General features: G+C 47.2%; 5 protein-coding genes and 2 long non-coding RNA genes across 10 annotated transcripts; 3 read left to right on the top strand and 4 right to left on the bottom strand.

Moving 5' to 3' along the window:
- Window positions 1–25,976: 25,976 nt before the first annotated feature.
- Window positions 25,977–29,555, top strand: LOC120688143 (metacaspase-1-like). The gene is made up of 5 exons (XM_039970316.1): window positions 25,977–26,479; window positions 27,732–28,062; window positions 28,663–28,783; window positions 28,990–29,205; window positions 29,297–29,555. The coding sequence occupies exons 1-5, from the start codon at window positions 26,152–26,154 to the stop codon at window positions 29,354–29,356; spliced, it is 1,056 nt and encodes a 351-aa protein (XP_039826250.1). The 5' UTR covers window positions 25,977–26,151; the 3' UTR covers window positions 29,357–29,555.
- Window positions 29,556–29,938: 383 nt separating this feature from the next.
- On the bottom strand, window positions 29,939–30,922 carry LOC120689100 (probable CCR4-associated factor 1 homolog 11). Its single transcript, XM_039971435.1, has one exon. It carries the CDS (start codon window positions 30,920–30,922, stop codon window positions 29,939–29,941), a length of 984 nt encoding a protein of 327 aa, XP_039827369.1.
- Window positions 30,923–37,340: 6,418 nt separating this feature from the next.
- On the top strand, window positions 37,341–38,857 carry LOC120688142. Its single transcript, XR_005680988.1, has 2 exons — window positions 37,341–38,095; window positions 38,649–38,857. It is a non-coding gene; the product is annotated as an uncharacterized LOC120688142 (long non-coding RNA).
- On the bottom strand, window positions 38,768–41,927 carry LOC120688141 (beta-amylase 3, chloroplastic-like). Its single transcript, XM_039970315.1, has 4 exons — window positions 41,259–41,927; window positions 40,364–40,574; window positions 40,100–40,210; window positions 38,768–40,009 (listed from the first exon to the last, which is right to left on the bottom strand). The coding sequence occupies exons 1-4, from the start codon at window positions 41,807–41,809 to the stop codon at window positions 39,203–39,205; spliced, it is 1,680 nt and encodes a 559-aa protein (XP_039826249.1). The 5' UTR covers window positions 41,810–41,927; the 3' UTR covers window positions 38,768–39,202.
- Window positions 41,928–64,475: 22,548 nt separating this feature from the next.
- Window positions 64,476–125,591, bottom strand: LOC120688140. Of its 2 annotated transcripts, XR_005680987.1 has the most exons (64): window positions 125,243–125,591; window positions 122,024–122,127; window positions 121,770–121,904; window positions 121,635–121,685; window positions 121,377–121,471; window positions 121,171–121,288; window positions 120,298–120,399; window positions 119,865–120,047; window positions 119,629–119,789; window positions 118,619–118,789; window positions 117,916–118,005; window positions 117,523–117,838; window positions 117,329–117,433; window positions 117,157–117,252; window positions 116,994–117,061; window positions 116,372–116,492; window positions 116,113–116,289; window positions 115,794–116,003; window positions 115,597–115,706; window positions 112,661–112,757; window positions 112,461–112,559; window positions 112,229–112,381; window positions 112,083–112,157; window positions 111,493–111,987; window positions 110,184–110,516; window positions 109,962–110,093; window positions 109,719–109,832; window positions 109,416–109,600; window positions 109,200–109,308; window positions 108,674–108,817; window positions 108,278–108,565; window positions 105,561–106,214; window positions 105,276–105,464; window positions 103,628–103,731; window positions 94,747–95,036; window positions 94,596–94,680; window positions 94,190–94,507; window positions 93,749–94,093; window positions 93,182–93,668; window positions 92,548–92,711; window positions 84,911–85,070; window positions 84,511–84,771; window positions 83,781–83,969; window positions 83,645–83,687; window positions 83,441–83,565; window positions 82,385–83,311; window positions 82,237–82,310; window positions 81,802–82,138; window positions 81,624–81,722; window positions 81,405–81,557; window positions 70,563–70,744; window positions 69,967–70,482; window positions 69,459–69,636; window positions 69,236–69,372; window positions 68,699–68,825; window positions 67,553–67,774; window positions 67,119–67,478; window positions 66,681–66,839; window positions 66,324–66,599; window positions 66,029–66,229; window positions 65,891–65,943; window positions 65,705–65,813; window positions 65,082–65,622; window positions 64,476–64,608 (listed from the first exon to the last, which is right to left on the bottom strand). XR_005680987.1 is itself a non-coding variant. In XM_039970314.1 (63 exons), exons 1-63 carry the CDS (start codon window positions 125,337–125,339, stop codon window positions 65,254–65,256), a joined length of 12,627 nt encoding a protein of 4,208 aa, XP_039826248.1. In that variant the 5' UTR covers window positions 125,340–125,591; the 3' UTR covers window positions 64,491–65,253. The 2 variants fall into 2 exon arrangements, 1 of the variants encoding a protein (XP_039826248.1); XM_039970314.1 differs by having other exon boundaries at window positions 64,491–65,622.
- A 3,012-nt stretch (window positions 125,592–128,603) lies between these two features.
- LOC120688139 lies at window positions 128,604–131,422 on the top strand. Of its 2 annotated transcripts, none has more exons than XR_005680985.1 (4): window positions 128,604–129,154; window positions 129,262–129,426; window positions 129,752–131,044; window positions 131,118–131,422. It is a non-coding gene; the product is annotated as an uncharacterized LOC120688139 (long non-coding RNA). The 2 variants fall into 2 exon arrangements; XR_005680986.1 differs by having other exon boundaries at window positions 128,629–129,154; window positions 130,970–131,044.
- An 8,090-nt stretch (window positions 131,423–139,512) lies between these two features.
- Window positions 139,513–141,498, bottom strand: LOC120688138 (probable BOI-related E3 ubiquitin-protein ligase 3). Of its 2 annotated transcripts, none has more exons than XM_039970312.1 (4): window positions 141,123–141,498; window positions 140,908–141,029; window positions 140,488–140,771; window positions 139,513–140,388 (listed from the first exon to the last, which is right to left on the bottom strand). In XM_039970312.1, exons 1-4 carry the CDS (start codon window positions 141,179–141,181, stop codon window positions 139,816–139,818), a joined length of 1,038 nt encoding a protein of 345 aa, XP_039826246.1. In that variant the 5' UTR covers window positions 141,182–141,498; the 3' UTR covers window positions 139,513–139,815. The 2 variants fall into 2 exon arrangements, with proteins under 2 accessions (XP_039826246.1, XP_039826247.1); XM_039970313.1 differs by having other exon boundaries at window positions 140,908–141,026; window positions 141,123–141,497.
- Between the last annotated feature and the right edge of the window lie 1,649 nt (window positions 141,499–143,147).

Raw genomic sequence — 143,147 nt, 5'->3', positions numbered from 1 at the left:
CTAGATGTGCAACTAGGTTGTTCTAGTGTGAAACCCCTATCCCAAAAGAGTTTAGCAACCTATAGCCTTTCCTATCAAGAAACTATTCTATGAAAGTAAAGGCACACAAATTGCTTGTATGAACTGCGGAAGCTTAAAGAGCGGGATAGGAGATAGCAAACTCTTGACGCGTGTGTTTATCCCGTGGTTCGGTTAGCCACAAAGGCACACCTACATCCACATTGTTGTAGCACTCACTAAGAGTATTGCTACTCGGCCACCAAGTCTCTTCCGTGAACACAATCACAGTCACCTTGGCCCTGGGTTCCACTAAGAAGCTTCTCCACAAAGGATGGGGGTCTCCACGTCCCCCGCACAAAGTGTCGTCGCCGCTCCACACCAAGTCGGAGGGTCGATGACGTTGCCGGTGAGCTTCACGCTCCAAGGTGCCGGCGCAACAAGCTTTTGTTTTGGTTCACTAGAGAACCACAGCACAAAGGCTCAAGGCCTTGCAATCACACTCACTAAGAGCTAATCTAGCACTCACACTTTACAAAACTAGTGCTATAAGCTAAGGATATGATCTATGAGCTCTTGTATGGCTTGGAGATGTTCTTGGATGTGTATGAGGTGTCTTGGGACTCCAGCAAGCTTCAAATGGCCGGGGTGAGGCGTATATATAAGCCACCAAGTCTTGTAGCCGTTGCTCCAACGGTCAGCTGAAAATCTACGTATCACCGGAAGAACCGATGCCTCTGGCAGGGGAAGCGTCGGTTCATCCGGTCACTCATAACTCAAAGTAGCCGTTGAACTCCTGACAGCTGACGCAGTGATCACCGGTTGAACCGATGCTTTGTACCGATGCATCACCGGTTCATCCGGTGCTTAAGAATCTTCTCCTGGGTGCTGACGTCATTGCACCGACGCAATACTCCGATGCACCGTCGGTTGAACCGGTGCTGAAGAATCTTCTCCTGGGCTCTTGACATCGTCTCTGGAACATAGGACGCCCAATGCACCGATGCCCCTTTTTGACCCGTTGGTTCAACCGGTGCCTATAGGCTGACTTGGCTTCAATTCCCTTCTGCACTAGAATTGCATAGCGTCAGTTCTTCTGACTACCATCGGATGCACCGATGCCCTTGGCGTCGGTTCTTCCGGTGCTACTGACTGAAGAGCTTTCAGGGCGCGCGTAGGGGCGGCCCTTCGGGCCTTGCTATGCCTATCTTTTCTTTCTCTTTGTCATCACTTGAACCTAAAAGCCTGAGAATGGTCATCTTAACAATCATATTAGTCCAAGTGTTGTGTTGTCATTCAATCACCAAAATCACTTGAAATGGCATAAAAGGTGCCATGTTCCTTACAGATTGATCTTGCCGTTCTCAAAGTCTTCCGGGAAGTCCTGATCGAGATACTATCCTTCAGTTTCGGGGTCGCAGAACTGGTCTTCGTTCGCTTGCTCGCAGTACTACTCGTCGACGGGTTCTCCTTCGTTCACACCCTGATCTACGATGCACACAAGCAAGCGCACAATCAAGAAAAAGAAATAAAGACTTTATCGCTGAGCTCGAATCGGAAACAATTAAAATATGGGGATAGGGATAATATTTTTGGGTGGTTTTCTAATGGCACGGTCAAAATTATATTAGAAATGGCGTGGTAAAGTTTCAGGTCGATCGGAGGATTTTTGGCGCATGAAATGATAGGTTACAGAGAAGTCTAGGGGTTGAACGGGGGTTCGATGGCCTTTTTGTAAATATTTTTGAGGGGCAAGGCTTGGTTGTAATTTTAGAAAATAACTGGGCTATTCTAAAAAAGGTCAGGTGTTTATTTAGAGTTAAGTTTTATGGTGGAAGGGTTTATTTTGGAATATGATAAAAGAGAGGGTTTAATTTGCAAAAAGGTTAAAGAGTGGGAGGGCTCTTTAAGAAATAATGAGAAAGGGAGGGACTTTTGGGCAAAAAGCCCTTTCTTCTCTCTTCTCCCTTCCCGCAGAATAGAGGAGGCGTGCCTGGGTGCCGGCGGCCCAGTGCTCGGCGGCGGCCGGGGCCATGGGGGAAAGAGAGAGGGAGGCTCGTGGGGTCGACTCCCCCCCTCGATTTCAGGGAAGAAGGCCCACAGGGAGGGGAGCCATGGCGGTGGGCGGCAGCAGGCAGCGGCGGCCGTGGTGGCGCCGCTGCGGGGCTCGACGGCGGCCAAGGAGAGGAGGGGGAGTGAGAGGAAGCCACTAGAACCCTGTTCCGTACCTTGGCTCGGGCTAGGACGTAGCGAGGTGGGCTGTCCACGGGGGCCGGCGGCGGCGTGTAGAGGAGCTCGTGGCGGCAGCACTGCGGAGCTAGGGAGGAGGCGAGCGGTGGCTGGGATGGCTGTGGTGGTGGGGAAGCGGCGTAGGGGCCTACTTATAGGCGTGGGAAGGCAGTGGGGGCGGTGGCCGCGTTGGTGGCGGCTTGGTGAGCTCGGCGGTGCGCCTTTAATGGCATTCGGCCTTTTGTGAGTGTCGCGGAACGGCGCGCTGGTGGCGAGGATGACAAGATGGCTCGGGGCAGGTGCATGTGGGGGAGGGCCGGCCGTTGTGCGTGAGCAGTGTGGCTCGGCAGTGAGGCGAGGCGCTGTGCGGCCGGCGGCATCGGTGCGCGCGGCCTGTGCGGCTTGGGCGGTGAGGTGGCGGCGCTGTGCGGCCAAGCGAAGCACAGGAAGGCGGTGGAGGTACTAGACGACGGGCGGCGCGGTGAGTCTCGGGGGCGTGTGGAATGCGTACTGCGCGCGCGCGGCGCGTGGGCAGGCGGGCAGGGCGGGCCGTCAGCGGCGGGCGGCATGGCGAGCGGCGCGGCCACGCCGTGCGTGTGCGCAAGTGTGGGCAGGGCGCGCGTCGAGGGGCTCGGCATGCAAGGGCGCGCACATGCGCGTGTGGACAGGAGCGGGGGTGCGCTCGGCAGCGCGTGGGGCAAAGGCGGCGGCGAGCTGAGCGGCGCTCGGGGGCGCGCGGCAGAGGAGAGCGAGGAAGGAGAGAGGGAGGGAGGAAAAAAGAAAAAGAAAAAGAAAAAGAAAAGGAGAGAGAGAGAGGGAGGGAGGGAGGGAAAGCGAGCGAGCGCCGGTGATATTCGCGGTTGGAGGTCGCGCGTGGGCGACAGCCAGCCGAGCGGCGCGGGATGGGACGGCGGCGAGGAAAAAGAGGAAGGGGTTCAATCGGCGGAAAAAGGAGAAGAAAAGATGGAGCGATGCTTGAAATCGGGTGTTGGTACGGCGAAAAATTTCTGGGAAGGAAATAGGGTTTAGGGTTAAATAAGCTCAACGGTGAAAAAGTTTTGAAAAAATTATTTTTAGCGCGTGTTTTATTTTGGTAGATTTTTCGTGATGTCACAAACCTACCCCACTTAAAATAAATCTCGTCCTCGAGATTCGGCTGGCTCCTAAACAGATGGGGGAATTCTTTCTTTGGAGCATCTTCGCGCTCCCACGTAGCTTCTTCTACTCCGTATTTGCTCCACTGAACTCTGCAAATCCGTACTTCGGAGTTTCTTGTCCTCCTAGTGACAGTGTCCAAAATCTTGACAGGTACTTCCTGGTACCGAAGGTCTGTCTGTAGATCTATCTCTTCTTCTGGTACATGCTCTTTGTCCAGTACTCTCAAACATCTCCTTAGCTGGGACACATGGAACACCGGGTGTATATCTGACATTCCTTCTGGTAGCTCCAGTCGGGTATGCTACGGCTCCTACTTTCTTCAAAACTTGGTATGGTCCAATGTATCGAGGGGCCAGCTTTCGTTGTACTTGAAATCTTCGAGTTCCCCGAATAGGTGAAACTTTAAGGTAGACGAACTCTCCCTGGTTGAAGTTTATTTCTCGTCTCTTCTTGTTTGCGTAGCCCTTCTGTCGAGACTGGGCGGTCTTCAGTTTTTCTCTAATCCCGGCCACTCTTTCTTCGGCTTCCTTTATGAGTGCGGGTCCAACTAGGGCACGTTCTCCAACTTCTGACCACATCAGAGGAGTTCTGCATTTTCTCCCATAAAGAGCTTCAAATGGTGACATGCCTAAACTTGCTTGATAACCATTGTTGTATGATAATTCCGCATAGGGTAAACTCTGCTCCCAATCCTTGCCATAGGTAAGGACAGATGCTCTCAGCATATCCTCCATAATCTGATTCACCCTTTCTGTCTGGCCATCCGTTTGTGGGTGATAAGTGGAGCTGAAATCCAATTTGGTGCCCATGGCTTTATGCAAGCTTTTCCAAAACCTAGAGGTGAATTGGATCCCTCTATCTGAAATGATTCTGCTAGGCACACCATGCAACTTTACTATATTTTCCACATAAAGCTTAGCTAGCTTTTCTCTACCATAATTGGTCCGTACGGGTATGAAATGAGCCGCTTTAGTGAGTCGGTCCACTATTACCCGGAACTTCCGTATCCTGTAACCCGGAACCTCCGGGTTTTCAAACCAACTAGCCATTAGTGCTTTAGGTGCCAAATCCGAAACTTCCGGATTCCAAATCAGGAACTTTCGGATTTGCCCTGGCAGAACAGTCAAATGTGCACTGGAGGCTTTTGTGTCTCTCACAACTCTCTTAGGTTACTTAAGCACCGAGACTAAACCAAAGACTATTGTGATGCATCCCTCTTGATAGTATGGCATACCTAAACTCAAGATCAATCATAAATTACATTTCAACTACTTAAGCTTCTCTTCTTCATATTATGTCGTGCTTTTAAATCGACCACAAACTGAGGATTGCATCCAACTTAGCTTCTTTTCTTTGAGCACATCTTCCTTGAGCTAGTGACCTTGAACCTTTATCCTTGAATGAAATCCACTTCTAGTTCAAGTCACTTTCTTTACAATAAGATTCTAGAAAGATTGATACTTGCCAACATGAACACCACACATGACCAAGATTCTTCAAGTTGAACCCAAAGAATGTTTCGTCACCCTAGCATTGGTTCCTCGGCACAACCACAATTACCCTTCTCCAAGCTTAGTTCCTAGAAACCCATTCCTGAATTTCAACTCTTTATCCTTGCATCATATATAGCTTAACATAGACTTGTATGACATTTAACTCACAATGAAATCCCTTTTGATTCACAATCTATTCCTTCTTCTCTAATGAATGATGCTTCTCAATGTGAAATTCTCCTTGTCTCTTAGAATTCTTGGACTTGATCATTATCGGTTTTCTTGCTCATGCCAAGCCCTTGCATACGTAGTCTCTAGAAACTCGCCTTTCGATCCCATCCATTTATTCTCAAGAGCCCTCTTGAACTCACATTGATTTTGCTATTATAATGAAAACCATTTCTTTCACATTTGCTTGATCATCAAATATCTCATGCCTTTCTTATGACAAGTTTCTCCAAATGCGAGACTATGGCTAAGCATACACCTTTGTCTCATTCACAATACCTTGACTTGTCATTTTGAGTACCACATACTTCAACAAGCTTCATTTAGATATTGGAGTAAATTTATCATCATTAACACATATCCCAATTTACATGATATCCATTGCTTGTTATCATTCTCATACTTGATTATGCCGTATCATTTGTCTTGTCACATGAGCCTTTGTCTTGAACATTGATACATTACATCGCATACATAATCAATATGATAATCAATTCCTGCTCATGCACTTAACAAGATGGTTAGTCCTTTAATCGTGGTGTCAATCAATCCACCAAAACACACTAGGGGCCTAGATGCACTTTCAGTCCCAAAGCAAAGCCAAACTTTTAGTTGTTGATCAAGAGTTGCTGCAACATCTCATTTCTTCAATATGCAAACTCTACAATAAAGCATTCTATCGCAAATTGAATAAGTTGGTAATAAATTGCTTACCCATTTTACCTTAGTCTCCATGGGGCCTCGGCAATCTCCTTTTCTTTGGCGGTTGAGAAATAGAACGATTCATAAAGCACCACCACTCACCTATTCCTTGCTCAACTTTACATCCAGAGTTTTTATAATTTTTTAGAAGAAAAGCATGTTCCTCAAATGACACTCTCAAGTCACTCATTATATAGGTGGCTCTTTTACCAAAAGTTTTCATGACTCTCCTTTCCTACTTCTAAAGAAAGTTTTATGTGGAGCTCATGGTAGGGAAAAATGAGAAGGCATACTTGCATCAAATATTTTGCAAAGTCAAAGATTGGATCAAAAAGAGCAAACACTTCATACAACCATGATCGAAAGTGCAAGTGTATGGAACGGAATAAATGATATTAACTACAAATATGACTTCTCTCTCTTTTTGAACTTTTTGGATATGGCTAGCTTTCCTCTCTGTTTTTGACTTGTGAGCCTTCATGTGCTCACTTTTTTTGTGTTGTGCTTCTTAGGCACGCCATCTTTTCTCTCTACCTCACAGTGGATCATGCTTCTTTGGCATGCCATGTTTTCTCTCTACCTCACTGTGGGTCATGCTTCTTTGGCATGCCATCTTTCCTTTTTTTAGCATAGCCATATCCTTTTGAATAAATATTTGAGAAACATAGAGCATATTAAGGAGCATTTATGTGATAGAAATGAAAGATGAATGGATGGTATGGAAATGTTTAATGACTTTCCAAAATGGAAGTTCAATATGGACTATGAATGTGTGTACGTGGTCTCAATCATGAGAGCATGAAAAGCAACTCAAAATGGTCACAGAATTCGACAAAACTTAAAATGATAACAAGCAGCATGAGTAAATGGTTGATCATTCTTGTTTTCATGCATATATGGCTTTGGTAGGTGCTTCCTGTCAATGAGGAATTTTTTAATTTAGTGTTTTGTTAAACAAAAGTTCCGGACGTAAAGTTTTGCTGAGAACAAGTTTGCAGAATCAAATCATGCTAGTTCTACCCACAAAATTTTAGGTTCATGGAAAACTTTCTAAACCAACAAATCCGATTCTTGAAGAATACAAGTTGTAGACTAAGCATAAGAAAGAAATAAACATGGAGCAACAATTAATCATTTCAACAGGATGGCTAAATCATTCTTACCGCTCATGGAAATGTAAGGAAATAAACTAAGTTGGTTTAAAGCAAATATTTTTTTGTCTTTTTATGGTGATAGATGATGATGATGCAATCTGTCTTCCTTTTTTATGCAGAATTAAATGCAATGCAAGAAAAAGGAAACATGCAAAAATGCAAGAAATGCAAGAAATGAATGTGTGATACATGTTACCTTTCGGGGCACCTCCCCCAAGCTGGATCATTGGCCGGGTTTAGGAATGTATCCTAGCAACATCATGTACGCCAGCCTATCTTCTTGTTCCTTCTGCACCATGTTGATGAGAGTGGCAAGTTGTGCATCGCTCATGCTGCTGCGTGGTGTTGTCGATGTGCGTGTTGAGGGTGGTCTGGATCTCTTGCGTTGATTGTTCTATGTTGCTGCAGTGGAGGTTCAGATCCTCGATCCCTTGAGTGAGATCATGATAGTTTTGGGCAGAGTAAGAAGAGCCGAGCAGCAAAGAGTGGAGGAGTTCCTCCTGAACTCGAGCTACCATAGACCTAGTCCGTCCTCCCGTGCTGCTGCCATTCAGAGCTGCCTACACTCTGCCAAGATGATGCTCCCACATCCGGCTACATGATGTACTGATCCCAGCTGGGTTGATATCTAGAGGTGGACCCAGCAACATCTACAATTTGAGCCCAAGTATCTGCGTAGCCATGAAAAGTATGGGGAGGAGGCAGAGGCATGTTCATTGCGGCATTTTGCGACATGCTCCATGTCATCCTCTCTGACACACTACTCCTCTGCGCTTTCGTGGGTCGCAGCTCAAAGGTTAGACTCCGGCAATTATACAAATGATAATCGGGGTTAGGTAACCGAATTTCATTCGTATAGCCGGGATAGAAAAATATGAGAGATCCATCCCTAGCATGTTTCAGAGAATGCCCAAAAACCAAATAATTTTCATCGATGAAAGAACGGGGCGTCTCTATGTAGGAAAACTTTGCCCAATTCAACACATCCAAACTTTGAGCAATTCTGGTGATAAGAGAAGTGCATTCCATAGGTCCAATCAAACGAAAATTTTTGAGCCATTGGTGAACCATAAATTTCACGGGAGAAAATTTGATTCTGTTCACCATGGCATAAAGAACATGGAGTTCATCCACACAAACAATCCGAACATCCTCCCTAGAAAAGCACGTAATAACAACCCATTTATGCATCAGATGCAAGGTCGGGGTTTGGATGTCATTGCAGCGTGCTCCCCCAGGGGATTCAGTTCCCGTGATGGATTCAAGAAAACTCTCCTTGTGAAACCCACTCAAAGCACGATTAACATCAACTGAGCAGTGTTGGTGAAAGCCCAAAAGAGTGTTGAAATCTTTCCAAGTAAAAGAGTATTCTTGATGATAGAACCGGAACAAAACATCCTCTTTTGTCTCCACAAGAGTGCAGAGAAATTGGATGGTTAAATCCCGGGATCCCAACTCGGAAACATCAGCAAAAGAAGTCCAATCCACAGCTTTCCAAATTCTAGCAAAATCAACATATATACCTATCTTTTCGAGCAGTTCATCGTCGATGGCACGTGTATGGTTGAAGACTTTGTTTTTCAGCATGTTGTAGGCTTGGTTCTCGCAGTTCCCTTGGATGACGAGGTGGGAATCGTCAGGCGCCCCTCCTTGTGATGCCTGAGGAGCTTGCCATTCCGGCGCTTGGGATTCCACCTCCTCTTCATGGGTTTCCGTCGGTGCATCGTTGTGGCTCGAAGGAGGGGTATTCCACTCATGGATGTTTGTTCGTTCACGAGAACGACTTGAACCTCCCACCTTCTTGAGTTCACCGAGGGTCTTCTTTCCGAGCCTCTTCATACCTAAAAACAAGAAAACACAAGGACACACAACAACTCGAAATGATTACGTTGCGTTAGCAAAGGGTTAGTCGTCTTAGAAGTTAGTAGTCCTTGCGAGGCTTAGTTGCCTCTCACAAAAGTCATCCTTGTGGGTTATAACACACCACAAAATCATTCATGAGGGCGAGTCCGCACCACAAAATCGTTCTTGCGGGGTAGTAGTACCACCACAAACACGTTCTTGCTGTGAGATTGAAAGGAAACATGAACGCGAAAGAAAGGGGAAATGCAGGAATTTTTTTTTCTTTTTCTTATGAACTTGAAGCAAGAACAAGAGCTGAATGGACAAGGGGAGGAAGAACACGAGGGCACTCAAGTGCAGCTCGGTTTGGGGCAGCTTGAGGAGGCCCTGTTCCTTGGCTTTTATAGAGGGGAGGAACCCCATGGTCGGCCGAGGTCCCCCTTGCCCCAACTTTTCTAAAATTTGGCTGAGCACATGAATGCCTGCCCAAGGTCCCAAAGGTGATTGAATGCATGCAGGGGTAGGCTGGTGCAGGCTTAGGAGTGGCCCCAAATGAATTTGGACATGAAAATCATCCAAGTTCATGCATGCACTAGGTTCCAAACAAGGTTGGCTGCCATTTTCTCCCCCAAAATACCTTTAGGTTGCTTGTTCAAATTCACATTTTTTGAGGGATGCAAATGCAAAAGTTCTGGAACCAAATATGTCAAGGGTTTTAATGCAAAAGGCTGCAAAAGTCATGCAAAAAATTTGAATTGAAAACCCCTGAAATGCGAACATGCAATGGTTGGAAATAAATATTGGATAACTACCAGTTTACCTATCGGCAAGGGTTCAAAATTTTAAGTCCTTTGAACAAGAAATTTTTCCTCAATCAATTTTAGTTTTCGCAAAATTTTATTCAAGACATGATGAGGATTTGCCATGTAATTTTATAGAATCGTGTGTTTGACGAATTACATGTGATTCTCATATGGCATGTATTTAACATGAATCATGGATATTCATTGTGTATTATGTGTGTTTATCACATGCCATATGTTTCATTTTAGTGAATCATGGTTGTTTATTAAGTTATAAATGTGATCAAAACAAACCATGTATAACATGTATCTTTGCCAACTATGTTCATCATGTTCCATATATTTTTAGCATGTACCATGTGTATTTATCGTATAACTAGGGGAGCCGGCTGAATACTTACCTTGATACGATGTTCCGGGTCTTTGGGGATATCACTGCTTTTCTCCAAATAATATTCCAGATTGACCGTATATTTTTTATTATCCCAGGCTTTAAGACCCTGATAAATGGTGAGGGATGCTCAACTCACCGATGTATTGCATCATAATATGGCTGGCCCCTTCTTGCCGATATAATCTTCCCTTGCCATTGGTGATCAGGCAATAACAAAAAGAAAACCATATTCGAAGAAAATCCTAGGCCTTGTTTTCGATGATGCAATCAAGACTGATCCAATTGCCAAGAGTTGAACTCTTTTTGAAGTTAATGACCCTCGATCATGCTTTCTTGAGTCGACTAGCATTTTGTCATGGAGTTTCCGGCGAATCAAATTCAGTCAAACACTACCCTATTTTCACTTAGACAAGAGAAAACAACATGGTTGTCCTGACCGGACATTGGATATTAACCATAGAAAAGTTTCCCTAATATTAATAAATCTTTAACCTGAGCTTTCCCCGGCAACGGCGCCAAAAATGCTTATTGGTATTTCTTAACGTCAACTATAGCGAACAACCTCCTAGCTGAGTTGGTTAGGGGGCTCAGTAGCACCTCCTCAGGTCCTGGGTTCGACTCCCCGTGGGAGCGAATTTCAGGCTTGGGTTAAAAAAATCCCCTCGCCGGTCCTGTGTGCCAAAGCACTGGTAAAGAAGCGGCCCAGGTCGGCCTGAGGACCGTGTATGGCCCAGGTAGGTAGTCTCACGGGTAACGCCTCCCAGTGTCAGGATGGGACCGGGATTCGGGGGTTTTCTCGGCCTGTGTGAGAAGGCCTTCTTCTTAAATGTAATGCCGCGGGGGCAGCTTGCCCCCCGCAGGTCGAGTTTTTTTTAACGTCAACTATAGAATCATAATTAAAATACCTGTCCTAGTAACGGCACCAAGAAATGCTGAACATATTTTAGCACAATTACTAAGGAACAAGAATATTATGAATCATGAACTATTCCGCAAGCGCACAAAATATACCGGTGTAGCATTTTACACAGTGAGTATACCGGGGGTGTCATTTATATTTCCGTAGGGAAGGCGGCGGTGTAAAGATATTATTAAGCTAGAGAGAATTACTATAGAGTTAAAATCCAAGCCTGATCAGGGTAAGTAATGATAATGATAGCAAGGTAGTGGGAGAGAGAATGAGCATACAAGATAAACATTCATGGGTAGCAGGAAATGGGAAGCAAGACAAGGGAACTAGAGACATTTCATCATCCTTAGCATGCATGAAACATATAGGGCTATTTATCCAGATCATTGTCAATAGGGACTAAAGATTCCAAGCACAATGGGAAGAGCCAAGCATGTTAGACTGATAGGACTGTCTGGACATCAAGGTCATTTATGCACCTCCTACCCTCCTAACCTAACGTGGAGGATTACGATGGCACTAAGGGGGCTCTCACCACCCGCAGGCTAACTCTACAAACCGTTGGAAAGGATGACATTCAAACGTAAACTTTAACCAGACACTATGTCTGCATTAACGATTACTACCCTAGCCTTGCGCAAGGACATCTGTCTCTATCAGGAGCCTTAGTTCTAGAGCACCCAACTAAGGGAGATGAAACCAAATTGTGTTGTTATCTAACTAACTCAAGTTGACATGCAAGATAAATTACTCAGCATATTATCATGAAAGGATCACACACATAACCAAGCATATGAACCCAACATACCAAGATGAATGAAATAAACATCTAGAACAAAGTCAAGACATTACATAAAGAGAAGATATAAGACATACCAACTCTCCATAAAGACTCTGACTCCTTGAATTTATAGAGGCGTGAAACCAGTGCATCCATGATGAAAACTTGACATGTAGCACTTGGAACCGACTTAAGGAACTCTCCAGGAAGCTTCCCTCCAAAGGGGAAGGTCGGTGGCTGGCCATAGTGGTCGGCCGACCAGTGGGCCTGCCCACTGGCCACCGCCTTTGCTTTGTAGTCTCCCACGAAGCTTCCTATTGTTTTTCCATGTGCTTGATCTTTTGTTACATCAGTTTGATGCTCTGGTGGGCCCTCCACTCCATGTGACGCCTGCGTGGCGACTCGTGATTGGACGGCGTGTTTGCTCCTTGGATCAAAGGGTGTGATTGCCCTTTATTTTCAGCCAAAAACCTTCACTCACAAAATGCTACAAGGATAAGTGGAATTCAATGATTTATTAGCAACATGAGTGTAATAAATGCAAGCTCATCCATTTATTTGGACATTCTTGACGCTCATAATTGGTGGTAATGAGTGTCAACACTATCCACAAGTTTCAAGCTTAAGGTTTGAACGATTAGCCAAAGAACTCAAAACTAGGTAGAGCACAAAACTGTAACTAAGCATATGATGGAAATTAACAGAGCAACTATTCATCATCTCAACAAGAAAAACTCACACCATTCTTACTAGACATATTAAAGCAAGGAAATAATTTTTTTTGGTATTTTATTTTGCAAATTTTTATTTGGTTTTATGGTTTTGTATATTTTTGTTTTGTTTTTGGTTTTACAAATTTTTGTTTTGTTGCATGCATAAGATTGAAAGTGGTAAAGATACAAGATACAATTTACCTCTCGTGTGGGGGGTCCTCCCCCAAGCTACCTTCAGACTCATTGCTGCTGGTCGGGGTTAAAACTCGTCCAACGGCAGTAGGCCCTCTACTCCTCCTGTTGCTGCAGCTGCCTCTGCTCCATGGCATGGAGTCTTTCGCCCGTGTGACACTGTCATGCTTGGGATGTCTCAATGTGTTGGTGTAGCGTATCTTGAGTGTCACCAACTTGCACCCGCAACTCGCCTAGGTGCTGGGTGATGGAGCCAAACTCGCGGGATGAGGTCGTCCGCCTTGCGAGGCTCGGGGCTCTGCTGGAGCTAGAGCTGGGGGAACGGCGGCTTGGAGCCTGCCGTGCCCACTTGTTGGTGCTAGTGCTGTGCCAAGATGAACCACCTACGTCATGCTGATACGAGGACAGAGGCTGCTGAGGTGGTGGTGTCGGCTCTGCTTCCCCTCTAGCCTTGCTTCATGTCATCCTGCCAGGTAAACCAGAAACGCTATGCCTTCGGGCCCCCTCTTGTGGAACAAGAGGGATGCTTAGCGAATGCCAATTATACAAAACCCCACATTGGGTAGCGGAATCTCATTTGTATAGCCTAAGAAAAAAAATCAAAGAGTCATTCGGGTCTTTCTTGAGTGTGTGACCTTGGGTCAAATAAATCTTGTCGATAAACATGCACCGACACGAGAAGCAATACGAGTAATCAAAGAAGTACACTCAATAGGATCTGTCATCATGAAATTTATAAGCCATTGCTTAACCAAAGCCATTGCAGGGGAGATATTGATTTTGTTGACTGTGGCATATAGGATGATCAACTCATCGTTGCGCACAGGTCGAACATCATCTCTTGGAAAGAGAGTGATGGCTAACCATTTGTGCATCAAATGAAGAGTTGGATTTTGTATGTCGTTGCATCGAGGTGCAAACTTGCCATGGACAACTTGTCCTGAAATCTGACCCCAAAATTCATGACAATTAAAATTGTGGTAAGCTTGTTCAAGGGAAATTGGCCAACGCTTATTGAAATCGAGGTGGCCAACAAAAGTTTTCCAAAAAAGCAAATATTCCTTCCCAAAAACTCGAAAGTAAACCACATTTTCCACCTCCTGAAGAGTGCAAAGTAATTGGATGGTGAGGAGTCGAGAACCATACTCCTCAATGGGCACAAAGTTGTCCCATCCAATTGCATGCCAAACATTAGCGAAGTCTTCATCCATACCTATTTTGGCGAGGAGTTCCGGATTGAAGGCTCGAGTGTGGGAGAAGCTTCGATTCTTAAGGATGGCGTAGTCTTGTCTGTCACGATCATCTTGCAAGTAGAGGTAGGGTGCATCTTCTTCATCAATCTCCGTGGCCTCGGCTTGCTGTTCGGCTTGCACTCCATCATTTTGTTCTTGTTCTTCCTCGTAGTCCATCGTGTTTGGGCTTGGCGTAGGTTCAGGAGTGTGAAAAGAGTTTAAGCTACCCTGTGAGTGGGATGAGCTTCCACCCATCATCTTCTTGAGTGCACCAGAGACCTTCCGCCCTATGCCTTTCATGTTTTGACAAAAACGAACACATACAACTCGAAACGGGTTATGTTAGCGAAACTGAAATTAAAGTTCTTACCCGAGAGTTATTTTTTCATGTATGTGGACTTTCTTGCAGCAAAGAAATGAGAGAGAGAGAGGTTTCTTGAAACCAAATTTGAGCACCAAAGCGATGAAATCCCGAGAGCAAAGTTTGATAGAGTGTGAGAGGGACTGAGTGAAAGAGAGTTGAATGTGCGAGCTCAACACCCATCCCTCGGCCTTTATTTAAAGAGCAAATGGCCGGGCACAATGAGAGGAGACAAGCCACAATGGCTAGGAGCCGTTGGCAAAAGCTGACAGGGGGCAACAGTCAGGTGGGATCAGCCGACCACACGGGTTGCCCGACCCCCCTGTGGGCCCTCTAGCTGACAGCCGGGGCCTAGGTGGTCCCCAACGGTACTTTGTTTTGAATGCCCGGTGCCGGGTTCAAACTTGCTTCGAAAGATGTTCAAAAATATTTTTCAAAGGATTTTGATGCTTAGAAATATTTTTTGAATTTTTATGAAATAAAAAAAGTGCTAGAAAAATTCCAGCATGCAAGGGAGGTTTAAAAAATTCAAACATGCAGTGGGAGCAATTCAAATTCGAGAAAAGCAAATTTGTAGAAAATTATATATGAGATAAGTACCGATTTACCTTCGGCAAGTGCTCGTCGTTTCGAGTCTGGCGACCGGGACCTTTCTCCTGCGTGGCTTACCATTTCTTGTCTCATCCTGGAGAAGTGGACGAAGACACACTGATGAGGACATCACTCCTACAAATACATCCAACGCCCCTCAAGTTTCTATAGAAGATCCAATTACTCGCACACGCGCTCGACAATTGGATTTACAGGTGAGCTCATTTCTAAGTAATGTTTATTGTGAATTTAGGGATAGATTGCTACCTAATGATTTAATTGTATTTAGGAACAAAGGAGAGGACCATAAAGGATGTGGAGAAGGCCTTGGAGGCATGGAGGACCAGCGAGGACGTCCGGATCAAGATGGAGGCCCAAACCGATTCGACTTCGTTTCAGTTTTGGACTCCAAGAACAGCCCGCACTAAAACGGATGCCCAGATTGCATACGGACACAAATTTGGACGGACTTGGTATTGATGGAAAGATAATTTGAAGACGCTTCCAATGGAACTGGTTTCAGGCCCAAATTCATCCAGAGTTGACAAGAAGCTTCTGGGGAATTTGACGTCCAGTTTCTGTTAGGCACTGCGACGCCGTCTTTCGGTCTTTGGGTCTTGTATCGTGTTGGATCCCGTTAGGGGCGTGTCCAGGGGACTTTCATGACTCTAGGGAGTTTATTAGCAGCTGCCACACCCTTGTTAGGGTTTGGGTTTTGCTTAAGTTATTCTGTCAAGAACAGTTCACCGCTGGATCGGTTTGTAAGACCCCAAATCGAGTGCTTAATCTTTCATCTGCAATTTTCCAGATTGTGTTCTTCCTTTTTCTTGCTTGTGTCTTTGACTCGCAGGCAAGGATTAGCCTTCGTGGTGAGGTCAATTGTGCAGCGCATGGTTGATAACCAGAGGAAAAGTGGTGCTGCGATTGCGGGATTCGAATCTTGTTGATTGGAAGCTCGTTTGTGTGACATCTCCACCAAATCGATAGTTACCTCCACCTGACGGAAGATTTGGACCCCCTCTGTTCCCATCAAGTGGTAATCAAAGACTTAGATATACTGTCAGGCTTACCCTAATTTGTGTGTTTTCTGTCTTTCGTCCCATAGTCCACGAAAAAGCCAAAAAAATTAGGGTATAGCTTTTCCCGTCCTACAGCTATGTTTAGCCTTTTGCATAATTCATTTTTAGAGTCCGTAGTATTGAGTTTTGTGTCCTAGTTAGTTGTCTTGTTGTTGGTTAGTTCGTGTTTTGGTCTAGTAGTGTGTTTCCATCCCCCGCTGCCACCAGATCCACCATCGCATCCCACCCGATTTCGGTTTTGCCCTCTCTCGAAATCATAATCGAATTACCAAACTTGAATCGGCCATAACTTTCATATCCAAACACGAAATCAGGAATTTAACTTTTTGAAGAAGAGAATATATATATATATATATATATATATATATATATATATATATATATATATATATATATATATATATATATATATATAAAAGCTATTTCGTACCTGAGCCGGTCCCCCCACCCAACAAAGTGTCCGACCAGACCACCCCATGGCCCACGCACTCGATTTTCCCCATCCAGCACGCCCTGATTTGCATCGTGCGCTGCCCACCCGCAGCCAACCCCCACCACCGGACTTATGCCCAGTCCGTTCCCGGCACCTCAGCACCCAAAAACGCCCAGCTCGATTCCGATCCCGACGGCGCCGCACCACCCTATCGTCGCCGCTCCCTCACCCTGACACCCCCTGCACCACACCGCCCTGCCACATCGGACAATGCTGCACCCTCATCACGATGTCGTGCTCATCCTCCTGGCACCGCACCCTCCTCTCGACGGCTCTCTCCTCCCACTGGCGCGCGGGGCTTCGGTCAATCAAACTCACTCCCATCCCTTTTCCTCACTTTCCTTCCCTTCCTTCCCGGGTTCCCTCCTCTTGCACCGCGCGAGAGGACCGGGAGAGGGAGACCCCCTCCTCACTCGGGGCTCCCTCCTACCGGCTCCCCTCCCTCCTCTTGACGGGGCTTCGTCCTCTCGCGCAGCTCAACACCGCAACCTCCTCCATGCGCGCTTGTCTGCCACTTCCAGCAGGGGTTCCCCTACTGCTAACGGCGTCTCTCTAGATCGATCCATACTCCGGTCGCCGTCATCATCCCGAGATCCTCAATTGAACTGCCGAGTAGATCATCAATTAACTTCAGCTCTACACATGACCATGTATGAATTGTTGCTAATTTGTGTGGTATGTACCTCAAATTAATCTATAGGTTGTTGCAATAACTATTCCATACCTAGGGTATGAAATAGCGTTGCATAGTCTAGAAACAAAAATTGTGTACACCTAGAACAAATATACAAACTCAAGAAACAAATATTCGTACATTTAGAACAAATCTATACCTATTTCTAAAGGGAGTAAGGTTTCCACATAAATTTTTTTATTTGGTCTGTATCGTGTTATTGATTGGTGGGGCTTAGTCCACCCCGTATGTAAGTCGGACCAACCCCTCCGTCCATGACTCGATCACATAGATTAGCGGAGGTGATGTTGAAACTCGAGAGGATATGCTCGAGCTTCCTATTTCTGCCTCTGAACTCTCTGAATGGGATTGATTGCCCTCTGGGCCAGCAAGTTTGAGCTCAATTATCTCCAGAGTTTACTACTGAAATTCAAAATAATTCAAAATTAAAGTTGTAATCCCTAAAATTCCTCTACATCTTTCATGATAGGCACGTTTATTCGTTTGGCCTCAAAACCATTCAAAACCTTCTCGGAATATTGCTACATTCAACGGTTTCAGTCAAATCCAGAGATGGATATTGTTTTGCCCTGAACTTGAAACTTGCAGCGCCTAGATCTTCCAATTCCCAATGTCAACATCTAAATCGTATAATAACAAAGCTGTAGAGAACACTCCCCTCTACATTTTTTGTGTTGACGTCTTTTACAGATCAACACACGAACACACTAGATCGTGCGGCGCGAGGAAGAGCTTGATGCAGCTCCTCCTGCATGGAGAGGTCAGACCGGTCTATTGGACTGGTCAGATCGGATGCTAGTGAGAAATCGGCGATGGCCGACGAACGCTAGCTCGGGATGGACCCCGTCAGGGCAGGCGCACGTAGGGTTGTTCTAGGATCGGCAGGCCACCTAGAACGCCTTCAGACATTGCGGAGACGAAGGAAGAACAGCAGACGGAGGTTGGAAAAGCTATGGTTTGGGGAAAAGGTAAAGAGATAAAAAGTAGAGTTTATATTGATTTTGTTCGATTGGATCTCTTCAATCGGCCGTGACCCTTTATATTTATAGGGTGGGGTGGACTTATCCCGCAAGAAATTCCTATTACAGATCTAAATCTACAAAAAAAAAACCCTAATTGACTCGGACTCCTCCTAGACCGGTCAGACCGGTCGGTCCCTGCCGGACAGGCCACAGTGCCTCGACCGGTCAGACCGCTTGGTCAAACCGGTTTGTGCCAATTTTGACTGTCAACATATGCCCCACTATTTTTTGGTAAAGCTTGCTTGCCAAAAAACATTCTTCTGAGCCAAAATTGTCTAAGGGCGATGATTATCATTACATCAGCCATTATTTGTGCTAAGGGTGATAAGTAATTATCGACCGTAACTTGCTCTAATCAAGTTGATGTTGAAACAACTTGTTTGGGCCGCCACACCATCTTCATTGTTGCTGACGTCTTTGGCACGGCCTCCACTTGTTGCTCCAATGTCTCCTTCTTGTGCATACATTGCAGCCTTCGCTTCTTGGTATGAGACAAACCTGAGGGACACCACCTCGGCTGTAAATGCTTTGAGTCTTGCTCCTTGCTCTTCTCATTCTCCTTGCTACAATCAACATCTTATTGGACCAGATTATTGCTAGCAACAATCAGTCTTCTTGCATGGTTTGGATACATAGGAGCATATTGAATATAATATGACTGCATATGCATTCTACTATAATCTATCAGTGTATAAAAGTAAGGATACCAGCAATACCATGGAGCAATCAGTCCACTAGACGAAGCATAATTACCTTGACTCGATTGCTCTTGATGTCTTGACGATGATCCCATATCCTTGACTTTGTTTGATCGCCCCTTTTGTCTCTGAGCAATCCCCTCCTTCTCATACTTGGCTAAGAGTTCCTTAAAACTCGGTTTTGTCTTGATTCTGGTGGAATTCCCAGATTTACTGGGCGTACTGGTCAGACCGGTCCTATGACCGGTCAGACCGGTCGAACCGGTCAGACCGCCGCTGTAGCCAGTCAGACCGATCAACTTGCTGTTGGCCTTCTGCTTCTTGTCTTGCCCCCCGGGTGTTTTTGCGGCTTGAGGGGTCTTCAATGTCAGCTTCTTTTCAGGTCTTTCATCACCAATGACTATATTTTTCCCCTTGGTTGATTCGGCTTGACTCAGCCGAACTAGCACTTTAGGATTATTCAATTCCAACATAAGCACTGGGAAAGGATTGTGATCAACCTGCATATTAGGAATAACCAATCGTCCTTCATTAATGGCCGATTGAATCTGTCTACGTAATATATTGCAATCATTAGTAGCATGTGAAAAAGTATTATGGAGCTTGCAATATGCTCGCCGCTTCAACTCTTCAAGCGGTGGTACTGTATGTGACATCTTGATGTATCCAAGTCTATATAACTCATCAAATATTCTTTCTCACTTGGATACATTAAAATTAAATTTTTCGTCTTGCCGATTTTTGTGAATCGGCTTAAGAGCAGAACAAGTAAACGGTTTGGCTTGAGATGGCCAAGAAAACTCAGCAGCATATACATCATTAGACTCATCGTCCGAACAATCTGAATTACAATCTAAAGCATGCACACTAGAATGATGATGCCTATGAGATTCTTGAGATTCTTTGCTTCGGCTTTCTATAGCCAAAGCTCTTTGATGCACCTGAGTAATAGTAAAGAAATCATAGCCCTCTAATCTTTCTTTAATATGAGAGCGCAATCCATTAAAAGCCAAATCAGCTAAGTCTTTTTCTGCAATATTCACACTAAAGCATCGGTTTTTTGTACCGCGGAATCGTCTTATGTAATCATTGACAGATTCATCATGTGATTGTCTAACCGATGTTAAGTGAGGCAATTTAAGCTCATCATGCCCACAGAAAAAGTTCTCATGGAACTTCTGCTCTAATTGTTCCCATGAGCCAATAGAATTAGATGCCAAAGAAGAAAACCAAGAGAAAGCGGTTCTAGTTAGAGATAAAGAAAATAAACGCACTTTCAATTCGTTTATTGAACCAACTTCTCCTAATTGGGCAAGATACTGACTAATATGCTCAAAAGTACTCCTAGTATCTTCCCCACTGAATTTAACAAACTCAGGCAACCTAAAACCAGCAGGGTATGCAACCGATCAAACGAAGTAGGATACAGCTTTTGGTATGTGCGAGTTTTGCTTCTAACATCCACTCCAAAACTTTCTCTAAGCAAATTAGCCAAATCATTCTTATAATCAGCAAGCGCTTTGTCAAAATTACTCGAAGAATTTGGCTGCATGGATGTAGATACTTCACGCTGGTTTGAAACAAATTGACCAGTCGGACCGGTCGGTACGACCGGTCGGACCGGTGGGGGGGAACCGGTCTGACCGGACTGGTAAATCGGTCTGACCGGCCTCTGCCGGTTTTGCCAACGCTGCACGTATCGGTCAAACATCTCATCGGAGATAGGACCGATGTGTGGCACTGAGTTCCTGGGGAGTTCTGGTGGCATGTACGAAACAATCTCGTTTGTTCGGCAAATGTTGGCCGAACCAGGAATACTCATAATGGGATCAGTGTACGTGGGTGTCACAGTTTGACCACTGAAATAATTCATCGACATCCCATATTGAGGTTGACTCGTAGGAGATACTGCCGATGGTTGAGGAATATAAAATTCAGAAGTAGAAACAGATGGAGGTTCATCGGCCATCTCTGGTTTCTTACTACCCGATTTTCTTTCCTTAGAGCTAAGCCAATTAACCCAATAAACATCACGCTTAGCTAACAATTTCTGAATTTGTTCCATAGTAACACCAGAAGGTGGAGCAGTTGCAGCAGGTGTTACCTCAGTAGACGCATCTGTGGAGCTAGAAGCGAAGTCGATCTCCTTAATCTTGGTGACCTTGCCTCGTCGATCGACCTTGATGCTCGCAAGCGCCGCTAGTAGATCTTCTTCATCGCACTTCTTCTTGCGTTCCTCCCGCACCAGGCGGACGTCCTCAGGAAGATGCTCGTACGTCACAGGGATGATGTTGTCCTTGTCGATCTCAGCATTGGAGCTCATCTTCTTCGGAGTAAATTAGATCAGTTTTGATAACCAAGATCTTTCTTCCCCAGCGGAGTCGCCAAAAAGTATGTTGACGCCTTTTACGGATCAACACACGAACGCACTAGATCATGCGGCGCGAGGAAGAGCTCGATACAGCTCCTCCTGCGTGGAGCGGTCAGACCGGTCCATGGGACCAGTCAGACCGGTCGCCGGTGAGAATTCGGCGACGGCCGACGAACGCTAGCCCGGGAGGGACGCCGTCAGGGCAGGCGCACGTGGGGTTGTTCTAGGATCAACAGGCCACCTAGAATGCCTTCAGACGTTGCGGAGACGAAGGAAGAACAATAGATGGAGGTTAGAAAAACTAGGGTTTGGGGAAAAGGTAAAGAGATAAAAAGTAGAGTTTGTATTGATTTTGTTCGATTGGATCTCTTCAATCGGCCGTGACCCTTTATATTTATAGGATGGGGTGGACTTATCGCGCAAGGAATCCCTATTGCAGATGTAAATCTACAAAAAACCTTAATTGACTCGGACTCCTCCTAGACTGGTCAAACCGGTCTGACCTACCGGTCAGACCAGTCGGTCCCTACCGGACAGACCACAGTGCCTCGACCGGTCAGACCACTCGGTCAGACCGGTTGGTGATATTGGTTTGCCCTGAACTTGAAACTTACAGCGCCTAGATCTTCCAATTCCCAATGTCAACATCTAAATCGTATAATAACAAAGCTGTAGATAATACTCCCCTCTACATTTTTTTCGTTGAAAACTTTTTCTAATACTACCTCTAATCAACTAAAATCCGACTATGAAGTTTACTGTTTTTGCCGACTTCACTTGATATTCAGTGCTTTCAGTTTAGCTGCCTAAATCTGCTGGCATCAGGGGTGAAGGCACGTTATGTTTCCCTGGTGCCGGTGCACCACAGTAAAAAAAAATCCCTACAAACATGCTCATATTTACCATATAATATTCTAATTTTATCTATATTCTCCTGTGCCCAATGAAGCAGTGCACCATGGTAGTTTTGTCACCAGCTTTGCCACTGGCTGGCAAGGAATCTAATTATCTTCCAAATCTGCATGTAAACTTCAAAATTTCTTAAAATAACAATTGCATATGGCACATTCAGATATCTTTTTCATGTTGTGCGCTTTCTCTGATTCAATCTCTAACATAGCCAAAAACAGCTATGAATATAGCTGTTTGCGCCGAGTTAAACTAAATATTCCTGACACTGAAACTTGCAGTGCATGTTCTCCAAATTCTTCCACAAAACTTCAAAATCTCCAAGAAAACAAATTGTAGGTTTGACAATTATCTACAACTTTTGTTTCTTCACTCCTTTTTCTTTCTTTTTCTTTTTTTCTTTCCTTTTCATATTCTTAACCCTAGTTACTTAGGGTTAATCCATTCTCTTAATAAGGTGAGTTGTCACACCTTTTCCTTGAGTCCTTGCCTCAATATCATCTTCAAGTCCTCTTCACTACATCAACGTAAGCTCATTTTGAGAGGATCTTAAGATGCCTAGGGGGTGAATAGACGTATCTGAAACTTAAAAACACTTTAAACAAGGTTAGAACCAAATGTGCCCGGAAACTCCGAGTTTGGGTCCGGATACTCTGGACTTGATGTTCGGAGTTTCCAGGTCTAAACCCCGGAGAGTCCGGGTAAGCGAATAGACAGATAGAAACTTAAGTAAATGTATGACAAAATTAGATCAAGTGAATTTGCAGGTACCGAAGGTTCCTTCTAAGTGTTTTCCACTAGGTAGTTCATGCTAGAAGCTTGTATATAAGTAGATCGAGCTCAAACCCTAGAAAGTTGGTCTCACAAGCAAATAGCCAAGAACTCAAGTAAAATGGAGACAATGAGACAACAAATTGTTTCCCGAAGTTCACACCCAAAGGTGATACATCTCTATTGAGGAAGAGTTCAAGAGACGGTGCTCAAGAACCTCTATGCTCCTCACCCAAGGGTGAGACCAACGCTCAAGCCCATGGTCACTTACTATGGGTTCCTCCGAGAGGAATGACGAGTACAAACTTCCTGTGGAGCTCACAAATCTTGCTGAGCACTCACGAGCACGCCTAGCCGTCTAGGAGCTAAAAGCTCCAAGAATAACAAACTTGAATCCACCAGCTTGACGAAGAAATAGTACTTAAGAGTAGGAATGGCAGGTCATTAGCATGAATCTTCTCTCTTGCAACACTCTCACTTGAACCCCTCAAGGAAATCACTTGAGAATCAAAGGGGAGAGAGTGAGAGAGCTTTTCTAGGGTTCTTGGGCAGTTCTGTTCGAAATGAGCAAGAGAGAGAGGTAAAGGAAGGGGTGTGAGCGGTATTTATACTCCTCACTCAAAAACTAGCCATTGTCCAAAGATTACCAGGAGTCTCCGGGTATTGTTCCGGATACTCCGGGCTGTGAAGCCCAGACATTCCGGGCTGAAACCTGGAGTCTCCGGATTCAGCAGCATTCTCACTCCAATAGGACTCAAAAATGTCTTGAGTGGTATTTGTGGCTCCCAAGGGTTTGTATGAGTTTTTTTAAGCACTAGATCCAAGTCAAAACCTGCAGATCAAATTCTCTCTTGATAGTACGGCGATCCTATACTAAAATTCAAAATAAAATACTAATCTTTGCGTCAATTCCAAACACAGCTTTTCATTTCCTTTTTAGGGGGGCCTGCCTCATCATTTGTTTCACATGTTCAACCTTAGCATCTGCACGTATGCTAGAATACAATATAAATGTACATGTGTTTTGTTATCAAACACCAAAACCCACTTAAGGGCCTAGATATCTTTTACATTTTCTCTTGGACCGTCCTATACTTGTTTCTTCGCATGAAGTTGTTAGTATACAAATATTGTCATTAATTACCAAAACTCAAACTAGGGGTCTAGATGCTTTAGATGGTTCAATTACAATGAAGCTTTCTTGCACTTTTACGTGGCTAGGCTAACACTCACAAGTCACACCTCACTATTTCTTCTACCTAGCACTACCACCCTTACTATCATCTACCATGCTCATAGTTGAATGCTATGCCAAGGGAGAGAACTCTATTTAAAGGCAGGGGATCATGAAGTTGATCCTCATTTTAGAGGGTTCCTAGACACCATTCTCTAAGTTTTCTTTATTACCAATTCTAGGGTATATACGAAATATCTCTCATTTATTCATGTCTGATGTATAAATATTTATAAGATTGCCTTACTTTTTTCAACACTCCCCATCAAGAAAAACTTCTTTCTAAAATTGTCTTTTTTTTGCGAGAAAGGAATGTAACATATAAAAGAGAACAGTAGCACAGTACATCCCTTTTTACAGAAAGGACCCTGAGGAATTGGAAAATTACAACAAGACCCCAACTGTTCATCTTCTTCCTCAGTTCCAGCCGACATCATCGCTCACCCGCCGTCCTACCTGCACAGCGCTTGGTCCAGCCTCCAGTCTCCCCCTTCCAAATCAAAGAACGGACACCAAGCATTGGAAAGCTGCAAGAAATCTTCGGTGGAAGACCATCAGCCATCAGCTCCTTGATTTGGCCCCTCATCCTCCGCAAAACCACCGCCCAACCAGACGAAGCAGAGCACAGCGCAAGCAACACAGACAAGCAACTCAGAAGGCCAAGAACCAAAACCAGGAAGCCACCTTCGATTGCACAGAGAGAAGAAGGGGCAAGATCCGCCGTCGCAGACACCATTGGCGACCGGAAAGGAAGTCGCACGCCGCTGGCCATAGCAGCAACGTAGACAACAAGGGCATCCCCAGGAACGCGGGAACCCACCCCCCCCCCCCTCACAAGAAGGGTGGAAAACCGCACCTTATTCCACCGACGACGGAGCAGGGGAAGAAGAAACCAAAGAAGTCCGCCGCTCCGAAACACAGCCAGGACCGTCCACCGTCGCCTCCACCCCCAACTCCACCGCAACACAAAAGACGCCGCCATGGAGGCAAACACGCCGTCGCCACCGCCGCACCGGGCAGACCCGACGGCACCCGCTCCACCGGCAAACCCTAGCCTACTAGCACTAACCTAGCCTAATACTAGTAGCTACAACTACTCCTGATGTCGATCCGCCCGATTCCCTCCCCGGTGAGCCGCCGGAGCGGTCGCCGGAGGAGGGATTCGAGCAGATCGACGCCGGAGACGACGATCGCCTCTGCTCGCTCCGCTGGTTACTGTAGCAAGGGGAGTTGGTCCTTGACCGGGGTCGTGGGAACCAGGTACAGGCAATTGAAGTATCAAAACCTTCTTTCTAAAATTGTCTTGTGGACCATGCTGAGTGCATTTGGAAATTGCTCAAATTTTGCCTTGCGAAGATCTTTGGTGAAGATGTCTATAATCTGCTCTTCCATCTTGGTAAGTTGGTAAGCGCAAGTATTTTTATTTGAAAAGATCAGTATCCTTTGTTGTAAGGATGTAAATATCATAAATGCCGTGAATTCTCAAATCTCAAGCAATAAGTGGACCTCAAGCTGCTCTGGGTTCATTCTATCTAATGATACGGCTTATGCATACATATGTATCTCATCTCTTTGCGTATTCTTTAAAAAAGAAATGTGTTGTGCTTAAACTCAGGAACGAGAAACCAAATGAAAACACAAATGTGAATATAAAGTTCATACAAGGATGTCTGCAAACCAAAAGCACTTACTGCATAATAATTCGCGGGTGCAATTGCACAAAAGCACTTGTTCCGACTGCCGAGCGTTGATCGCGCAATCAACGGCAGCAGCAGCACCTGGGTTACTGAGCGACGCCGTCATCATCCTTTTTTTTTTTTTGGAAGAGCCGTCATCATCCTTAAGCAGGAAGGAAAAGGGAAACGAAAGCGCGCAGGCGCAGCGATCTTGGGCCGCTGGGCGCGGCGCTTTTCCCATCGAGACAACAAGAGCCACGCGCTGACGCGCAAACCGAACCCACCACCACCAAGGCGCCATACGACCGGACCAACAAACCCACCTCGCCCGGCGCCCCGGCGACCCGTCTCCTCCCGTCGACTCGCGTCCCCGCCGCCGGCAGACACGGGCAACGCCAACGCGGCTCCGAGATCGGCGGGCAGGATGATGATGCTGATCAACTGCTCGGGGTGCCGCACCCCGCTGCAGCTGCCGCACGGGGCGCCCTGCATCCGCTGCGCCATCTGCGGGGCAGTCACGCACGTCGCCCCCGCCCCTCACGCCGACCCCAGCCGAGGCGCCGTGCAGCCGGCGCCGGGGTGGGGCCCGCCCCCGCCGCCGGCGCACGGGCGGAAGCGCGCCGTGGTGTGCGGGATCTCGTACCGCTACTCGCGCCACGAGCTCAAGGGCTGCATCAACGACGCCAAGTGCATGCGGCACCTGCTCATGACGCGCTTCAACTTCCCCGACGATTCGATCATCATGCTCAACGGTCGGTAATCCCGAACCTCCATTCTCCATCGCTGATGTTGCCAACCCCCACCCTTGGCCTAGGGAATCGATCGAATTGGCTTGCCGCAATTTCGGGTCAACTTTATGTTAGCATCAGATCCTCGTATATATGGTTCGTCAGTAACGCGAATGATTTGCTAAGGGCAGATACGGTGGAATATGATTATTGGAGAATACGTGGGGTCGGTTACCTTTATTCATTCCAGTTATTTTTTATTCTTGGCTTGTTGCTGTTGGAGAACCTAAGGTAATTGATATCACTACAATGCGCATTTGGTTCATTGCTACATGACTGAATGAATGAATGAATGTTTTGTACGATTTTATGGGATATGTTTGTTAATGTCGTTTGTCCGATGATGTTGGTCAGGTTGAGATAATCAGGAGAATGCTGTGGTTTCCACTAGTATCTTTTTGCCAAGTCAAGATTTTGTTTTCATGCTTTGATTTTACCTTCTGAATCTCAAGTGTGATACTGCAAAGTCATGGAATGTTCACTGTTTAGGGTGGTTATATCAATCATTTGACCTGTTTCTGTAAAGAAATGTTATGGCTTTTGTACTGCTCGACATTCCTAATACTGTAATTAACCTTTTGTTAAAAAAAACAGAACAAATAAAGTTTCGCAATTGGGACTTCTGAATATGCAATTTAATTTTGAATGTTATCTATATTTGGTAGTTTATATGGTTGTCCGTTTCCAGTTTATGATGCTAACAGAACTCTAGCTTATCATCTTTTCTGCAATTGATTTACTGGTGGATGTGTGTGCCTATGGTTTTGCATGTTTATTAGCTTCTTGTGATTATTCTGCTGAAGTTGAGTTAGATTGTCCACATTTTATACAAATTGAAGTGCAAATACTCCCTCTGTTTCAAATTACAGGACGTTTTGGCAAACCTAGATATATAGTTTTTTTGCTATGTATCTAGACACAACGTTTATCTAGATGCATAGCAAAAGCTGTATATCTATGTATGTCAAAATGACCTACAATTTGGAACAGAGAGAGTAGTACCTTAGAGCTTGTTTCCTTCTTTTTTCTCTTTTTGTGTTAAATCTGTGATGCCACACATAAAGACACTTTTATACTAGGTAAAGTTTAGATGGCCTGACAGATTTGCATTTTGATTAGAAACTTTAGGTATTGAGTGTAAGTTTCTGATAATGTGGACAGTGCTTCTACTCTTGAAATCTAAAAAAATCCAACATATTTTGTTACATTCTTGCAGAAGAACAAACTGACCCTTACAAAATCCCAACGAAGCATAACATAAGGATGGCCATGTATTGGCTTGTGCAAGGTTGTCAGCCTGGAGACTCACTGGTTTTCCATTATTCTGGGCATGGAGCACAACAAAGAAACTACAGTGGAGATGAGGTTGATGGGTTTGATGAAACTCTCTGCCCATTGGATTTTGAGACACAAGGAATGATTGTGGATGATGAGATAAATACGGCAATTGTTAGACCACTTCCTCATGGAGTTAAACTTCACGCACTCATTGATGCTTGTCATAGTGGGACTGCACTTGATTTGCCATTCCTCTGCAGAATGAACAGGTTAAGTTTTAGCATGCAGGTCATTTGGTATTTTCGGTTTCTCTCTCTTACTATTGGCACATAAAGAGCTGTCCCTGAACTTAATGTGGATTTTATTATCTTCTAGTATCTGAAATTAACACTGCAAGAAACTGCTACCTATCCCGTAAAACCAACTGCTATGTATCCTTGAACCTAATGCAAATCTGAAGTCAGTGTTGTTATTATTTTTAAAATCATGATGTGATATGATTTTATTGAAATACAATGGACAGACACCAAACCCCAATGAGCTAAAATTCTTTGCCAACTATATCATTGGTGGTAGACCTCATATTACTTCCTTGAATCTCCAAAGAATTGATAATGATGTGCTATGTGACCGCTGTTTGTTTGCAACGTGATTGCAACCACTGCAACGTGAATATGTTCAGTTAATTTATCCCTGGTGCATCGGCTAAAAGTTTGTCTGGCGTAGAACTAGCGATGTAATTTTTGTTAGGTATATTCTAGTCATATGTTTCTTTCCTTCAGTATAGCTGACAAGCATATGTTTATTAACATTCTAGTTATGATAGAGATCTCTTCAGCTAAGGTGTCTTATTTATAATGAAATTACAGGAGTGGTCAATATGTCTGGGAAGATCACCGGCCACGATCAGGTGTCTGGAAAGGCACTAGTGGTGGGGAGGCTATTTCATTTAGTGGTTGTGATGATGATCAGACCTCTGCAGATACTTCTGTAAGTTCTGGATTCACATTCACTCCTCCAGAAGTTATTGCAGTAATATCTATGTGCTACACTTTAGAAGTTGGAATTTAAGGCGAGTCTGTTTAGAAGAGGGTCATTGCAAATAATGCTTTTATATGTTTGATCAAATCTGTTTTGCTCTGCTTCAACGCACTGCAGTTTTTATCATTTGACTCAATTGGAATTGCTCTGATCAGGCTTTGTCAAAGATCACTTCAACTGGTGCAATGACATTCTGCTTCATCCAAGCCATTGAACGTGGCCAGGGCACCACCTATGGTAGTATCCTGAACTCTATGCGTACGACAATCCGCAACACAGGCGACTCAGCAGGTGTTGGTGGCGGTGCCGCTACATCACTAATTACAATGCTTCTTACGGGAGGGAGCCTTTCTACTGGTGGTCTGAGACAGGTGGATTCTTGGGCTTGATACGGAAGTCTTTGGTTCATTCAAATTTGGATTAGCTTTTCATATTGGTAGCTGTTTGCTTTGTGCTATGCAGGAGCCACAGCTGACAGCGTGCGAGCCATTTGATGTCTACGCGAAGCCCTTCTCGCTATGACGGTTCCTGGTATTCCCGAAGAAGCTACTATACAGGTGCTCCTGTATCGCGTTATCATCATGTACATTTTCGTTATTGAAATTGATCCATCCATCCCGTAAAAGAGCTAAAATGTATGCTTTTGGATTTGACATGTATTTACGACGATTTCCATATTTGAATCATTCACAATGCGGCAATTGCACTTCAATTTATTACTTGTTCAGGCCCCATAATGTTTGCATGGTGGGAAAAGGACAACAGCCCAATTTGACGTATTATTTATGCAGTTTCATTTTCTTCTCATTCCCCCTTTTTTAGATTGATGAAAAAGTCCGGCCTCTGCTATATCAAGCTTTTATCTTTTAATTGTGCTTCTGGTTCATAAAGTACGAAGCTATAGGGAAATCAGTATATACCATTTATTTCTCAGATGAAATGTGTGTACACTAATAATTCTAGCCCAATGAGCCCAACACAAACGTTCCCTATATCATCATAATTGGGCTAGAAGGATGCCTAACACAGCCCACGTTACTGAAATTTTTTTTGTTGGAAAAATCTCTTCGAATCATTCATTTGAATTGGTGACCCCTCAATAGTTCAGACAGTCTGCAGCCCATGGACGACACCTCTGTATGTGGTCACGTCCCCTCGAAACTGGTGATATCGTAGAATAATAAACGCTTCTAGAGCGAGCACGCTGCCGGCGCCAGCAAGCGGGTGCAACGCCAGGGGCGGCGCAAGCTTGAGCCTGCCGGCGATGTGCTCGAGCCCCACTGGCATGTCTCGGCAGTCGGCGACCATCCTCGCGACATCGTAGACATCCTCGCCAAGAGACCGCCGCACCGAGCCGAGGAACCCGGCCATGTCGCCGGGAAGCGGGTCGCCGCCGTTGAGGACCTTCATCAGGTACGCGAGGTGGTAGGCGCCGGTGTGCGTGACCAACGACACCCCCGGCCGGCTGCTCAGCAACCCGCTGCGGCGGAGGGCCCTGGTGAGCTCCTCCATGGGGACGCCGCGCAGGCGGTGCTCGAGGTAGTTGAGGCCGCGCCGGCCGAGGTGCAGGAGCGACTGGACGGCGTGGGGGTCGGCAACCGGGTCGAAGTCGGACAGGTTGAACTCCCACGAGGCGAACCGCCCGTCGTCGGTGGCGACGGCGAGCCCGACCTGGAGCGGCTTGAGGGCGTCCACGTTCGCCTTCAGGACGGCGTACCGCTTCTCCGCGGTGAGCGCGCCGAGGTCCTGGCCGACGCCGTGGATGACGCCGGGGTAGTGGACCTTCACGGCGACGCAGCGCGCGTGCGCCGCGAAGTAGCCCATGTCCCGCCGCACGGCATCGAAGTTGTCCGCCCAGACCGCGTTGACAGGGACGCGGAACGGCGGCGGCGGAGGCGGCGGCGCTTGCATGGGAACGCCGGGGTAGAAGACTGCCGGCGCCTGCATGGGGACGGCGGCGGGGTAGAAGGCGGCCGGCGCCGGCATGGGGACGGCGGTGGGGTGCAAAGCTGCGGGTGCGTGCGGTAGTGCAGGCATGGCCATGGCGAAAGGCGGTGCTGGCGAGTAGAACGCGCCGGCGGGGTTCATGACGACGCTCCTCCGGCTCTTGCTTTGCTTGTGCTGAAGACCCTGTTTGGTTTCCATAAGTCTCTAGCCCCTCCAAAAGACTCTGGGTCCAAACAAAAGTCTCATCCTGTTTGTTTTCAATAACTAAAGGGACTAAACCTCATTAAATGGTATATTCAAAAGATATTTTTACCCTTTCTCCCTATATGCATACGGATAGGGTAGGGGGCCGTAGGTGGAATTGTAGCCTAAAAGTCCTTAAAAGCTCCTCATGAGGGTCTTCTTTAAAAGAATCTCTACCCTAAAAAAAATCCCTAAAAGTCTCACATGTTTGGTTTAAAAGTCTCATAAGTCTTAGGGACTTCAACAAAAGTCCCTCGAAACAATCAGGGCCTAAATCGTGATCGCAAAGCACGAAGTCTCCTGCCCACGTCGTGGACATATATATTGGATTTGAGGGCGTCGGGGGCAGTTTGATCGATGCGAGGTCGGTTCTGAATCCTATCGAAATCGGGCTCCAGCTACGAGTCGGAGAAACGAACGGCAACGTGAGGAAGAGTAGTGGAAGGCGACGAGACATGCATAGCTCGATCAAACACGGCCGAAACCGAAAGGAAGCCCACGCAGCCTAGGCGGCTTTTTTGTTTTTATATTTTTTAAAAATATTTTTTATAGAAATATATTTTCGATTCCATATTTTACAAATTTATATCCCTACCGCCCGGCAGGGGGCGGTAGGGACCTATATGTAAATAAATATAAATTTATTTTGCGCGGAGGCCCCCTGGCGGGAGCCTGCCGCCCGGCAGCCCGCCCGCCCGGCAGGGGGTGGCAGGCTCCCCCCCAAATATAAAAATTGAGCCCCTTCCACCCTCATTTTCTGCCCACGAGATCCAGAGAAGGGAGAGGGAGAGAGAAGGGGTGAGGGAGGTAATTCCATCGGCAAAGCCCTATCAAATTTTGGATCCGAACCGCAGGTAACCAATACTTCTCAACCCTCCTCTCTCCCTGCGGTAAAAGTCTATAGTAGTTGAGAATTACCTCTCTCGGTTAATACGTCGGACCGGATAGTAACTCGTATTCGTGTCCCGTTTTCCATGCATATAATATTAATACTGTAGCAAACAAGCTACATCGTTTAGGACGAGGCCAACCGAGCATCAAGCACATGCTATTGTCTAATCACCATGAGTCCATGACACAGCGGCACGATATTACATAAGCAGCTCATTTGGAAGCATCAAAATCAGTCTAGAGTTCGGTCCACAGGGTAGTATACACTCCAAATGTGAAATCAAAAATATATTTCTATAAAAAATGTTTTAAAAAAATATAAAAATAAAATTCCGCACTCCTCTCTCCGGTGGAATTACCTCCTCTCTTCCTTCGCCGGTGGAATTACATCCATCACTCCTCCTCTCTCCCTCTCTTCCCCCTCTGGATCTCGTGGGCAGGAAATGAGGGTGCGAAGGAAGGGGCTCAGCTTGGGCGGCAGGCTCCCGCCAGAGACCTCTGCGCAAAATAAATTTATGTTTATTTACATATAGGTCTCTGCTCCCCCCCCCCCCACCCCGCCGGCGGTAGGGGTATAAAATTGTAAAATGTGAAACCGAAAATATATTTTTGTAAAAAAATGTTTTTAAAAAATATAAAAATAAAAAAGCCGTTGCGCCTAGCAGGTTTGGCGTTGAAGTTTTGAGAATTTTTTTTATATTATTTTTTTCGATTTGTAAAAAATATATGTCGTAATTTTTAATTTGCAAATATGTCATCCAGTCGCCCGTTCATCCGGCGGAAGGAAGCTACCGCCGGATGAACCGGCGGTAAGTTCCTTGGCCCACGGCCCATCAAACATACCGCCGTTTCATCCGGCAGTAGCTACCTACCGCCGGATGAACTGGCGGTAGGTGTTACCGCCGGGCTACAGCGCGGCTCTAGCCGGCTGTAGCGGGGCTGTAGACGCCCAGTGTCCTATCGCCGTTTCAAACGACGGTAGGTATTCCCACATTTTTTTAATTATTTTATATACTCTCAGTGCTGTAATTAATTGTTTAATTATTTTATAGGCTGTCTGTACTGTAATATTTTTCTTTACGTTTAGAGATATTTCAGAAAATAATAGAGATAGCGGAGGTTAGGGAAATATTTTTTAAAAATTAATACAAATTAGATTTAATTCTAATAGAATGTGAAAATATATTTTTATGAGATATTCATGAGTTTCAATTACGATTTTGATGTCCAGTCACCTTGCATCAGATTCTTCTGCACCCCCACTATAATTAAAAATGTGGGAGGACCTACCGCCGTTTGAAACGGCGATAGACATGCGTGAACCATGCCTATAGACCAAATAGCTCCATCTATAAATATGACATCGGCCCATCTCATACGAAGTCACTAGCCATCCCCGCACTACCACCAGGTCTTTCTCTGGTTCTACCTACATTCCGTGGAACAAGATTAGAGAACCTGTGCCTCAAGGAGTGCAGGTTCCAATGTGCTTCTGTGGTTCATTGTGCAAGCTGATGGAGTCCAAAGTTTTGGGCGATGACTTCGGCAGGAGGTTCTTCATGTGTGAGAACTACGAGTACGATCCGCCAAAGCGCTACAGCAAGGACAAAGCGAAGGTATCACCTTGCACTATCTAGTTTGCGCCTTCGGAGTTCAGTAAGTTAATTCTAACTCGGCTTGGAAATAGAGTCCACCACCTCTTTGTGATTTCATACAGTGGCTGGACACGGAGCAATCGACCGAAGCTAAGGAACACGTTGAGCGCGAAGCAAGGTGGGCTGCGGAAAGGTGGCAGCGAATGCTGCAAGAGGAAAAAATGGAGGAGAAGCGCAAGAAAGATAAAGAAGAGATCCAGAAGAGGTTCGCAGATGTGGAACGTCGGCAGGCGGAGGAGCGTGAAGCTGATAGGGAGAGGAAGCGAAAGAGGGCCCGCCGTATGAAGGAGGCGGGGCCCGAGGCTATTAGGAAGGGGAAGTATCCTCGGTACACTCAGTAGATGACTTAATTGCCCTTCTCCGAGAATGTCTTAATTGCCCTTCTCCTTTTGCGCCTGACATTCAGACCGTTCAAGCCCACGTCTTCAAGTGAGACCTGGTCGTCCTCCTCTGTATTGACAGATCTCTTCGCTAGCTCCGCAGTTTGCTTTTTTGTTAGCTCATCCAATTTTTTCCATGGGAAGTTGAATTTCATTTCCTGATTCTGGCTGCATAACCGCTTGAATAGCTTCATAAGGGTTTTGTTTTTGAACTGGCTATGAAAGTTTGCCCCCATATGCCTCATGCACCACCTACTCTTTAGGTCCGGCCAAAGTGCAGTCCTACTACGCTCAGTAGAACCATTCTGTATGCCATCGATTGCTTGTAATATACCCTTGTGCCGATCATGAATCAAACACACGTTCTCTACAGCTTTGACAATCATCTGCTTCACCCTCTGCAAAAACCAATACCAAGTATCCCCTGATTCTTTCTCCACAAAGGCAATTGCCAAAGTCAACAATTGTCTGTTACCATCAGCTGCAACAGTTGTGAGGATTATGCCTTTATACCTTCCTGTCAAAAATGTCCCATCTATGCTAATGACTGGCCGGCAGTGCGGAAACGCCTCAATGCAAGCGCCCAAGGCCAAAAACGACCGTTGGAGTACCTGCTTTCCAAGCTTCTGGGCACATGGATACGTTTTCAAGTCGTAGTAGCTACCAGGATTTCTAAGACATATGGTGTGCAGCAATACCGGCATATTGTGATATGAAGCTTCATACGTCCCCCACCTCATCTGCAGCGCTTTCTGTTTCGCTCTGTAAGCTTTGCTGTAGCTAATTTTATATTTAAACTCCTCCTCAACAACATAAATAATTGACTTAGGTTCATAACTAGGATTGTCCACGATCAAAGGGTACATGTAGTTAGCTATGAAACCTGCACTGAGGTTGCGGTGCTGTGGTTCTAATTGCTCAAGTAGGCATGTGTGCTCCACAATTTTTTTGACCTCCCAGAAATCCTGCCACTTGCCCATAGAAGCATACACCCTGAAAGGACATTCGCTTCTCACACAACGCACGTCATATGTTCTCGGACTGCTCTTGACAACTTTGAACTGTCTTTGCAAAGAGAGAGTCGACCAACGTTTTATATCTTCCTTCATGTTGTCACTATTGGCATACACCGAACCGATGCATACCTCATTTTGCCTGTACTCCCAAGGGACCGCTTCACCTTCATTTACACTTAATTTTGAAAAATCATACACGGACCAGTTGTGTGGGACATGATAATCTTCGTCATCATCATCATCATCATCCAAAGAGTCATCATTCATTGCATTGTGCTGTTGTTCACCCTCCCTCTGAAACTCTTCAACTATCTCTGGAATGTTTTCCCCTTCATCAGCCTGACCAGTTGCTTGACGAGGTTCGTGTGCAGCATGTCTATCATCTTCTAAAATTTCAAGTTCACCACTTTCTTCATGAGGTTCATGCATCGTCTCGGTTTCTTCCAATACTATATCTCCCTGCCCTTCATGATCCCCGCCCGCTTCAGTTCTAAAACTAATCTTCTCGAATGCTTCAACAAATAACACAAGCGGTAAGCCTCGGCTACTACTTATATTGACATAGTTCCTCCAGTTTTGCGTCCCTTCAAGCGGCAATAGCTCCCAAAATACTGGTTCCCTTCGACTGACCATTGCCATGACAGAGATCTCATGTTCATCTCGACTAAGACCGAAAGCTTTAAATAGCCAATTGGATATTGAAATCCAAGTCCTCTCTCTAGCTCGGGGTACTTTTTTGTGATCGAGCTAAACTCTGACAAATCTACCCCTTCAGGACCATATCTAACTTCTCCTGACCCATAGAACACTTGAAAATACAAATCATCTGACATGCCTGCCAATATTTACGATAATAATTAATCGTCCTTAAAATTTAATCAACGCTAATAAATATTTCTCCTATTTTTACATCTATCTTAATTGTTACTCTACATTTTCTATTACTGACATATATTCGTAGGTTTTCTATGTAATATAATATCAATTAATAATATTTTTATGAGACTAATATTCTGTTTGAACTCATTAATATTTATATATGAAATTATATTCGTATGTAAACTAATATTTTCAATTTCCTGTTCTACGATTTTATATTAAAAATAATTATTTCTAGATCACTAATATTTATTACAACTATTTCTACATCTAAAACTATATCTAAATCACTAATATTACTAATACTAATCTACTAATTATTTTTAATAAAACTAAATCGTAAAATATACCTGACAGCGCGCACGGCCGGACGCGCGAGCGAAGGGTGGCGACCGCTCGGCCGAGGGAGCGCCGGCCGGCCAACCCACGGCGCGCGGGGGCCTGACCAGGGGCGACGCGGGCGACGGAGCGGGCGGCCCGCGGCGCTTAGCAGGCGGCGGCGCGGGACAGCGAGCGCGGGCGGCGGCGAGCGCGGGTGGGCGAGCGCAGGCGGCGGCCAGAGCGGGTGGGCGAGCGCGGGCGGCGGCCAGCGCGAGAGAGCGAGCGTGGGCGGCGGCGCTTGAGGAGCCGGGCCGGATTAATGGGGGGCCTTACCGCCAGTTGGTCCGGCGGTAGGTACTTACCGCCGGCTCATCTGGCGGAAAGCTCCACCTACCGCCGGTTCAACTAGCGGTAAGTTCCCGGCCCACTGGCCTGGCCTGCTACCGCCAGTTCAAACGGCGGTAGGCTGTCAGCCGGGGGCCCACAGTTCCTACCGCCGGTTTATCTGGCGGTATCTCCTTACCGCCAAATGAACCGGCGGCTTGGTGACAATTTTGAAATAAAAATTTTGATATATATTTTTGATAAATCGAAAAATAAATAATAAAAATAAAAAACTCAAGTTTTGAAGTCCATCAAAGACAGCGGAAAGGAAGCCCAGCAGACGTCGGCCCAGTCAAGCAAATGCTTAGTATTTATTTTTGTCGGCCAGTTTCACGGGGGATATCGCCATGCCGCATCGGGTATCGGCAAGACGGCAACAGAGATGCGCATGTTCAGAGATGGAGATGGTCATATACTCATATGGCGTCTCCATTCTCCGCAGTACCCAGTAGTTCTAAACGCTTCAGTTCTGCGTTGAACTGATAGAGCCACCGTTTGAAACGCGAGAATCTCGTACGATTTTTATCAAATTTGCACTGCCTGCTGTATAATTCGAAAATGTTTGCACCATCCCATAAAAAGTAGTAGTATTGGCATTGCAAGTTGTTTCATCTGAATTTACGACACGGTATCTCTATAAGACGAAAGCTGACCCTGCATCGGGCTAATATCGGGCGCTCGTTCGGCCACGTCGCCTTTATTTTTCACCCGTGCGATTCTGATCGGACGGTAGGAACGTGTTCTCGCGAAGTGTCTGGAACCGCTGCCGGCGCCACCGCCGCTAGCTCGCCCCATTCGGCCTCTCCATTCCCCAATCAGTCTCTTTCCCCTCCTGGGCTGGCTCTAGCCTGTCTCACTCCTCCTCCACGCGCCGCCGCGCGCATCCTCCTCCGCCCGACGCCGCGCGCTCCTCCACCAGCCGCGAGGGGGCTCGCCGGCCGCCGCAAGGGGGACCCACCACGAGGGGGCTCGCTGGCCGCCGTGAGGGGAACCCGCCCCGGCCGTCGTCCTCCTCCTTCACCCGGCCCCGCTTGCTCCGGCCGTCCCCGCCCCCGCCGACCACCACGGCCTCCATCCCGGCGGCATCTGCTGCTGCGGCCGCCGCGGAATCTCCGAGTGGCGTCGGCGATGCAAACGAATGCGCTCAGAGGCTACGAGAGAGGCGAGGCTGCTCTTTCTGCCCGAGGGCCGGCAAGCAGGTGGCTGCCAGGGCGCTCTCCTGCTAGAGAGTCCATGATGGCGCAGCACTGCTTGCCCGTCACCCATCCGGTGGCCCGGCTTCGAAAAATTCTCCGCCGAGCAGTGACCTCCTCGATTCCACCGACCCAGCCATGGACTTGGGATGAGAGCGCGCTTGCCCGTGGCGCCTACACACCATGCGCTCAACCTCCCCCACATTCTCCGCCACCACAGTTGTTTCATCTATCTAAGCTCCCCCTTAGTCCAGGAAATGATGCTGGAGAACGGTGTTCAGGAGCACGCATGCAAGTTACTCGACGAAATGCCACTGCTGGTTACTGCTAAGGGTGCGTTGGAGCTCCTCCTGTAAGTGGTGAATTTAGGATTGTCTCAAGGAAACAGATGCGCCCCTTTCTCCTACTTCATGTGTTGTGTCATTCAGACTCTATTTTTTTCCTTCTTGAAAATGGCCCATGGAGAGCTGCCTGAAAGAATCCTCAAGGAAGAGCATTATTGTCACTGCTTCAGTGCTTGTCAGTGCATGTGCATCTTCTTAATATTCAGCTCTAACATGCAAGATAGTTCTTATACATATGGCATATATATAAGGGATCCCTATATATAATGTTAAGTCAGTAAAGAATTGCAGTTTGTTGAAATAACAGTCAGTACTATGCAACAAAATAGATTAGCAATTCCCACTGGTTTAATTTTACAAACAATAAATTTCTTGAGCACTCAATCTACACATGATTTCTCATTTATATTCTTTTGTTTTCCATATAGTTATTCATTTCAACAGTTGTCATTCCCCAGCACCAAAGAATCATATGAATATTCTGAGCTTGTGTCCATTGGTCTCAGAATTTGTAATCATGTATATGGATTGCATTCTTACTCAACAAGTATGGTGTTTCAGGGACGTGCACATGCGGAACCAGGAGATATATGGATGGAGCCCGGGCAAAGTTCATGGCAGCTCTCCGTTCCACCATAAGTTGAACACAAAGAATTAGAGTGACAGGCAGATAATTTGAATGAAAGCTGAAACAATATCGTGTTGTGCCATTCCACGTGCTATATCTCAAGTATTTAGGATCAGAAAAATATCGCTAAGGTGACTCTGAAGGAAACAAATATCATCCTCAAACCTAACGCTGGGAATATGGCGCGGGCCGCGGCAACGCCGCGCCATGTTTCTAGTACAGTCACGAAGCTGCTCCTTATAATACAGTTTCGGGTGAACAAAGAAACACAAGACAGCCTATGGTCTGGGTTCTGGACATTGCCTGCCTGCTTTACCTACCTGCTCGATTACAGCCTATAAAACTCTGCAACCTGCAAGCCCCCTGAATCTATACACTTCCCCTTCTCTGGAGCGCGTACCCTAAAACACATACCACATTCCACAGCACGGTGCAATGGCATGTGTGTGATCCGCACGCACAGGCATGGGGCTTGGGGCACCACCGCCTACAACGCCACGGCAGTGGCGGTGGCGGCGCCCTCGGCCTCCGGCGCTTTCCTCTCCTTGGCGGCGTCGAGGAAGCCGACGTACAGGTCCGAGTGCCCGGTGTCGCACCGCGGCAGCGCCGGCCTCGTGCCGCCGTCGGCCATGCCCCTGACGAAGGACACGAACTGCCGCCAGTTGTCGCCGTCGAAGAGCGTCTTGTTCATGCGCAGGTACGTGAACGCCGCCAGCCCCGCGCCGCGCGCCGTCGACATCACCTGCGAGAACGCCGCCTCGTCGTACCGCTCCAGCGCGTTCTCGCCCGCGAGCTCCACCCCGGCGGCGCTCGCGGCGGCCTTGACCTGCCGCACCAGCTGCTCGGGCGAGCAGTTGGCGTGCTGCGGCTGCTGCTCGTCCTTCATCTCCATGCACGTGAAGTTGAGCACGGCGCCGCGCTTGGCCAGCATCCGCGCGATGGGCGCGTACCCGTCGCGGTGCCGCGTGTTGTAGTAACCGGCTGTGAGCTCCGCAGCGTGGGACCGGGTCCCGTAGTGCCAGTGGATGCCGGCGACCTTGGCCGAGAGCGTGGCGCCCGTGCCGCCGAACACAGCCTCTGCCGCGGCCAGGACGCGGTCGCCGTGCTCCAGGAGCATGCCGGAGTACCATTCCAAAAAGAACCGGCCGTACTCGGTGCTCCAAGTGCCGTCGTGCCGGAAGAAGCCCGTCTCATCGGGCATCTGCTTGTACTCGCCGGCGTCGTGCGGCCCGCCCCTGCCCCACTCCTCGTGCCCCGCGGCCATCGCTGCTGCCTCCAGCGACGCTCGCATGTACTGCAAGAAAACACACACAACAATTCAGCAAACGTCCATCAACAATCCCAAACACTATACCCTATCAAGTGTATCGGTGTTGTTTCCTACCTTATCGTAGCATTGGAACTCGCCGATGCCAGGGAAACGCCAGGTTCCGTTGGCTTCTGGGTAGGAAGGATACCTCAGCTCTCCACAGGGTCCCATGCCCACTTGGATCTCCTGCGACAACGAAACAGAAGTGGTTCAGTGCTTCAGTCTCAGATCATTTATTCAAAAAAAGTCTCCGATCACGGCATCTTGACAGGCTATGCTCAAACTGCTACTGCAATGTTCAGCGATCGATAAGAAATGTGCAGGTTAATTGATGATTACCGCGATGACGTTGCCGAGGTAGTCGCCGAACCTCTCGCGGAAGCTGCGCATGTAGTCGGTGTACACCTGGATGGGGGTCCGGCCCTTGAGCACCGGCAGAGTGTCGCAGCCGAGGGAGATGTACTCAGGGTTGCGCCGGCCGGACCTGTCCGTGTACACGATGTCCGGGTTGCTGCTCATCTCCTCCAGCACCCATGGTGGCAAGGGGATGCTGCAAGCGTCAGAGCATGAAGTGTCAGTAACAGTACCATCAACAGATAAAATTGTTTAATCCTTTTCGATTCGATTTTTCTGAAAGTTATTTAGCTAGGGACCTTGCAACTAGCATCAATCAGAGCATCTATCAACTACTCAACCATGTCAACATAGTCAGGCAACTACTTAGCTGTTAGCAGCCAGCACCATGTGATTGGGGAATTAATCTTTGGATCTTTTCCCTTCATCCCCGAGGTAGCAACTACCAACATCTCTGCTCTATTCTGTTCTCCTGTTAAGGGTCGCTCACACCTTTAAGGCTTTAACCTTTCTTTTGCCCCCTTGCACTTACAAAACTGATTGCTCTAAAAACTGATTGCTTGCCGACCGGGACATACCAAGGCCTTGCGTGTAAGGGACCAACAAATGAAAAGCGGCAAATCACTGAACCCCAGTGATTAAAGCTATTAACCGTCTAATTAATTAGGATTGAAGCTACTAACCCCAGTGAGCTTAACGTGTTCGCCTAATTTTTTTTTGTTGGCACCCCCTTCAAGCTAAGGACAGCAAGGTTCCTCAAAAATCGGAAAGGGCGCAGTGAATTTCATTTCACACTGTCTGAAGCATCACGAGTTCAATTCCGACAAATCTATCTGCGGGATTGCTACCACTACCGGTTACTGGAACGGAGATGGCTTACTTGCAGGTGTCGCCGACGTTGCCGCCGCACTGGTGGAAGGACATGACGGCCTGGAGCCGCAGGCCGGCGCGCTCCACCATGCGCACCAGCTCGGCGTAGGCCTCCCAGTCGTAGCGGCCGGGGCCCTCCCGCTCGACGACGCCCCACCAGACGTCCACCATGACGCCCTCCACCCCGGCGCCCCGCAGCGCCATCAGACTCGCCGCCACCGCGCGCTGCCGCGACAGCTGGCCGCCGGGCCCCACCGTGTCCAGCGGCAGCATCACGTAGACGGGGACCCCGCCGCGCGCGCGCCCGTGCTCCTGGCCCGCGCCGCCGGCGTGCAGCAGCTCGGCGGCCCCGGCCGGCGCGCGGCCCGCCGCCGGCGCGGGCGCCGCCGCGGCGGCCGCCCTGACGAGGCGCAGCCTGCGGCTCGGCGCGGCGGCGTGGGGCGGGGACGGCACGGCGGCGCAGCTCGGCGGCGCGTCGTCGGCGCCGGGCTTGTGGAGGAGCTTGGAGATGGGGTCGACGGGCGACAGGAACGACGTGGTGGATCGCAGCGTCAGCGCCATGGCTCTTGCCAACCAAACCAACCAACAAGGCTGAGAGAGAGAGAAAGAGGAATGGGAAGGGAGATTTTGAACCAAACGATTCAACTCGGCTGCAAAGGCTGTGTGAGCGCCGTGCGGGGTGAGCGCCGTATTTATAGAGGAATCGCCAGTGGAGGCGTGTGACGGCGACGGGTGCTTATCCTCCCTAAATAATCAAACAATTAACGACCGGGATCAGGACTAATCAAACGGACGCGAGCTAATTGGAGGATGATTGCGTCAGCCAATCTATCCGTTTTCCGCCTGCCGTTCCGTTGGCTCCTGCTGCTGGGCGGCGCTGGTGGTCTTATCCGAATTGTTTATTAATTATTTGATTTGTCTCATTACAAGCAGCGGATAATTGTTCCAGTATACTAAACACTTATCGATCCCATACTCACATGTATGATACGGCGGCGACAGCAGCATACTACCCGTCCAGTCCCGTGGCTGATGACGTGGCGCGCTGGCAGGCCGCTGAGCTAGGCTGTTCAAGCTCAAGCTCAACCGGACGAAGCGGATTAGGGAGTGTGATCAGCGTGGCACGAGTTGCGCGACGCCGTCCGAGCGCTACTGCGTGGGCAGACGGGGGCGCCACGTCGGCGCTCGTTTCACTTGGCCCAGGGAGGAGGGGAGGGCTTTGAAACGGATAAGAAAAGAGTTATCCGACGACGTGGCGCGGGGGTTGACGTGTTCAAACCGCGTCCAGGGGCCGCTGGGCCGTGAGGCTGGCTGGAGGGCCCCGCTGGCGGCCTGCGCGGGGGCCCGGTCCAAGCGCGACCGGGGCCAGGCGGCGAGCCGAGAGCTGGTTGTTGCCGGGTTGCGAATCCTGTTTTGGCGTGGCACCGGCACGCACGAGGCTGCGACCTGTGACCTTCTGAATTAATTACCTTGCTGGATTCATTTGTTCAAGAGCATTATTGTAATCCAAGGCATGGTAACCCGACTTCGCAGAGAGAACTCCCTTCTTATTATAGTGCCAAGCCAAAAACCCATCCATATCACTTCTGACTGGTTTAACAAGGATATACTTTACATCTTCTTCCAAAAAAAAAAACTGGCAATCCCATCCACCAGTGCTTGGATCAATCAGTTCAGGTACCTTGATCACAATATTTCTTCCTCGAGGGGTATAGGGTCTTCTAGTCACACCATTTGAGATCCATGGATCACGCCATATATTTATATTTTCACTATTGCCAACCCTCCAGATAAGCCCCTCTTTCAAAGCTTTGATGCCTCTCAAGATACTTCTCTAGGAGTACGATCGAGATGCTTGCAGTGCTTTTCTCTCAAACTAAATTAGCACCAGCCAGCAAACAGTAGTTTTCTCTCATAACAAATCAGCATAAGCTACCAGCCATAGCCAAGCGAACAGAGTGAATATTTTGGTAAGGTCAAAGCAGGACATGGCGTATGTGGGCATTGAGCCGGTTTGCAAGTACCTTCGAGGCAATTTTGTACGGAAAAAGTCTATATAACCCCCCAACGTATCAATGGGGGATCATATCACCCCCTTGAACTACAAAACTGGATTTTTAGCCCCCTTATCTTTGCAAAACTGGACACTTTACCCCCTAGGGTGGTTTTGCAGCTCGGTTTTACTGTAGTGGCAAGGTTTTGTCTTTTTTTTTTTATTTATTTCTATATAAAATCTTTTTAAAAAATTAAAAAATAAAAAAATCTAATTTTGTTGGAGTCCATATGAGTAGACATACATAGTGAACATGTAATATGGTATGCTTTAGCACAAAGTTTTTACTGTAAATTTAGATATATGCTTTTCTGCAATTAATCAGAATAATTCATAGATGTAGTTTCTATGGTCCAATTGTGGTGAAGTTTTTATGGTGGGTGAATTATTGTATTATTGAATTGTGGTAAAAAATTTCATACTTGGATCATGTATAACTTAGTTATAGATTTATTTAGGTTTATGCTTGTTAAATCTATGTTACATCTATAACTATGTTATAGTTCAATCATACTACAATTAGACCACCATAAAAATTGCACCACAATTGGACCATAAAAACTGCATCTATGAATTATTCCGATTACTTATAGAAAAGCATATATCTAAAGCAACAACAAACCATTTGTACTAAAGTATATTACATTGTATATTTACTGTGTAGATCTACTCATATGGATTCCAAAAAAAAAGATTTTCTACTTTATAATTTTTCTGTGACTTGCTATGATTTTTAAAGATTCAGCCGAAATAAATAAAAAATAAAAAACAAAACCGTGACACTTACCAAAACCGGACTTCAAAACCACCCGGGGGGGGGGGGGGTTAAGTGTCCGGTTTTTGAAAGGTGGGGGAGTTAGAAACCCAGTTTTATAGTTCAGTGGATGATGTGATCAACTGTCGATACGTTGGGGGTGGGGGGGGTTTATATAGATTTTTTCCATTTTGTACACCATATTATATTAGCTGGTTGGCCGTATATCCTTCAACCTCTCCCGAGTCTAAATTTTAGGATGAGAACCACCACATTATCATTCCACCCTGCACTACAAAATGCATCTGTGCTGGCAATCATCTTAAGTGTCTGCTCAAAACACTTCCAATCAATTTAAAACTTTAAAATAAAAAATATTTTCACATTTTAGTACACATCTGCACCCAACCGGACACAAGTCATATTTTTTCGAGTATATGCAGTGTGATTCGAATATGAGACCTCTTGATTCGCAGTTCGCGCCTTCCATCCTTACCATCTCAACTACGCATTATATTTTATCTATTTAAAATGTATGTTATTCTTTCAATATCACTTTTCAAATCTTATATTGTGCCTTCGGCACTCCAAATGGACTTAAATCCAAAAATTATCAATGACAAAGATTTACTTCTCGTCGAGCCCTACAACTTTGATATAAAGTTCATATTCATTCGAGGTAGTTTAAAAATTCAAAAAATTAAATTTTATTTAAGATTAGATTTTAGAAATGGTAGTGAATATTTGACCTAGTAAATAATCATAAATGAAAAAAATTCTACTACAAAGTTTTAGATCTTCATCGAACTCTATAACTTGAATATAGAGTTCGTTTTCATCTTAGGTTGTCTATAATTTTGATATAAGGTTTACAATTTCATTTTTGGAATGGTAATAAACATTTGGCCCAGTAAATGGGTCTTGAACAAAAATGTTGTCAAAGTACAAAGTTTTAGATCTTGTGAAGTTCTATAACTTTCATATAAGATTCCAACTTCGTATGAAATAATTATTTATTTTTTCTTAAAGAAAATAATTTCTGGATATAAGTGACCTTTGCACAAATGTCAACTGCAAGTACAAATCGATTTGTTTTATCGACTGCCAGCATAAATATAGGGTATTTTATAGGGTATTTGTGCTGAGTGACGGGAACCACAATGCCAATAGCGACGTCCGGCACAAAAAAAAATTGAAGATGCCAGCATAAATGCTTTCTGTACTGGTGCTGCTGGCATCTAAAGGGTGTTTGATGCTCGGCCCGTCGTTGTTGGTGCATGCGCTACAGTGCTCCGAGCCGGAGTTCCGTCCGTTTCGGCTAGGGCTAGCTGTCGGTGTTTGGCGCACGGTCGGTTTGGAATCTTGCGCCTTCGCGTGCAACGAGACTACCCGAGTGAGTCAGCATACACGCGGACGACCTACCAGCAAACCTCCTGCTGTGCCGCCATCACGCACGTCCTATTCGAATGCTACTCTACGCACTACTACAAAAACATTGATTTTTCCCGGTTGGAAAATCCCTGTTGTCCCAGTTTCCCAACCAGAAACACCAGTCCGGAACAAAAGGGGGTGCTCTTTTGTCCCGGGTCTGGCGACCGGGACAAAAGAGGACCTTTTGTCCCGGTTAGTAACACCAACCGGGACAAAAAGTGCTGCCAGCGCCCACATGGCTGGCGCACCCTTTTGTCCCGGTTGGTGTTACCAACCGGGACAAAATGTCTTTTTTTCATGTTTTCTTTTTCTCAATTCTTTTTCTATTTTAATTATACTTTTGCATTTCAATTAAACTTATGTATTGGAATTCAGTGTGTGATCTCCACTAATATATACATATATATAGTTGCTTATATAATATTTGTCCTAGATAGTTTTCATATATAAATTAATTCACTTATATATATGTATACACATATCTATACATGTGAATTCCTTTACATATGAAAATGTCTAGGACCAATATTATATAAATATATATATATATATACACATATATATTATTGGAGTGCTTATATATATAATACATATATACTCCATCGTATTTGAATAGGTATATTCGTTCTTAATTACATAGGTATATTCGTTCTTAATTACATAGTAGAATTCGCCTTTTGGAAATTTAATACATACATACTCATAAATAGAAATTTAATACATACACACATATATATTTACATAGGTATATTCGTTCTTAATTACATATATACGTGTATATTGTCATATTTGCTGCGATTATCAATATTAGATATTCCATCATAGTAGAATTCGCCTTTTGGATCGAGGACTTGCTCAACAATAAATCCGGAGAATTGTTCTTGAATCGTCATAATCTTTTCCTCCGGTATGAGTTTATCGCGCATCTCCCCGACCTATGGAAAAAGGGGATAATTAATTTCGACTAATTAAAATACGAATTCAAATATTAACAAGTTTTTTACTTACTTCCTCCTCCCAATCTGTCCAGCCCTTTGGGGGACCTACCAGACCATGGATGTTCTCGCATACATAGTATGCGCACAATACAGTGCCTTGTTTCTGCCTCATACACTTTAAGAGAGAAGAAATTATCAGGTATTTACATGAATATATAATAAAACTAATGAATCGTGCAACGAATCATCCAAGTGCGTACCGAAAAATCTGTCTTGATCTTCAATTCCTTGTCAAATTTGCCTGGATGATTTTTAGCGAATTCTTTCCAAATCCTGTGCATGATTAGAACAATTATAGTCAAGTAACAAAATGATTCAAATTATCGGTCATCGACGGAGTAGTGGTAGAATTACTTTTTCATCATGTTAAGAAGAAATATTCTATATATGAAATATTCTAGATGGTTTTTTCACTAAGTACCGATCGATGGATGAGGTCGAGAAATATTCTCTAAGTAATTCAAGAAATATAAAAGAAATATTCTATCGATAATTTCACTAAGTACCGATCGATGGATGAGGTCGAGAAATATTCTCAAAGTAATTCAAAAAATATACACGAAATATTCTATCTATAATTTCACTAAGTATCAACTGTGAAATATTCTATATGGTTTTTTCACTAAGTACCGATCGATGGACGAGGTCGAGTAATATTCTCTAACTAATTCAAGAAATAAACTTGAAATCATCTATATATGAAATATTCTAGACGGTTTTTTTCACTAAGTAACGATCGATGGATGAAGTCAAGAAATATTATCTAAGTAATTCAAGAAATATACATGAAATATTTAAAAGAAATTTAAACTCACTTTGCATGTACATACATACACATTCATACATTTAAAAATTTGTAAATATACCTTTATTTACACAACAAATTATGATTTCACTCTAAACAACAAATTATGATTTCACTCTAAATAACATGAACTCTAAATAATATAATTTCAAAAGTAATTAACACCCTATCTGTCATCAAAATTAAACGAATTGACAAATAATCTATATTTTACAACATAATTTCTAAACAAATAATCCATATTTTCAAATTTAAATAAATAATCCATATTTAAACTAATTTCTAAACACATAAGGGTTAGGGCGGCGGCGCCGGCCGGCGGCGCCGGCTGGGCGCTGTAGTGGCAGGGCCAGGGTGGCGTGTGGTGCACGTACGGCGAGGGCGCGCACAAGCGACTGCGGGGCGAGCCGGAGGACGCGGCGGGGCTCTGGGCGGCGGCGTGAGGCCGGTCGGCGGCGCTCGGGGATGTTGGGCTCGCACGGCGGGGTCCGGGCCGGGATGGCGGACGTCGACGGCGGCGGCGCTCGCAGGTACAACGGCACTCTGGGCGGCGACGACGACGGCGGCGATGCTTGGGGACGTTGGGCTCGCGCGGTGGGGGGAGCAGGGGACGGCGGCGGCACCAGGCGCAGATGAAACGACCAAGTGTTTGGGAAGGGCGGAGGAGGAAGGAAATATATGGGGGGACCTTTTTGTCTCGGGTGAAGCCACCACCCGGGACAAAAGGTCCTTTTGTCCCGGGTGGTGGATCCACCCGGGACAAAATGTGTTTTTGGGTGGGCCGGGAAAATTCCCAGCCCGCGGCCCACCTTTAGTCCCGGGTGGATCTACCACCCGGGACAAAAGGGGCCCGTTTTCCCTCGTTCCCGCATAATCTTATGTTTGTTTTTGTTTCTTTTTACTTCTCTATCTTATGTTTGTTTTTGTTTCTTTTTACTTCTCTTTTAAAATTGGCTTTCATTTGTTAATTCAGTTATTAAAATTATGATTCCGAAAATTATGGAACAAAATTTCTTATCTCTATATAAACTTGATACACGCAACAAAAATAATTAATTTTAATTCAAGTGATTGGGTCAATGAAATATCTAACTTTTTTGAAATCATATTTGTTATTTTGACCATGCAAAAATATATTAGGTGAACAAAATTTTTCAAACTGTTGCTTTTCGACAGAAAGTGGATTCTATCACGATATTAACGTTTAAAAAGTGAATTTTAGATAAAATTAAGCAAATTCATGATATTAATGAGTAGTGTGTGAGTTTGAGAGATAGTTTGTGTTAGTGAGATTGTGTGTGTTAGTGAGAGAGTATAGTGTGTTAATGTGAATGTAATTTCATGAAATAAATAAAATTAGTTGAGTAATCCATTATTGAATGAAAATTATAATTGAGTCTGGTAATTAAGTGAAAAATATATAAAATAATATATATATATAACACATAAAGTATAATTGTACAGTACATATATAATAAAAGTATTCGAATTGCGATTATGTTTTTATACAATAATATAAAATGATTCAAGTACATGAAGGATTAGCAGTAACAGACTTTCTCTTCACAAATGTCCCTTGATTATGATCACGGCGCAAGTATGGAGCATCATCATTGGCTAGCAGGATGCATGGATCAGCATTTACTTCGAAAGGTGGAATGACAATAAAATTATTATATTCTTCTGACAAGTCTGTCTTGTCCTCCATTCCAACGATGTTTCTCTTTCCTGATAGAACTATGTGTCTCTTAGGCTCATCCTTTTGTTTGTTTATCCCCTTCTTTGGCTTGCTGGACATGTCCTTAATGTAGAAAACCTGAGCGACATCCTGGGCTAGGATAAATGGCTCGTCTCTATACCCAAGATTGTTGAGATCAACTATTGTCATCCCATACTCATCTTTTGTTACCCCTCCTCCAGATAGCTTAACTCATTGGCAACGAAATAGAGGCACCTTGAAATTGGGATCGTAATCCAGCTCCCATATCTCTTCAATGTAGCCGTAATATGTGTCTTTTTTCCATTATTGTTCGTGGCATCCATACGAACACCGCTGTTTTGGTTGGTACTCTTTTTATCTTGGGCTATCGTATAAAATGTGTTTCCATTTATCTGGACGAGCTCTGTTACAAACACATTTCTTGAGTACCCCCATGAACCTTTCGAATGGGAACATGTTGTGTAGAAATACTGGTCCGAGGATATCAATCTCTTTGACAAGGTGCACTAGAAGATGTGTCATGATGTTGAAGAAAGATGGTGGAAATATCAGCTCAAAGCCAACAAGACATTGCACCACATCGTTTTGCAGCTTTATCAAATTCTCCGGGTCAATTATCTTCTGAGAAACTGCGTTGAGGAAGGCACATATCTTCACGATGGTTAACCGGACGTTATCAGGCAGAATCCCCTGTAGCACAACCGGAAGAAGTTCGGTCATAAGCACATGGCAGTCATGGGACTTGAGATTTGTAAATTTCTTCTCTGCCAAATTTAAGATTCCTTTTATATTGGATGAGTATCCAGATGGAACCTTTATACTGCTCAAGCAGTCAAACATGGTTTCTTTCTCTTCCTTGCTAAGAGTATAGCTGGCAGGACTTAAGTATTGTCGTCCATTATCTCGCTGTTGTGGATGTAAGGTATCTCATTCTTCCATATGTTGCAATTCTTGACGTGCTTCTACTGTATCTTTTGTCTTTCCGTACACTCCCAAGAATGCTATCAGGTTGACGCAAAAATTCTTCGTGAGGTGCATCACATCAATTGCATGACGAACATCTAAGACTTCCCAATATGGTAGCTCCCAAAATATAGATTTCTTCTTTCACATGGGCGCCATTCCATTTTCGTTCGGAACAGGTTGGCTACCAGATCCCTTTCCAAAAATAACTTCTAGATCTTTTACCATGTTGAAGACGTCTTTACCACTACGGTGCATCGGTTTTGTTCGGTGGTCCGCTTGGCCTTTGAAATGCTTGCCCTTCTTTCGTACCGCATACCTGATGGGAAGAAACCGACGATGACCCATGTATACAACCTTCTTACAGTGAGTCAACCATATATTATCGGTATCATCTAAACAGTGTGTGCATGCTTTGTATCCCTTGTTCGAATGTCCTAACAAGTTGCTAAGAGCATGCCAGTCATTGATCGTTACGAACAGCAATGCTCGTAGGTTGAAGTTTTCCTGTTTGTATTCATCCCACATCCGTACACCTTCATCACCCCAGAGCAATAAGAGTTCTTCGACCAATGGTTTTAGGTACACATCAATGTCATTTCCGGGCTGCTTTGGACCCGGGATAAGCACTGGCATCATGATGAACTTTCGTTTCATGCAGAGCCATGGTGGAAGATTGTACAGACAAAGAGTCATAGGCCAAGTGCTATGACCACTGCTGATCTCACCAAAAGGATTCATGCCATCCGTACTCAAACCGAACCTTATGTTTCTCGCATCCAAATCAAATTCAGGGTACGTTCTATCTATTTTTCTCCACTGCGACCCATCAGCGGGGTGTCTCAACATCGAGTCTTTCTTGCGTTCCTCTTTGTGCCATGGCATCAACTTAGCATTATCTTTATTTCTAAACAGACGCTTCAAATGTGGTATTATAGGCGAATACCACATGACCTTCGCAGGAACTCTCTTCCGGGGAGGCTCCCCCTCGACATCTCCAGGATCATCTTTTCTAATCTTGTAACGCAATGCACTGCATACGGGACATGCATCCAAATTCTCATACTCGCCTCGGTAGAGGATGCAGTCGTTGGGGCATGCATGTATCTTTTGCACTTCCAGTCCTAAAGGGCAAACAAGTTGTTTGGCTTCATACGTTGTGGCAGGCAATTCATTGTCCTTAGGAAGCATTTTTTTAATAAGTTTGAGTAATTCACCAAATCCCTTGTCGGATACACCATTTGTCGCCTTCCATTGCAGCAACTCCAAGGTGGTGCCAAGTTTCTTCAATCCATTTTGACAATCTAGGTACAACAACTTATGGTGGTCCTCTAACAACTTCTGGAACTTCAACCTCTCCGTTTCACTCTCACAGTCTGCCTGCACATTGTGCAATGCCTGCCCCAGATCGTCGCTGGGATCATTTTCTTCTACATCTACTTCAGACTCTTCCATGGGAATATCGTCATCGAATGCACCGATTCCAGCATTCCCGGGAAAGTGGTCGTCAAAATCTTCTTCTTCATTGTCTTCCATGGTAACCCCCTGTTCTCCGTGCTTCGTCCAACAAACATACTTCTCCATGAAACCATTTGCGAAAATGTGGCTGTGTAGGATTCTTGAAGATGAGTAATCCTTGTTATTGTTGCAATGAACACACGGGCAGCACATAAAACCATTCTGCTTGTTTGCCTCAGCCACAGACAAAAAATAATGCAGGCCATCGATGAATTTTTTCGAACGTCGGTCAGCATTGTACATCCATTGCCGGTCCATCTGTATTTTAAATAAATCGATTTGAATTCTTTACACGTATCGAATAAATAAAATATATCAAACCTAAATTAAACTAAATGTAACATAATATGAATAATTAAAAGATATGCAATATCCATCATACATCTTGATTAATTAAAAGGAGTACTTAATCCATTACATAACTAAACAAAGGAGTACTATACATGAAACTTAAAAATTCGGTCAACAACACATAGGTTTTCAACCGTCCTTGCGTTGGAACGCATAATGCTCTAACGGATTTCTTGCTGGCGCAGAAGAAGATGGCAGAGCTGAAACCTCCGAGTTTGGTGGTGACGAACCGTAACGCCGCAATAAATCCTCAAGATCAAACGGAGGTTCCTCGCCCATTGCTATGCATTCTCTATATTCTTTTTCCAAATAACGGAGCGCTGCCCTATGAAAAGCACTAGGTTTTTTGGACCGACGACCTACTCGAGTTGTGCCCTTCTCTCCAGAAGGACAAGATCACCCCCACCGGCGCCACTCTCTCCAGCTGCTGAAGCCATATTTTACTGAAAAATACCTTTATTTTCCACAAAATTATAAATTCTTACCATTACAAGGCAAAAATTATTTACTATTACAATTACAATGATCAGATTAATAACTCTTGCAAATAACAATGAAATCATATAAAAAAGACAAAATGTATCATTAATCCTCAAGAAATCTCTAATTAATTGAAAGAATTCTCTATAACTTCTAATTACTTTGACACCCTTCAGTTCCAGGAGTACACTCTTTTCAATATCCAGAAACCCTCTAGAAGAAAAATAAACCTTTATTTCTGAAAATGTATATGTCAGTAACCTCAACCCTGCGGTGATGACACTGCCTTTCGGGGGGACACGGTGCGGTACAAGGATGTCACCAATCGGCCAGTCGCAGCACCAACATTTACGATTAATAGGCACAGCACTTGGCACAGGCAGCATGCTCGTTGATATGCTCTCAGTACAACAACGGCCATGCTGACTGCGTCAAATGTTGTCTTCTTATCAATCGGAAGTGCTGGTGATGCGACCAACCGATTCGCGACGTGCTTATAGCGCATCGTGTATTCCCGAAAGGTAGTGCCATCACCGTTGGATGGAGATTAACGACGTACACTTGTTTCGAAATAAAGATTTTTTTAGCTTTTAGATGGTTTCAATGTGAGCCTGAATAAATACATCACTAGAGTGTCAGAATAATCCATTCATAATACAAAAAATTATAATATACTCATTTCATTAATTCCTTCATCAATACAAAAATCAACTATCCACAATATGGTCATGTATACAAGTACATCACATGAAGTGTCTACACTCATTCTAAAAATTTCTACTATCCACATACTCATCTAAATCTAAAAGAAAATCACACCTACATATGCAATCTAGCTAAATGTCCAAGAAATGAGCTAGCTACACATTTTCTCTATTTCTAAAGCATGAAATGAGCTATACAAGCCAAGAACAGCAAGAAAGAAGTGAGCTGAATGGCTCGGGCGGGGGAGAGAGAAGGGGATAAGGGGGCCAAGCCCTTTTGTCCCGGTTGGAGGCACCAACCGGGACAAAAGGGGGGCCTTTTGTCCCGATCCAACCGGGACAAAAGGCCCGCGTACCCTTTTGTCCCGGTTGGTGTCTCCAACCGGGACAAAAGGCCCCTGTCCCCCCTGGCCCGGCTAGCCGTTGGACCCGGGACAAAAGCCACCTATTGTCCCGGGTCCAAAGGCTGCCTGGACAAATGGTCTGGAACAAATGCCTATTCTGTAATAGTGACGGTAGCTAGTCATCAGGCATGGGGACGTGCACTCAACTGCGTGCTCACGTTTACCAGATGTTTTCACACATGATGCTTCGAGTTTATTTTACCAGGAAAAAAAGTAGCGAGATCTGGCTGTCAAGCACGCTGCACATCTAGTAGTGTGCTCATTCACTTACATCGTCTTAGGACTTCTGTAAGTGATACTAGGCCTAATCACCACACCCTGCGCCCCCGCTACCCTTCCAATTGCGATCGGATCGGCAAGCTAGCCAAGCAATGGCTGGTACAGGTCAACGTGATCAACTGATCACTAAACAAACCTAAGCCCAGCCACACATGACACGTAGATGATTCTTACTGAATGGTACTCGATGATGGTTAACAAGCCAACAACCGACAGATCCTACACGGACTATAGTCACGCTCTCATGGAACACACGCATGGTTCCAACTCCAAGCCTCCAAGGCCCAGAGTAGCACGAGGAAGCAGCAGATCCCGAGGACGGTGGTGTAGCTGACGCCGCGGCGTTTAGGCGATGAGCTGGTGGTGACGCGGCCAAGCGCGGGCACCAAGAGCAAGCGCGTGGCTGCCATGGCGGCCTTATCCGCCCCCCGCCACAGTCGCCCGAGCGAGCTTTTTCATTTTTATATTTAAAAAAACAAAATTTCAAAAATATATGCTGAATAGGGAGATTTTCAAAAATGTGTGCATGCCCATCCAGTTGGCGACATGACCTAAATGTAAAAAAAACTATATTTGGTCCTGGCGCCCAGGGCGTATTAAACTGTGAACTTGTAAAATCAATATAAAATCGTAAAAAAAATAGAAAAATACAAACTCAACTATTCTGGATTCTATGAAACAAGATCTACAACTTTTGTTATATAAAGTTTTTCATTTGATCAATGTATCTTGCTCTATTTTAAATATCAAATTAATGCACTTTTATTTAAATCTCAAGATCCATCCTTTCGATGCATGTCATCATTGGCCAGAGTGTTGCATATGGTGAGGATAGGCTTGTACAAAATTGGTAGGCCCAGAAAACATTTCTAGAATAAGTTTTTAAATTAGATCTTGCAATATGTCTAGTTTAAATGGGTTATTTATCCATGCTGCTATACTGAGTATTAGAAGCCATAACTTTTACAGTACCATTATTTTATTTCCTAAGAGCTATAAAAAAAGTTTGATAAATGTTAGATAAGCACAACTAGACCAAATGAATTATTTTAGATTTTTCTAGGTAAAAGAACTATTTTTCTTGATTTAGATACATTGATCAAATGAAAAACTTTATGTAACAAAAGTTGTAGATCTTTTTTCATAGAATCCAGAACAGTTGAGTTTGTATTTTTCCGATTTTTCTACGATTTTATATCGATTTTACAAGTTTACTATTTAATGCGCCCTCGGCGCCAGGACCTAGATGTAAATTTTTTTACATTTAGATCCTATCGCCAATTGAATGGGCAACAGGACCTAGATGTAAATTTTTTTACATTTAGATCCTATCGCCAATTGAATGGGCAACAGTCACTTATTTTTGAAAATTTCCCTATTCGACATATATTTTTGAAATTTTGTTTTTTTAAAATATAAAAATGAAAAAATGGCCGCCCGAGCCACCTCCACCCCATGTTTCCGGACGGACCAGCGCGCGGGGCCGGGCTCCTCTCGCCTCTCGGCTTTGGTTTCTTGCGCGCTTTTCTGTTGCCAGGTTTGGCCCGCGGGCCCCGGCGCCGGCGACCTTTTGGGCCCCTTGCCGGTGGCCGCGGGCTTGTGGCTCTTGTTCCACACACACCGACTATTCACTCTTGTTACTTTCAAAAAAAAAAACTATTCACTCTTGTCTCCTCTGTTGCGTCCGCTACTGCGCTTCAATTTTCCCCATTTAAAAAAGTTCAAAAGTGAGCGAAAAGAAAGACTAGGAAGCTTGGTTTGCGTATGGCCATGATCCAAAACACTTGCTGCTGATGTCACTATTGACCTACTGATTGGCCATGCTCCTAATAGTGAGTCATATACTAGAGCACAGGTGGGGCCCCCATAATAATTTCCATGAAGTGCAACTCCATGATCATCGTTAAAATTTTAAATTACTCAATACTTTCATTTTACAAAATTGAAGAATTTGGAAAATGATATTAAAAAAAGACTTTGTGAAGAGTTTCAATTCAAAATGAAAAGATATTTTCAAAAATATTTCCCTAGTAAAAGAGAAGCTTTATTGTATTAAAATAAATACATTACCAACATATATTTCATGGAGTATCCAATGAGATTAGTTTGGTGCCTTAGATTTTTGTGTATTTTTCTCTGACAAAGCTAGAGATGTTTGACTTAGCAAAAGGTAAAAGTTTGTGTGTGTGTGTGTGTGTTTGTTCATACCACTAGTTTGAATTGCAATTGTAGCATTCACACATTTGCCCATGTTCCATATACTTATCTTGAAATATAAATCATGGTATAAAGCAATTATGGAATTCGTGCTGGTCAAACTAGTTCATATTTGCCCAAACTGGTCAAAAATCGGTGTTTTAGTTTGACGATTTCTGAAAAAGATTTGGCGGATTTGGCGTTTAATGGTTTATGTTCTTATTTGAAAGAAAAACTCGAAGGCTTTGAATATCATGCCGTGAATTTCTTGCAAGTCAAAGTCATGGGTTTAGAGTTTAAACTTAAAAATGCCAAAGATACTAAGCCTCATCGGTCCAACACACATGTTCTTGATCATGATTCGGATAGTTCGGACGATGATAGCAGGAAAGTATACGCTGCTGAATTTGTTTGGCCATCAAAGGCCAAACTCGGTTCAGTTCCGTCTCTCAAGCTGATTCAAAAGAATCGGCAAGAGGAGCCGAAATTTACTTTTGATGTTTTCTAAGTGTGATCGGATTTTTGATGAATTACTTAAAAACGATATCATCCGATTGTCACATGCTATTCCATCTCCCGACGAGCTCAAATGACATGCATATTGTAAGTGGCATAACTCTACATCTCATGCTACTAATAATTGTAATGTTTTCCGTCGACAGGTACAATCGGCCATTAATGAAGGACGATTGGTACTTTCTGAGATGCAAATTGACAAAGCTCCTTTCCCTGTTCATATGCTGGAATTGAACAATCCAAAGGTGCTCATTCGGCCGGAACAAGCCGAAAGAGCTAAGGGGAAGAATGTTGTCCTCGGTGATCCAAGACCGATGGATACAAGCGACAAAATCCTTGCCCGGGAAGTCATCAAGGAGAAGACTGATGATGGCAAGGATACTCTGAAGGTCATAGTCAGAAATCCCAGACTCGGGGGGCAAGGAAGCTCTCCGCCAGAAAATTGGTCTGCTGATCAAGCACGACTGGTCCGACCGGTGTCTCCGACCGGTCAGACCAGTTCTTCCAGTCGGTCAGACCGCTCTGGTGACCGTCCCTGGACTTTCAAGCCAAAGCATCCGGAAGTGGGTACTTGGAAGACCAACGAGGTGAAGGTGCAGGGAAGAGCTGCTAATCAGAAGCCCACCTTCAACCAGTTGTTGAACAAGTACATAAAGGCCGTCCAAAATGATCGGCCGCTAAAAAAGAGACCGCGATCACCACCGCGCCAAGATCGTCTAGCATCTCCAAGGAGGGAATTCAGCAGGCGCAGAGGTGATGTTGTCACATTATATCCTCCCCAGAAGATGTATGCTACCATGCCATGGGTGCCACCGGCGTCAAATGCAACAAATCCGGTGTGGTATCATGAAGGGATATGGATGCAGTGTTTCCCAATGCCTTATCCTCCACATTATCAGGGAGAAAGCTCCAGAGTGCCAGTACATGACCGATTGGGATCACGCCAATCTGGTCCAGTGCAGCAGGCTGCACCGGTCAGACTGGTCGCCTCCGACCGGTCAGACCAGTCTCATCACAGGCCGGGCCAAGCTACTGTTCTGAGGTTCGAGTATCACGTCAAGGAGAAGAAGGAGGAGTAGAAGCATGTGGCTGACTCAGAGAAGCTTAAAGCCGATGTTGTGGTTCAAATCGGTGAAATCAAGGTGCATCAGTTGACGTTCCTTCGTAAAAGCCGGTCATGGCCAATGATCACGAGGTCGGTAGCAGCATGAGCGCAGCGGACAAGTACCATCAGCCTAGGTGGTGCCCTTCAGGTTTAACTCATACACAGAAGAGAAAATTGCAGCGCCATCGCAACAAAGAAAAGAAAGAACAGGAGAAAGAGAAGATGAGGGATGAGGACTTCAACAGATACATGCCCATTTTCCCTCAGAACAAGGTTTGGAAGGTCAAGACAGCTGATCAGCCAGCCAGACCGGTCGGACCGCCGCAGCCGATCGGTCAGACCGCTTTGACCAACAAGTCAGACCGGTCGAGCCTACTGCAGAGCCAGCAGCCGAATCGGCGCCGCCCGTTTCGGTTTCTTCTATTGATGAAGCCTCAGCAGTTCCTCTGACAGCAGAAGATGAGGAATTGGTGGATTATGAGGCATCTCCGGAGCACACCAACTTAGAGATCAACGTGGTGCACTTGTCTTCGGATTACTTTGTGGTTCCGGAGGAGGACATGGTTCATCTTCAGTTTGGGCCTCGTGAAGCTGTGTTCCAGAAGCCAAGCGAGAAGGACAACCATATGAAGGATCTTTACATGAGGGGACACATCAACGGAAAGCCGGTGACTCGCATGCTAGTAGACGGTGGGGCCATTGTAAATCTTATGCCCTACTCGCTGTACAAGAAGCTCGGTCGCCAAGATGAGGACTTGATCAAAACAAACATGACGGTCAGCGGTGTTGGAGGAAGTGAGCCCCTTAGCGCCAAAGGAGTTGCTTCCATGGAGCTCACCATTGGGAGTAAGACGCTTGCTACAGCTTTCTTCGTCTCGGAAGTGCAAGGTAACTATAATTTGATTCTTGGGAGGGATTGGATTCGTGCAAATCAGTGTGTTCCTTCTACCTTGCATCCGTTTCTTGTTCAGTGGATCGGGGATGAGGTCGAGATTGTCCATGGGGACACTTCGTCCTTTGTTGTTTTGGCCGATTCGGATTCTATTAGTGCACACGACAACGTCAAGTGTTTATCGGGCGTGGATCTGTCCGATTATGATTTGATCAGTTGCACTAAGTATGGTTTTGTTTCTGCTGTACTAAAGCCGATGGATAATCGACTAAATCATTTAATGTAAATCAGATGAGTACAACAAAAGCTCCAGAAGTGACCGGTCAGACCGTCCGTGCCGACCAGTCAGACCGGTCCTGTCCCGTTCGGCGCACAGGGCCGACCTGTCAGATCGGACACCCCGACCGGTCAGACCGGTCTAGCGCAGAATGGCTGCAGCAGAGGTTAGATCAATATCGGGCGCGTACGAACGAAATTTGTGAAGCCATTGAAGATTCTAATGATCTAGACAAGCTGGGCCAGGGGTTTGCATCGGCCGATCCTTTAGAAAAGGTAGACATTGGTGATGGAACTATTCCTAGGCCGACCTTTGTAAACAAAAATTTATCGGTTGAATATAAAGCCGATTTGGTTAATTTATTGAAGGAGTATGTTGATTGCTTTGCTTGGGAGTATCATGAAATGCCTGGTTTGAGTCGCGATCTTGTTGAGCATCGATTACCGATTAAAGCTGGTTTTAGACCTTATAAACAACCGGTTAGGCGTTTCAATCACATTATTTATGACCGAATTAAAACTGAAATTAATCATTTACTTGATGCTGGATTTATTCGGTCTTGTCGTTATGCTGATTGGATCTCTAATATTGTGCCCGTTGAGAAAAAGGATTCGGGGAAAATTAGAGTGTGCATTGATTTTAGAGATCTTAATAAAGCTACTCCCAAGGATGAATATGCTATGCCTATATCCGATATGTTGATCAATGAGGCTTCCGGACATCGTGTCATTAGTTTTCTTGATGGTAACGCCGGTTACAATCAAATATTCATGGCCGAAGAAGATATATCTAAAACGGCCTTTAGATGTCCGGGATTTGTCAGTTTGTTTGAGTGGGTAGTTATGACTTTTGATTTGAAAAATACGGGTGCTACTTATCAAAGAGCTATGAATTTAATCTTTCATGATTTGATTGGTGTTATCTTGGAAGTGTACATTGATGATATTGTCATTAAATCGGCCGGTTTGGATCATCATTTAGCCGATTTGAGACTCGCTCTTGGGAGGATGCGCCGGTATGGTTTAAAGATGAATCCACTCAAATGTGCTTTTGGTGTATCGGCTGGAAAGTTTCTTGGCTTCATTATTCATGAGAAAGGAATAAAGGTTGATCCTAAGAGAGTTGAAGCCATGAAGAAGGTTGAAGCCCCTACATGCAAGAGGGATTTACAGAAGTTCTTGGGCAAGGTAAATTTCTTAAGAAGGTTTATATCTAACTTGTCCGGGAAGATCGATGCTTTTACTCCTATTCTTCGGTTAAAAGATGAAACCGAATTTACTTGGGGGGCAAAATAGCAAGAAGTATTTGAGACAATCAAGATTTATTTGTCTTCACCACCCGTGCTCAAGGCGCCTAGGAGAGGAGTACCTTTCAGACTTTATGTGGCTACTGAGGACAAGGTCATTGGGGCTGTTTTGACTCAAGAAACCGAAGGGAAGGAGTACATTATTACATACTTTAGCCGACGACTTATTGATGCGGTGACAAGGTATACATTTATTGAGAAATTGTGTTTGTCTCTTTATTACGCTTGTACCAAATTGAGACATTACCTATTATCTAGTACTTGCATAGTAGTATGTCAAACCGATGTGATTAAGCATATGTTTCAAAAACCAGTTTTGAGTGGTAGAATCGGCAAGTGGGTTTATGCTTTGGTTGAGTATGATTTGGCTTGTGAACCTTTAAAATCTATGAGAGGCCAAATTGTAGCGGATTTTATTGTTGAACATCGGATTAATGACAAGCATGATCTAGAAGTCGGTTATATTACTTGCACACCATGGAAGTTGTACTTTGATGGATCGGTTTGTGATGATGGCAAATGAATTGGTGTTGTTCTTATTTCTCTGAATAGTGCTGTTTTTGAATTTTCAAACCGATTGGAAGAAGAATGCACAAATAACCAAATTGAGTATGAAACGCTTCTATTTGGTTTGGAATTTTTACAATCCATGGGCGTGAAACATGTTGAAGCCTTTGGAGATTATCTTCTAGTGGTGCAGCAAGTATCCAAGGTATGCCAATGCTATAGTGGTTCTCTAAATGCATATCTTAATAAATTCCTTGATATTATTTCCTCCTTCGATGAGTTTATTATTAAACATATACCGAGGGAACAGAATGGAAATGCAAATATTCTGGCTCAGCAAGCATCTGGCTATAATGTTACGAAAAAATATTTCAACATTCGCAAGCCGATGCAAACGAAAGCCGAGTTTCTGGTTCTGGACGCACCGGTCCGACCGGTCAGTGAGACCGGTCTGACCGCCCAGGCTGGTCTGACCGGTACAGAGACCGGTCTGACCGGTGATGCTACTATTGGTTCTGATTCGGCCAAAAAAGATGATTCAATTATCTCGGACGAAGCCCAGGATTGGAGGGTCCCTCTTATATCATATTTGAGAGATCCTGGTCGTGGTGCGGAGAGAAATATTCGGCGTTTGGCTTTCAAGTATGTTTTAATTGACGATGAGCTTTATCGTCAAACTGCCAAAGATTTACTTCTCAAGTGTTTAGACTCGGATCAGGCTCTGGTTGCTATGGGTGAGGTTCATGAAGGTATTTGTGGTACTCATCAATCGGCTCCCAAGATGAACTGGTTACTTAGAAGAGCCGGTTTTTATTGAACCACCATACTATCCGATTGCTTTAAATACTATAAAGGGTGTGAAGAATGTCAGCGATTTAGTGATTTGCAATTGGTGCCTGCTGCGTTGATGCATCCTATTATTAAACCATGGCCGTTCCGAGGTTGGGGGTTAGATTTTATTGGACAAATTAATCCTCCATCTTCAAAGGGGCATCGCTTCGTGTTGGTTGCTACGGATTATTTCACTAAATGGATCGAAGCAGTTCCTTTGAAGAATATGACACATAAAAAAGGTAATTGAGTTTATTACCGAACATATTGTTCATAGATTCGGTATTCCACAAACTTTGACAATAGATCAAGGTTCTTCATTTATATCGAAAGATGTGCGTGCTTTTGCCGAATCTTACAAGATTAAGTTGTTCAATTCATCCTCATACTACGCTCAGGCCAATGGACAAGCCGAGTCAAGTAATAAGATTTTGATCAAACTTGTCAAGAAGAAGATAGAAGAAAATCCTAGGAGGTGGCATGAAGTGTTATCCGAAGCATTATGGGCTCATCGTATATCTAGACATGGTGCTACTAAGGTTACTTCTTTTGAGCTTGTGTAAGGTCAAGAGGCCGATTTACCCGTTGAGGTAAATCTAGATGCATATAGATTGACAAAGCAAAATGACCTCTTCGCTGTTGATTACCATGATTTGATGATGGATAATATTGATGAAGTGACCGACAAGCGCTTGAAAGCTTTAAAGGAGATTGAGAAAGATAAGCTTCGGGTGGCCAGAGTTTACAACAAAAAGGTAAATCTTAAGTCTTTTCAGGTTGGAGATCTGGTTTGGAAGACAATTTTGCATCTTGGGATGAAAAGCAACAAGTTTGGCAAATGGTCGCCAAATTGGGAGGGTCCATACAAGATTATCAAGGTTATCTCCGGTAATTCATATGTGATAGAGACGGTGCAAGATGAGCGTCTACCTAGAGCTATCAATGGGAGATATTTGAAGAAATTTTATCCTAGCGTATGGCAAAGTGCATAAAGATGAAGACGGCCGGTATTGGATATCGTCCTTAGTTTTATTTTTTAGACTTGTATGCTCTGTGTAAAATATGTACATCAGGATAGTTCTTGCTTTTTGGCTTGTGAAACTCACCAAAAAGCAGGGGGGCATATGTTGATAGCCAAATTTGGTATCTGCCGAGGCCGACCGGTCGGGCCGACCGGTCAGACCGGTCTGGTCTGTACAGTCCGAGTAGAATTAGGGTTTTTGTAAAGAGTCCTCATGTAATCCTACTCGTGAAGGGGTACGTCTTCCCCGGCCTATAAATATAAAGCCTAAGGCCAAGGCCGATTGAGGTTATTCCCAATCGAATCAATCAAAATATCGTATTACTTTTTATCTCTCAAATCCTAGTCTTTTCCAACCCTAGATTGAGTGGCCTGCCGACCTCAGAGCAACCCTAGCTGCGCAACCTCCGACGGGGTCCCTCCCAAGCTCGCGTTTCTAGGTCTTTGCGGTTCTCTACTTCACACCGGTCAGACCGGTCTGTGGAGCCGGTCAGACCGGTCCGCTAGGGTTCTGCTGGTTCAGATCGTTTTGACGATCTCCTGCACGTTTTAGCACATTCGAGTGTGTTGGCGTGATTCTGTGTCAACACGGTGCCGGTCTTGCCTTTATACTGGCCGGAGAGACGCACGCGCCTGCAGCGAACAGACATCAAGGCACAACCGTCCTGGCCACTGCGCAATTGGTCGCCTGTTCGCTACAGCCATCCGGTCACGAAGAGGTGCCTGTCCATTCAATAAACTGTTCGCTGGCCAATCGTTTGCCAACAGGCATCTGTTCACATGGACGGCAACCAACAGGTGCCTGTTGCTTGTCAGGCGCATGCACCATCCCCTACCACGTTCAACATTAATGCACCGTTAATCACACCAAAGCACGTTCACATGCTAACACATACTAGTATGATACTAAGCACGTATCGGTGAATCTCCATTCTTTATGCAAGTACACACATACATGAGTGACTTAATTAAGGAAGAGAAGAGGGAATTAAAACCCCATAATTCTAATCAATAATATTTAGTAACCATCATACTAACTCTTTATATTAGAATTAATCTATTATTTATATTGGCCACTAAAGATTAAAATAATCTTACACCTGCTTAACTGATGAGCCAAAACGAGCTGGCTCGAGCTATTTGCGAACCGAGTTGTGTTTCCTGCTTGAGTTGGCTTCTCGCACCCCCCCCTTGAAATATTTTCGGGTTCCGCCACTGTTTTGTATCATGTCATTAATTTTTTATATAATTTTCGTCGAAGTTCAAACTATTTACCTTATTAAAAAGCAAAAAGCGAGAATTGCATGTTCTGTGGACAGAGGGAGTACAATTGAAAACTGCGAACCAGCTGTGCGAATTTTCGTTCTCAGCGGAAGAAGAGAAAAAACTTCAGTTGCCATTTTGCTGAAATATCTCTCCCTGTGGCCGATATTTCCATCCTCGAGACTCGTATAGCTAGACACAGTCACAGACACCAACAGTGGTCTGCTTTCCATGTCCCCACCGGATCGTGTCGCGGTCTTTGCTGGTGTCCGCCTCGCCGTGGACCACAACCACCGGCCGTCCCCGTCGGTTCACACGGCGGCGTTTGCGTGCCGGACCTGCGCGGCCCGGACAGCCGTTGCTTCGATGCTCCATCGAACGGGGGAAACGACGCGACGTGTGGCTCCGACGAGGCGCTCCGCAGGTGCGCGCGCGCGCGCGTGCATGCATGCGAACGGCAGACGGGGACGAGCGTCTTGCCTGATCTCATCCCAAACCCAAACGCCCCTGTCAAACACCGGTGGCAGCTCCATCAGGCGCCGCGCCGCATGCTTATCTCCAACATGCTCCTGTGAAAAAAATCTTGGTCGATCGGGAGCTCGTCCCCCGCGTCGCTGATGGCGTGCGACGGTGAGGGTGTGCGTCATAGCAGATGTTTTTGCATGCTTCCAGGATGCTGCAACAAGAATCTTTTAGGCTACTGATTGCTGTAATTTTCACCATTGACCAAAGGGGATCCGACGTCCCGTTATGTTTGGAACCAGCTATACTCTATTCTCTCGGCGCTGTAGCAAAACTGCAAATTCTGCCAGTAACATAATGCAGAGCGAGTACCATGCAATGTATAATTATATACCCGCCGAAAAAATTAGCAAGATTAGTTATCTAAGGATGTATAAAACCTGTGACAAGAGTTACAAAATTTTGCATTTACAGTTACAACCATTGACCTAGTACTGATTGTTTACAACAGTTGCACCCAGAGACTGGCGGAGCTGGCCAAAAAATTTAGCTGGGGCATGATTTACATCAATTTTAAATGGTGCAAATGCTATTGAACAGTGCATGTCCAAAATCTACCTTGTCTAGGACAAGTTCCTACGACTATTGCGGCTTTGCTCGCTGGCCATAACGGTCATATTGTTGCGGCTTTGGTAATAGAGGAACATAAAGAGATTATTTCATCTTTAATTTAACTAATTGTCCTACAAGGTAAACTAGTTTATTGACCCATTTACATTCGTGATGAGCACCATTGATGCATCACAAAGATCATGGAAACACATGAATAATTGACCACAAGATGCCTGATGTTCAGTTATCTAGACGCTGCCACAAGCTTTGATTCGAGCCACCACATTGCACTGGGAAGAGAGGGAAAAGGGGGTTTTCGCGCCGCAGGGTAGCTGGGGCATCTGCCCCACCGTGCTGTATGGGCAGCTTCGCCTATGCCCAGAGAAAAGGGTTGGATAAGACTCTGTGTATGTTCTGACCACGGAGAAACGATGAGTGGTCCGAAAGATGTGGCTTTCTTCGAGCTTTCGTGCACGAGAATGCTGGTTCATCTCTGCCACAGCCGAGTTTTCTTGCACGCACACGTATATGTACTATGTCCATCCTCTTTCATAGTTTCACGCACGGTATGCTTGCTTTTCTTGTCGCGGAGTCCCTGATGCTCGCTGTACTTGCGACTCCAATATCTTCTTGGGCCTCAGCTCAGACTGTTCTTTTGGGACACGAAGTGCCATGAACTGCAGTGAGCCGCTCCGAACTTGGTAGATATAGCATCCCCATGGGTAAGCATCTGATGACGCCCATATGATTTGCTCCTCATACTCCGCATCCTCTGTGAGTCTCTCATCCACGCACAGAGCACAGTCAAGAGGGGGCTCCTCAAAAGCAGGCACGGCAACACATCCAAGAGCTACATAGCCGCAAGGTGGTCTTGGAAGCCATATTGAAACAGGGCTTTTGTAATCCTCAGCACAGTTTCTCCAAACCTGCACGTAAGTCAAATATGAGTGAATTATGCGAATAAGGACGCCCCCCACGCCCTCTCATACAGGTACAGTGAATACTGACCAGGTCGTAGCCCAGAGGCAATGCAAAATTCCCATTGGCATTTTTGTAGACAGCAGCAAGAGGTGGTGGATAGGTGCCGACATGAGCAACATCTCCAATTGAGACATACCTGAAATAATTCGCTCAGTATCTATAGCATCAGCATAAAAATGTTTTATTGGACATGTCAAGAGTCAAACTTCATACCCATTAGGGCACAGAGGCCTCCAGATGCTGAACACCCTTCCATCATCCGCAACCTAAAGTAAACATCAACAGTTGTTTTACATCAGATATCTGGAAAAAGATTTTTTTTTCCAAGTCACTCAGATTGTGCTGAATTACCTGCTTGGCAACTAGTTTACATCGGCTCTGGAGTTCTGGTTCACTGCTCCACATTTTCTGGAAGTTAACCGTGTGGTTTACGAGTCGTTGCTCCACATCACTAGAAGTCCCTCTCGAGCTTATCAAAGACCTAGAAAGACTGTGGGATTCCCTTTTATCATCATCTGACGCAAAATACACATGGCGCTGGCCTGATGGAACCTATTATGGTTTTGTTCAGAAGTACAAGTTCAGTTCAGGACAGTTGGTTTCTAAAAAAAAAAAGAGTACAGTTCAGGATAGCAGGAGAGAGTACCTTCAAGGGTATAACTTTCATTGCTGCCTGATGAGATCTCCACATTTTCCGAACTGAAGAACAAAGTGAAAGTGCCTGCGGTTCACGGTCTTCATCAACGCTGCACTTTATAAGTCTTACAAAGTTCTCAGACTTCCTAAAATTCTTCAGGTGTATGATAACATGTGACGGCCTCTGATACCCAGCTTTTGCTAGCTCCAACGCAAGTACTTCTTCCCAAGGAACATCCCAAAGTATTTTGGAAGGTTTCTTGTCCATTTTATCTAGATCCAAGCACTAAACAATCAAAGAACGTGAGTTTTAATAAAAAAATCTTGAAGTATCATGATGATACAATCAGAAAGGAATAAGCCTCACCTGAAGCAGTATCACCCGCTTGTTAGTTACTAAAGCAATCCTCTGGTTTGGCAAAATAAAATGGTTCTCATAGTAATCAGACCATGCATACTTAGAAGGTTCTCGAAATAAATCCGTGCATGCAAAATATCTGCTTGCTTCTGCCAGGTAAAGGGCCATCTGAAGCAGAGAGTGATCCAATTTAGTTGCACAGCATGACAACTAATATTATTAGCATCAGAATCATTTCCTGCTACTTGTTTTTTATTTTCAATTGGAAACTTGCCCTGCATGCTTGATCAATCTAACCATTAGCCCATTTAGTTTTATTTGAGTTTCTTAATAGATATTAGACTTAGACTGGCGACCTGCTTTCAGAAATCAATGAATCCTTTTGTACATTTATTTTCTCATCAAAAGGCAAAAGGAAAAGAAATGAACAAGAAACAAGCGCTGTACCTGCCCCGCAGCTTCAACTTTGTCATACTCTCTTATTATACCATCTCGGTGGATAGCACGAGGATCTCTTATCCTCTGGGGTACAGATTTGTTACTTAGAATGTTGACACATCTCATAAAACTAGCACTAATTCCATCAACTGTCAGTGAGAAAAAATCCAGAGCCCCACTTAAAGGTTGTACAATGAAACCTACAAAAGCACGTCCAAGACCAGGTGCAATGCCTATAAGACCGTACTGTCTGGCACTCTCAACTGGCTTTCTTAAGACACCAGAGACCCCAAAAGCCAAACCCTGAGCAAATGCTTCAGTCCCTTGAACTAGTCCATCGCCAACACCAGTGATCCTCCTTGACCAGACCTAAATAACATTCCACTTAAGCATTTCACGGAGCGAACATAAACAAGGATTATAAACCATATAAGCTATTTCACCTGCTTTGATCTCAGCTGAAGAAATTGCCCATCAGTAGAGAGCTCCGCAAATCCTTTACTAAGAGAGGATAAAGTTGATTTTGTCACTCCAAAAAAATCTACAGAAAAGATTAGATGGAGTGGATTATGAATCAGATCCCTCTTGATTCGTTTCATGATAGCAGGGAAGATGGAGCTCTTCCGCATAAACCGGCTTCTGTGCATGACCTTCCGCAGATGTACCTAAGGCAAACATCAAGGGAGGAGACTTCATGGGACTGAAAGTATAAACCTCTATTTAACAATACAAAAATAAAACTATCCCAAGAGTTTTGAATTGGACCACGAATATATGACGCCAACTTCTGATAACATATAATTCTGGCAGACATGAAAGGAAAAGAAAAATAAAAGTATTCCCATTTAACAACTATCATTTGATTGACCCTACAAAAATGACCAACCTTGCCTCCGTTATCAGCACTAGAGTGAATTGCTTAGTCCAATTAAAACTAAGCTGAACAGCTTCACTTTTGAGTATGTATTTAGGGTAGTGCACTGACTAGACATATCCATCCTGGAGTTCCACTTGAAGTAATGTTGCATACGTTGCATCTTGCTCAAATACCATAAACATAATGGAACTGAGTTATTAGGGAGTGCAGTAACCAGATCTCTACCTGGATTTATCAGGGGATGCAGTGTTTGTAATTATTGATTGAAAAATGTCTTTCACCAGAGAGCAAAGACATGATACGTTTACGAAAATTATCAGCCTCCACCAGCGTGGACACCCATTTACATGAAATAAACAAAGCTACGAAAGGCAGTGCCAACTATCCAAGAACATATCCTACCAGGCAAAAGTACAGACAACTCTGAAAATGGCCACCAGTGTGGCTATCCTGATGCAAAAGGCAGGGGTAATGCTTGAGAAACAGGTAAGGTGAATTTTTTGGCACGGTTCAACTGGCAATATGGCATTAACATCCATTTCTTTTTTTGAAGAATATTTTGAACTGAATTTTAGCATCACTACATAGAAGCTCATAAACCTAAAGTTCCTGGATACTTATGAACATGCACAAACCTGACCTAACGTGACTGGCTTAGTCAGGCACTGGCCATGGAACATGATGTTGAATACATAAACTGACTTCATGTTACCTGAATCTTAAAGGCATTACCCACAGCAGATAGGACAGGGCTCCATACGCCTAGGACACCTCGAGGTCTTTGAGTAGGTGCAGTTTCCAGAGATATTTTTAGCCTTATCTCTGAAATATCAACAAGCCTGCAAAGTATACAATTACTTTGTGAAACACGTCATGTTGTATTCCAGCTAAGTTATATGTAGACCTGAAAAAACTTAGTACATACGTGCTACAGAAGCAAAAGAAAACAAAGACCAAATAGGAGAGGTGCATATCTTTCCGTCAAGAAGACATCATGTTTAAGGACATTTACAAATATGGTAGTAAGAAAGAGTTCAAGTTATCATTCTAGTTTACAGGAAGGGTAAAGCATTTATCTCTATCTAGATAACAAGTGTAGCAATAATTACTGATATATGAAAGGATGCATCAAATTGGAAACACGGCAAAGCAATTTCAGATGTAAAAAGACGTGTCCAAAAAAATAGGAAAGTCTTAATAGTTGCTACAGAAAGTTAGATGGCAACGTGACTGCAGCTTAGGAGCTTACTCTATTCGTATCTCAGGATCCACTTCAGTGACAGTTGTGCTGCCGCTGGCACTGACAAAACGAAGATTGTTGTAGAAGTCAACTAGTGCCCAAATAATGGGTTCATGAATATTTAGTCTCCATGTTTCATCAATTACCTAGAGAAAATATGACTTTCACTTTTTCAGTATGGATTGATATTAAATAAATTTGCTTGCCAAAATATGCACAGCAACAACATTACCCGGATATAGACATGTGGATAAACTTGAATGCCGTTGGATGTCACATTGCTAACAGCAATGTTTGCTTTGAACACAGGACGGTTTGAATCAGGCTTGCTCTCAGTGGCCAAAACAACAGGCATTGTAGACAGTGGCAACTGATTATCTAGTTGCAACTGGCCAAGAATTAACTTAAACCTGCAAAACGCTATATGTATGAAAAAAAGATGACTTGGAGCATATAATGCTATGATTAGGAAAATGAGATGCTATAAAGCTTAGGTTCATAGGTATGCCATCAGTTAACTATTTGGCTGTTGTCCAAAGATCATGCCTATTCGAAAGTAGCAGTGGTAGTGGCTTCATGAATATGACATACAAAAAATGGTGAATAACTAATTGTATATTAACATTCCCAAGTCCCACAATGATGGAAACCATTTCTCTTGCATAGGAAAAGGTGATTTCTAGACCTGTGCATGTCTTGACAGAATGTTGATGAAACAACACATTAGTTGCAAACTATACCTGCTAGTGGTCCCAGAATCATAACCAGTCATGTACGAAATGAAAACCTTCTGCAGATGCAAGTATAAAAGCTCTCTCGGCTTATGATCAATCAAAGATATTCCAACAACTCCAAGTTCAACAATAAGCTCCAAGGGCCTGGCACCTGGCTCTATCTTGTTTTCTTTCAACGCAGATGCTTGGTGATCGATCAATTCAGATCCAGGCGATCCATATACTTCATCTTTTCTCGGGTAATCGGTAAACTTCAGTATCTTAATATCACTAGTCTCAACCATACTGAACTTGAGGCCATGTTCCCTAAAACTGGCGTAACTTGCTGTAGGGTTTTCAAGGTCAACACATAGAACACAAGCAACATCTCCTTTCTGGATGCTAACATCAATAGCTTTCTGTCCATATGGGTCATCCCAAGTATATTTTCTGGTTGAAAGTGGTTTCACTTGGATCCAAGTATCTTCACCTAAACCAGACTGGCGTGTGCTGATTGTTGTAGTACTTGTCCGGTTCTCAATCCTACAAGCAACCATAGAATGACCATAGTCATAAAAAGGGGAAACAAATGTCTGCATGCTGTTATTACCATTTCATACTACCTGATTGGCCCATATGCTGGCCCCATACGGAATACAACCAAGAATCTTGAACCTTCTTCATAGCCACGTATCTCGGCTTTCACAAATTTCTTATTATCATCCTGCTTTCTCATTGCTATAATAATGGTGTCTTCTTTTACTATCTCCAGAGGTTGACACCAGTCTGTATCCACCAGTCGGACCTTCAAATAGGGCAGAAGAAAGTTGCATATAAAATATGTGTTAGAGTATATTGAGCCCATGGGTATAGAGGCCCATCTAGAGGCCCATGTATAGGATCTATATATACCCACCCTTTTAGGGTTGGAGGAATACAAGTCATTATTCTCTCCTACATGGTATCAGCTAGCTTTCTCTCTCTTCCTCTCTTCCTCCTCTAGCTGCAGCCGCCGCCGCCGGCACCATGGCCGGCCGGCCGCCGGCGCCGCCCCTCCTTCCCTTCTCTGTCCCTCCCCTGCCCTCTGCTCCCGGCGCCCCCTCCCCCGGCGCTACATCCCCTGCTCCCGGCCTGGCGCGGCCGGGGCCCCTGGTCGCCGCCGCTGCATCCCCTACTCTACCTCCTCTACACCTTCTCCTAACCCCGAGCTGGAGTCTCTGTTTCCAACTGACCCGGTGGTTCAGACACCGTTACTTGTCTGTCCTTTTCCTGCAGGTTTCCTGGCACGCCGGCACTGTTTCCGGTGATCCCTGCTGCGCCGAGGGCGGCCCCGGTGCCCGCGGTCGCGCCACGCGCGGCCCCCGGACCTCCGGTCGTGCCGCGCACGGACCCGGTGTCTCCCGCTGCGCCACGCGCGGCCCCGGTGCCTTCCCCTGCACCTGCGCGGTACGCTCAGCCGCTGCAGGTGTACCGGCGTCGCTCGGCGCCGACCCCAGCGCCGCAGCGGTATGCTGAGCCGGTGCATGTGTACCGGCGTCGTTCGGCGCCGACACCGGTGCCGCCTCCTGCTCCGGAGGCTCCTGCGACGCCGACACCGGAACCGTCGCCGTCTCCTTCGGCTCCCTCTCGAGCCGAGCCGGAGGTGTACCACCCGCCAGTCATCTATCGGGATCCTCGACATACCCATCCCATGGTGACTCGGCGGATGGCGTCTCAGGCCGCGACTCTCTCCGCCACCGAGCGAGAGCCGCGGGTCTCTCCAGTACCCTCCTCTGTCTGCGACGCCTTGGCGGATCCTCACTGGCGTCGCGTGATGGAAGAGGAGTACGCGGCTCTTCTTGCCAACCAGACGTGAGACCTCGTGCCGCGTCCGTCTGGTTACAATGTGGTGACTGGCAAGTGGATCTGGACGCATAAGCGTCGGGTTGATGGCACACTGGAGCGCTACAAGGCTCGCTGGGTGCTCCGGGGGTTCACTCAGCGGCCTGGTGTGGACTATGATGAGACCTTCAGCCCAGTCGTGAAGCCCGCTACGGTGCGCACGGTCCTCTCGCTTGCGCTCTCGCGCTCCTGGCCTGTGCACCAACTGGACGTGAAGAATGCGTTTCTTCACGGCACTCTCTCAGAGACTGTCTACTGCTCTCAGCCAGCGGGTTTTGTGGACTCGAGTCGTCCGGATATGGTCTGCCGGCTCAACAAGTCTCTCTATGGACTAAAGCAGGCTCCTCGGGCTTGGTACTCTCGGTTCGCCACATTCATGCTGACATTGGGGTTCACGAGGCTAAGTCGGACACGTCTCTCTTCGTCTACCGCCGTGGGGATGAGGCTGCATATCTGCTGCTCTATGTCGATGATATTGTGCTTACAGCCTCCAGTCAGCAGTTGCTTCAGAGTGTCATCTCCTCTCTGCAGCAGGAGTTCGCTATGAAGGATCTCGGTCAGCTCCACCACTTCTTGGGCGTCACTGTTGAGCCTCGCCCGTCTGGTCTTCTCCTTCACCAGCGGCAGTACACACTCGATATTCTGGAGCGAGCTGGGATGACTGATTGCAAGCCCTGCTCCACTCCTGTCGACACTCAGACGAAGCTGTCTGCTGATCTGGGTGATCCGGTGGCTGATCCTACTGCCTACCGGAATCTGGCCGGCGCTTTGCAGTACCTCACCTTCACCAGGCCGGACCTCACCTACGCTGTTCAGCAGGTCTGTCTCCATATGCATGATCCCCGGGATGATGGATAAGTCTTTGTGCTGGATGGATAAGGCATAGGGTCCTTGCAAGGACCAGAGCATCTATTCCTTTAGTATATTTCAGTTTGCTAGGACAGTCAGTTTGCTAGGACAGCATCTAGCTTTAGTTCTTTTGACTAGCATCTTAGCATCTTTTGGCTGCCTGCCCTAACTGCCTATAAGTATGTATCCCCAGCCCCTTGGGTTGGCATGGCTTTGAGTTTGTGAATATGAGAAAACCAGAAAATTGCCCCAAGTTCATTGTCATCCTCTCAGCTCAATGAGAGTTAGAATTGAGCTCCTAACATCTGGTATCAGAGCCGTACTTTCCTGTAGGTTGGATATCTCTTGCTCCTCCCCTTCCCAAGCCGTTGTAGCAGCCCAGCCACCACCACCAGCAGCTGCACCAGCCACTGCAGCAGCAGCCGCCGCAGCGCACCAGCCACTGCAGCAGCAGCAGCCGCACCAGCCGCAGCAACAGCAGCAGCAGCTCCGGCAGCATCTTCTACCCGTTCCCTTCCCCCTCTACACGCAACAGCCCCTTGGAGGCGCGCCATGTCCGACGCACCGTCTCAGCGCTCGGTCGCCTCGAGCGCACGGCGCCAGCGAGACGCCGAGCTCGCCGCGGCAGAGGAGCGCAGGCGAGCGACGGCTCAAGCCGATGCAGCAGCGGCGAGGGCGGCCAGGCTGGCTGCAGCGGAGCTGGCAGCGGCCAGGGCGGAGGTGGAAGCAGAGGAGGCGGAGGATGCAGCAGCCCACCCCGGCGGAGGCGGCCTGGACGGCGGCGCGCCCGGCGGCGGTCCAGGGGCCCGCGCGCCCGGCGGCGGCCTGGACGGCGGCGCGCCTGGCGGTGCGCCCGGCGACGGTCCAGGGGGCCGCGCACCCGGTGGCGGAGGCCGCGCCCCTGGCGGCGGCGCGCAGGGCGGAGGCGGCGCCCCTGGCGGCGGCGCGCAGGCGGTGGCGGCGCTCCTGCTGGCGGCGGCGCGCAGGCGGTGGCGGCGCCCCTGGCGGCGGCGCGCAGGCGGTGGTCAGGGACGTCGGTCCCGGCGGTGGGTGGCCCACCCTCACCAAGACCAACTACGTCGAGTGGGCCGCAGTCATGGAGGTGAAGCTCCAGGTGCGGCACATGTGGGAGGCAGTCCGGTACGGCGACGTCGGCTACGAGGAGGATCGACGGGCGCTGGATGCTCTCATCGCAGCAGCCCCGCCCGAGATACAGTTCACGCTTTCCAAGAAGCGAACTGCCAAGGAGGCCTGGGACTCCATCGCTGCGGCACTTATCGGCAGCGACCGCGCCCGCAAGACCACTCTCCAGGCACTTCGCAAGGAGTGGGAGAACCTGGCCTTCAAGCCAGGTGAGGATGTTGATGACTTCGCCCTCCGTCTCAACACTCTGCTGCAGAAGGTGGTGCAGTTCGGCGACGACACCTACGACGAGGAGAGAGCCGTCGAGAAGCTCTTCCGCTGCGTCCCCGAGAGGTACAAGTAGACCGCTCGCTCGATCGAGTCTCTGCTGGACCTCTCCACCATGACGATCGAGGAGGCGATAGGTCGCCTCAAGGTCGTCGACAGCGACGAGCCACAGCCTCCCTCGGGAGGCATATCCATCGGTGGGAAGCTCCACCTCACTCAGGAACAGTGGGAGGCTCGGCGCGGTGACAGGAGGAGGGGGGAGCCCTCTTCCTCGACTGGTGGCCGCAAGCGCGGCAAGCCTCGAAAGGGGCGCGGAGGTGCCCAAGCCGGGGCACGAGGGCGCGCCGAGGGTGGCGCCCGCGGAGATGCTCAGGGCGGCGCTGCTGACAGGCCCAAGGCGGCACGAGACGACGCCTGCCACAACTGTGGCAGGCCCGGCCACTGGGCCAGGGACTGCCCGCAGCAGAGGCGTGGGGGCCAAGCCCACGTCGCGGAGGCCCAGCCGGATGACGAGCCGGCTCTGTTCCTACTCCACGGGGACATGGAGCCGCATCCGGCGGCACCGCCTGTCACCGCTCTTCTCCACCTCGACGAGCCGCGTGCCCGAGTTCTCGGCAACGGCTCCGACGACGACAGGGTCGATGGCTGGTACCTCGACTCCGGCGCCACGCACCACATGACCGGGCGGCGGGAGTTCTTCTCCGACCTGGACGTCGACGTAGGTGGCTCCGTCAGGTTCGGAGACTCCTCCGCCGTGGAGATCAAGGGCGTGGGCTCCGTGATCTTCACCGCCAAGTCCGGAGAGCACCGGATGCTCACCGGAGTCTACTACATCCCGGCGCTGCGGAACTCCATCATCAGCCTTGGGCAGCTCGATGAGAGCGGCTCCCGCGTGGTGATCGACAGCGGGGTCCTCCGCATCTGGGACCACCGTCGCCAGCTTCTCGCCAGGGTGGTTCGAGGGAAGAACCGCCTCTACATCCTCCATGTCGGGGTGGCCCAGCCTCTTTGTCTTGCAGCTCGCAGGGACGACGAGGCATGGCAGTGGCACGAGCGCTTTGGGCACCTCCACTTTGAGGCCCTGAAGCGGCTCGGCGCCAAGGAGATGGTGCGAGGCCTCCCGTGCCTCGACCACGTGGAGCAGCTCTGCGACGTCTGCGTGCTGACGAAGCAGAGGCGGCACTCCTTCCCCAAGCAGGCGAGCTTCCGAGCCAAGGAGCGGCTCGAGCTCGTACACGGGGACTTGTGTGGCCCGGTGACACCGGTCACACCAGGAGGACGGCGCTACTTCCTGCTGCTCGTCGACGACCTCTCCCGCTTCATGTGGGTGATGATCCTCGGCAGCAAGGGAGAGGCTGCGGACGCCATCAGGCGTGCTCATGCTGCTGCGGAGGCGGAGAGCGGCCGCAAGTTGCGCGTGCTGCGCACCGACAAAGGCGGCGAGTTCACGGCGGCCGAGTTCACGGCGTACTGCGCGGATGAGGGCATCCAACGCCACTACTCTGCGCCGTACAGCCCGCAGCAGAATGGCGTCGTCGAGCGGCGCAACCAGACGGTGGTGGGGATGGCCCGGGCCCTCCTCAAGCAGAGGGGCATGCCGGCCGTCTTTTGGGGAAAGGCGGTGGTGACGGCCGTCTACATCCTCAACCGCTCGCCCACCAAGGCACTCGACGGCATGACGCCGTATGAGGCTTGGCATGGGCGTAAGCCGGCGGTCTCCCACCTGCGGGTCTTCGGCTGCCTCGCGTTCGCCAAGGAGCTTGGCCACATCGGCAAGCTCGATGACAGGAGCACTCCGGGAGTGTTCATCGGCTACGCGGAGGGTTCGAAGGCCTACCGCATTCTCGACCCGGAGACACAGCGTGTGCGCACGGCGCGCGACGTTGTGTTCGACGAAGGGCGAGGATGGGCGTGGGACAAGGCGGTGGACGACGGCTCAGCTCCGACGTACGACGACTTCACCGTCGAGTACGTCCACTTCGAGGGAGCCGGGGGAGTAGGCAGCTCTTCTTCGCCGAGCGTGCCTACCCCGGTCCCCGAGCCTCCACCGACTCCGGCGCCCGCCACACCGGTGGCACCACGCTCTTCAGCTACGACTCCGGCTGCGCCGAGTTCCTCGGCTGCACCACCACAGCCGGCGACGCCGCGCACTCCAGCACCGACAGCCACTCCTCCGGGCACGCCTACTACAGCACCTGCTCATGCTGAGCACAGCCCGGTGGAGTTCGCTACTCCGCTCCCTCACGACGAGGAGCGCATCGACGCGTACCACGACGGTGAGCCACTGCGGTACCGTACGATGGAGGACCTTCTCGGCGATCAGCCGGTGCCGGGACTGGTGCCTCACGACCTGGAGGCGCAGTTGCACCTCGCGTGCGACGACGGCGAGCCTCGGTCTTTCGCAGAGGCCGAGGGACACGCGGCATGGCTGTAGCGAAAATGGCCTCTCATGCCATATTTCAATATAATGTTTTGACGATTGATGACACACGCAACACTTGAACTAATGTGTTTGCTTAGATGATATACTCAGGCTTTTAGGTTCAAGTGATGACAAAGAGAAGAGACGCGAAGCTAGGCCCGAAGGGCCGCTCCTACGGGGGTCTCAGGGCAGCGCCCTGAAACCTAAAAGAAATCAAGTCACCGGTTGAACCGACGCCAAGCAAATTACACACGTCGGTGCATTGACTTGAGCACGTCTGGGAGTTTTAGTATCACCGGTTAAACCGACGTAAGGCAAAATGTACTCATCGGTGCAATGACAGAGATGGCCTGTGGGCTAGGGTTTGGCACCGGATGAACCGACGATAGGAAGTTTGAATACGTCGGTGCAATGGCAGAAGCAGACCAAGAAAAATGCATACATCGGATGAACCGATGATGCACCGGTTAATGGCGTCGGTGCAGTTGTCCAGAGAGTTTGTTTTTCAAGGATCAGAGGACAGTTGCACTCACCGGTTAAACCGACGCTAACATTACATACACCGGTCGATTGCATCGGTTGATTGCCCGTACACGTAACGGCTAGTTTTCAGTGGGCAGTTTAGTATCACCGGTTAAACCGACGATGGCGATTTGGGGAGCATCGGATTAACCGGTGTTAAGCACATTTCTGGCAGCTTTTCTCCAACGGCTATATTTGCTTGTGCTGCCTATATATACCCCCAAGGCCGCACCATTTGAGAGTGCTGGAGTTCAAGGAAGTATACAAGAGCTAAAGATCATCTCCAACCACCATAGAGCTTCATTGTACATCATATAGGCTTAAGCACACTTGTTAGAGTGCTTAGTGCTTGATTAGGGATTAGTTCTTGCGAGAGCTCCCTTGAGAGAAGTCTTGCTGCGGCAAGCAAACACTTGTACTCGTCGTGTGACCCTCCGACTTGGTGTGGAGTGGCAACGACACTTTGTGCGGGGAAGGAGACCCCTACTTGGTGTTAAAGCTCCAAGATAGTGAAGACGGTGCCGTGGTGACGCTTCGAGATAGACGGTGGCGGTGACCTCGTCTTTGTGACTTGGTGTCACTTACCCTTTGCTTGTCGGGAGCCTTGGAGGCGTGGCAAGACGGTGATCAAGCGAAGAGACTCGGTATCACACTTGTTCTTTGTGAGCAAGTGGCCGTGGACGTAGGGAGGGACTTTGGTGTCCTAACCGAACCACGTTAAATCGTGTGTCTTGGTGTCTTCACGGGAGTTTGCATATCCTCTCCCTTACCGCTTTACTTACCGCATTACGTTTCCGCATTTACTCTTTCTTGCTTACCTTTACTTTCCTAGTTAGTTTGATTAGGATTGGCTATAGATGGCAAGTCTTTTGGGGTAAGTAGAGGGTAGCATAGATAAACCTTAGTCATAACTAGCATGTGTAGGACGTGTTAGGTTTATCTTAAGCAATTAGATTGAGCCCTAGGATAGAAAAGCGATTAGCGACCCTATTCACCCCCTCCCCCTCTAGGGTCGGACACCCCGGTGATCCTTACAATGGCGTGCCGCGATGTAGTCGGAGATGTACGCGGTTGAGAAGAACCGCACTTGGGAGCTTGCTGATCTCCCTCGTGGTCACCGCGCGATCACCCTTAAGTGGGTGTTCAAGCTGAAGAGGGATGAGGCCGGCACCGTCGTCAAGCACAAGGCTCGCCTGGTGGCACGAGGTTTCGTGCAGCAGGAGGGAGTCGACTTCGACGATGCCTTTGCTCCCGTGGCACGGATGGAGTCCGTGCGACTTCTCCTTGCGCTGGCTGCCCAGGAGGGCTGGCGCGTCCATCACATGGACGTCAAGTCGGCGTTTCTCAACGGCGACTTGAAGGAGGAGGTCTACGTGCACCAGCCGCCGGGGTTTGCGATCCCCGGCAAGGAGGGTAAGGTGCTACGTCTGCGCAAGGCCCTCTATGGCTTGCGGCAGGCCCCGAGGGCGTGGAACGCCAAGCTGGACTCCACGCTTAAGGGGATGGGCTTCGAACAAAGCCCGCACGAGGCGGCCATCTACCGGCGGGGCAATGGAGGCAATGCCCTGCTGGTGGGTGTCTACGTCGACGACTTGGTGATCACCGGCACCAAGGATGAGGAGGTGGTGGCGTTCAAGGAGGAGATGAAGGCCACCTTTCAGATGAGCGACCTGGGGCCTCTCTCCTTCTACCTGGGGATCGAGGTGCACCAGGACGACTCCGGGACCACACTTCGACAGACCGCCTACGCCAAGCGCGTCGTCGAGCTCGCCGGGCTCACCGACTGCAACCCAGCTCTCACTCCGATGGAGGAGAGGCTGAAGCTGAGCCGTGACAGCACGACAGTGGAGGTGGACGCTACTCAGTACCGGCGCCTTGTGGGGAGCCTCCGCTACCTCGCCCACACGCGGCCGGACTTGGCGTTCTCCGTCGGCTACGTTAGTCGGTTCATGCAGCGACCGACGACGGAGCACCAGCAGGCCGTGAAGAGGATCATCCGCTATGTTGCGAGGACTCTCGACCACGGTCTCCACTACCCGAGGTGCCCTGGAGCGGCACACTTCGTCGGGTACAGCGACAGCGACCACGCCGGCGACATCGACACCAGCAAGAGCACGAGCAGGATCCTCTTCTTCCTCGGCGAGTGCCTTGTTAGCTGGCAGTCGGTCAAGCAGCAGGTGGTGGCCTTGTCCAGTTGCGAGGCCGAGTACATAGCGGCCTCCACCGCGTCGACTCAGGCGCTCTGGCTCGCTCAACTGCTTGGTGATCTACTCGGCAGAGACATTGGAGCGGTGGAGCTCAGGGTGGACAGCAAGTCCGCCCTGGCCTTGGCGAAGAACCCCGTTTTCCATGAACGGAGCAAGCACATCCGGGTGAGGTACCACTTCATCCGAGGCTGCTTGGAGGACGGGAGCATCAAGGCAAGCTACATCAACACCAAGGACCAGCTTGCAGACCTGCTCACCAAGCCCCGTGGGAGGATCAAGTTCCTTGAGCTCTGCTCCAGGACCGGGATGGTCCAATCCTCCCACAAGACGACACACAAGACTTAGGGGGAGAATGATGGATAAGTCTTTGTGCTGGATGGATAAGGCATATGGTCCTTGCAAGGACCAGAGCATCTATTCCTTTAGCATATTTCAGTTTGCTAGGACAGTCAGTTTGCTAGGACAGCATCTAGCTTTAGTTCTTTTGACTAGCATCTTAGCATCTTTTGGCTGCCTGCCCTGGTTGCCTATAAGTATGTATCCCCAGCCCCTTGGGTTGCCATGGCTTTGAGTTTGTGAATATGAGAAAACCAGAAAATTGCCCCAAGTTTATTGTCATCCTCTCAGCTCAATGAGAGTTAGAATTGAGCTCCTAACACGGGAGTCACACCTTGCTGCGCTGAAGCGTCTCCTCCGGTATGTCCGTGGCACTGTGGACCTCGGCCTGGTGCTTCACCGCTCGTCCTCTGATGAGCTGGTGGTCTACACCGACGCTGACTGGGTTGGCTGCCCGGACACTCGTCGCTCCACTTCCGGCTACGCCGTCTTCCTGGGCGGCAACCTGGTCTCCTGGTCGTCCAAGCGGCAGCCGGTTGTCTCCCGCTCCAGTGCCGAGGCGGAGTACCGGGCTGTTGCTAACGGCGTGGCGGAGGCGTCCTGGCTACGACAACTCTTGGCGGAGCTCCACAGCCCGCTCGCCAAGAGCACGCTCGTCTACTGCGACAACGTCAGCGCCGTGTATCTCTCCACCAACCCCGTCCAGCATCAGCGGACGAAGCACGTGGAGATCGACCTACACTTCGTGCGCGATAGGGTCGCAATCGGCGATGTTCGGGTACTCCATGTCCCGACTACCTCCCAGTTTGCTGACATCTTCACCAAGGGGCTGCCCTCCTCGACCTTCTCGGAGTTTCGATCCAGCCTCAACGTAGCCGGTGGCTAGTTGTGGCTGCGGGGGGGGCGGGGGGGGGGGGGGTATTTGCCCTGTGTACTCTCTTCTTGTCCAGTCTTGAACACCGCTGTGTCGGTAGTTCAGGCTGCGGGGGGTGTTAGCTTTCTTGTTGTCCAGTCTTGAACACCGCTGCGCCGGTAGTTCAGACTGCGGGGGGGTGTTGGAGTATATTGAGCCCATGGGTATAGAGGCTCATCTAGAGGATCTATATATACCCGCCCTTCTAGGGTTGGAGGAATACAAGTTATTATTCTCTCCTACAATATGTTCACCCAAACCATTCAAGCAGCAAATAGTAATGCTGAAGGAAAATTGTGGTATTTACTTAGAGCAGATCCCATCGTGATATCCTTACCTGACATTAATTACTCGTGCAAGGTAACACGTGCATCCACATATCATTCTCATTACTCAAGATAGACAAATGTTTGGAAAGGAAAAACAATGAAAACTCAACAAGTCAAAGCATTAGACGTATAACACAGACTGCACATTTTCACATAGAACAATTGATATAACCAACAATATGATGAACGTAATTTTTCAAATCGACCAGACAATGCAATGTACAGAAACCATATTGAGCATATAAAGAGCAGGCAAAAGACAGTTGAACCAAATGGCTAACACAGTCTCTTACACAAAAGACACCACAACAAAAGATCTTGAGAAGAAGAAAATACTACTCTGTACAGTAATCTCCATGTGTAGCCTCTGAAGTATCTTACTCCCTGGGGATTGCATCATCCCCATGCTTTGTACAATTTTGTTTTATTTTTCTATATTTTAATAAAATACCACAGTGTCTCCCCCGCTGTACAGTTTTTTCAAAAAAAAAAGAAGAAAAATACTAACATGGTAATTTGCTTTTAATAATGGATGGATCCATCAACATCGCATAAAATTCACCTAAATGGTGCTATGATTGAGAATGATGTAGTACCTGCAGCTTGTCAGTATCACTCTCAGAGTACATAAAGGAAACCCTCCAGTCATATGCTTGTAGGACCTTTGGCTCATCTCGAACACTAAGTTTTATGTACAAATCTTGTCCAATCCTGTTCGTGAATGTTATGTATGGGCGTACATGGATAACCTGTTGTGTCATGACATGAAATTAATGGATTGACACTTATGAAATTGTAGATTAACATGCAGCTACCTTTGTTGGAACAGCTTGATATGAGGATGGCTTGGAACAAAGAAGAATATGCATGCATTTTCCATCATCATCATAGGCAGAAAGATCAACCGCACCATCCTGAATAGATAGGAACAACGTTATCACAATCGAAGTGATTCAAAACAAGAAATAGAAATAAAAGAAGATCCAAACTAACCATATCACCAAGAGGTGATAATTCTTTTACAGATCCAAACCGTCCATGTCCGCCAACACATGATAAAAGGCCTAAGCCCTTAAAATTTAATCCAGATGCTATAGTGTATCCCTCAACCAATTCATCATGTTTTATATCATAGAGGTGCTTCTCACTCCTTTCCAAATGTGAACGTGCAAGAATCCGCTTCTTCTCTTTCTTTCCAGAAGTATCAATGAATCGCAGAGTAAGTGGAGGCAATCTAGCAAAAGATATCCAGTAGGGAACATATATTCTGATAACCCTTGCCATCAAATAGTCATTATCGCTGCTTTGTTCAAGCAGAATTTGTACAGTCCTACAGAAGAACGGAAGATGAATAGGCTAAGAGAAGCTCGACTGGTGAATAGTTATGGGATGTTATCCACCAGAAATTTTTCATGTTTGCATTGTTACCTTTGAGATAAAGAGCTTCTTAGATTGATAAGTTTTGAAGGTGCTTGGGTTGGGTGTGATATAAGAACAGGCTCCTGGAACCAGAAAAACATTTAGTATGCAAAAAAATTAAGAAATCATATATTTGTGAAAGAAATTTTATACATACATGCATTTGTTCCCATCCCCCATGCGGAATGAGGGACAAGTACAAAGGGTTTCTTGGATCAACATTGTGAACCTTCACAGCCTCTCCAGGATTTAAGGTACCACGAGAGCAACTTGAATCTTCATCACCGAGGAGATTGGAACTAACAGTATAATGTGCAGAAATGGGAAGGTAGTATGACAAACACAAAGGGGCCTTGATAACTATGCTCCAATCATATACTGGATCCATGTGAACATCTTTGCCTATTTCCTTAGCTTCTATACTCAAGCAAAACCATAATCCATGGCAAGAACTGGAAGTGCCATCAATCTGTGAGCAGAATATCAAGTTTTCTGATTCATACAGATCTGATACACATATATCTAGAATCTCCTCCTTTCTAAACTCAGTTTGACTGCGTCTCTCCTGGACATCACTCCAGGAGTAATTCATGTGCTCATGACGAATTGCTGGTCTTAGCTGCAACATATACGGCACAGCAAGATGTGAGAGACCTGATAATGGGACTGGAACCACAGAATGGGGGTCCAACGTTCCAATCAACATTTCATCCTCTTTAACAGAACTGTCTTTTCCCTGTTCATCTGATAGTGCACTTTGAACGGATCTTCCTTTTAGACGCAAATCAACAACAAAATTGGTTGTGTTAGTAATTGACACAAGGGAACGTATGCTAACATATCTGTTGCCTTCATTGACTGTTGCTTCACTAGCAATCACACAATTGCCAAACCTCCAACATGCTGCAGGGACAGCATAGTTTAACTTCATGTTTGTCCAAGGTCCATCTTTGGAAGGACTAATTTGGATAAATCCAGTCTTACTTCTTTGTGGACTGGCCGTGTTCCCTTGTTGTACACTAGCTCTACCAGAAACAATTACAGCAAATCTTATTTTCCCACTAGGTTTAACATTTTCACGTTCCTGCAAATAATTTTGAATGTCATGTCACTAAAAAGTATCTAAATATAAATTTCCAGAAGCACACCATGTATGCACTCTATTCTGAAACAGTGACAATCAATACACGGTTCTCCAAGTATCAGTTCTCACCAGTGTCTTGGTTGACATAAGGTCACCTAGAGTCAAATCAAATTTTGCAGAATCCGACTTTGAGGCAGGAGGGAGCTTTTGCACAACTTGCTTCAATGGAGCAGAGTATATACCAACTGGTTGACCTGTTCTCAGCATAAACAATAAACTAGTGTAGGAAAACAAACAAAATAATCATTATTGTTTTGCACTAAAACAACGAACCTCTACCAGCATCAAGCACAAGAAGCTCCAGAACATAATTCTCCTGAAACATTTCGGGTGAAAATGAAATGTTAATAAAATGAATATCTAAAAGACAAGGAGCACAGATGTTTCAGATTGTGCTCAGTTCACATACCTCAGATTTCACTTTGAAAAAGAACATTTCGTTCCAGTTCACCTTTCTAATGTTCTGTGACGAGTGTTCTCCAGCAGCAGCACAAGTGCGGGCACTCTGTTGCTGAGCATCAGATATAGAACGATTTTCTGAAAAGAGCCGCACTGCAGTCATATATTCACCAGTTGCTAATCCTTCACCCACCTTGATCTGGGAAGGAAAGCTAAGTTTAGAATGACAGGAAAATGTCCTTTGCAATAATTTATTTAGCAGAAGAGTTATTTGCAGTCATGTAAGAAATGGGCTTGAGCATTTCAAAATAGGAATCAGTTGATATCCCTCACTGCATGTTAGCATGTGAACACTAAAGTTCCGTCGTGGTCAGAAAAGATGGGCTTGGACATCGTAACAATAGGTATAGATCCAATACAGTTTGCCAGAAACTGGTTGTCACCATCCAAGTTTCCCATGTAGTTAAGGTAATTTAGTGTTTTGGAGATCAGCTTGCAGTCAATAATAAGCCAGCTACCCGTCACTACCAGTTTACAGTGTCTGGCACTGGCTTCAAATGCTAGGGCAGTTCAGTATGTGCTATCACAAACCAAGATAGTAAAGCAAGCTGTGAAAGTAGGTCAAAGAGTTGACCACAACATTTCATTACAGGCAAGCAATATGCAGATGCAGCAGAAGATGCTGAAGATTCCACTAAAAGGTCAAAAGTACATAGTTGAGTGCAATAGAAAAGAGCTACCTCAGCATCCGCGAGAATGGCAGTTATCATCAATAGGTATGATTTAGCAGATTTTCCATTTAAATGAGAATCCAATAGATCCTTTGAAGCTGGAACTTTTATGGACCTATCATCCCCAGATGGCAGCAGAGTTACGAGTGAGCTGCTATTTTCAGTCGTTCTTATGTATATATCTTGCCCGAGTTTGTTTTGTGGGACAATGTAATAACTTTTTCTTCGATGAACATCAAGAACTGGTCGTTCAGTAGAAGAAAATGTTTCCTGATAATAGAACAAAACAACACTTAGAAGAGAAATCATAACAAAAATGTTAACTAAAGGCTCAAAACAAATAAGTGTAGCTTTCCATCTTTTTTTAAGATGGTAAGACAACAAAATTTTAAGCTTAAAATAGATATACCTTCTTGTATAATTCATCACCAAGGCTAATATTGTTCCAGCTAGCATAAGCTTGTGATAACATGTTTGTATTGGAAACTGATACATTTAAATTCAGATCTCGAGTTGAGGTAATACGGAGTTGGCCAGGAGAACCTGGTGTATTCATGTCATATTGGTACCTGATATTCATAAAAAGAAATGATTACCAAATTACGAAATAATAATTCAACAAGAAGCTGTGATTTTGCAAATAATATGGTGCTACATGTCATGGCTTAGCTCGGCCTGCAGGGGAAGAAACCCCCGAGCATTGAATAAGAATAAGAGAAGACTTCTCATGTAGGCCGAGAACACCCACAATCCCCTGCCCCAACCTTACACAAGGGCGCCGTTACCCGTGTGAGTGCGGGCCGGGACCTTCCTTTTGTGCTTTGGCGTGGTGGCAGGCGAGGGGATTTTTTTAACCGCAGTCTGAAATTCGCTCCCACCAGGAGTCGAACCCAGGACCTGAGGAGTGCTACTAAGGCCACCTAACTGTTGGTGTATATGTGAGCCCATGTATAGAGGCCCATCTAGAGGCTCATGTATAGGATCTATATATCCCACCATTCTAGGGTTTGGAGGTATACAATCCATTATTTCCCTCCTACATAGTATCAGCTAGCTTCTCTGTAGGAGAGAATAATGCTTGTATTCCTCCAACCCTAGAAGGGTGGGTATATATAATACATATACATGGGCCTCTATACACATGGGCTCAATATACTCCAACACCCCCCCCCCAGTCTGAACTACCGGCGCAGCGGTGTTCAAGATTGGGCAACAAGAAAGCTGACACCCCCCGCAGTCTGAACTACCGACGCAGCGGTGTTCAAGACTGGACAAGAAGAGAGTACACAGGGCAAATACCCCCCCCCCCCCCCCCCGCAGTCACAACTAGCCACCGGCTACGTTGAGGCTGGATCGAAACTCCGAGAAGGTCGAGGAGGGCAGCCCCTTGGTGAAGATGTCAGCAAACTGGGAGGTAGTCGGGACATGGAGTACCCGAACATCGCCGATTGCGACCCTATCGCGCACGAAGTGTAGGTCGATCTCCACGTGCTTCGTCCGCTGATACTGGACGGGGTTGGTGGAGAGATACACGGCGCTGACGTTGTCGCAGTAGACGAGCGTGCTCTTGGCGAGCGGGATGTGGAGCTCCGCCAAGAGCTGTCATAGCAGGACGCCTCCGCTACGCCGTTAGCGACAGCCCGGTACTCCGCCTCGGCACTGGAGCGAGAGACAACCGGCTGCCGCTTGGACAACCAGGAGACCAGGTTGCCGCCCAGGAAGACGGCGTAGCCGGAAGTGGAGCGACGAGTGTCCGGGCAGCCAGCCCAGTCAGCGTCGGTGTAGACCACCAACTCAGCAGAGGACGAGCGGTGAAGCACCAGGCCGAGGTCCACAGTGCTACGAACGTAGCGGAGGAGACGGTTCAGCGCAGCAAGGTGTGACTCCCGGGGATCATACATATGGAGACAGATCTGTTGGATAGCGTAGGTGAGGTCCGGCCTCGTGAAGGTGAGGTACTGCAAAGCGCCGGCCAGGCTTCGGTAGGCAGTAGGATCAGCCACCGGATCACCCAGATCAGCGGACAACTTCGCCTGAGTGTCGACAGGAGTGGAGCAGGGCTTGCAATCAGTCATCCCAGCCCGCTCCAGGATATCGAGTGCGTACTGCCGCTGGTGCAGGAGAAGACTAGACGGGCGAGGCTCAACAGTGACGCCTAAGAAGTGGTGGAGCTGACCGAGATCCTTCATAGCAAACTCCTGCTGCAGAGAGGTGATGACACTCTGAAGCAACCACTGACTAGAGGCTGTGAGCACAATGTCATCAACGTAGAGCAGCAGATAGGAAGTCTCATCCCCACGGCGGTAGACGAAGAGAGACGTGTCAGACTTGGCCTCGGTAAACCCCAAAGTCAGCAAGTACGTGGCGAACCGAGAGTACCAAGCCCGAGCAGCCTGTTTTAGTCCATAGAGAGACTTGTTGAGCCGGCAAACCATATCCGGACGACTCGAATCCACAAATCCCGCTGGCTGAGAGCAGTAGACAGTCTCTGACAGAGTGCCGTGAAGAAACGCATTCTTCACGTCCAGTTGGTGCACAGGCCAAGAGCGCGAGAGCGCAAGCGAGAGGACCGTGCGCACCGTAGCGGGCTTCACGACTGGGCTGAAGGTCTCATCATAGTCCACACCAGGCCGCTGAGTGAACCCCCCGGAGAACCCAGCGAGCCTTGTAGCGCTCCAGTGTGCCATCAGCCCGACGCTTATGCGTCCAGATCCACTTGGCAGTCACCACCTTGCAACCAGACGGACGCGGCACGAGGTCCCACGTCTGGTTGGCAAGAAGAGCCGCGTACTCCTCTTCCATCACGCGACGCCAGTGAGAATCCGCCAAGGCGTCGCGGACAGAGGAGGGTATCGGAGAGACCCGCGGCTCTCCCTCGGTGGCGGAGAGAGTCGCGGCCTGAGACGCCATCCGCCGAGTCACCATGGGATGGATATGCCGAGGATCCCGATGGATGACTGGCGGGTGGTATACCTCCGGCTCGGCTCGAGAGGGAGCCGGAGGAGGCGGCGGCGGCGACGGCTCCGGCGTCGGCGTCGCAGGAGCCTCCGGAGCAGGAGGCGGCGCCAGTGTCGGCGCCGAACGACGCCGGTACACCTGAACCGACTCAGCGTACCGCTGCGGTGTCGGGGTCGGCGCCGAGCGACGCCGGTACACCTGCACCAGCTGAGCGTACCGCGCAGGTGCAGTTGAAGGCATGGCGCGACCGCGGGCACCGGGGCCGCACGTGGCGCGACCGCGGGCACCGGGGCCGCGCTCGGCGCAGCAGGGATCACCGGAAATGGTGCCGACGTGCTGGGAAAACCTGCAGGAAAAGGACAGACAGGTAACGGTGGCTGAATCACCGGTTCAGTCGGAAACAAAGACTCCAGCTCGGGGTCAGAAGGAGTGGAGGAGGTAGAGTAGGGGAAATCCGACTCGTCAAAGACGACGTGTCGGGAGATCAGAACGCGGCGAGAGGTGAGGTCAAAACATCAGTACCCCTTGTGGTCAGGGGAGTACCCGAGGAACACACAACGAGTCGAACGGGGCGCCAGCTTGTGAGAAGCGGTGGCGGAGGTGTTAGGGTAACACGCACACCCGAAGACCCGAAGGTGGTCGTAACGAAGAGGGGTACCGAAGAGAGCGTGGTGTGGAGTGGGAGCAGGAGAAGCAGTGGACGGAAGGCGGTTGAGTAGGTATGTGGCGGTGTGGAGGCTCTCAGCCCAGAAGCGCGGGGGCAGAGAAGCCTGGATCAGAAGGGTGCGCACGACGTCGTTCGTCGTGCGAATCATCCGCTCAGCCTTGCCGTTCGGAGGAGAGGTATACGGACAAGACATACGCAGCTGAACACCCCGAGACAGGAAGAAGGACCGGGAGGTGGAGTTATCGAACTCCCGCCCGTTATCACACTAGACGGCCTTAACTGTGAGGCCAAACTGAGTGGACACCCACGCAAAGAAGTGGAGGGTGGGGAGGGTCTCAGACTTGGCGCGCAAAGGAAAAGTCCAAGAGTAATGAGAAAAATCATCAACAATGACCAGATAATATTTATAACCAGACATGCTGAGTACAGGAGATGTCCACAGGTCACAGTGAATCAGATCAAAAGCATGAGCAGCATGCGAAGAAGAAAACGGAAGTCTAACATGACGACCTAACTGGCACGCATGACAGAGGTGCTCAGCAGGAGCCTTAGCACATGGAGCATCGATACTACGGCTGAGCTGAGCCAAAATGTCGCGGCCGGGGTGACCAAGCCGGCGGTGCCAGGTGGTGGAAGAAGGCGTCACGGGAAAAGCAGCAGACGAAGAAGCCGAAGGCGAGACAGCGAAAGCAGGAAGCCGAAGGGTGTAAAGGGGCCCCGGGCTGTCACATCGGAGGAGCGGACGCCGGGAAGCCGAATCATTCACAGTAAGACCAGAGGAGTCAAAATCGATAGAACATGAGTTGTCAGCAGTAAACTGGCGAATAGAAAGAAGATTGTGAACCATTCGAGGAGCAACAAGAACATTAGGTTGACGCCAACCTGGCCGGGGGGGGGGGGGTGGGAACAGGCCGGACTGGCGCAGTCCTTCAGCGCCATGGGGCTGACGCCGCCGGTCAGCACTGAGTGGATCGCCGACTCAGGTGCCTCCTTCCACACCACCCCAGATGCTGGTATCCACTCCTGTCCAGCCCCCACACCCCTCTTGTCCTTCTTCCATCATGGTTGGTGATGGGTCTTGCCTTCCTGTCACCGCCGTGGGTTCTGCTCCTATTTCTTTTCGTCTTCCCAATGTCCTTGTTGCTCCTCAGATGGTTCATAATATTCTTTCCATTCGTTAGTTTACAGCTGACAATTCTTATTCCATCGAATTTGATTCTTCTGGCCTCACTATAAAGGATTCGGCTTCCCGGCGTCCGCTCCTCTGATGTGACAGCACGGGCCCCTTTACACCATTCGCCTTCCGTCTTCCGCTGCACCACTTTCGCCTTCTTCTTTGTCTGCCACTTTTGCCACGACGCCGTCTACCACCACCTGGCACCGCCGTCTGGGTCACCCTGGCCGCGACGTTCTGGCTCAGCTCAGTCGTAGTACCGATGTTCCTTGTACTAGGGCTCCTGCTGAGCCCCTCTGCCATGCGTGCCAGCTCGGTCGTCATGTTCGGCTCCTTTTTTCTTCTTCGCATGCGACGCATGCATTTGATCTTGTTCACTGTGACCTGTGGACATCTCCTGTTCTTAGCCTTTCTGGCTATAAGTACTATCTGGTGGTGGTCGATGATTTCTCGCACTACTCTTGGACGTTTCCTTTGCGCGCAAGTCTGAGACCTTCCTCACCCTCCTCCACTTCTTTGCCAGGGTGTCCACTCAGTTCGGCCTCACCATTAAGGCCGTCCGGTGTGACAACGGGCGGGAGTTCGACAACTCTACCTCCCGTTCTTTCTTCCTCTCGGGGTGTTCAGCTGCGTATGTCTTGTCCGTATACCTCTCCTCAGAACGGCATGGCTGAGCGGATGATTCGCACGACGAACGACGTGTCGTGCGCACCCTTCTGATCTAGGCCTCTCTGCCCCCGCGCTTCTGGGCTGAGAGCCTCCACACCACCACCTACTTGCTCAACCGTCTTTCGTCCACTGCTTCTCCTGCTCCCACTCCACACCACGCTCTTTTTGGTACCCCTCGCTACGACCACCTTCGGGTCTTCGGGTGGTGCTTGTTACCCTAACACCTCCGCCACTGCTCCTCACAAGCTGGCGCCCCGCTCGACTCGTGTGTTCCTTGGTTACTCCCCTGACCACAAAGGGTACCGATGCTTTGACCTCACCTCTCGCCGCGTCCTAATCTCCGGACACGTCGTCTTTAATGAGTCGGATTTCCCCTACTCCACCTCCTCCGCACCTTCTCCTGACCCCGAGTTGGAGTCTCTGTTTCCGACTGACCCGGTGGTTCAGCCACATTTTCCTGTCTGTCCTTTCCCTGCAGGTTTTCCCGGTACACCGGCACCGTTCCCGGTGATCCCTGCTGCGCCGAGCGCGGCCCCCGGACCTCCAATCGTGCCACGCGCAGACCCGGTGTCTCCTGCTGCGCCACGCGCGGCCCCGGTGTCTCTTGCTGCGCCAGGCGCAGCCGGTGCAGGTGTACTGGCGTCGTTCGGCGCCGACATCAGCGCCGCCGCGGTACGCTGAGCCGGTGCAGGTGTACCGGCGTCGTTCGGTGCCGACACCGGCACCGCCACCTGCTCCGGAGGCTCCTGCGACGCCTCCACCGGCTCCCTCTCGAGCCGAGCCGGCAGAGTACTACCCGCCCGCCGTCCATCGAGATCCTCGGCATATCCATCCCGACTCAACAAGTCTCTCTATGGTCTGAAGCAGGCTCCTCAGGCTTGGTACTCTCGGTTCGCCACGTTCTTGCTGACATTGGGGTTCACCGAAGCCAAGTCTGACACGTATCTCTTCATCTACCGCCGTGGGGATGAGACTACATATCTGCTGCTCTATGTCGATGACATTGTGCTCACAGCCTCCAGTCAGCAATTGCTTCAGAGTGTCATCTCCTCTCTGCAGCAGGAGTTTGCTATGAAGGATCTGGGTCAGCTCCACCACTTCTTGGGCGTCACTGTTGAGCCTCGCCCGTCTGGCCTTCTCCTTCACCAGCGGCAGTCCGCACTCGATATTCTGGAGCGGGCTGGGATGGCTGATTGCAAACCCTGCTCCACTCCTGTCGACACTCAGGCGAAACTGTCTGCTGATCTGGGTGATCCGGTGGCTGATCCTACTGCCTACCGGAGTCTGGCTGGCGCTTTGCAGTACCTCACCTTCACCAGGCCGGACCTCACCTACGCTGTTCAGCAGGTCTGTCTCCATATGCATGATCCCCGGGAGTCACACCTTACTGCACTGAAGCGTCTCCTTCCCTACGTCCGCGGCACTGTGGACCTCGGCCTGGTGCTTCACCGATCGTCCTCTGCTGAGCTGGTGGTCTACACCGACGCTGATTGGGCTGGCTGCCCGGACACTCGTCGCTCCACTTCCGGCTACGCCGTCTTCCTGGGCGGCAACTTGCTCTCCTGGTCGTCCAAGCGGCAGCCGGTTGTCTCCCGCTCCAGTGCTGAGGTGGAGTACCGGGCTGTCGCTAACGGCGTGGCGGAGGCGTCCTGGCTACGACAGCTCTTGGCGGAGCTCCACAGCCCGCTCGCCAAGAGCACGCTCGTCTACTGCGACAACGTCAGCGCCGTGTATCTCTCCACCAACCCCGTCCAGCATCAGCGGACGAAGCATGTGCAGCAACACCTACATTTCGTGCGCGAGTCGCCATCGGCGATGTTCGGGTACTCCATGTCCCAACTACCTCCCAGTTTGCTGACATCTTCACCAAGGGACTGCCCTCCTCGATGTTCTCGGAGTTTCGCTCCAGCCTCAACGTAGCCGGTGGCTAGTTGTGGCTGCAGGGGGTATTTGCTCTTTTGTACTCTATTTGTACTCTTCTTGTCCAGTCTTGAACACTGTTGCGCCGGTTGTTCAGACTGCGGGGGGGTGTTGGCTTTCTTATTGTCCAGTCTTGAACACCGCTGCGCCGGTAGTTCAGACTTCAGGGGGGTGTTGGTGTATATGTGAGCCCATGTATAGAGGCATATCTAGAGGCCCATGTATAGGATCTATATATCCCACCCTTCTAGGGTTTGGAGGTATACAATCCATTATTTCCCTCCTACACTAACCAATCCGGCTAGCACCCATTCGCATGTCATGGCTTAACAGGCAAGTAGAACAGGCAAGGCCTAGTGAATTATCCAAGCTCAAATTATTATTAAATACTTGTGAATACGAAAAAGGAAGTTTATATCTGCAGTGTACCTATGATTTTAAACCATGAAAATGAACTGTTAAAACATAGGCATTGTAAATTAGGCAGGACACCAACAAGAATGGTTTGTTTCTCATGAGATTTTCAGTTCATGCGCGTTGTACTTTTTTGTGTGAGCATTCCTAGACATTTCTTTGTATACACATTATCTATATACATATTATATAATTATTCAGTAGGGTCCTCCCATACTGCTGAACTGCTCCCTAGAAGAGTTACCTAAGAAATCCATCCGTTGGTTCAATGAAGGGCTCCCATGAACTATACTCATCATTATAGGATCTGGCCACAAATGACAAGCTCACGGTCGCATTTAGATGATGTTCTCCCCCATGGTAACTAAGTCCAACATTGTCAAAGGACATGCCAAATAGCGGCACCATCTGCATGGAATAGTTCAAACATGAATCTGAGAGAACATAACAGCATCAGAAAAGCTAGAGCATTTGCAATAAAGACACAAGTCAACAATCATTTAAGATGTTTAAATAATCGTTGCTAGCCATGTACTCCCTCTGATTTTCTTAGATGTCCGTACTTCATTTTTGCAAATAGTCAGAAAATAATGTCGTGTCAGTGTCCGTATGCAAAGTGTGCCTCGATTGTGCAGAGATTTTAATTTGGCATGCACAGTGGAGTAGTACTAGTTACTGCAGGGATGAGACTTTAGTCTGCATGGGAGGTGTACAAGCTACTGCAAGGGCCCAAAGTCTTGCGGCCGGTGGAGAATCGATGCAGAATTAACTCATGGGAGAGAAGAAGTACATGCTTGTTACCATTTCCTTGGTCTGTGTACAAAAGAAGAATGCGACATCTAAAAAAAAGCGGTGGGGGTACTTTGTATAAGACTCACCATTCCTCCATAATCATCAAAGGAAACAGCTGAAAACGCTTTAATTTCCGCATCAATAATGATGCTATCTGAACTGCTTGATGTAGGTGGACCAGCAAGCTTCAGTGCAAGCCTCTTGGGAGGTTTTCTATCTCCACTTCTCACAAGAAATGAACCAACATCATTATCAACAGTCCATAAGCTAAAAGGTTCAGATGTTTTAGCATTAGATGAATCCCATACACTTTCCTCAGAAAATTGACCTCCCATCACCATGTCACTTCTAATACATCTTAACGTACTGAAGTCTTCTTTCTCTGGAGAACTTTTAGATGCAACACATCCTAATGCCACAAAACCTGAAGGAGCTTTAGGAAACCAAAATGATATACCCTCTGTACCCCGGTGCTTCTTAATTCGGCCAACAGGGTCATAACCTTCAGGAGCTCTGAGAAAAGTGTCTTCACCAGTATCACGAAGGACAACAGCTGAATTCGGTGGTTCATACCTACAATTGAAGTTAAATATTAAGTTGTGTGCTGATGGAGCTTGGTTCTTAAATGGCTAAGAATAATATACAAATGATACCCGTTAACAGCTATGTCGCCAAAGTAACACATTCCTTCAGACAACATTGGACGCCATATTGAGAGCTTCTTTGGTGAAGAGGTCCCACTATTTGACCAAATTAGTTTAAAGCTTGCTACCGCTTCAAATAGCCGACCTGAGGTCAATGCTGATCTTTCTAGCTGAGAGGCATCATTTGTATAATCTTGCCTCCTAGAGATAATCTTAGAAGATGAGTCTGCACTGTTGAACAGCATATGTCGAAGATCATAAGCATTTCCATGCATGCTCATGCTTGCAGGATCTCCAGGTAAAAAGGAACCAAAAGAGTTATCAACACGCCAGAATATCATGTCACTATGATCCCTAAAAAAAGGTAATTGAAGGACATAATGCATGAGTGAGCTATCTCTGTAGCTATACAACAAATATGAAAACAAGTTCAGGCAATATGTATTTGACCTCAGTGCAATGCAGTCCCTTAGATTACATGATGAAACCAAGGAAGCAGTTAAACAGAAAACTGAAGACAAAGGTGGTTCAGCAGTTCCAGGTGAAACAACACAACCCATTGCAACATAACCCACTGGTGCTACAGGTAACCAAACAGAGCAGAGCTGGCCAACATTAGAGAGCTTATTCTTCAAGTCTCTCTCATTCTGATGAAAAATGTTTGTTCTTGGAGAACTAGATTGCCATACTAGCTTGTATGATAAAGGCCTTTTGACCCTTATAACATTTGTGTTCAAAGCAAGGACTCCTTTCGAAGGAGGGTCATTCCTAAGATGAAAAAAGTTGATGTTACAAATCCTTCCAACAACAAAGCAAGTTAAGAAAAAGACAGGAGAATGAAAGAGTAATCACAAACATTGGTGTGAGATAATCGCCAAAAATGGCATATCCAGATGGAGCACGTGGTCGCCAGAAAGAGAACACTTGATCATTTGTATTGCCTAAAACAAGTCAACAAATTATAAACCATGACTAAAAGTATACATCAACTCCAAGTTTTCTAGTACCTTGCACTGTTGCAATTTTGTCAAACTGGTAGCACTCCAGTGACATTTTCTTTGACGACATCCTGAGAAATGCTGAAATTTCTTCCTCAACTGCTAAAAACAGTCTGAGAATACTAAAAGAAAAATTCATATATATTTCAGAAACCAGCAGATGTAGATTTGTCTTTCCAGACGCATTGGAATATTTTACGGCCATGTCAAATGGCTCTATAACTCTGATGCCATTACTCTCCATTTTTAAACCAAGTATGTTTCCACTCATCTCCATACTGCCACCTTTCATTATAAGCCTGTCGCATAAAAGAGGGGTTAATCCCAAACATACAGAGGAGTAAAGAAAGAACATTATTTTATGTGTCAGCCACATGTTGGCAGAACTTTTTTTCCCTTACAAGAAATGTCATGCTTCAATAAGTTTCTTGGCACAAATGATTATATGATTTTCTTGTCTGATGGAAATATGAAGTAATTGTAAAAGGAAAATGATGCAACATTAAATGCAATCACACATGAAAGCATTCTGGCTTTAAAAAAAAAAGGGCGTACCCAGTGCCGTAGGCTTCCCGCACTATGCGGGGTCTGGGGAAGGGTTGTCTTTAAGCCCCAAGCCTTACCCACACAAATGTGCAGAGGCTGGGGCTCGAACCCGGGACCTTCCCATCATGTACTAATAGCTGTATTATATATGTTATGGGTGTGACCGGAGGGCATCCCATCTATCCTGCACGTTAAGAGATAAGGATTGGGAGAGAAATTATATTAGTTAGTTGGTTCGTTAGTATAATATCAGGTTGTTTGGTGCCGGCTCTATATATACGAAGCCATGGCAATCATCTGATACTAAGCAATGAGGAAGAATTAATTCCAAGGGTCCTAATATTCTAGTCTCCCTCCAAGCCCACTCCCTCCGGCTATCTTCCTGACGGTGCTTACCCTAATGACCTAAGGATCATAACATCTGGTATCACAAGTCAGGGATCCTTTCCCATGGCTTCTCCTGCTAATCAATCTGTGCCATTGTTCGGTTTGCTGTTGCCATCCCCAGGACAGCACCACCAAAGCCGGATGTGCCAGTCTGCGTGCTCTGATCCAGAACTCAGAGACTTAGCGGACAAGCGGAGAAGGTTGCTCAGTGCCGGCGAAGAGGAGTGCAAGGGACTCCAGATCTAGCGGACAGGATGAGAAGGAAATAGATCCACTCACAGAGAAGATGACACCACGTGAGGGCCTTTTTAGCCAGTCAGCCAAGTGATGGTCTGCTTGGAGCAAGTGTGTGTGTAAGCTAAGTGTGTATCAGAGTGTGTGTGGGGTTTTGTATGGCTATTTTGGCCTTTCTCCTTCTCTCTTAATGCAATGATACGCAGCTCTCCTGCGTATTCGAGAAAAAAAAATGGTCTGCTTGGAGCAGCTCCCATGGCTGCACAGAACTTGCTATCTGAGGTGTTGCCTCAGATAGGGCCACAAACTTCCATGATGGAGAAGAAACTGCCAACGACCTCGTCACCAGCAGACAGCAGTGCTTCCTCCATTGACAATGCCAAGTTCAGCCAAGGGAACCGCATCCTTGCGCTGATCTTCTGCATGCTGCAGTGAGAAATCATTGCAGATCAAAACACAACCATGGCAAGGGAAAAAGGTTGGCACAGCAAGCACTGTGTTGGCACCGCTGCCCGCTGGCAACAGTGCGAGGGGCAACATATTTGCAGGCGCAGAATATGGCCTGTAGATGCGTTCCGGACCGTGATGCGGCATCTCAGCACCGGCTGCTGAGGGCCCATCTCTGCATATTGTCCCTGCACCTCGCTCAGCCTGGCTTGAGCAACTGGAGCCGTGCCATTTGTCATCGTCCATGGTGCGCAATTCATTCCAAGTTGCTGCGTGCCACATTTGCGGTTCCAACATTGCTGCCACCTTCGCTACCACTCGCGGCCCACCAGGGGCCTGCCTCCATAACCACGCTCGGCTCCGCCACACCACACACCACAAGCGGCTGTGGCAATCTTCTTTCTGGAAAAACCCCGGACATTGTGCCATGAGTTTTTTCGTCCAGATCTTGGACATTCACATGATGTCCTATCCCTTTGTGCTTGCAGATGGGGTCCACCAACAGTTGGAGATGCAGCACAAATAAAGAGTCCAAATTTATTTTGCGTTTTAGTCACAGATAACATAGTTAAGCTGATATGAAAAGGCTTGATCGTTTGTTGAGTCGAGTCATCCTGACAAAGGTCTGCTGCAGCTCAAGGACAAGCTGCTCAGAAAAAAAAGGGCGGCGGGGGGTGGGGGGGGGGGGCGAGTGGATTATGGGTGGCCAGAGGGCCAGCCATCTATCCTGCATGTGAAGAGATAGGATTAGGAGACATATTAGATTAGTTGGTTGGTCTGTCAGGATAATTATCAGGTTGTTAGGCGTTGGCTCTTTATATATGGAGGCACGGTAGTCATTTGTTATCTTCCCGGATAGATGGCAGTGAAGAAGAATTAATTCCAAGTCCCCTAATAGTCTAGTATATCCCTCCAAGCCAACTCCATCCAGCTATCTTCCCGGATGTGTTCATAACAATATACAAGATAATCCGTGGGCAAGAAAATCAAATCTAATAACTTTATTGTCATGGTATAGGTTTGATAAATGTTAATTACATCTTTGTTAAGAGATTCATAATATATGCAGTCATATAACTTAATGTCGGTGTGTATGTGAGCCCATGTATAGAGGCCCATGTATAGGAACTATATATCCCACCCTTCTAGGGTTTGGAGGAATAGAGACAATTATTCTCTCCAACATGGTATCATTAGCCTAGGGTTTCCTCCTCTCTCTCTCCCTCCCATCCAGCCCGCAGCTGCCGCCGCCGCCGGCCTCCTCCCTTCCCCTCTCCTCCTTCCCTCCCCTCCCTTCCTCTTCCTCTGCTCCGAGCGCCCCTTCCTCTGCTTTGGGTGCCGCCGCAGCCTGGGCCGCCGCCCCCTCCTCTGATTCGGGGGCCGCTGCCGCCTGGGGCCGCCGGGGGCCCCTGCCCGCCGCAGCCGCCGCTGGCGCGAGCGCGGGGGGCGCAGCGCCGGGCGCGCTGGGCGCCGCCGCCGCAGCCTGGCCCCAGATCCGGCCCGCCGCCGCCCTTGTCCTGCTGGAGCCCGCGCCCGACGGCGCCGCCGCTGATGGCGCGGGTGCCGGGGCTGCGGGCGCAGGGGGTGCAGGGCCCCTGCCGTCACTCCAGGCACAGCCGGCGCCCCTGCTGCAGCCCGATCCGGCCGCCGCCGCCGCTGCAAGCGCAGGGGCCAGGGGGGCCCTGGCGCAGGGGGTGCGGGGGGCGCCACCGGCCCCCAGCAGCCGCTGCTGCAGCCTGAGCCGGCCGCCGCAGCGGCCCATCGGGCCGCGGTCGCTGCGGGCAAGCAGCCCGCTATCGCCGCCGCCGCCCTCCGTGGGCGGCAGGCCGACGCCGCTCTCGCCGCGGCCCTCCTCGCCGCAAGTCGGAGGCTTCGACGGCCCAGGAGCGGGTTCGCGTGGCTGCCCTCGCTTGGGAGCGCGAGCGCGCCACGGCCGACGCCCTCGCCCTCCGGGTCGCCGAGGCGGAGCACTACTTCCGCGTCGCCTCCGGCCAGCAGTCTGTCGTCCCCGAGCACGGCGCCTCCTCCTCCCACCAAGCCCCGCCCGCTGGATCTGGACCCCGGCACGACCCGACCGACCCCTTGGTCGCCCAGCTCCACCTCCAGGCGGCCGGCGTCCAGAACATCAGGGCCCTGGTCACCGTCCTCCTCGACCCCACGTCCTCCTCCTACGTACGCTGGAGGGACCAGGTCCTCCTCGCCCTTCGCCGCTACGCCCTCGACGACCACGTCCTCATCGACTCGCCGATCGAGACGCAGGATGTGGTGTGGCTACGCCTCGACAGTGTCGCCATGTCCTGGATCTTTGGGACCATCTCCCTAGATCTTCAGGACCTCGTCAGGACCCACGGCGGCACCGCGCGACAGGCCTGGCTGGCGCTCGAGGGGCAGTTCCTCGGCAACGCCGAGTTCCGCGCTCTCCAGCTCGACGCCAACTTCCTCACCTTCGAGCAGGGGGGCCTCTCCGTCGGTGAGTTCTGCTAGCGGATGAAGGGCATGGCTGATGCTCTTCACGACCTCGGGTGTCCGATGTCCGATCGGGTCTTGGTGCTCAAAGTCGTGCGCGGCCTGAGCAGCACCTATGACCACCTGAAGACATGGATCACCCGCCAGCGGCCCTTCCCCTCCTTCCTGCAGGTCCGGGACGACCTCGCCCTCGAGGAGATCACCAGGGGTCTCGCGCCCGGCTCGTCCTCGTCCACCCCCACCGCGCTCGTTGTTGCTCCACCGGCTTCCTCCGCCGCTCCTGCCACCTCCCTCCTTGGTGCTGCTCCCGCCGGGCAGACCGGAGAGGGGGGCGTGGACGTCGTCGGCGGGGCGGGGGGGCGGGGTGGTGGTGGTACTGGTGGCCCTGCTCCTGGGGGTACCGGTGGGGGCTGTCGGGGCGCGCCGACTCCGGCCCCGGCTCCTGCACCTGCCCCTGGAGGTACGCCCTGGCCATCCTTCAGCAACTCATGGTCAGGGCGCATCTCGATGTGGCCGTTCCAGGGTCCAGGGGGAGCCTCGTCCTCAGCTCCAGCCGGCGGCCATGTTCACCGGCGCTGCTCCCCTCTTCGCGCCGTCCTGGACCCCGCCTGCTCAGCCCAGCCAGCAGCCGACCTGGCCTGGGGGGTGGGATCAGGCCGCTCTGGCGTAGTCCTTCAGCACCATGGGACTGACACCGCCGGTCAGCACCGAGTCGATCAACGACTCGGGTGCCTCCTTCCACACCACCCCAGATGCTGGTATCCTCTCTTCTGTCCGACCCCTACACCACTCTTGTCCTTCTTCTATCATGGTTGGTGATGGGTCTTGTCTCGCTGTCACCGCCGTGGGTTCTGCTCCTGGCTCTTTTCGTCTTCCCAACGTCCTTATTGCTCCTCAGATGATTCACAACCTTCTTTCCATTCGCCAGTTTACTGTTGACAATTCTTGTTCCATTGAATTTGACTCTTCTGGTCTTACTGTGAAGGATTCGGCTTCCCGGTGTCCGCTCCGATGTGACAGCTCGGAGCCCCTTTACACCCTTCGTCTTCCTGCTTCCGCTGCTCCGCCTTCGACTTCTTCTTCGTCTGCTGCTTTTGCCGTGACGCCGTCTTCCACCACCTGGCACCGTCGACTTGGTCACCCCGGCCGCGACGTTTTGGCTCAGCTAGGTTGTAGTACCGATGTTCCATGTACTCGGACTCCTGCTGAGCACCTTTGTCATGCGTGCCAATTAGGTCGTCATGTCAGACTTCCTTTTTCTTCTTCTTCTTCACATGCTGCGGGTGCTTTTGATCTTATTCATTGTGATCTGTGGACATCTCCTGTACTCAGCATGTCGGGTTATAAATATTATCTGGTGGTGGTCGATGATTTTTCTCACTACTCTTGGACTTTTCCTTTGCGCGCCAAGTCTGAGACCTTCCCCACCCTCCTTCACTTCTTTGCCTGGGTGTCCACTCAGTTCGGCCTCACCATTAAGGCCGTCCAGTGTGACAACAGGCGGGAGTTCGATAACTCCACCTCCCATTCCTTCTTCCTCTCTCGGGGTGTTCAGCTGCGTATGTCTTGTCCGTATATCTATCCTCAGAACGGCAAGGCTGAGCGGATGATTCGCACGACGAACGACGTCGTGCGCACCCTTCTGATCCAGGCCTCTCTGCCCCCGCGCTTCTGGGCTGAGAGCCTCCCACACCGCCACCTACTTACTTAACCGTCTTCCGTCCACTGCTTCTCCTGCTCCCACTCCACACCACGCTCTTTTCGGTACCCCTCCTCGCTACAACCACCTTCGGGTCTTCGGGTGTGCGTGTTACCCTAACACCTCCGGCACCGCTTCTCACAAGTTGGCGCCCCGATCGACTCGTTGTGTGTTCCTTGGGTACTCCCCTGACCACAAGGGGTACCGATGCTTTGACCTCACCTCTCGTTAGGTCCTGATCTCCCGACACGTCGTGTTTGACGAATCGGATTTCTCCTACTCCACATCATCCACACCTTCTCCTGGATTCACTGTTTTTCACTGACCCGGTGGTTCAGCCACCGTTACCTGTCTGTCCTTTCCCTGCAGGTTTTCCCGATGTACCGGCACCGCTTCCGGTGACCCCTGCTACGCCAAGCGCGGCCCCGGTGCCCGCGGTCGCGCCACGCGCGGCCCCCGGACCTCCTGTCGTGCGCGTCCCCGGGGTCTCCTGCTGTGCCACGCGCGGCCCCGGTGCCTCCCCCTGCACCTGCGCGGTACGCTCAGCCTGTGCAGGTGTACCAGCGTCATTCGGCACCGGCGCCGCCGCGGTACGCTCAGCCGGTGCGGTGTACCGGCGTCGTTCGGCGCCGCCTCCGGCTCCGGAGGCTTCTGCGACGCCTACATCGGAGCCGTCGCTGCCGCCGCCGCCTCGCTCTCGAGTCGAGCCGGCGGTGTACCACCCGCCAGTCATCCATCGGGATCCTCGGCATATCCATCCTATGGTGACTCGGCGGATGGCGTCTCTGGCCGCGACTCTCTCCGCCACCGAGGGGGAGCCGCAGATCTCTCCGGTACCCTCCTCTGTCCGCGACGCCTTGGCGGATCCTCACTGGCGTCGCGCGATGGAAGAGGAGTACGCGGCTCTTCTTGCTAACCAGACGTGGGACCTCGTACCGCGTCCGTCTGGTGGCAATGTGGTCACAGGCAAGTGGATCTGGACGCATAAGCGTCGGGCTGACGGCACACTGGAGCGCTACAAGGCTCGCTGGGTTTTCCGGGGTTTCACCCAGCGGCCTGGTGTGGACTATGATGAGACCTTCAGTCCAGTGGTGAAGCCTGCTACTGTGCGCACGGTCCTCTCGCTTGCGCTCTCTCGCTCTTGGCCTGTGCATCAACTGGATGTGAAGAATACGTTTCTTCATGGCACTCTGTCAGAGACAGTATACTGCTCTCAGCCAGCGGGATTTGTGGACTCCAGTCGTCCGGACATGGTCTGCCGGCTTAACAAGTCTCTCTATGGTCTGAAACAGGCTCCTCGAGCTTGGTATTCTCAGTTCGCTACGTTCTTGCTGACATTGGGGTTCACCGAGGACAAGTCTGACACGTCTCTCTTCATCTACCGCCATAGGGATGAGACTGCATATCTGCTGCTCTATGTCAATGACATTGTGCTCACAACCTCCAGCCAGCAGTTGCTTCAGCGCGTCATCTCCTCTCTGCAGCAGGAGTTTGCTATGAAGGATCTTGGTCAGTTCCACCACTTCTTGGGCGTCGCTGTTGAGACTCGCCCGTCTGGCCTCCTCCTTCACTAGCGGCAGTACGCGCTTGACATTCTGGAGCGGGCTGGGATGACTGATTGCAAGCCCTGCTCCACTCCTGTCGACACTCAGGCAAAGTTGTCTGCTGATCTGGGTGCTCCTCTGGCTGATCCTACTGCCTACCGAAGTCTGGCCGGTGCCTTGCAGTACCTCACCTTCACCAGGCCGGACCTCACATATGCTGTTCAGCAGGTATGTCTCCATATGCACGATCCCCGGGAGTCCCACCTTGTTGCGCTGAAGCGTCACCTCCAATACGTCCGTGGCACTGTGGACCTCGGCATGGTCCTTCACCGCTCGTCCTCTGCTGAGCTGGTTGTCTACACCGACGCTGACTGGGCTGGCTGTCCGGACACTCGCCGCTCCACATCCGGCTACGCCGTCTTTCTGGGCGGCAACCTGGTCTCCTGGTCGTCCAAGCGGCAGCCGGTTGTCTCCCGCTCCAGTGCCGAGGCGGAGTACCGGGCTGTCGCTAATGGCGTGGCGGAGGCGTCCTGGCTACGACAGCTCTTGGCGGAGCTCCACAGCCCGCTCGCCAAGAGCACGCTCCTCTACTGCGACAACGTCAGCGCCGTGTATCTCTCCACCAACCCCGTTCAGCATCAGCGGACGAAACATGTGAAGATCGACTTGCACTTCGTGCGCGACAGGGTCGCCATCGGCGATGTTCGGGTACTCCATGTCCCGACCACCTCCCAGTTTGCCGACATCTTCACCAAGGGACTACCCTCCTCGACCTTCTCGGAGTTTCGCTCCAGCCTCAACGTAGCAGGTGGCTAGTTGTGGCTGCGGGGGGGGGGGTATTTGCCCTTTGTACTTTCTCGTTGTCCAGTCTTGAACACCGCTGCGCCGGTAGTTTAGACTGCGGGGGGGTGTTGGCTTTCTTGATTGTCCAGTCTTGAACACCGCTGCGCCGGTAGTTCAGACTGCGGGGGGGTGTTGGTGTGTATGTGAGCCCATGTATAGAGGCCCATCTAGAGGCCCATGTATAGGAACTATATATCCCACCCTTCTAGGGTTTGGAGGAATAGAAACAATTATTCTCTCCAACACTTTAGAGAGAAACAAATGTCCAAAAAGCACAAGAACCAACTGGCTGCACAAGGTAGCTTTGTACCATCAGTTCCAGACATCGAGGAAAACGATTTCATGCTTGTGTTGTGAATGCATACATAGAAACTTTTAAATAGTAGGTTTTTTATAACAAAAATGATTCAATCTCTTGTTCGCCCATTCCATACAATAAGAAAAGGAAATGACAGTGATGCATCAGTATTTATCAATATCCGCTACATGTACTAGATATTTGAATTTGATATTAATGGCTTTTAGAATCACTTGCATTTTAATTTGATATCGAATATTTGCAGATATGCAACATAGCGTGATTATTTGGTACGTTCTAAAACAATGCTCTTCTTTTTTCTAATAATGAATAAAAATACAGGTGGGGATCCTAACCATCAACAAAAAGTAGCTCTAACACAGAATTGAGAACTACATTGCACCAAGTGGCACTCGAAAACCTGACCTGCAATATGCATCTGTATGTGCATGAATAACCTTTGTTGAAAGTGCTAAGTTTTCACCAGCATTTCTTGATGTACTGTAGAAAGTAAGCTCTGGTCCAACAGCCTGAAACAATCAGGTAATCAGACAATAAACTTCAACCATACAATTACGAATTGACACTCATGTGTGGATGCAGGAGTTTAGAAAATCACATGATGGAGTTGCTCCATAGTTTGTAAGTTGTAACCTGCTGGAAACTGCACTACTTAACAGTAAGCACAGAACCACAGATGGTGGTATTCTGGAAAATCTTGCAGAATTAGGAACCTTATTGTGCGTGTGCATGTGCATGTGCGTGTAATGCAGCCAAACCCCTCATTAGGATGTGAGGTGTCCTCCTATAACCTCTCTACATTAAGCTTATAGCGAAAGGTGGGAATAGGCATCTTCAACAGTTCTATTCAAACATAAAATCAAAAGTTTGATATTCCTGAATTGCTATGAATCTGCTGAGTACGTAGGTTAGGGGAATTTCAAAGCAAATAATGTGACCTTACTTCAATAAGTCATGTACATACTCCATCTGTTTCAAACTATTGGTCACTTTATCTTTTTCCTAAGTCAAATTTCTCTAATTTTAACCAAGTTTATCGGAAAAGCATCAACATCTACAACATGAAATTAGTTTTATTGAATCCACCATGAAATATGTCTTGATAGTGAATATTTAGGAAAAATAGCCAAAATCATCCATGAAGTATGGTGCTCGGCTCAATTTGGTCTTTGAACAATGAAAACGTCCATTTTAGTCCCTAAACTATCCTAATCGGCCCATCTTCGTTCTTGAATCCGATGTGGCACGCCACATAGGCTCCTCCAGTCACTGCCCAGTCAGCTTGGGGTTGAAATACCCTTTTTACCCTCCATCCATAGAGCAGATTTAACACATGCTTCCAGCCCGCATCGCTGCGAGCTTGCTAGGAGGGTGATCAGGGGAGGTTTGGCTGCGTGGCCTCGCTGGCAGGGAAGGGGTGGCGAGGGGCAGCGACCTGAGCTGGCAGAGAGGGGCCACGCTCGCTAGCAGGGAGGGGGAGGCGAGGGGCGCGAGCCGAGCTGGCTGGGAGGGGGCGGCGCACTGGCAGGGGAGGGGGTGGCAAGGGGGCGGCGAGGGGTCGGCGACCTTGCAGGGGAGTGAACGGTCTGGCTCGATTCGAGCTGGAAGCTGGCTATGTTAAACCCGCTCTATGGATGGAGGGTAAAAAGAGTATTTCACAACCCAAATTGACTAGGCAATGACTGGAGGAGCCTACATAGAGTGCCAAGTCGGATTCAAGGACGAATGTGGACCAGTTAGGATAGTACATGGACTAAATTGGACGTTTTCATAGTTCGACCAAATTGAGCCGAGCCCCATAGTTCAGGGACGATTTCGGCTAATTGCCGAATATTTATTTAGTACTGTAGTGTCAATATATTTTACAATAAACTTGGTCAAAGTTAGAGAAGTTTGAGTTAGGACAAAGCTGAAGTGACCACTAATTTGGAAAGGGGGGAAGTACATGACTAGGGGGTGTATAGAATATGATATTGTGTGGTACAAGAGCAAAACTGTGTTAAGAGAGTTATGAGTTGATATCTGAATTATAGCTACAAGTACAAAGCAATACCTGTAATTCCATTATGAATTCTGTCGATGCGTCAGCACTTTCACTTTTAACTGTGTCTTCTGCAGTTTCCTTGCTGGGACCTGGCAAGAGACCATCATCTTCTCTTATTAGGTAGACACAGTCATCCTCTGATGCTGAATAACAGCAATCATCACCAAGAGAAACACAGGAGTCCAAATATTCTCCATTCTGTAGCAAGATATCGCATTGCCAAGACCAAAAAGGTTATATAGATGTGGTAAGTAGAAAGTGGGAATAATAGAAATTGGAAGCACAGAATATTACCACTATAGTGACATTCCGAAATTGCAACCTCTTACACCCCAGCACATGAATAAAACTCTCAGAGCTAGGGCTTGATAGGATTTTACCCTCTCTATCCAGCAAATATAACTTTCCACCCTTCCCATCATATATAAAGTGATTAAATCTTTCATTATCAACAATCAAGGGCTTCTGAGGTGAAAGACTAAATGTTGAATCCTCCTGATAATAAATCTGATCATTCAATATTACTGGAGAAATCATGTGTAGAAGGTCCTTGTCTTCGTCATTGGATAAAAGACTCCGAGCAGATGGCACAAAGAACTCAACTATGGCTAGTAAGAAGTCAAGTGCCACAAGAAACTTGGGTCGCTGAACACAGAGAGAGAGAGATGATGAAGATTTTCGGAAGATGGCATCAAGAATGAGCATCGAGGGGATTGGCTCAAGGCCTAGATCTTTTTGTATTCTTTGTTCGCCTGAATCAGGTTCATTAGGATTATCATAGCCATCAGCGGATGATGTGTCTCGAACGGTTGCAGATTTTCCAATAGCAAGCCTTAACTCATCTTTTGTTCCTTCACGATCATCAAAAACAGAAAAGCCTTTGAGAGTAGCATACAGAAAATTCTCTTCTCTTGTGTTTGATTTATATAGAAGCCATGCGCCAGTCGCCTGAATACAGGAAATATATGAGATGTAAACCAATCCAAGTAAAGAGCTATGACCCATATGAAAGAAATCTCCAAAGGGAAAAAATGTGTACTTAAAATATGACCTAGACTCACAAAATAAGACACCAGAAGAATACTTCAACTCACACAGAAACAGCATAAAAAAGATTATCTGATTCTCAAGTGACTATAGACATAAATTCACATTGTTACATTCTATCCATATTTGGAGAGAATGATCCCCCATCCCTCTAGGTTGTCCTTTGTTTGTGTTTGTTAGAGTATATCAGGGATATCTCTATATTAGGTGGAATAGGATTGTATCCGTATTCTACTATATCAGTAGGAGAGGCTCGTTGCCCTCCAAGTCATGTACCCTGTCGTGGTGTGGAAACCCACAGCCGGGTAGCGTAGTGCACCCGCCTAAACCCTGAGGGTGCGTACTCGGGGGTTAGCTAGGATTAGCCCAATCTCGGTGGAAGAACGCGATGAACACAGCAGTTTAAAGTGGTTCGGGCCGCCGGAGCGTAATACCCTACGTCCACTGTGTGTTGTATTACTTGTGCTCTCAAGAGGTTGAGAGCAGGGTTGTTCGGCGTGAAACCGAGCGTGTGTTGTGAGAGTCTTGGAGTATCTGTGTCCACCTCCTGTCTAGCGGGCGTGCTCTCCCTTTTATATGTCCAAAGCGAACACGTACACTGAGCGGAGCCCCGACTGGTGGGCCCGGCGATATATTTGATATTGTACACAGCGGAGCCTTAAATGCTATAGATCTGGAGATCTTCGTCGTCGGCCTCCGTGCGTACCTTCAGACTGGGTATGGCCTTGAGCTGTCCTATCGGAGTAGAGTCTAGCCTCTGCAGCCGCGCGTCGAGATCATGATGAAGCGCCGAACTACTGACTCAGTCCACTGTAGTAGCGTGCACTGTTGCTCCAGTCAGTAGCTGGTCATCATGACTCGTCGCTCATGCGCGCGGCGCTGAGTCTTTAATGCTTGCCTTGGTAACTGACGAGCCGCCTCGGTAACTGGCGATCCACAGTGTGGACTGACAAAAGCTGTCCCGTGCCCAGCGGCAGCAGAGCACGTCTCAACCACTCACACTTAATGCGGGTGGGTGAGGGAGCTTCCAACGGAAGGCTTGCGCCCGAGCCCGCGTCTGCGTGACACATGGCGGCTCCGGACCCATCCCGAGCAGCTAGCTGAGCCGAGAGCTCACGGGGGTCCGGATAGGCACGTGGAGGTCCCGGACCCATCTGCGGGAGTCCGGATGGCACGTGGAGGTCCCGGACCCATCTGCGGGAGTCCGGATGGCACGTGGAGGTCCCGGACCCACCTGCGGGGGTCCGGGTCCGCGGCCACAGGTGCTGAGCATTTCCACCTCTGGGACACGTGGTGACACCGGACCCGTCCCCGAGCGGGAAGCGGGTCCGGGACCGTTGGTCCGGTGAGATGGAGTCGGACCCCAGGGGTCCGGCTGCTCAACTCCTTATGACGTAGTTACGGATAACTACGCGAGTCTTGGCACAGTAGGAGTGGGTACCCCAGTTGCAGGGTACCGACATACCCCTATATATTCAGCCCCAAGGCTCAGGCTAATACAATCCATCCATTATACAACAATTCTATTCTCCAACAGTGCTCACTAATTACATAGCTGAGATTGGGCAGCTCCATATAAATGACCACGTACCAAGTCTGTGAACTCACTTGAACCTTATCAAACATACCAAATGCATGCCTCATTTTTCCAGGTTTCGTACAAATAAACTAAAACCTAAGAAATTTCCATTAGAATTTACATTTTTCTTGCAAAACCATCACAAGGCTACTTCATTTTCCATGTAAAAATACACTTACCGATACTGGTTCAGCTAGAGAACGAAATGTTCACCACAGGTTTAGGGATAATATCACAAGTGACATGCTAGTGTACAAAGTTGAGTTCAGACAACCTTTCAACATGACTACGAGACAAGCACATGCAAGGGAAAGGAAAAGCTATGAAAAACAAACAGAGCAGTCAATGAAGTTCCAAAGTATTTTTCTCAACAAAAATTGAATACCTGCACACTAGCCAGACGAGAATCTCTTGTTGATCCTGAATGCAGTGAAAGCTCAACCAGATTTATTGTGACAGAAAATTTATTAGATATCCATGTTTCCGCATCATGGGACAAGTCCTGAATACTTTCAGAAGAAGATACTGATGCATGAGATGGAGTAGTGGAAGGGCCATATCGAGGATCATCCAGAGTAGGCACAGTACGTGGTGTCTCGGAGAAGTTAGACAATGCACATTCAGATATGATCTCATATTCTCGATTAGATAGTGCTGCTTTCAAAACATCCACCTACGTGATATTGTAGATAAAAGAAACAAGCATCTCAATGGAGCTATAAGAAAAATTAATCTAACCAGGGACCTCCAATTAAAAATGCATTCAGAGCAAATGTGCTACCTTAATTGCTGCCTCCACCGCTGGCAATTGATGCCTGAGATCACGCAATGATCTACGAAGTTCAAATGAAAGACCTTCCACATCGTGAATTATGGTTTCACCACGCACCATATCCATACCAATAACTAAATTTATGTCCCTTATCTATAAAGGAAAGTTTAATAGTTATATAGAATAATTTTAAGCACGGTATCAAGACACTATGATGAGGAATAAAATGTGCGAAACAGGGTTTTGTTTCCCAGTGATCCAAATAGGAAACTAAATCATAAAAGTTCAACATGGCAGGAACTTGGCTTAGATTCCTGCAAGCCCAAAACACAAAACTCATAATAAAGATACAATCAGTCATGGCTACTATAAGCTGCACTTGGAAGCCTGTTACTATTTTACAACAAGATCAGCTATATGAGACAAGTAAATTTAATGATGGCATAAATTTGTTAATAAATAGATACGTCCAGCACGGATCTCCCCTTTGGATCCCCAACTAAAAATAGAGAACTTGTTGACGAAGTGAACTTACTGTAACTGTCAAAATGTCTAAGTGAACAGCACTCATATCATTCTTAGCACCACCTATCCACTGGAATTCATTTTGGATTGTTATGTATACGACATCAAGCTCCAAAAAGCTGCAAACCAAAGTGATCCTCAAACACAGCAACACACAAAAGAGCTGCGTATCTTTGTATTAAAAAAGAAGAATAAATCATGTTCATATACACAATAGCATCCTTACTCAGCACTATCAGTTTCGCGGGGCATAACAATTATGGGCCTACTGAAAGAAACATCCAATTTGAGAGCAGGTGACCCTTCCATATCAGTTTTGCTAACCCACTTCTCCGAGTTAGTCACATCATCTTTCAGCTTTACAACACCATCAGAACTTTTGGGGACAAGTCCCATAAAATAACTGATAACCTGCGCACACACGCACACACAAACACACACACACACACAGAGAGAGAGAGGGAGAGAGAGAGAGAGAGGTTAAACTATTTGCAGGGTTAAGAAACAAATTGAGCTCTAAATACCATACCTCTTGAACAAAACGGTTTAGGTAGACAATTCTAACTTCAGAAAGCTGCCCTAAAAGGCTATAGTCATAACCACAATAATCTTCATCACCAACATTGTATGAACTAAAGTCAATCTGCACCATGATTTTGAAAATTGATTATTCTTCTGCGATTCATAAAAAGATTATTTTCTAGAAAAAATAATTTAAAGCATAATAAGTTACAGCTATAACAAGAAAGTTAAATAAATTAAAATCGAATACCTCCACAAATGAACGTCCTCCAGGATTTCGCATGTCACAAACCCAAAAGTAAGGGTGACTGCTACGAAGACTATCATCACTTATTTTAAGGTTTCCAAGTGCAGCCTTTATGCTGAATGACGATGTGAACACCTTGAGTAACACCACAGATAGTCAAGAACCTAGCATGCTTAAAAAATCCAAACAAAAATCTATGACGAAGATTAGAGATGGTCACATTACCTTTATATCAGTTGAGAGGTTATTTTGTGATAAAGTAGCAAGCCGATCACCATTTTCATTCATCAGTAATATCTGTGCCTCTGCCATGTTGGACGTAAGATGAAAAACTATTCTGCTTTTACCTTTAGCCAGTAACCCTTTTATGTCTGGCTCTGGTCCCGCATCAGACTTAGATTCCTCAATTGTACCATCCTCTACAATACCATGATATGTATCTTTATCTTTATCAGTATCAGGCCCGTTTGTAAGGTTGATGGAATTCATAAATTCCATGATTGCAATAACAGTTGGCCGATGGCAAAAGAAGGTCAAAGTAGCAATGCTGACAACTACCTGGTAAAATGGAGCAAAGTATGAAATATCACACATGATCAAGGTGGTAGGAGGAATAGCCTGTGTTAAATGGACACGGGTGCAGGTGTCGGAATCCGACTCGGGTGCGGGTGTCCGATTCGGCAAATCCTAAAAAACAGGATTCGGAGATTCGTCTGGGATTCGTCTAATATCTTTTTTATTTTTAAATTTTATAAATAAATATGCAGGGACTGGACTGAAAGTTAGACAAAAGGCCCAAAAGGCCCAGCCCACCATCCCATCCCACCTTTATCTACACCGTCCAGATCCCCGAATATACGTATCGCAGCAACACAGGCCAAAAGAAGCCCAATAGAGCCCGTTAGCCCACCCCAGAGCAGACTACTCTAGCTCCTTCCATCCATCCGACCATCCCCATTCTTCTCCGCCCAACCGCCCCCAACTCCCGTCATCCTTGTAGCGCAGGCAGGGCATAGGGCCAAGCACCCGAGCCCCCACCCCACCACCGCCCGACGCAGCCACCTAGCTCCGCCTCTCTCGGCCGGCGGGGTTGTGGATCTAGCGCGGCGCGGAGGGGCAAGTGGATCCGCGGCGACGGCGGGGCAAGCAGCCGAGCGGGGAGGCTGCCACGGGCAGTCGGCGGCCTGCGGGTGGGCAGGCGGCGGCGGCTCGGCGGGCGCCGGGCGAACGGCGAGCGCAGCTGCAGAGCTCCTGGCGGACGACGGGTGGACGGCGGATGGGCGGACGACGAGCGCAGCTGCCCAGACACGGCTGCGGCGTGTCTGGTACGCGTCGCATCGCGTCCGACGCGAATCGACGCACGGATACACATCGACGCGCCAAAAAAATTTTGGACGCGCGTGTCCCGGTAACACAGGGAATAGCTACATTGATACAAAAAGCCTAAGCATGATCAAGACGCTAAGAGGAACAGGTCATTCTATACAAAAACATAAGTATAAGTATATAACATGAGAAGATTTGAGATATTTACCCTGTTGTCCAAGTTGTTGTACTGGGGAGAATGCTGATCATAAATCACTATCTGAGCTTTCACAAAACTATCGAAAGTATCATTACCATCCAAAGTGAATCCAACAGTTTGAAGTTCACTGTCTGGTATCAAACCAGGTATTCGGTTAAATGTCGGAGGCTGTAGGGAAGGAAGACTAGTAGGCAAGAAATTCTGGGTACTAAAATAATCTGATATAGTCCTCTCTTGAAGCATAGGTGTTTCAAATTCATCAAAATCATCTGATGCCTCAAAAAAGTTTTCCTCACTGTCAGTTTTCTTTAATGGAGTGCCTTTAGGTCCTGCACTGTTCTTTCGACTAGGTGAGGGGACTTCTTGGGTTTGCATGCTATTGATAAAAGATCTTGCCAAGAACCTTGGCACTGGACTTCCTGGGTAGTAATACTGGTCTTCGATTTCTAGTGACCCCAAAATAGTTCCTATCAGTAGATTGCCACCTTTAATTGAAAGTTCAACCTGTTTGTTCCCAAAGAAATCATATATATATATATATATATAAATAAATTGCAAAGCAAGGAGCAAAAGTGGAAAACAGATGAAGAGATCGATACCTGGCCACCAACTGCCCGAAATTCAAACAGGCTGCTCTCCTTAGCTAGAAGAATTTTTTTTAATTTGTGGTTACTCTACAGAAGCATGGGTTACATTATTAACATTAAATCCAGATTACAAAGAATATTAGTTATGAAAGAAATACCTCATAGCCACATGAAAAGCATATCTTTAGCTCATCAAGAATGCCAGCAACAAATAATTTCTCTGTGTCAACAATATCCGTAAAGTTGCCTTTGAATGAGTTCGTCTCTGATGGGAGAGCAACTTCAGGAAAGCTCAAGACTGCAGCAGAACCCTGCAAGCAGGCTAATAATTACAAGGATGCCAACAAAAGATTAATGTAATGAAGAATTGACGAAAAGAGCAAGGAGTACCGATGCACGGTATATAGCACCCTGCAAGCGGCTCTGCCATATCTTTCGTCCTTCCTCATTATCAAACAACAATATTAAAGCACCAGTGTCCTCCACGATCTGTAAGAGAAAAAACTTTATTAAGATAATAATTTATGCAAGAGGATTGAAGCAGAATAACACTTATGAAGTGGATAATGAACTGTGCTACTTGACCATTCCTTAGGATTAACTTGGCCAGAATCGTGCAGTGCCAGGATGTTAGGCACACCATTTGTAAGCTGAGTAGGGACCTGATGAACTTGTTTCCCACGTAAACTGCAACTCAACACAAACAGTTAAAAACAAGTATGCAGGCACATAAAAAAGATGAATAGAAACCGTTTGGTTTTCTAGAATGCGTCCTAGAATGCGTCTTCTAGGTGCTGCATGAAGTACTAAATGAAGTCTATTTGCAAAACCTCTTCAGAGATGGGTGTAATTTTTCGCGACGAATCTAATGACGGTAATTAATTAATGATCGACTATAGTAATGCTACAGTAACCATTCTCTAATCACGTGGTCAAAGGCCTCATTAGATTCTTCAGGGTTCCTAGAGCAGGGGTTCTAGAATTGGTTTTGTAAATTACCTTTATTTGACACCCCTAATTATTGGTCAAAGTGCGTTCTAGCTCATTCTAGGAATAAACCAAACAAGGCCATAGTCACATGACATCATGTCTACCAGACATAGATTTAAGTATTATATGTTGTTATTGAGGGGCCTTGGGAAGGAGAAGATGCTGACGACATGAGGCTAAAGATGGCGACATGTGTCCGGAAGGTGGCCTCAGAGGTGCTTGGCGTGAGTAGGAGAGGCAAACAGGAGGGGAAAGACACCTGGTGGTGGAATGACGAGGTGCAAAGGGCTATTAAGGAGAAGAAGGAATGTTTCAAGCGCCTCCACCTTGACAAGAGTGCAGCCAACATCAAGGGCTATAAATTAGCGAAAAGGGCTGCAAAGCGAGCTGTGAGTGTAGCAAAGGGTAAGGCGTACGATGACCTGTATCAGCGACTAGGCACGAAGGAAGGGGAGAAGAACATTTATAGGATGGCTAGGATCCGCGAGCGGAAGACACGGGACATCAACCAAATCAAATGCATCAAGGATGGGACGGATCGACTTCTAGTGAAGGATGACGAGATCAAGGCCAGATGGCGAGAGTACTTCGACAAGCTGTTTAATGGGGAGAATGAGAGCACTACCTTTGAGCTAGATGACTCTTTTGACGATACCAACAAACGTTTTGTGAGGAGATTTCAGGTGGCAGAGATCGGAGAGGCTTTGAAGAGGATGAAGGGCGGTAAAGCGATGGGCCCTGATGGTATCCCCATTGAGGTATGGAGATGCCTAGGTGACAGAGCGATAGTATGGTTAACTAAACTTTTTAACCTTATTTTTCGATCAAACAAGATGCCTGAAGAATGGAGAAGAAGTATATTAGTACCGATCTTCAAAAACAAGGGAGATGTTCAGAGTTGTACTAACTACCGTGGGATTAAACTGATGAGCCATACGATAAAGCTCTGGGAGAGGGTTATCGAGCACCGCCTAAGAAGAGTGACAAGTGTGACCCAAAACCAGTTTGGGTTCATGCCTGGAAGGTCGACTATGGAGGCGGTTTTCCTAATACAACAATTGATGGAGAGATATAGGGAGCAGAAGAATGACTTGCACATGGTCTTTATTGACCTCGAGAAGGCATATGACAAAATACCGAGAAATGTCATGTGGTGGGCCTTGGAAAAGCACAAAGTCCCAACTAAGTACATTACCCTCATCAAGAATATGTACAAGAATGTGATGACGTTTGTCCGGACATGTGGTGGCGACACCACTAACTTTTCTATTAACATAGGCCTACATCAGGGGTCGGCATTGAGCCCTTATTTATTTGCTTTGGTGATGGATGAGGACATACAAGGTGATATCCCTTGGTGTATGCTCTTTGCTGATGATGTGATGCTAGTGGACGAGAGTAGAGCAGAGGTAAATAGGAAGTTAGAGCTGTGGAGACGCACGTTAGAGTCAAAAGGTGCATGATGTGCGATTTCAGCGCATCTAGGCATGAGCGTGGTGACGTTAGTCTCGATGGGCAAGTGGTGGCCCATAAGGACATTTTTCGATATTTAGGTTCGATGCTACAAAAAGATGACGACATTGATGAAGATGTTAGGCATAGAATCTCAGCTGGCTGGTTGAAATGGCGTCAAGCTTCTGGTGTCCTCTGTGACAGGAGGGTGCCACAAAAGCTAAAAGATAAGTTCTATAGGACAGCGATTCGCCCGGCGATGTTATACGATGCTGAATGTTAGCCTACAAAAAGACGACATGTCCAGCAACTGAGTGTAGCATATATGAGGATGTTACGGTGGTTTTGCGGGCACACAAGGAGGGATAGAGTCCGGAACGAAGCTATTCGGGAAGGGTAGGGGTGGCACCAATTGAGGAAAAACTTACCCAACATCGGAACATCGGTTGAGATGGTTTAGACATATCCAACGGAGGCCTCCGGAGGCGCCGGTGCGTAGTGAGGTGCTAAAGCATGTTGATAAGGTAAAGAAGGGTAGAGGTAGACCTAAACTGACTTGGGACGAGTCGGTTAAGAGAGACCTTAAAGATTGGGATATATCTGAGGATAGGAGCGCTTGGAGACTAGCTATCAACGTGCCTGAACCATGACCTTTGTGTCTTTTGGGTTTCATCTCTAGCCTACCCCAACTCGCTTGGGACAAAAGGCTATGTTGTTGTTGTTGTTGTATGTTGCTATTGAAACATTGAAGGGATTAAGCAATGCAAAATATCTGATGGCCTTGGTATCAGTCTATCAGAAATACGAATCACCATGTAGAGAAACTTAGATTATAAAAACACCTGTAAAAGTACCGAGGTACAAAAGATGATAAAAAAAAAGCTCGAGTTTCTACGATTGCTGAAGCAAGGGCTCGTGATGAAAATATTGACAAGTATTCAAAGTTTCATATGTTGGAAATTCGAGTAATTTTTGCTAAGGTAAAACGATAAATTGAGGGGTAGTGTTCACATGCATGCAGACACAATAAACTCCAAACTTGACAATTACTTAGAATTCAGAACTATATAAGAAAGTTCATAACCTGAGCCATTGCTTGTACGTTGTAGACGTTGAATTTTCAAATACATAGAGAAACGGGCCCACTAAACGCAAGTATCTGCGTTGCCAAGCAGCTTCCCGGTTTCCAACACCCTAAAAACATATCAAGGAAAAAATAAAAATATGAACATAATACTTAAATGATGGATCATTAGTGAGTACATTACAAAGAATGCAAACCTTCCATGTGAGAAGAGACGACCATCCTTCAAAGTCAGCCTGATCCCACAAGTGTTCAAGATCTGAAGTGCTATTCTCACTATCACTATCTTGAAAAATCTTTAAAATTTCCATCAAACGATGATAGCGTGCTGGAGAGAAATGAAATCCCAAGGAAGGAACCCGTATCGCCATTCTTGTGGAAGGATACACAGGACTTTCCAACTGGATCTGTGCAACAGAAGGAGCAGCGACCCATATCATGTTGAAACTATTTAATTTCCCTCCTTTTATTTTCAATTACTTTGTGTGGGGAGGAGTAGGTGGAGTACTGTTTTACCTGCTGAAGCTTCAAAGCAATCCCACACTTGTCAATCACTGGCAACAAGTTGATTCCATCAGATGTTTCATTCCAATGGTAATCACCATCCACCATAAATGCAGATACATCACTAAGCACCAAATTGAAGTTTAGATATATATCCTGCTCTTCTGAAGAATAGGAATCCCATATTTCCTGAAGCAACAAATGACATTAGTAGCAATCAAAACCAACTACTTAAGACAACAAAATCATACTTGCAAATAGCGTACACCACCTCTGTCCGAAGAACTAAATTTCCAAGGTCAAGCAAAAGCTTAGTCTCATGTACATCATCTGGTCGGAACTTGGTAGGGACAGTAATTTTAGGAGCAGCAATATCCATGTTCAGGGAAAACCTGATAGGGTTATGTAATAGACTAGTCAGCATCGAAGAAGGGATTGACAAAAGAAAATATAACTAAGTTCTTTAATGTGACTTTAGAATAGAAGCGAAGGAGTAAAGGAAAGCAATGATGTAGAGTAATTTAAATATGAACCGAAAGCAATAACGTCAGCATAATTTCATGGTATAGACAAAGTGACAAAAATCCTTATTTTTACGTAAAACCGCAATCCCATTTTTCAAATTCCCTTTTTGAGGTTGAAATGCTATTGAAATATTTACTCCCCTTACTGTAGTTACTGAGTACAAAACTATGGTTGCTATATCAGTTCTTTTTTCCATAGCAACATTTACTGGTAGGAAGCTAATAATGCACAGGTTGCTTCATGAAAGGCACTGAAATCTTATTGAACCCACAACTCCTAAAAGATTGTTTTTATATTCTCTTTTTTATCCATGTCAATATATTTCTTTAGTTCTCGGTGTATCAAAATGGTGAAAAAATTATACTAACCTGGACTGATCTTTAAGCACCCGGGTCATTTGCTGTTGAGCGGTCCGTTTCACTTCATCTAATGTCATCTTCACAAAGCAACACAGAATGATCAATCAATCAATCAATCATCTGATCCCATGAAACAATATTTCTTCAAATCAATTTACTTGTAGATAGATACCTGTACAGCAGCAGCAGTTTCTAGTGCCAGGTTCTGGCTAATGGTAGGGCTACTCTTGAAGAAGCCAACGATTTGATCGATTGAATCTTTTAAATACTATCAGAACACAAATTCAAATCATCAAAGAGTAGAATAAATGCATACAGACAAAGGTACGATGAGAATAACTTACAGTTATATAACAAGGAGAAGCTTTAGCTGTCAAACTCCAGTCCAGTTGCTCATCAAATGGTTTGTAGGAGAAGATACCAACAAAAGAGTCAACAGCATTTGCACTCTGGTATGTACAGAATATGGAATCATTTGAGTGACTACCATAATTTACTATGAATACGTATTAGGCAAACTGAAGACTCAGACAGAAACCTCAGCAAGCAGGCCGTATGGAGATAATAGCCTGTAGGAACCAAGCTTCAGATCAAATATTTTTGCCTCCGGATACATTTTCAAGTTACAGAAGAAATCTTGACATGAGAGATCTGCTAGGCACTCCGAATCATCAATGGTCAGCTTTGATGCATTATGCTTCATACGTATTTCAAAATCAAATTGCATCAGTTTCATATCCTGCTGATCAGGGATATACTCATTGTTTTCTTTGTATCCAATGATCCGATTTAATCTTTCCCAATCTTCATCAGTAGAACTCTTTAAATCTTCCTCGTCCTTTGAACAGCCAGTCCTGTATGAAGAGCACTGATTAATTGCCACATATTTAACAGTTCAGAAACAATAAGATTGTCTGGCCCAGAAATCAACCATCCAAATGACCACCAGGATTGCTTTTTATTTTGTTGAGCATACTGATGCGTCTCTGCTGACTGTTCTACAAACTTGTGAGCCAACATCCTACACAAACAAGAGATTAAAAGTAATTGAATAGAGGAATCTACAATCAGCAATGGGATACATGATATGGTATAAGCACATATGTAACATAATGTTTCATTGAGTGGAAATAATTATGAGAAGAGACAACAGTGCAGATGGTATGCATGGTAACATGCTCTGGAAACATGCAGTTTACATCAGGTCATGTATTCGTTGTAGCATGCAATTTACAGGAGTGTCAAAAGGCTGGGCGCCAATGTCAGTATTGCATGCATTCACTGGTCTTACCCAGGCAGTGACAGGAAGGCTGGGGCAACAACAGTATAGTGCTCATTCACTGGTCTTTACTGGTAAGAGGGTAGCTGAGCAACTAAGAGAATATAAGGAAGTGGGGAGAAAACAGTGCAGTAAGGTGAACTTCTTTTGTGGATTAATCAATGATCACCAGGGACAAAACTGTGAAGGCAAAACTTTCAGGCAACCACCCTAAATTCTACATTACACTCTTGTTAGGAACCTCTGGCACAGATCATGCATCATTCTACCAACTTTTTTCACTTAATATTTGCAGCCAGGATTCACAGGATAATCCTCATGGAGGATGTATTCAGGACAAACAAAAGCATGTTACCTCCATTGTAGAATAACCTCCATATCAAGTTCACGGTCCATCCTCTTAATCTCCTCATGGTCATCAACAACCAGTCGGCTCATGTCAGATTTCAAGAGGGATGCATATAAAGATACATATGCCTTCCGAAGCCGTGCATTTCTCAACAATTGCTCCCAAGTTAGACTACCACTGCATACATAAGATAGATATATCACTGCAAAAGAATCGCATTGACATAAAAGCACATGAAATGATAAGAAATAAATGATAATAAAGTAAAGAAAACAATGTCAAACAAAATATTAGTGATACTACTTGAACACCTATCCTAGCATAAAGTAATGATAAGAAGTACAGCATCAAATCAATTGCCAGGATTATCAGCTCCTTGAGTCACTTGTTCTTACATAAAAGTAGCAGACATATCACATATGGTGCAATACTACAAATATAAACTAACGCCCCCCCCCCCCAAAAAAAACAAAGAAAAAATACAAGTGAATAACCTGCCGCATGATTAAAAACAAATACTGTGATGTGCATTGGACTTGCTGTGAAGTAAAGCAAAACACAATAACCACTCCTCTGGTATATAGGTAGCCCGAGCTACGCAGGAGGATAACATAACCAGAAACTAAGTGAACACTTATTCTGTCATATGCAGAACGTTAGGGCACATGTGGTGGGGGAGAAGCACCGTGGCCTTTTAGGACAAGTGCAGTGTTCATGCGCAGTTACTGTTCAAACAATACCCATAGAGCTGAGGCTTTACCATTTGGCTGTTGTTAGATATAAGATTACATTGGTTTATTTCCTTAATTCCAGATATTATTGCCTTAAGTGTCAAGTTACCCAATCTCCCATTCTAAGAACTCCATCAGGTTATCCTCCCAGCAGTGCTTTTACTGGTTACCCCATTGATGAACAAGGTTCATCACATCTGGCGAATGGAAATAGATTCATGATAGTAAAAAAACCATGGAATCCATGAATGAATTGGAGGTCGAAGAAGAATATGCATAATATACCTTGATTTCTTTATTTCCTGAGTCACCACCTTGTATGAATACTTCCACCATGCTCGTGGATCTGATTTTACTGGTAAAGAAGGTCGGAGATGAGCATATCGCAGCCGTTGGTTAAAAGACGAGAAATTATCAGCCATCTTCAAGATGTCCCTGTAGCCATCCTGGTTTGAGGAAAAAGGTACTACTGTTCACAGTGATTTGGATAAAACTGGAAGAGAGAAGAGAAGAGTACAAACCTTTGATAATGAAAGAGTAACATCATCCAAATCAACAGCAGCATTTTGCAATGCCTGTCCTGTTTTCTTTGCCTCAGTAAGTTGTATTTTTGTATATTTTGCTTTGCCAGATACAGGTTGTAAAATGTAAGTGTGCTTTTTTGAAGCAGATCCGGAACCACCCTGCTCCGGGAAATCAAAAATCTGAAATACATTTTATAAAACAACAAATGTTTTTCAGGTAACTGGATGCAAACAATGGAAGAATAGACAACCTCCCACTAAAACCTCACTCTAGCACCATGCTTACCGATCAATCCACCATGCGGCTGTTCTGGAAGATATTGCAAAAAAAAAAAAAAAGTGGGGAGAGGGAGAGGACGACTGTCTCTACGCAGATTTATACCCCCAAGGCCAGAGTCTTTATTTGCGAATGAACACAACTGGAAGGTACCTGACTCCATTCCGATGGCAGTAAATCTTCCCAGGGCTTATCCACAGTCCAAGGACTGCTATCGGAGTTGAAATACATCGCCAGACTCTCGAGTTCAACAGACTGCAGAAACATTCACTAGTAAGTTACCAAAGGAAAAGAAGTTATGGGAGATGATGGAAAGGGAAAGAAAAGCCAAGCTGAAAAAATATGCAAGATAAATATGCCAAATGCTCCCAAATTCAAAAGAATGTATTCACTATTGAAGGGAACACAATTTATTGCAAGGTGCAGTAACCTTTGTGCAAACAAGTTTAACACCAAAATTAGAAAACTGGAAAGTGAACCATAGTTGTTGTTACTTTGGAACAGGGGCGGAGCCTAGTGGAGGCCAAACTGGGCTCCGCCCCCCCCCCCCCTTGCTTGGTGAAATTTTGCATGTCTGTCTCCTCCTCCTGAACTCTTGCTGCACATATGCATGACCGCATGCAGCATAGCAACAGCTGCACGCCACTCCTGATTAATGATTCTCTCTGGCTGGATGCTAGTTGCACTTGTTTATACTGTAAAAAATTTTCTGTATAGGTGTCTGTGTTGGCGCTATGAATTGCCCCCCCCCCCTAGTTTTTCTTCACGCTCCGCCACTGCTTTGGAAACTATATTCTTCTATGCAAAAACTTAAAAAGCTGGAAGATAGACACCATTTTTTAGTGATGGAAGATAGATATGTCAAAGAAATATCACAGGCATTTGCTCATGTACTCACTTTTCTCTTGAAAAAAGGATTACCCATGGATAGAAAAAACAAAACTGAACTACCAGATGTTCTTAGTAGACATGAAATAATATCAGACTAATCATGGAAACAAAATGTAGAACTTAGGAACGATGTACCTTTTTTACTCGGTCCAAATCCCCACCAGTAGCAAAAGTCTCCTTTCCAAGGTCATCCACAGTAACTGCCGAAAGCTTTGAAAGTACCACACCTGCTGCGAAAGGGTGGCCTGGATTGCTACAGGAAAGTTATGGCATTTTAATATATATATATATATATATATATATATCATGAAAGATAAATACACCAAACAGAATTGCATTACCTCTCTACATCTTCATATCTTATATGAATATTGCCGATAGATAACTTGATATTTCCTATTACAGTGCTAATGAAAGATCCAAGCCATGACGAATTCTTCAAAGAGAGAAAATTGCAATAAGAAATAAACAAAGTATCTAAGATGGTCAGCTTCAAACCACACAACAGCAGGTAAAAAATGTAGGGGAGCATGACTATCCCAAACATTAGCAGTCCATGGTCATAAGACAATAGTACAGAACTAGGTACTGGCACATACTAGTTCAGATTTCAGTTGCTGCTGGCGCTCCAACAATTTTATCTCCATTTCCTGTGCAAATAACAAACAAATCAGTACTTGCATGAATGTGACATAGATTGCAAAATCACTTAGCTACCATCAGAAGTTTATTACCCTAACTCTACTTCTTTTTGCTTCCTGGACAGCATCCTCGCTGCAACCTTCCACTTGTGTTGCTGGCTCAGCTAGTATAAAAATCCGATCAAGATAAACCAAAACTGGCTCTTGTCCGAGCCTGCTCCATGGAACCTAACAATCATTGACATGAACCTCCTTTATCCCATTCCTCCTTATTACAAAGAATCATAAAATCACAAATACAGCAAACTAGTGCTGCATTTGTACTAATCAATGAAATTACTACAAACCTTGAGCTTCACTGAACCAAGGAAACCGGCTTTGACTCTAACAGGCAACTTCAAAGAATTGAGTGCTTCTGGCTTCAGTTGCATGTTCGTGAGCTCTACATCACCTGGATTAGTGAGCAGAAAAGATAGCATCATTAGGTAACAGAAGATGCTAACGGTATCAAAAATGAAAATATGGTCCATAGACGGGGCAAGAAAAATGTGTGTCATTGTGCATGAGCACAAACGGATGTGGGTATCTTCAAGCTATAGCTAACATAGTACTATGGACCACACATTGTATTTTGATATCATCATGAAGCCACTGCCAGTTGCCTAATTGCATCAAATATCCAGAACTGTTCTGCCAGCCAGCTCAGTTCCCTGTCCATCTATCCATGATGCAATATTACTCACATCCTGTGGTCACTAACACAAAAGGGCATCTGATACCTATTATCGTCCCATACACTTCTCATGACACAGTCTTCATTACAAGCTCAATAAATTCAAGTAATGTTCTCATCAAATGTCGAAGACAAATGCCACCTTGATTTCCAAATCCAATGTTAACTAACATGTCAACAACTAATATAGATCTCTGACAAAAAAAATCAGGCCCAAAAATACACCCCTTATGCAATCACCTGCTATGAAAATTCCTGCAAAATATCAATTGAAAATATCGTTGCCAAGTGCCAACCATTGCTGTATTTATTTTTTCTCAAGTATGGCTGGGAAGTTGTGTACCTGCCTACCTGGCAGATAAATGAATGCCCCCAGCCCAAAAGGAAAAACATCACAGAGAATACAGATTTATCATGTAAGCAACCGCGACTACAAATGAAAATTCAACTCTCATTTTATCCTGTGGACTCCTTATCATCAGTTCCTAACATGAGGTTGAAAAGCTCTTATAAGAAATCAGGACATAGATTATGCCCCGATTTAGACAATTTTTTTCGAGAATGTGCAGGAGAGATGTGTATCTTTGCATGCTCCATTTTCAAGCACGGTCCAGACAATCAGCATGTTCAGATGATCAGCTTATCACTGTGGGTGGACACAAGGGTACCTTTTTTCAAAAAAAAAATCAGCAAACAATGCTGTCCAAATATATTGTGTTCTTATATGCAGGGCACAGGTATCTGCTAGGGTATTACTTTTGACGAAAATAATTGTTCCACACGACGCGCATAATTCATCTTGCATGCTCTCCTCATTCCATTCATAAAGCTCTTACAGTTGCAACCCTAAGCATAACTCTGCTGTGAAAAAACAGAGCATTTCAGATGTCCGTGTCAAGTGGATTATGAGTTAAGCTCATTGAAGGATTCTGAGCTCAAACTAGTTCAGGTCTGACCCTTGACTAAATGTTAGCATATTTAACAAGTTCAGTGAGTACAGAATCAGCCATTCAGGAACATCAGTTACATATTCCACTTACAGTTACTTTGCGTGAACAATCTATACATGAGGATGTACCACTTGCTCACTTGCATCTCCAGTTTTATATTAGTCGGTTTCAAATATGATAGCATCTCAATAACAGCAATCCTCACAGTAAGGGATCTAAATAATCCACTGCGCATCCCCCTCCCCAGCAGAGTGCCTTCATAATTCTGTAATCTGAAGCTAGAAGAGTGAACAATTCACACAAAGCTCTCACTAGCCCTTGCACCGACAAATTTGTAGGACTGTTCCACAAGACACTGTGTTGCTTGAAGGCATGCTTAGTGACTGGTAGACATCTCAACACTAAGATTGCTGGCACAAATACTTAGAAACAGCCAGCAGCTCCACCACGCAAGGTGCTGTTTGGTTGGGGTGCTGTTTGGTTGGAGAAATGGTAATGTAAATGGAAACTTAATGATGTCACGGTGGTAACAGCTCCGGAATAACAGGTTACATTCTTTGTTTGGTTTGAAAGTATTGTAACGGTAACAGAAAAGAAAAGAGAGGAACAGCTTGGACCGGACTGACTGATTGGAATTTGGAAGCATGCAAGGCCTGTCAGTTTAATGCACAGAAAAGGTTGGTTACTCCAGTCAAAGAATCAATCCCCTTGGGGCCTTGAACCTCAGGCACGCCAAGGAAGTGATCCCTATCTCCAATCACGGTCAGGTATCTTCGCCATTAAATCGAGCTTAATTCGAGCTTTTGTTGCCAAATCAAGTCCCAGTTAGCAAATCGAATTCAACTGCTCTCAAATGAGCACCTGGGAGCTTATATGTGCCATTAATAGAGGACGGAGTCCTCTGCGAGCTTTGCTATGCCAGCAATTAGACCCACTGCAGCCTTTTGTGAGCTCCATGGTGATAGGATTCGGAGAGCGATGAGTCTGGGCGCCGAACTGAGCCAAGGCATGCGCAATCAAAACAGTAGCAGCTCTGCGACCCCATGGCGATCGATGGGACTTGTGCGACAAACCGCATTACGGCCAGCAGAGCACTCAAAGGCAAGCAGGCAGCTCCTGGCTCAGGGATGAAGAAGAGCAGCGCACGGCTGCTGCCACTTGTTTCGTTTGCGAGAAGAGCTGTGATTTGTTTACAGACGAAGGGGAGGGGAAACAGATTTGAATAGCCATGCTAACCGATGCCGTGCGACCCGATAACATGTTTCATTAAACAAACATATTTAATGGAATCAGATCACGCTGTAATCTGATTACGGGCTAAAACCCCGAACCAAACAGCACCTAAGTGACCACAGCAGTACATCACCAAGTTAGTTTCATAACTCTGAGCACTGAAAGTGGGACCTCTTTGGAACAAACATAGCTTAAACAGCTCTGTGATGACAGAGGGAACCGAAGTGTAACAAGGGAGAGTCGGCGATTCATCACATTCATGAAACCAATTTTAGCCTACCACAAAAATACCCCTGAGATTGTTATTTGCTGCCCCCATCCATTGCAACTACGAGCCTTTCGAACAATCAAGCTCAACAAAAAGTGTCAGTCAGTGCCTAAAACCCCCAGTCACTCCCGATCGCACTACGAACAGAATCAGGAATGGGGGTACCACAATGTAGCACGCACATCAACCCACGCTCAGACTGAACTCCTCAACATCCAAAACCACACGAAACCCCTGTTCCTCGCCAATTTGTCAGCACTAACACTACTAATTAAGCACGCACGACGCCCAATTAAAAAAACAAATCAATATCAATGCGCAACTAGCAGCGACGGGCGGGCGAGAAGGGAAGTAAAGTGGCGGCGGGGGAGTCCTGGCTCACCTCTCCAGACGCTGATCTTCAGCGCCTCCTTGTTAAGCCCCCGGACATAGTTGCCGAGGTACTTCTGCAGCAGGAAGGCAACCTGGTCCTCCAACATCTCGGCCGCCGCCGGCGATCGGCGACGCCCGCCGGCGCCGCCACCGCGAGACCCGAAGGGGGAGCGGGACGGGACGGAGGGGGACGCGCTCCGGCTGCCGGTCCCCTCGCTCGGCGCGTCGCACGAGAGGGAAGAGCAAGGACTGGGCTAGCACGCAGCAGCCAGCTCACAAGGCAGAGAGGAGGCGGCGGTTTTTTTTTTTTCTTTTGTCTCGAGCGACTCGAGTCGATGAGAAAGAAAAGAAAGGGGAAGGGAGAGGCGGAGGAGCCGCGGAGGAGATCGCTAGAACGATGCAGGTGGCGCGGCGAATGCCCGGAATGCCCTTGCGGATCAGGGGCATCTACAGATCCTGCCTGGGCCCACAAAGGCACAGCTGGAGCCGGCCAACAGGTCCAGGCATGAAGCGGACGCAATTAGGTTTGTTAATTGCGCATTAAATACTGCAATTAGGTCGTCTTGGGAGTTGGGAGTAAAATATCTGCCAGATCGCACGCCAGATGCTTTTATCTAATCTGAATCGAATTTAGCATTACAGGGGCACGAGAGTGCGGCAGTCGACGTGTATACGATTACGTGGACAGGACGGAGCGTGGTGCTGCCGTTATTTGGTGGCAACTCGGTCGGCGCCGTCGAGGCGTCGGCGCCGGCGCCGGTGGAGGCACTCCGGCGTACGGCGCCGCAGGGGTGGACGCGAGCACAGACGAGACGAGATCGTCCGCTTTATCCCCGAGCACGCAAAGGTGGCGTCGCGGGAGGGCGGCCACAGCCCAGCGCGCGCCGGCGTGATCTGTGTGGGGCCCACAGATTGGAGCTCCTGCCCCTAGACCCCGAGTGCGGCGTGGCACGGTGCAAACTGCCACCTGCCCGCCCAGCCGATACCCCCACCTAGGATGAAAACGGACGAGAACGGGCGGAAAAATCCCTCAACCATTTCCGTTTTCGTTTTTTATTACGGAAAACAGGAGCGAGAGCGGAATAGCCGGGTACGGGAGCGGAAACGGGATATAACGGTTACGGAAACGGGAGGGAACCGAAAAATCTACCGGAATACATTATGATTTAATCACCACTCATTTTGCATGAATATAACACAAGACACTTCTTTACACAAGCTATTTTTCAAAAATATGATCAATATTTCTTGTTTCCTATGATTAAAGCGTGAAATATATGTATTGATGTTGAGAAACATAAGAGGATATATGGTGTGCCTATTTATTTTTTTTCGGATTTTATAAATAGGGGAAAATACGGGATTATCCCGGCTAAAAACGGGATCCCGCAAATACGGGCGGGATACACCCTCTCCCGCTTCCCGTCTCATTTCCGTATTTTTTTCGTAAATACGGAAACGGACGGAATAAATATAGAAATACGGGCGGGACGGGACGGGATTTTTTCCGTCCGTTTTCATCCTTACCCCCACCCAGCCACCCCACATCCTCAAATTTTCTTTTTCATGGGAAATTTGGGTGGGGCGTGTTTTGATCTTCAGACTTCAGCAATAACAAGGGGAGAGCAAATATAGACATTTGGTAAGGGTAGAACAAAATGATGTAAAAAAAACTCACTTTTCAATGCTACCTAGCCTGCCGCGGGGAGATCAAGATCGTGGGCTTCACGTGTCGCAAGTTTGACCTCACCTGGTTACCAAAAGGTGGATAAGCGATCCAAAGTTCCAAACGGCTTCTTGGCGGCTGATGAGTGATGATTTGCTTAAACCAAGTCATTAGCCTTGCAAAGTACTCCACTAGTAGTAGAGGAAAAGGCCTAGGGACACTTGTTTTTTTATGGAAATATGGACATATGTGTCAACTGTCAAGGTGTGGGTGCGTGCATAGCCTGACTTGCAGGATCGAAGATTCTGATTACAGTGATATGATACAAAAGCATGGCAGCAAAAAAAAGTTTAAGGCTTAAGGGATAAGCTACACTTTCAAGTCCAGCAGCAGGTGGCTCCGGAACGATCGACGGTGCCGTTTTCTACGATGCTGGTTTGCCGCCACTTGTCCAGGTCAGCTTCTTTTCGAGTTCTTTGTTCCTTTCTTCAGTCACACTCCACCAGTTACGATCAGAATATTCGTTAGGATCAAAGGGCTGATCCTGATTTTTTTTTTCCAGTTGTTCGGAGGAAATTATCAATCGAAAGGTCCGCGATTCCATTTCTTGGCCCATATCGCACAAGGATCGGTGGAATGGGCCGCATTGCTACTTCATATTTGGAGAAGCCCATCACATCCTCTATCATCCATCATATCTTAGACCCATAACAACAAGAAAGAAAGGAGCAGCATCCGGCCCGTTGCACATGTGGCCTCTCCACTATTATTTAAACTCATATACTGTACGCAGTAGTGCACACTTGATCCCCCCTCCCCAATAATAATAATGCACGCATGACGCATCATCTTGCAACTCTTCGAAGGAAAAAAAAGGATTTGTATGATGAACTACCGCTCGAAATGTCTTCGCCGAAAACCACGTCTGCTCAGAGTTTAGTGCGCAACGAGCCAGACTAGTTGACCTAAAAGGCTAGAGCCTCTCCACTATAATCTTCTTCCAGCTCAAAATCGCATGCGTGCGGCATCCAATACCCGATCTCCGTATTCATCATTCATGCACTTCTCGTGGCCAGGGGCAACCGGGCAAGCAACCAAAGCATCATTCCCGTGCCTAAAACACCACGATCTAGCTCAACGAAAAGAAAATTATAATAGGCACGCACGCCACACGGATCGCCTCCGGTCAAGTCCGCACCACCAGCTCGGCAGTGCATCGGCTGGGCCGGGCGGCTACTTCGTTAAGAAATTCCATAGGCATTTTCTTTTCGTATTACTTAGCCTGTCACGGATCTCAAGGTCCATTGGATCCTGTGGCAACGACGCAGAAGGGATTGGTTCCCCTTGCAACATCTGGCTGGAAAGATGGCTGATCCTTGATCCACTCCAAGGTGTGTGTGAGTGCGACACTTCGTAGCCTGGCTGAACAGGCATCTTGCGGTTTCTTCCTTCAACCACAGAGGGAAGAGCATCACTTGCGGGGGGCGCGCGCACCTTCCTACGCGCACGCATTTGGTTCTCTGGCACCGGAAACAGATCGCATCCACCCAGGAGCTTCCATCTTTTTTTTTTTGAGTAAACAGGAGCCTCCATCTTGTTCCGGGGGGCTGGAATAGTTTGGTACCCGTAATTTTCAGCAGCTCCCATCGACCGTCGTCCTCGTCCCTTCGTCGGGAAATTAAAATGAGCCCCCGGGCGCCGTTCCGCCGGATATACCGACGGGCGCGCGATCGTCCCGAGCGCGGAGCAGGCTTCTCGAGATCTGGGAACCGACATGTACAATATCCCGGTGAAATTGATATACGTCAAGTTTATTGATGAAATACGCACCTGTACGGGCCCATAAAGTATACAGATTATAGTAATGTAATCGTGCTGTGGTGGCCCCCTCTCCCTCCCCATCCCCGTGACTGCCGTCCAGAAAAATCTAGGAGCCTTCCGCCCTCCGGACCGTCGCCGAGTTTTGCCCCGTCCGCCGCCGGAGGTGTTGCCTGCGGCCTGCCTGCGAGTGGATCCTTCCGCATCAGAGGCTATCGCGCCCCCCCCCCTCCCTCCCTCCCGTGGGCGCGCTAGTCGAGCCATCCGGCGCCTTCGCCGTGACGGCGACGAGCGACAGAGTGCCGATCTCAGCATACAATGGTTCATGGTCCAAAGTGCTATAGCCAATCGGATGGATTCCCCGCAGATTCTACCTCAAATCATATGCTGCCCTGTGTGAGGCATTGTCGCGTCGGGCTTCTCGACAGCCAAGAACAGGTATGACAAGAACTACTTAGCAACGATGCTTTCAATTTACTGTTACACGAATCAGGCTGGGGTCTGATTCGTCGAAGATGTACTTTGCTAATGGCATCCATTATCAGGGAGGATAAAAGTTGCATATGTGGATTTCGATTTGAACAAAGATCCGCCCATCGACCTTAACGCGGACATCTCTCATTCTGATGAGCTACTACGATCAATCCCGCTAGAAGTTCTGGAAGGGGCTCAGTCGGCGCAGAAGGAGAGCTTCATGATGAGATTGCAAGGTATGCCTTGGATGCTTAAAAAAATGCTATATTTTTTTATTTTTTACTATGGTTTATCCTATTTGCTGGAATCGGTTCTAATGGGGGTACATTTCCACATGCCGAGAATAGCAGCAGCTGCAGCGTCATTTGTGTTGCTAGCGAGGAGAGCACATGTTTTTTTTTTTGCCTGATTCGGACACTGGCCATGATCGTACTGTTAGCAATGATCTGTTTGTAAACCTTTGGAATCAGTAATACTAGTACATAGATCACCAGAGTGCAAACGGTGATTTGGAAAGTTGGTTATGGGTTCTGAGCATGGTAATTTTTTGGATTACTGTAGGTTTTCATCGCTAGCAAGGATTCGTTGTTCTCTGAGCTGTTGTTCGACAATATCCTAACCACCATTGGAAAATCCATCATCCTGATTCCTGAGCCTGCAACTGTTTCTTTTTTTTCTTGTGGTTATCTTTGCCAAATTATCTTAACCACCACCGGAAAATCCAACCCGAGTTCAACTGTACTAGTAGTTCATAAATCATGGAGGTGCTGGGCCAAAAGGAGTATATAAACTTAATTGATCTGGAAATCATTTTTTGTTACCTTTTTGCATTGCCATCCGGATAAATATTTCGCTAGTAAGTGAGGAAGGGCATGCTGAGTATATGGGACTGCAAACCTTTTTATCTTGTTTATTTTTTAGAAAGGAGTATTTTGTAGTGTCAATGTGAAGAGTTAAACTGTGTATTAACATGAACATGATGGACTGGGTCAGTTTCAAGAGGAGTTTGGTTTGGAATTCATGTTTGCTTGTCTGGTTGCTATACATTTGTTTCCTAATCCGATTCCGACAAGCTAACAACAGTGAAGCCGTACGCCCGGATGACCTAGCGGGCTGATTTCTAACACGCGCGTGCCATGCTAGCTCCAAGTTCCGTAGATGATTAGCCGGTCCTTCAATTAAACCCGCCTTGAATCCCGGACTCAAGGTGCTATTAAAAGTGCATCATCAAACAATTTTGTTAAAGTTATGCTTATAAATATACGAGCGTGAGCATCATTTACCAAATCTGTGCAACCGCCCAGCTGAAAATAAAGGTTTCTCTAGATTATTTGCAAGGTAAAGAAACCTAAATTTTGTGAGACAAAGTATAGCCATTACCTTGCACAAAAAAGTGTGTACGCATTTTTCTGGAAATAGGGTTGAGCCTGTGCATCTTGAGATATTTTGCGCATATGTATATCAAGACATTTTTGAGATATTCTTATATAGAAAATGCACAAGGATATTGTGTGCATCTATCTCTGGGCTTCTTGCTCTTTCTATCTCTCCAGCTCACCTCCAGGGACAATCATGTGCATGAATTATGTGCAAAATCATGTTTGAAAAATTATGCACAACTTTTCATATGATTTTTTCCCTAATGGCAAAATCATGTGCATGAATTTGAATTTAATTTTATTCATGCACCAAAATATGTGCACCTTTACATTAATATGTTCTGTTTTCTCCCAATCACATGCAATGGTCCATAATTTTTGTTGGTATTGCAAATTGCAGTGCTGAATCAGGCTATTATTCAGTCTATTATGCTAAGATGTACAATGGACCTAAACTGAACTGAAAATGTTCAAGGTAATCTTGATTAGATCCACAACATTATGAATATTTGCAGTACATGTTCCCTTACTAGCATTTTTTCATGCAGGGAATGGAGAAATTTTTTCATGCTACAAGCTATCGAAGATTATGGTCACCAATCAGAGATATAGATCAGACTTGGCTGTCGTTTCATTTTGGAGACATCAAAATCTGTTCGTGTCATTCCAATAGTATCTAGTTAAATGATTTCCCGTGTTCTATGTGCACGTAAAGATCTCATGTACATAGTCCTTCCTTACTAGCTTATATACTTTATGTTGCAAGTATGTTGTAACTACTATCGAATTGTTCCCACATGCTTTATTTTTGGGGCATCAAGGCCTGTTTGATAAATTTTTATGCCCCCGATAAGCTTCGTTCTTCTACTGCAGCAACAATTACTTGGATTACTCAGCATGACATGATAAGAGTCACGATCACTTCGATCCAACATGATCACATTTACACAAGCAGCATGCTCTCTCCGTTCCAAAACACAAGTCACCCTATAGTTTTAGGACATATTATCTGGAAGGGAAAATGACCATGTTTGTCTCTATTTATTACTCATATTCGGCAGCAATTGATTTTTATATTCACATGTACACTTTTTAAAAGGGTAAAGTGACATGTTTTTTGGAACAAATTTTGAATCCTAAAATGACTAGTTTTTTTTTTGACAGAGGGAGTATATGTTTGTCATCCACTTACATGCAGGGTTTAAAATTTCGGCGGCATACCGCCGAAATTTCGGTGTTTTTTTCGTTTTCGGTCCGCACCGGCTTTTGGTATACCGGTGTTTTTCGGTATTTTTCGTTTTAAATTTTAAAATTTTAAAAAAATTTATAAATAACTATCAAAAAAATTGGGAAAAAATATGATAAAAAACTAGGGGCTTTTATTAGCTAATAGCACTTAAAATCATTCAAATCTAAATTGATTTGGTAGGTAAAATTGATAATTTGGGTTCGAACCCGTTACAGACCCGCTGGTTTTCCGCGCGTGGGCACCGGTTTTCCGGGACCGGGCACCGGTATTCCGGCCGGTATCGCCGGCTTTCCGCAGCCGCAGATCTGTGAGTTTTCTGTAATGATTATTCATTATTTATTAGTGGATTTGAACTTTGATTATTCGTTAGAAATCATAAGGCTTTATTTCATAGAAAAATCCCTATAGGTTATGCATATTGCATGATTGAAATTTTTGAGTGCTATGGTATTGCATATAGAAATACCTAATGATTTGCATGATCGAAAAATACTTGAGTGTAATGATTTGCATGATCGAAAAATACCTTATCATATATAAATGCTTGAGTGCTAGGCTGCTTGCTATTTTTAGTTTATAAGCTTCCGTGAATGTCTAGCGTATTTACTTACACTATACTACTTCTTTGCATTATTGTAGTGTGTTTCATTTTTTATTTCTCATTGTGTGCTGGAGTTTATTATATATTGTGTATTATAATCTATCAATATAGACATAATTAGGCCAAACTCCGCCAAAATTTTCAATTTTTTTCATAAATACATAATTTTCCATCATTTTCCAACCATTACCATCATTTTTCGGTGAAATGCACCGGAATACCGGTAAAATACAACGAAATTCCGGCCGGAAAACCGAAATTTCGGAATTTTGAATTTGAGAACTCTTTCCAGTCGAAATCACCGGAAAACCGCGAAATTTCGGCCGGTATACCGTTTCCGGTGGCCACCGAAATTTTTTTCAAAAACGAAAACGTAAACCCTGCTTACATGCACTCAAGTAAGTTGCACATGCATGTGTGCAACTACGCAGTGAACAGGTGATAACTAAATTGGTGCATGTAAAATTAAACAAAAAATATGGATAGATAGAGGAAGCAAGCATCCATGTGCAAGTAAAATCTGTGGTAAAGAAAATACTTGTGCAATGAGAAATGAAGAAAAAGAAATCAGCACCTAAATAGTTGCGGGTGGAACTATCCATGTCTTCGCAACTATTCAAACACCGATTTCTCTTTTTCTTTTCTTCTTACACAATTTTTTGTTTAAGCTCAAATTTACATGCCAATATAAAATTGTATTCTCTATCAATCCATAGTTTTACAATTTTACATGCACCGGTTTAGGTGCTACCGTATTTGGTACTCCTTCCGTTCCAAATTATAAGACATTTCAACAATCTTGGAGAGTCAAAAAAATTTATGTTTGACCAAATTTACATAATAGAATAATTACACTTATTATATAAATTAAGTACTATTAGATTTTTATTAGTTATATTTTCATAGTACATCAATTTGATATTATAAATCTTTATATTTCTCTCTATAATCTTGGTCAAACTTGATATTGCCTTGACTCTCCAAGATTCTTGGGATGTCTTATAATTTGTAATTTGAAACGGAGGAAGTAACACCTAACCTGCTTGTAATGTAGGAGATGTTTTTGGTGATAATATGGTTGGAGGAGTAAATAGTGTAAGCTAATATCAAGTATGCAACCAGAACCAATACATTTGCAGTCCAATTTAGAACCACACTTTCACTTACTCCAACCCAAAAATTATTTCTTTCAATTGTTAGGAATATAGTTGCCACCACTCGCAAATATATCAGTGCACGAGTGAAACCTTGAGTTCAATTTTGGTATGAAAGGTAATTGCCACCATAACTTGGGTTCGTACTATTATATAGAAATAAACGGTTATCATGCACAAAAAATATGCATCATATAGTTAGATTAACTACTGCTTGCAATACATTCCTGGCCTATCATCTCAATTAAGCCCTCCGCCAACAATATATTTTCCTTTATAAGTTCACGCTGATGTTCTACATAATGTCTTACACAATTGGCATTGTGTCTCTTCAGAAGGTTGACAACACCACTTCCTATCTAAAAAGCACAACCCATAAGAATGGAAGACAAAATGTGGACACCAAAATTATACATGCATTTTACTTACAATGTTTGGATATTTAATCTTCAAGTACTCAAACAATCCTCCTGGGTTCAGGAACTTTCCAATGTCAGCAACCTGGTATTCCGAACACTTTTCCGTGGGCTTCTTGCGATAAACGCCACTGCTTCTTGCGATACATGTGCATCACGTCCATCAATTTTCCGTGGGCCACATGGTATTCCAAACACTTTGTGCACATCAGCATCGAAGAAACGCATCATATGGTTATCACCAACCACAATTGCTTGTGATTCGATATCAACTTGATTCAGCAACCATAAGCTAAGCTTCAGGTTCAGCTTGGTCAGATTAGGGACATTCAGCATCCCACCGAAACCAATAGCCTCCACAAGCTCCCTTTTCCTTTTTGTGAAAATGACTGCACAAGCCGATAGATCTGACCTGGGGAAACACGGGAGTTACCAACCTCGATGTGCCCTTGCACCAAAGCCAGACTTCCATGTTCCTTCTTGCCGATGGCTACTTCTCCCACACCTTGTCTGCTCCCAGATCCGGCCGCATCCCCTCCCTAGGAATACATCAAGGAACGCATTTCTCAGAAAATGTAGCCGTGCTTGAATAGGGAAACAAATCGGCAGCGCAAACTCACCTCCGCCATGCTCTGACGATCACGCGCGACACAACTGCTGCCTGATCCTTGTCACCAATACTTCATGCCGCTCAACAGGATTCCGCTTACAAACATGCTGAACAGAGATCTCCGATCTGTACTAGGATGGCACAATGGATGTACAAGGAGCTGAAACGCCGGGTTCTATTTCCAACGTCCGACCAGGCCCAAAACAAAAAAATGAATTGTAGGATATTCTATCTCCAGAAGACTCTAGCTGAGCCCCGCAACTCCATCGCAAGCCACGCGTCTCACCGACGCCTCGGTACATGTGCCATAAAATATAAAACTTGCACCCAAATATGGAATTCACTGTTATTAAATACGCCACCTATACGCGCGCTCGTACCTGAACGTCCTGATCTCAACGTGATCCGCGCCGTACAGATAACCGGCGCACCGGCGCCGCGCGGCACAAAATCCTCTCTCTCCCTTCGTCCGCTCGCACGGTTCCCGTTGACACACGGGATGCCTCCGGTTTCACGTCCCATCAGTTACTGCGTGCCGGTGGCTGTTCCTTGTCGTCGCCGGCGTGGTGACTGGTGCAGGCTTCTGTCAGTGCTTCTGTCACTGGTGGTGCTAGTACCGGTCACATTGAATCTTCGGATATATACATAGAGTATTAAATATAGTTGAAAAAATAACTAATTATACAATCTAATTGATTATTATGAGCTGAATCTTTTAAACTTAATTAGTCCATAATTAAATATTATTTATTAAATAATAACAAAATATGCTACAGTACTAAAATCTAAAATTTTTCACCAACTAAACACACCCTCAGTTTTTATCCGGGAGGAGGAGGGGCTATTGCCTATTGGTTGGTTGCGACGCCACGGCGTCAGCGTCGTTTACTTTCTCTTCTACTACCTTCTACGCGAACCGACCTCGGCTAGTGGAAAGTGGAGATACCAAGTGGTCGATGCTCGGTACGAAGCCGCTGTCCATGCCTTCGATCCCGACCTGGCGACCTTGATTTTTTTTTTCATTCAGGACCGTTCGGCTGTCCTACCATCGTCACCAAGCTCTATTATGCCTTCGCCTACCTTGTCTGACCGATACGCCTTCTAAATCCCTGACAAATGTCTGGCTCCCCGTCGAGGATCGGGCAAGCTGCTGCATTTTTTTTCTCTCCCTTTCTGACGGGGTTCCAGGCTTCCAGCAAGAATGGCAGCGATTCAGAAACGGCGGTTGGCAACAGAGCAAATGGGAGAGGAATCGATGCTCTAGTGAGGGCCGAGCGTAGCTCGGTTGGTTCCGTCTCGCGGTCGCTCGCGGTTCAATCCACTTGCCTGCCTCACGCTGGGGTTTTTCCCCGGTTTCCCACGTATTGGAAGCTTGCTTCTCAATCTCATTTTTTGCGTGTGTAAGAACGCGCACGCGTGTGTGCGCGGGGTGTGAGTGTGATGTGTGTAGTGTGCGTCCTTGTTGTACCCTCTTAAAAAAAGAATCGCCCTTGAGTTGTACTCTCTCAAAAAAAGAATCGCAGAGGGCGGCGCATGGAAGGCAGGCATGATCCGTCTGTTTTGGGTCGTGTTTGGTTTGGAGCGTAAAAGTTTTCGCAAATTTTTTTTATCCTTTAACTACTAATTTAGAGTATTAAATAAAGTCTAATTACAAAACCATATCCGCAACCCCGTGTAAATTTCGTGACAAATCTAATGAGACCTTTGATCGCGTGATTAGAGGATGGTCACTGTAATATTACTGTAGCAAATAATTAATTAATTACCGTCATTAGATTCGTCTCGAAAAGTTACACACATTCCTTAAAAAAGTTTTGTAAATAGACTTCATTTCGTACTCTATACATGCGAGATTCTTTTCTCGGAAAACATGCGCGAAAAATTCTGTAGAAACCAAACACTGCAGCTGAGTTCTGACTCGGCCAAGCACTAAAACCTTCATCTTGTTAGATAACCATTCCCGTCTGCACAAAGAACAGTCGCCATCCAATTCAATACTGAGCTGAACGATTCCTGCAGCCACCGATCGTTATCCCAACATTTGCGACCGCGACGGGCAAAACGGAAGATCATGAGTCGATTTCCTCCCAAGCGAGTACTCGGGTTCAGACAGAGCTGTGCTGCAATTGTAATTTACTGTAATTATAATTTATTTTATTCATTTGGCTTGTCAACTAATTAGCCACCAGTACTTTTCTCTTATAATAAATCAATACAAGCCATCAGTCATAGCCACCAAGCAAACAGAGTGGCTCTACAGTCCACCCGCATCATCCTCGCATTGGGAGCGCTGCACCTCAACCCGGTCGATTCGGCCCGGGATTGCGTTCGCTCCAGGGTACGGGGTTCAGCCGTAAAGGCGGCGGGATCGATCTGGATCGCGGCAGTAATGGGTTTGGTACTCATCCGCTCGCATCGCATGAGTATGCTACTAAAAAGACTACTACTCCTACACACAGACAGACGTGCAGCGTCATCAGCGTGTGTGTCTTGCCAAGAAAGGCCGCTGCCGATGCAGACGAGCTGCCACTACCATGCCTGTCGATCGACGTGGCTTCAAGATTAAAAAGAAAAGGATTGATTATTCGATTTCTTTTTTATAATTGATTATTCGAGTTGGGCTGCTGCTGGTAACACGAGTGTCGCATAGCTCCGGCTGGGAGCTCAGCGAGAGTGGCGTTGCTCTTGGCACGTACTGCACTGCTGAACTTGATCAAGCAACTCGTGTGTGCTTTGTAGGTGAGGGTTTGTTGGGCAAGCGGTGGTACACGCTTATCTGATTAGTGATTGATCACCAGCCAAAACAAATGAAGATGACGGAGGAGGGTACGTGACAAGGTCCGCGGACTTCGGGTTCCACGCTAGCTGGCGTTGTCTTGTTGACACCGCGAAGCGCTCTGCCACGCTGCCTGAATATTTACCGCTCTAGTCGTCGTCTAGAAGCGACCGGGGGAGAGTGGATAGTCGTCATCCAGCTAACCTCGAGATCTACAGCGATGGCCCACCAGTCAGCGTCCACGTGGTGTCCACAGGATGGTGGGACCCGACGCCGCTCCCCGGCCCACCTGTCGATGGCAGAGGGGAGATCGCGCAGCAGCTGTCACGCACGATTCGAACCACCCCCTTCCCGCTTGCCGCGTAGTACCTTCCAGGACCCCATCCCTCGCTCCGTCCATAGGCCATGGGCCATGGCGCACCGCTTCGCCGTGGCTTGCTTGCCTTGCGCGTGCGCCGGCCCGACCGGCGATCGCGACCGCTGCTCACGGGGGCGAGCGAGCTCGCCTCTCAAGTCCCAACCGTCCGCCGCCGTATGCGATGATGCGATACCGCCGGCCGGCTGGGGGGAATATGGGAATCCGGGGGTGGAGGCTTTTGGTGCGCCTGCTTTGCGTGTCGTGTATTGCACTTGCACAGCAGCTAATACGGCTCGCACGGTGCCGTACGCAAGCGATCGTGTGTTGCGGTGGTGCCGTGGTGGTTTCGGCACGCTCGTGAAGCGCACAGCATATATGCGCCCGGCTTCACGCTCCTGTCGGAGTCACGGTCGTGCGCGGCGTGCCACCGTATCGTTTCTACCTCGTACAGTTACTGGTCCTGCGACAGCCGCGACGGGAGGATAGCCGAGGTCTCGCTCGCCACGGGCCTCGTGCTGCAGCCTAACGGTGCGCGCGCGCGCCCACACGCTGGCAGCCGCTCGGGCTCGCACCATTCCAAGCACGCGAGTCACGCTCGAGCGATTAGGGTGGGGTAGACGTTGACGCTGGCGTACAGCAACGCCAGAGAAACAGCGAGTGCGGTGTAGCTATAGCTTCAGCTTTTCTGCTCTCGTGGTGCATCCCAGCCAGCAGGCCACCGGCGCTTCAGTGGGGGAGCAACCACGACAGGTTTCTGCTAGTCGCTCGCAGGCCCACCTGCAGCTCGCAAATCCTATCTCTTCGGATATTTCGGATTGATGCTTCCGTCCCACCGGCCACGGCTGCGAGCCCGCAATACGTTTCTCAAGCGCAAACCAGCCGTGGTGCCTTGCATGATGGCGCTGCTGTTGGCGCATACTACTCTCTAGCGGTCTAGCCTTTTGCCTTTCTTTTTCCTTACGAATTTGCTATTCGACCGGCAAATTATTCGACGGTGTTGTTTGTGCGATCGGGAGTTGAAGAACACGTACGCGCAGTCTCTCTCGTTGCCCATGCCTCTTTCTTCTTCTTCCCATCGGTACATGGGGTTGGGGTACCAGCGAGCCAACTGACCGCGCACCCATCGCCCAGGAACCGTAAACAACACACACAGCAACCGGCCGGCGCTGCAGGCTGCAGCGCTGCGGCAGGCGAGAGAGGGGGGAAGAATGCGCGGGAACCAACGGTCGCCCACCCCGGGCGGTGGGCCCCCAGCAGGCACCGGCCCCACTTACTACTAACTTCGGTATCAGCCCATCAGTGCGGGTGGCCCCGTGGCGGCCCAACTCCCCACCAAAGCGCGAGATCGCGTGATCGGTTCCGATCGTGCGTGCGACGAGATGCGGACGCGCGGGGCGGGGGCGGGCGTCCGTCGTCGGCGGTTGCGCCCGAATTGAATTGGGGCCGGGGGACGCTGCCTGCCTGCAACCGCACGCCGCCGCGCCGCGCACCCGGATCCGGCCACCTCCGCGACTGACGTTGCGCGGCGAACAACCGACAGGGCCGCCGCTGCACGCGCCCCCGATCGGGATCGCGCGGCGGGCGACGCGGCCGGCGACCGCGGCCGCGTACGGACGGCGAGGCTCGCGTCCCCGTCACGTGACCACTCCGCATCACGCGAATCCGCGCCTCGCCTTTAACCGCATCGGCCCCACAAGGCGCTGCTGGCTGCTGCAGTTTTAGCATCGCATGCCTCCGGTGATGTGTAGTACTGGGAAAGTCATTAATCAGGGCAGGCAGTAAAAAAGTGAAAAATTGCATGCTGATAGCATCATATTGCCTTCCTAAATGTACTGCTGGTCAATGATCGACCGATGCCTTCCAGAAATCCACAAGAACCAAGGAAAAAGACGGCAGGATAGTACTAGTGCTAGAGCTAGATTGAACTAATGCTACTGCCAAATACAGGGATTAATGAACAAATGGGAGAGAGAGAGAGAGAGAGAGAAGTAATGCAATCTACACAATTTTTCATCGTTTTCATCGGCCATTTCACGCCTTTTGGCAGGAGTACCAATCGTTTTCTCCTTTTTCCTAATGGTGCTACGAGAAGAACACTTGCACCGTGCCGGTGACAGCGCCGCGGCACATGGGGCAGGCAGCCGCGACGGCGCCGGCGGCGAAGGGCGCGGTGGCGGGGACGGCGGGCTCGCAGTCGGCGCAGACGCAGAGGTGGCGACACGGGAGCAGCACGACGGAGGCCGACGCCTGCCGGCACGCCCGGCACGGCCTGACCGGGGGCGGCAGCGGCGGGGCGATCTCCACCACCCTGTCCGGGTCCACGAAGCACGACCCGGCGTCGTCCGCCGCGGCGCCCGCGTTGTCCTCCTCTTCCTCGGCCTTGCCCCTCGCCTGCGCCGCGGCCGCCGCCTGCTGCAGCTGCGCGTGGAGCGCCGCGGCCGTGGACTGGTCCGCGAGCGCCTTCGCCTGCCACGCCGCCGCCTCCGCCCGCAGCCGCGCCACCCGGTCCTCCAGGTCGGCGCCACGCCTCGCGGCCTCCGATGCCTCCGCCTCCTTCTCCCTAATCCGCTGAGACGCCACCGCCTCGGCCGCGACGAGCAGCGAGCGGTACTGCCGCCGCCGAGCGTCAGCCAGCGCGCGCCGGAGCCTCTCCGCCTGCAAGCGACAAGGAGCGCCGTCAGCAACAGCAACAAAGGCCCCGGCGTATGTCGCTGGCGGGGCAGGGCGGCAATCGATCACGCGGCCTTTACATACATGTTCTTGGATCAGCCGGTCCATCTCGTTCCTGTGCTGATCGCGCTGCGCCGCGAGCTCGTCGGCGAGGAGACACGACGGCGAGGCCGAGGACGTGGACGACACGTGCTCCGAGCCCTCGTCGAAGTCGAGCCTGAGCCCCATCGCCGGCCGCTTGTGCAGTTGCGCCAGGCTTATCACCTTGGGCCCCTGCGCCTGCGGTTGCGGTTGCAGCGAGAAGAAGTGCGGCGACATGGAAGGCGCCGCCTCCGCCTCGCGCTGCCGCTTCCTCCCGGCGCCGCAATCTGCGTGCCCATGGCAACGGAACAAATCAGTCCTATCCACATCAATCTCGCCATCCGAAAGCAGAGCAGATAAGATAAGCACAAGAACACGAAATCCTGCGGAAGCATAGCCAAGCCGGCTCTTTGCTCAGATTACCTCCGTGCGAGAAGCCCAGGAAGAGCGGCGGAGCCTGCTGCGGCGCCATCGCCTCCTTCTGCCCCTGCTGCAGCTCCATCGCCGCCGCCATCCGGCTGCTCTCCGGCGCGGCGCCGCCTCTGCTGCGAACCCAGACGGCCAAATCACCCATCCGATCCAACCGACCGGCGATCACCGCGGAAGAAACGACCTAGATGGACAGCAGCGACGGGTACCTGGCGAGGAACGGGGCCTCGCGGTGGTGGTGGTGGTGATAATGCGCCTGCACCGCCATTGCTGGAGTCGGGCCAACCAAACCAATCAACGAGGCAACGGACGGGTGGAAGCACGCGCGCGCTAGGCGTGTGGGAGTCGGGTGGGAGGAGAGAGTCGCGGGCAACGCGAACGAACTGGTCCACCGCCTCCTCGTCTTATGAGGGCGCCATGGGGGGGAGCCGGGAGCGTGGCTGCCTGCTCTGTATCCCTCTTCCTGCGTCAAGTCTCACCTGCTTCGCGCATGCAGGGAGGACACGGGTGGCAGGCGGGAGGCGTGGCTCGGTTGATGAGGAGAGGGTGGGGTGGCGCTTGTGCCCCTTTCCATCTTTCCTTTTAAACATTTCTCTTTATATTTAAGGGGATGCTTGGCGTTAGCGCTGGCCTACTGTGAAAACTGACAGGCAATTTGTGATTTTAACAGACACGATTAATTTCTCCATATTTCTTTCCATTGCCTATGCTTGGTAAAACTTTACACAAAAAGACGAATGCACGCATGAAGTACTAAACGAAGTTTATTTGCGAAACTTTTTTATGGATGGGTATAACTTTCTGAGACGAATCTAATTAGCCAAATTCCATCACGGTTGGCTACATTTGTGCTACAGTAACCACCACCAAATCATTCTCTAATCATGCGGTCAAAGACTTTATTAGCTACAGCACATGCTACAGTACCGTAATTGTGAAGATTGTTTCATAATTAGACTTCATCTAATACCTCTAATTAGTGGTCAAAGGGGCGAAAAGTTTTCATGAAAACTTTTACACCCCCTAACCAAACACGGCCATTGTGAAGAAGAATTAGGAACCGTCCACATTTAAAACTGTACGAAAAACTGCTCTTTCGTCTTTGAGAAAAACTGAACCTGCGGTATTTTCAGCGCCTGTATTCAACCGGTAGACTTGTCCTGACACTGACATACGGCTTTCGATCCATAATTTTTTCAGACGACTTCCTTCTTGCTATGGTGTTTGTTCCGTAGTGCCAAGCACTAATTATTGGCGAGAAATGGGGTCGGAAATGCTTACAAAAGACGGTGGGCAGCACGGTTGGTGCTGCTGGTGACATATTTGATCATGTCACAGGGCTGCTAGAGCGATACCCTTTTGTAAGCAAATCATGTTTGTTTTATGATGAGCGGGCTATGGGTGGGCGAAATATCCAAGGCCCCATATGGAATCCTCCCGAGGAAAAGATTCGAAAACAACCTGTCCACTTTTATCATGCTGGTACTGACCCCCAAAACCCACAAAAGTGATTGGGAAAAGAAGAAGACACATTGATTGCTTGCTAAGCACAATCACTGGTGTGCCGTCCTGCAGCGCCAAAATCCTTTCTCCTCCGGTCGACGTCACGCCGATGCACCCTCAACAATCTTCAGTACAGCTAGTTTTCGGTTGTGAATTGTTTCTTCAGAAAAGAATCAGAACTGAATTGATGAGTGATTGCTCCAGACTGCAATGCTGCCAATTCAGGGTTCTCACGTTGGTGTCGATGGTGGGAGGAGAGTTTTCTTTGTTCGTGTCAGCGTCTACTAGTACGGTTGTGCCGTGCCATCCAAACCGTCACGCGCATTTTCGGCGTGATCGGAATGGCTTGCTCCTGTCACGCACTCACGCACCGCAAGACAAGGAATTAATCTTCTTGGAAAGAGAGGCAGGGGGTGGCAGGAAAAAAGGAGAGCAAAACGTCAAAATCTGCTAATCCGGAAGGCGATGAACGCGACGCCGGGGCTGCTCAATTAAAACTGTCGCTGAAAGGATGCGTCTCCCTCCCTGACCTGAGCCTGCATGTTTCCGATTATAATCAGTTTACTGATGGAAATAAGCGATAATCCTACCAAACGCCTCGCTTATTTTCATTTCTGTGGTAATCCGCTTTAGAGATTTAAACTATGAGAAGCGAAAATTGAGAAGCGAGAAAATCTTTACTTATCTCGGCCACGCTTAGATTATAAACTAAGCAAAAACAAACAGGTCCC

This window comes from Panicum virgatum, chromosome 9N (assembly GCF_016808335.1).
Source record: "Panicum virgatum strain AP13 chromosome 9N, P.virgatum_v5, whole genome shotgun sequence".
In the NCBI taxonomy this organism is placed as follows: domain Eukaryota; kingdom Viridiplantae; phylum Streptophyta; class Magnoliopsida; order Poales; family Poaceae; genus Panicum; species Panicum virgatum.
Note: the sequence above shows the minus strand (reverse complement) of the source record. Positions and strands in the feature narration are given on the sequence as shown.

Coding starts and splice junctions, on each gene's coding strand:
- LOC120688143 (XM_039970316.1), top strand. CDS start 26,152: ATGATGATGCTGATCAACTGCTCGGGGTGCCGCACCCCGCTGCAGCTG. Junction 28,784..28,989: donor AGACCTCTGCAGATACTTCT/GTAAGTTCTGGA, acceptor TGCTCTGATCAG/GCTTTGTCAAAGATCACTTC. Junction 29,206..29,296: donor CTACTGGTGGTCTGAGACAG/GTGGATTCTTGG, acceptor TGTGCTATGCAG/GAGCCACAGCTGACAGCGTG.
- LOC120689100 (XM_039971435.1), bottom strand. CDS start 30,922: ATGAACCCCGCCGGCGCGTTCTACTCGCCAGCACCGCCTTTCGCCATG.
- LOC120688141 (XM_039970315.1), bottom strand. CDS start 41,809: ATGGCGCTGACGCTGCGATCCACCACGTCGTTCCTGTCGCCCGTCGAC. Junction 40,575..41,258: donor AACGTCGGCGACACCTGCAA/GTAAGCCATCTC, acceptor TGACGCTTGCAG/CATCCCCTTGCCACCATGGG. Junction 40,211..40,363: donor ACCTCGGCAACGTCATCGCG/GTAATCATCAAT, acceptor TCGTTGTCGCAG/GAGATCCAAGTGGGCATGGG.
- LOC120688140 (XM_039970314.1), bottom strand. CDS start 125,339: ATGTTGGAGGACCAGGTTGCCTTCCTGCTGCAGAAGTACCTCGGCAAC. Junction 121,686..121,769: donor CAAAAAGAAGTAGAGTTAGG/GTAATAAACTTC, acceptor TTATTTGCACAG/GAAATGGAGATAAAATTGTT. Junction 112,158..112,228: donor GCTTTTCATGTGGCTATGAG/GTATTTCTTTCA, acceptor ATGCTTCTGTAG/AGTAACCACAAATTAAAAAA.
- LOC120688138 (XM_039970312.1), bottom strand. CDS start 141,181: ATGGCGGTGCAGGCGCATTATCACCACCACCACCACCGCGAGGCCCCG. Junction 141,030..141,122: donor GAGGCCCCGTTCCTCGCCAG/GTACCCGTCGCT, acceptor CTGGGTTCGCAG/CAGAGGCGGCGCCGCGCCGG. Junction 140,389..140,487: donor ACCGGCTGATCCAAGAACAT/GTATGTAAAGGC, acceptor TGTCGCTTGCAG/GCGGAGAGGCTCCGGCGCGC.